General features: G+C 42.1%; 1 protein-coding gene across 1 annotated transcript; it reads left to right on the top strand.

The window, feature by feature from the left end:
- Nucleotides 1–52,751: 52,751 nt before the first annotated feature.
- LOC147436378 (uncharacterized) lies at nucleotides 52,752–73,459 on the top strand. The gene is made up of 6 exons (XM_086489293.1): nucleotides 52,752–53,341; nucleotides 71,782–71,834; nucleotides 71,944–71,981; nucleotides 72,064–72,355; nucleotides 72,731–73,170; nucleotides 73,273–73,459. Exons 1-6 carry the CDS (start codon nucleotides 52,849–52,851, stop codon nucleotides 73,442–73,444), a joined length of 1,488 nt encoding a protein of 495 aa, XP_086345419.1. The 5' UTR covers nucleotides 52,752–52,848; the 3' UTR covers nucleotides 73,445–73,459.
- The last annotated feature ends 70,720 nt before the right edge of the window (nucleotides 73,460–144,179 follow it).

The following is a 144,179-nucleotide window of genomic DNA, read 5'->3' as shown; positions in this document are numbered from 1 at the left end:
CTCCTTATGCGGGGCATAGAGGGATTCAGTCTACCTTAAAAGGGAAAGAAACATATTTCTATTGGCCTGCCATGACAGTAAACATACAAAAGTATGTTTCTAAATGTGTGGTATGCCAAAAGACGAAGTTTGATAGAGGGAAGCAACCTGGATTGCTTCAACCTTTGCCAATCCCTAATTCACCATGGGAAAGCATATCCAAGGACTTTATCTTTGTATTGCCTAAGTCTATCCATGGGAATACGGGAATATGGACGATAGTAGACAGGTTCAACAAACAAGCTCATTTTATACCTGTCAAAAAGACTATTCATGCCCATCAAATGGCAACCCTCTTCATATCACAATTCTTCAAGTACCATGGCTTGCCAATGTCCATAGTGTTGGATACAGATCCTAGAATGACGAGTAATTTCTAGAAGGGTCTCTTTGAGAATTTAGGGACAAGGCTAAACTTCTCTTTTGCCTATCACCCTCAAACGGATGGCCAAAGTAAAATAGCTAACCTAACAATTCTTGATCTACTAAAAGCCTACGTAGTGGAAGTAGATCAAAGGTCCTAATGGGAGAAGTACTTACCCTTAGTGGAGTATGCCTACAATAATATTGTGCAAACCTCCACGGGAAAAGCACCTTTCAAGGTAATTGAGAGAAGGTCTAAAAGTCCCCTACTACTTAAGGTACACGGGAAGATCTTCGCTGCAGATGAGTATAGTCGAGACCTACAAGAATCTTTCCAAAAGATTAAGGATGATATCTCTATCTCACAGCAAAGGCAAAAGGTTACTACTGATAAGTACAGAAGAGCCCAAGCCTTTAAATAAAATGATTGGGTCTTGCTTGAATTTCCCAAGGCTCGATTAAAGCATACCGCGAGCAAGAATCCTACAGGACACCAAAAGTACTATGCTAAGTTAGCAAAAAGGTACTATGGTCCCTTCCAGATTCTTAGACCAATCAATGAGATGGCCTATCAACTCAAGTTGCCCAGTCATTGGCTCATACACAATGCTTTCCAATTGAGCCTACTAAAGCCTTACAAAGGAGAGCCACCTCAAGAACCAACTATTGAAGACCCACCGGAGATCAAGGACCAAGAAGAGGTGTTGCAGCCCGAGTCCATTCTCCGACATAAAGACAAGGTATTGAGAGGCGGTAAGATTATCCGACAGTATATTATTAAGTTTAAGAACTATCCTTTTGAAGATGCTAGATGGATCCAATGCATACAACTAAAGGATAACCTAAACCTTATCAATGCTTACAATGCTTCCCTCCCAGCTTCCCTAGAGTAAGAAAATGTAAAAATGTTTAAAATGAACAAAGTTTTTGTCTTATAAGACTCTCTTTTTCTTTATTGTGCACAAATGCTAAAAAGTATGCATGCTTAGGATCGTGTTTGCAAAGACGACGTCTCCCGAACACCAAGTAGATCTTGTCACTCTACTATGGAAGATTGATAGAACTAATGCGCAGACATGCTTGCGTCAGCTTAGGCTCTCAAGCGCCAAATGGATTAGTCATCCATTCTCGAACGATGTCGTAGGGTAAGATAGGGATCCTCTACCCGCTACAGAAAGGACTAATGAATAGGCTTTATCTTCTCTACCTCATAGTCGAGGATGACTATGATGTCAAAAAAGAGGTAATGTCATACTAACTAATGTTTAATTCTCCTAAATTATTTTCTCATGTTAAACTGATCATTTAATATGGGGAAGTACCAGGGGACAAAAAGCTAGAATATTGGTTAGGCTAGCAGACCGGTCACAGTAGGGATCCAAAGGAGGGAAAATAGGGATCCAAAGAGGGGGCCATCTTCAAAAGAGCAATGTGCCTCAGTGGGCTTCAAAGACCCTAAGGTTCAGCCCATTAAGACTTCCAAATGCTAAGGTTCCAAAATTCAAAGGTAATGTCCAATGGTCAAAAATTACGGAACATTGGATGCTTGTGGGAAGACTCAAAAGTCTTCCATTAAGACTTCCAAATGCTAAGGTTCCAAAATTCAAAGGTAATGTCCAATGGTAAAAAATTAGGGAATATTGGACGCTTGTGGGAAGACTCAAAAGTCTTTCCACGTTCCTATCCTTGAGGGGGCAAGCCCTTTTCGTAGGGATGAGAAAGAAACACACACTCTCTTGCAAGCTCCCTTTACACAAAGGGCATAGTGGACACATGTCAGCTCCCTAGCCCAGTTGCCCCCAAGGTGCATTCAAATCCTATTGGATGGCCATAGAGGTGGACCAATGAGAATTAGGCTAGAATAAATCTAGTTTAATTCATTTAAAAACACTTTATAAAAGAACCAATAGAAATTAAGCTCTCTAGAAGACTATTGGATAGTCTCCCAAGGGGTCCAATGAGCACAGCAACCCAATGGCTTGCCTGATTCCTATTGGCCAGAAGACTAAGGGGTTCAATGAGAGTTTAATTGCATTATTCAAATACCTAAAGCTCTCACAAATGGGAAAGGGGACACATGTCACAAGGCTATCACTTATGCTTTTTAATTGTCATTGGCTAAGCTTTGCAAGGGCCAATAGGATGCCAGCATGAGCAAATAGCAAGAGGGGTCGACCAAGAGAGAGAGGGAGCTGATTTTTGCAAGGCATTATCACACACACACAATCTCGTGTGTGAAGTAAAGAAGACTCTCTCTTTCTCAAGATTTAATAAAAAGCTCATCATCTACTCCAAGCTTGTGACAAGGGAGGCTTGCACGAACAACTCTTGGCTTTGTGATGCAAACCAACCAAGAGCCAAGCTCCAATGCATGCTCATCTCCTCTACCATGCTAATGACTAAGCTATGCTAAGCTATTATGAGTGATTATGTGAGGAGATATACTTCTTTCTCGTAAGAATACTCCTTCTTCCTCTCGATCTACTGTCATACCCCGCTAGCTCTCACCATCTTCGAAGGTAGTTCTGAGGATGTAGGCAATGGTGATGATATTGCACGTTTTGGTGCAGGATTGCTGATGCTAGAGTTGTTTTGCCTATAGTTGAGCAAGCTCATTGGGATGTAAAAGATGCACAGGCTCATGCATTGATTGCGTTGTCTGTGAAGAGCACCATTACTCCTCACATTCATTCAACAAAATTTGCAAAGCAAGCTTGGCATCGTCTGGTTGGTCTTTATGCAAGTCATAATAATGAGGCAAAAATTACATTGCTGCGTAAAGAGTTGGAGTCAAAGATTATGCATGAGGAGAATGATATGGACACATTCCTTGTTGGTGTCAAGGATATCAATGAGCAATTTATTTATGCAGGTGAAGTCATTTTTGACAATTTCCTTGTGCAGACTGTTCTTGATGCTTTGCCAGATTCTTATCAAACTAGTACTTAGAGACTTATGACCCAAGGAGATCCAAAAGTTGTTAATTTTGATGCATTATGCACATTGCTGTTGTAACAGTCACTTTCCAAAAAAACCAGGACTAGACAATGTACAGTTGGACATGCCTTTATTGCTACTCAAAGAAAAGGTGGTAACAATAATGTACACATTGTTGTGTAAGAGTCACTTTCCAAAAAAACCAAGACTAGACAATGTGCACTTGGACATGCCTTTATTGCTACTCAAAGAAAAGGTGGTAACAATAATGTAACCACTTCTCATGGTTCTTCTATGAGTGGTAAATCACATGTTTCTAATGCTTCTGCTGGTAGCAATTCATTTAGGAATTTTAGTGAAAAGGAAAAAAAAAAGATGCATTGCCATTATTATAAAGCTAATGATCACTTGATCAAGCAGTGTCCTAAGTTGAAGGCCAAAGAGGCTTAGAAGAAAGAGGCTAGTTCCACTACAAATGCAGCTATTGTTGAGTCTTCTCTCAAAGAAGACTATGAGGGTGAGTTGATGCAGAATGAGCTTTTAGTGCAGAGTGCACTTATTACCCTTATGATCATGATGCGTGCATGTCAGTTGCTACAGATTCACATGTGTGGTATTTTGACAGTGTCGCTACAATTCACATTACCTCACATCATGATTTGTTTAGCTCTCTTGAGTTTGTCCCTCATGGGAATTCAGTCACTTGTGCCAACAATGCCTCTTATCCGGTTCAGGGAGTTGGAAAGATTGTGCTTACTATTGCAAATGGCAATTTTTTCACACTTGTTGATGCATTGTATGGACCTGAGATCTAAAAGAATCTTTTGTTTGTATTTGCACTTGTTAGACTTGGACTTGTAGTCAAATTTGTGGATGACAAATGTACAGTACATGATCTCAGTTTTGGTGATGAAATTGTTGTATCTGGAATTTTATGTCATGGGTTGTATAAGCTCACTTTGTCTAACAAGTGTGGGCAGAATTTTGCAAATGCTATTGTGGATTCTAAGGCTATTTTAGATGCAAAACTTTAACATGAACATTTTGGGCATCTGAATTTTGCCAGTTTGCTGCATTTGCAAAAATTTACTACGTGACTTTCATTGATGATTACTCCAGGCATGTATGGGTGTATCCGCTTAAAGCTAAGTTTGAAGTGTTTATGTGCTCCAAGAAATATTTGGCTATGGCTGAAAATGTTTCTAAATGTACTATGGGCACCCTCCATTCAAATCAAGGGGGGGAGTATATATCTCATGAGTTTAATGCATTTCTGGCTAGTGGTGGGATAAAAGACCAATGTACAATGCCATATACACCTCATCAAAATGATGTTGCTGAAAGAAAAAACAAGTCTCTTACAGAGATGGCACGATGTATGGTCAAGAGTCAAGCTTTGCCACATTTGTTTTGGCTTGAGGCCGTCATGTGTGCTACTTATGTACTTAACAGGTGTCCTACAAAAGCTTTGCAGTCTATGACTTCTTATGAAGCATGGCATGATATAAAGCCATCTATTGACCACATGCGCATTTTGGGTTGATTGGCTCATGCTTTGGTGCCACAAACACAGCACAAAAAATTGATATTAAGGTTGTTATATGCTTTTTTTTTTGTTACAATACTGAAAGCAAAAGCAAAGACTACAGGTTATACCATATGCAAATGAAGCGTATCTTGGTTCACATGATATTGTATTTGTGAAAGATTTTGTTCAGCCTTTGGTTGTCATGTACTAGAGACAGTAATGTAAGCTCACATGACATTTATGACAGTTTTTTGCCTCTTTTTGGTGGTGGACACTTGAATGTAAATTCAATCGAGGAAAATCTACAACCTATGGGGGTTTCTGAAATGTTACAGACTAGCCTATTTCTGATGAAGATGTGCATGATGTACTTGATGTGGAAAGGACTGAGAATGAGCAAGCTAGAGGTATGCCAAAATGACTAGTGCATACTTTGTGCTACAGTAAATTGGATGCACCTTTGTCTACTCGTACTTGTTCAAGTTCTTGCCATGTATCTTATGCATCAACTTGATGTGATGTAGAGGAGCACCTCAGCATTGGGAAATTTACAAATGTTAATCTTGTGCTAAAGGATATGCTGAGTAGCTTTGTGATTAATCCCCTTTCTGGATTGATCATGCACTTAGGGCATGTCACTTCCCTATACATTATGTGCCAGCTCTTGTTCACCGTATCACTCCCAACGGGGATTTGTTACCATAGACATGTGGTAGTGATGTATGTGAACACTGAGGACCATTGGGACTCATTAGGAGGTTTTCTTCCCATCAATGTAGGGCCAACTTATCTTTCACTGTGCACTAAGAAATACATACTCTTTGTTGTGTGCCTTCAGCTTCTTCGTCTTCTCCAAGCTGTGTGTGTTTCCTTGCAACCCCATATCCAAGATTGCCATTCTTTTCAACCCAATCACTCAATTTATCTCCATCATGCACCCAAACAATTTTTCCATGAGAGACACAATCATTATAGTCCGATAGTTATACACATTCTTTACATCCCCTCCTTTATTAGGCTTCATCCAATTAGTGATCCACCATCTTGAAGTGCATTGTTAAACATGTCACACATCCAATCATGTGTAAAATCTCTTGTTCATTTAATCATTTCTGGCTTGATACCTTGAAGATCTCCCGCTCCACCTTTTCGAGCCTTCCACACACATCCTCAATAGTAAAAAAAAGAGGGCATACATGGAAGTGAAAAATAAAATGGCATCTTTCTAGCATTTGGTTTCTCATGTAGTTGCCTATAATGTGTCTAAGTATCCATAAGACTAAAGTTACTAAAACTCTCAACCCACTTTCTCCAAAATCTTCCACATAAGTGTGCCTTTTCTTGGACTTGAAAAATATAATGCTTGACTTTCCATGTTCTTCTCTTTTTTTGAATCAATGATTTGTATGTATGCAAATAATTTATATAGTTTTCTTTGTCCATAGTTGCATATAGCTTTATCAAAGACTTTTGATCATCTTGACATTCTTTTCAAACCACCTTTTGAGTGATTTACCTTTGTTGATACCATGGACATGCTTTATGGCAAGGCATTCTTTGGCACAAGAAAAATTAACTTTCTTGAAATCTTTTCATTTAGCTACCAATGGTACATAATATTGAAGCTTTTTCATCTGTTACTTTTGCTCAACCATTTCAATATACATTCGTGCCCATTTAAAATCCATACAAAGAGAAAACTATTCTTTCCTTTGGCTAAGATTTTCATGCTTACTTGTTCTCCACATGTAAGGTCAATACATAAGGTCCAATGGTCTGATTTTGGGATCCAATGACCATGCATAAAACTCTTTATGCGATATGTGATGGCTTGAGAGAGTAGCATATAGTCAATCAACTATCCTCATTGTTTCTTTGACATGTAAATTCATTGGTTCCACTCCTCTATAAAGATACACCATTGGCAATGAGCATACACATGTTATTGCACATGTGTAAAAGACACTCTCCATAGTGATCAGGCTCTTTCTCATTCCATTGAAGTATGATCATAAGAGTTAACTTCCTCCAAATCCCTTGAAATGTATGGTATATCAAATTGTTGACTATCATGTTGCAATGTTTTTGTGTTGGCATTCATATCCCCAAAGACAATAAAATCACCTTTGCCTTTAAAATAAGAAATGTTATCCTCTAAATTAGCAAATGATTGATCTCTATCCATGTGAGCATAAAAAGGGGAATAATGATGAGAAATGTTAAGTGGCTACAAAAATAGGTTCTCTTTTTGGTGACATAATTTTCAGCCATACATAACGTTTGTGCTTGTCATCTTTCACAACTGCTTCAAAATCTTCCATCCCTTTCTTCATCATACATGCTACCCCTCCTTTCCCTCTTTGTTTCTTGAAATTCTTTGATCACATCAATGAATGTACGTTGTAATCCTCCAACCCGTTAATCCTTTATGTATCCTACCCTTAAGTTTCAAGAAGAAGTACAACATCGGCTTTGCTTGTTAGTTCTTTTATGCCAACCCTTGCATTCCATGGGTATCCATTGCACTTCCAAAATCATACTTTCAATTCAAAATTAGCCTCATAGGTCGTGCATTCCTAGTTGCTCGAGGGACTTTCCTCCTCCTTGGGCATGTTTTCTTCATGAAAGATTTCCATGTTTTTCCTATTCCTTTCCTCATATTCCATGTGATGCACATTTTTTTTCTTTATAGTGCAATCTTCGCTTACAAAATATTTTGTATCCCTCAAATAAATCAAACTATTATCGAGGATAATCTTTCAATGCTCCATAAACCATAACTTCTAACATGCCAAAGTGGATTTATTCCAAGAGAAGGAAGTGTCTCTAACATCTTGTAGCGAATTGCAAGAAGAACAATATTCTTCGGTCCCATTTCTTCAACTCCTCTACATTCACATTCTCAACATTCTTTGTTTGGGTCATAGCTTGCATGAGAGAGGAATTAGTAATCACACAAATACAATATACATCAACCCAAGACTGTGCATACATTTTTCATTTTTGTGCTCATGGTGTCAAATTTCTCCTCTTTCAATACGAGGTCTTTGCTCATTGCTCCTTCATGGCATTCTTTGACTTCCTCTTCAAGTTGCATCAAACATGTTGTTTTCATCTCAAGTGTCCTCTTGAGATTCTCACTTTCAAAAACAAGAATGAGCATCTCAATTGTCCTCTTCAGATGCTCATTCTCAACAATAAGAATTTTTATCGTACCATTCTCCATTGCAAGTGCACATAAGTCTTCACCTTGCTTGCTTACAGTCTCTTGTAATGATACCAAGTATACCATAATTATGGTTTTCAATGGCACCTTAGAAGATTTTGGATCATTGTTTACAATGGTTGTGGACTTGCTCAAGAAAAAGGACCCTTGTGAGAGAGGGAGAGGAAGAGTGATATGGAGAGAGAGAGTTCATCACTCTCTTGAGGGAAGACCTAAAAGTCCCTTGCTACTCAAAGTACATGGGAAGATCTTCGCCGCCGATCAGTATAGCCGTGACCTACAATAATCTTTTCAAAAGATAAGGAGGCTATATCCATCTCTCAACAAAGGCAAAAACCTACTGCTGACAAGCACAGAAGGGCCTTAATGTTCAAAACAAACTATATGTCTTACTTAAGTTTCCTACGGCTCGATTAAGGCAAACGATGGGCAAAAATCCTACGGGCCATCAAAAGTATTATGCTAAGTTAGCAAAAAGATACTATGGTCCTTTCCAAATTTTGAAGCCTATCAATGAGACGGCCTACCAACTCATATTGCCCAACCATTGGCTCATACACAATGCTTTTCATGTGAACCTACTCAAGCCCTACAAAGGAGAGCCACCAAGTGAACCAATTATTGAAGACCCACCCGAAGTGGAAGACCAAGAAGAGGTGCTACAACCCGAAGCTATCCTTCGGCATGAAGACAAGGTACTACGACATGGTAAGATTATTCGACTGTATCTTATTAAATTCAAAAATTATCCTTTTGAAGATGCTAGATGGATGCAAGGAATACATCTTAAGGATAGTATGAACCTTGTTAATGCTTACAATGCTACATTCGAGTAAGAAAATGTACAAATTTCTTTTAAATGACCCATGCTTTTGTCTTATAAGAGTAGTTCTCTTTTTAATTGTGCACAAACTTAAATAGTATGCATGCTTAGAATCATGTTTGTGATAACCACGTCTCTCAAACACCTAGTAGAATTTGTCACTCTACTTTGGGAGAATGAAATGGACTAAAGAGCAGACATGCTTGCAGTAGTTATGTCTCCCAAGCACCAAATGGATTAGTCATCCATCTTGGAAAGATGTCGTAGGGTAAAAAGGGATCCTCTACCCACTAAGTAAGATTGACTAATGATTAAGGCTTTATCTCTTCTACCTCATAGTCGAGGACAACTATGATTTCAAGAGAGAGGTAATGTCATAAAATCTAATATCTAACCAACCCAAATGATTTTCTCATATTAAATTGATCACTTAATGTGGAAAAATAAACAGGAATAAGGGTTAAGATATAGATATGTTCTTATAGATCTATTTCAACACGGGGCCAATGGTAAAGGGGCCCAAATGAGAAACGGTCTATCAAAGAGCAAGGCTAACCAATGGAGAATAATACCTTACGGTTAGCTTGATTAAAGACCTCAAATCATGTGTATAGAAGTCCTTTGACCTTAGGTAAGCTAGGGCTGAGCTTGAGGTGGGAATTCGACCTAGCTCGAGGTGCTTGTCCTACTTGAGGTGCTTGTCATGCTTGACGTACTTCTCGTGCTTCATTAAGGTGCTTGAGGTGCTTGTCATGCTGGATTATTAAGGTGCTTGAGGTGCTTGTCGTGATGGATGACTAAGGTGCTTGAGGTGCTTTGTTATGCTTGCTTGAGAAGCTTGTAGGAACACCCCCAAGCTAGAAGTGCTTTGTCATGCTCGATGAGTAAGGTGCTTGAGCACCTAAAGTCAAAAGGAGCCCTACATAAGAGGGGGCGAGCCCATATTGTTGGGGCTAGTGAAAGAACACACACACACTCACTCAAGGTAACCCCAAGCCTTAAGAGGTAGCAAGGACACATGTCCAACTCCTACCCATGCTACCTTCGTGAGGTGCTTGAATCCTATTGGCCAGGCTTAAAAGGGGTCCAATGATAAATTACTTGAATTATCTAATTGTTTTTTCATTTATCAAGTCCTTTCTCTCAATGGGGAAAGGGGGACACTTGTCCCAAGGCTACCCTTGTTGCTTGTTATGCCTCTTACTTGTGATTGGCTAGGCCTGGAGGGGTCCAATGAGCTTTAAGCATGACCCAAGAAAGCTAGGCGGTTGCTATTACTTTCTTGTTCTTCTTCATTACTATGCTATTATGTATGCTAGCAACAAGAGGGTTATGATGATAAGTGAGGGGTTAATTCGTTCTCCTATGAAATGTTTCTCCTTCTTCTTCCCTACCCTCATTCCATGCTAGCTCTCTCCACCTTCGAAGGTGTTTGAGGTCTTGGGACTGAGGCTTGGGGTAATTAAAGCTTTCTTCAAAGTTTATGTTATGCTTGTTATGAGTGAAGCTTTTCATCTTCATCGTATCACCTAGGTCATAAGGAACACAAAGATTGTATTGTAACAAGTCTCTCTTAATGGGAGAAATCAAAACACAAATGCCTATTGGAGGGGGGACCGGATCCACATAAATCCGGTCCTCATGTGTTGTCATGTTCTCTAAATTCTCTCTCTTGCAAAAGTATTGTTCATACCAAGTTAACTAATTGCTATGCCTATGTTGTTATCTTTGATTATGTTCACCCGCTATGCTCACAAATTAATTTCTCAAAATTGGTCTCATTAATTTCCGCTACTCTCAAGTTAATAGGCCAATTCCATTACATTGGTATCATAGCATTTGGTTTCTCTTTTCTTGCTTAAGAAGAGAGGTCCTTAAGTAGCCTATAAATGGTTGATGTTGTTAATTATATTAGGGTAAGTGGAACTGGTATCTATTATTGGTTTTGTTGAGCCCACTATGTGGAATATGGTGCACACCTCGGGAGCTTTGGACTTAATAATGGATTCTTGTTAGACTTGCCTATGGATTTACCATTATTGAGCCATAAGAAGTCCAAAGGGAGCTAGCCCTCTGAAACTCTGCTATGTTAGACCTACTCCACTACACTCTATAATTAACCACTTCGAGCCATGGGTGTAGATACTTAAGAGCTGATTTTCAAGGGCTAAGAGGAGTGGCAACTAAGGTTTTGAATTGCCAAAGCATACACTAAGTACATACATAAATTTTGTTAACATGGCTGACAATAATCAAGAGAGTAGAATTAACATTGATAGCTTTAATTTTGCGCATGAAGGTGCTAATGATGATGCCCCCATTTTGTGAATTATCTCGTCACTAGGTTGCAACAAGCTATGGGCAACCCTGCTTTGCAAGCCGAAGTTACTCAACAACTTTGTGCTTATGGGATTTCCCTTCCACTCCAAGAGGAGAGAGAGCTTAGGAGGCCTCTTGAAGAGACCCCCAAAATAAGACTCTCTCCCATACGAGAGGAGGAATCCAAAGATCAAGAAAGCAATGAAAGTTTAAGTTCCTCTGTAGATGTGGCTCCACGAAGACGGTAGTCTAGACAATCGCCCACTCCTCCCAAATGGAAAAGGTCAACATACAGTCCCTCTCCTCATCATTCCAAAAGAGAAGAAAGGAACAAAGAAAGAAAAGGGCTAGGAAGAGGTCACCCTCTTCTCCTTCTTCTTCACCTTCCTCCTCTTCCGATAAAAGCTATGGCTATTCTCCTAGAAACTAACAAGAGGGGAGGACATCGCAAATCATACCCTGCATGGGGAAGGTCACAAAAGCTAAAGAAGTTCAAGGAGGGAGGAAAGAGTATCTCTTTTCTCACCTATGATGGCACCTTTGGTGCTACCGACAAAGTATTGGCCTTCATCCATCAATTTGATACGTTCTTTGGAGACGAGGGCTTCACGGATACCTCCAAGCTACACCATGTAGCTATGCACTTCCAAAAATCAGCTCGTCAATGTGGGCTAGCCTTCATGGCAACGGCAAAGCCCCAAAGACATGGAAAACTCTACGAGTTTCCATTATGAAGCAATTCCTTGCAAGCGATGCAAAGGACAAAGTGCTTATCGAATGGTGCAACTTGAAGCTTCTCTCTCATGAGTCTATCCACAAGTATGTAGACAAGTTTTGGGATTTACATCTCAAGGCCACTATCTTTCAAAAGATAGACTTTGCCGAGCAAAGGCAACAATTCTGTGCGGGATTACCTGAAGAGATGGCCGAATACATCAACTCTTAATGGCCTAGTACTATTAGCAAAGTAATCCATCACACCATGGTTGCTTCACATCAATTTCCATCAAGGGGCTAGACGTAATGTCAAGCCCATGGAAAACAAAGACAAAAGTGATGCAAAGGGGAAAACCAATGTTCAAAATTCTTCCCAAGAAGGCACTTCCAACAGCAACAATAACAATCGGTCCAAGGAGAAGGGAGTTTACAAAGGCAAAAACAAACTCTCTTTTGAAGAGCTTGAAGCTTTTTTCAAGGACCATAAGTGCTTCAAGTGTGGGGAGCAAGGAAATGGCTATTGTTCTTGCCCCAAAAAGAATGCTCGCAATGAGACTCCCAGGGCTTCCACCATCGAAGCTCCAAAAGAGGATGCTCATTGCAAAGGATTATCACTTTCCTATGCTTGGGGAAAGGTAATAGAGCATGATTTCTTCATCTTGTTTGACCCTGGCTCTACTCACAACTTTATATCAATGGAGTTCACCTACAGAGGAAAGAACATGTATATAGATGCTAGTGAGCCTGGTTGCACTATTCCACTTGTAAATCCTCCTGATTTTGATAAGTCAATGCAGAGCCCAGTTTCTGCGTAAATGATTTTTGTCAATGTAAATGGTAGGAATCAAGAAGAGTTAGACTTGTCTAATTTTCTAAGATGATTCCAAGATGTGTTCATCGATGATATCCCTATGGAAAACAAGGGGATGATGACCATCCTATTGAGCTCCTTCCAGGAAGCTCACCGCCTAACAAGCCTCCTTATCGAGTCTCTCAAGCTAAAGAAGAGGAGATCATGAGGCAAGTACATGAATTGGTAGACAAAGGGATGGTGAGGTCTAGTTCCTCTCCCTTTTGTTCTCCAGTCCTTTCAATGCTAAAGAAATATGGTACATATCGTATGTGTGTGGACTATCGAGCACTAAACCATATCACTATCAAAAACAGATTTCCCGTGCCTTGAGTAGAAGATCTGTTTGATAAGCTACAAGGCTCTGCCTACTTCAGTAGGACTGACCTTAAAAGTGGCTATCATCAAATAAGGATAGTGGATGAAGATATCCTAAAGATCGCGTTTTGCACGACGTTTGGTCTTTATGAATATCTAGTCATGCCTTTTGGCTTGACTAATGCACCAACTACGTTCAATCGTCTAATGGACAAAATTTTTAGACCTTGTCTTAAATTCACTGGAGTGTTCTCTAATGATATCATCATCTACTCCAAGTCTTTGGAGGAACATAAGCAACATCTCCAAGTGATTTTTCAAGCATTGAGGGAGAACAAGCTTTTTCTCAATTAAAAGAAAAGCGAAATTTTCCTTCAAGAGATTCAATACTTAGGTCATATTATCTCTCAAGATGGTATCTGTATGGATCCATCAAATTTAGAGGTAATAAAAGCATGGCCTAGCCCAAGGAATCTACATGAGCTAAGAGGCTTTATTGGTATGTGTGCATACTATAGATGCTTCATAGCAAAATTCTCTCAAGTAGCAGGGCCACTACACAACTTAACTAAGAAGAACATTAAGTATGTATGGACTGCTAAGGAGCAAAATGCTTTTGATAAGCTCAAAGAGAATCTTACCTCCCAACCAGTCCTCATGCTGCCGGATCTCTCGAAACCATTTGAGGTCCAATGTGATGCTTGTGGTGATTGCCTTGGAGCAGTTTTGCTTCAAGAAGAGCATGCCATAGCATATGAGAGCCGAAGGCTCAATACGAATGAACGAGTCTTGGGCATTTATAAGGAAGAGCTTTTACTTGTTCTACACGCCCTAAACACATGGAATCACTACCTATTGGGGACTCCATTTATCCTACGAACCGACCACCAAAGTCTCAAGTATTTCATGATGCAAACCAAGCTTTCCGACAAACAAATGAGGTGGGCAGATTTTCTTTCGCAATTTAATTTCCATATTGCTCACATTGCTGGTAAGCACAATCAAGTAGCCGATGCACTTTCACGACGACCAAAAGTTAATGCGGTGCATATCGCTACTCACAATGATCTATCTTCTATGACATATGAGTATACTACTGACCCTAACTTTAGAGACATAATGTCAGCCCTTGCTTTGGGGAAGAAAGAGAAACCATTCACCTTGTAGGATGGTTATCTTCTCTATAAGACCTAGGGAATTGAGACATAGGATCCTCCTCCCTACCGCCCTTTATATAGGCCTAGCTCCTAGCTCTTGCCCTAAGCGGATCCCCAGTCCACACTGGTCCAGCCCACGCCCTTGGCCTAGGTCCCTGACCCCCTAGGTTGGGCCTTGCCCCGTAGGACCCTTGTCCTGACATTAATCCCCCCTTAAGGAGAGTTTTCGTCCTCGAAAACAAAAGTGGGAAGGTTCTTCTTAAGAACACTAATGTTTTCTCAAGTGGCATCCTTCATGGATCCAGCTGTTTGGTTGACCGAAACACGGTTCTGCAGGAGGTTCAATGAAACCAAGAGTAACATCTCAGTTTTCCACGTCCATGTGCAACCATCTAGTGTGTAGACTCCATTTAGAACGCACATGAGCATGGTAAACGAGTTATCACGACAAACATATACCGGAAAGAGTACCGGTTTTCACTTTCTGTGAAAGTAACTTGCTAACCTAAATCATCAGTCAAGTGTAAGTCCTTGACTTGTTCTCAAATTTCATCGATAAACAACCCCACCCTAACGAGTGTCAAGGTTGAGAACCTGACTTGTACATGAAGAGACTACCGAGTCGCAACATGCATTAATTGATAGTAAGTAAACTCCAAGAAGAGCAATAAATGCTTACTAATTGGATCTGTGGTGCTAACGTATGCACTTGCATATCCTTTAGCACAAGATTACACTTTGTAATCTGCATATCCCCTTGGATAAGTGACAGTACTAAGGTGTGTTTCCCCCACGGTTTACAGCCAGACTTTCCAGATGGCTGGTAAACGGGATAACAATATCATACCACATTGCTGAAGAATCAACATTGGAATGAATAACCCTCGTGGTTTACTTGAAAAATCTACAAGCATCCAAACCGAGCCATGACCTCTATTGGTGATTGGTAGACCTAAAAAGTAATCTTATAGAGATATTGCACTTAGAGTGCAAAATGCTTCGTAAGCAACAACTTGAGGAATATGCATGCCGTTCCAAATCAGCCTTTGCTAAACACTAGGGCCCATAACACCTAGTGTGCATGCATTTAGCAAAAACAGATTCGCACCTGTATATTCCTGATTATCCTTGCCAATACTTATGGCAAATGTGATGTGCGTAGCACACAGTAAAGAGAAGGTGAAACAATGATCACTTCTAGGTACAAACAATGAAACTTTTTCATTAAAAACTTAGAGCCTTGCTATATGTATAAACAACCATCTGTAATGTTGTTTAGCAATACTTGTAGTTAAACAAGTCATTCTAAGTATCCGACAATTTCTGGCCACTGAAATTGCTCCTGATACGTCGTGCTAAAAATGGTCTAGAATACAGATTTGACCAGCACATAGGGACTTTGTCGTGACACATATTGGAAATAGTGGCGCCAGTGTCAGTCCAGAGACTCATATTCTCCACATGTGGAATATGTCTCATGTGAGGATGTGTAAAAAAGAACATCCGTCAAGTACAAGATGTACTTGTGTGTGGAGATAACTCTAAACACTCTGCGACAAGAGTGAGAGGACCCTCAATCATTGCTCCACACTGGCTAAACCGAATTCCTTGAGTCCCTAGACCATGTTGTATCCCATGTGACAACATGTGCCAAAGTGAATCCTACAAGTGGATTCGTAACAATATAATGTACTTTGGATACTACGACCCAAAATACTTGTTTTGACCTGCCCTTGGCATGGCCCTGAAATATTCAAGCATATTTAAACGACTTGAAAAAACCAAGCAATGCATACTAAAAACTGGAATAACACCAAATCAATAGATGCGTACCTGGAGATTGAACTGAATGTTCACTTACCCGTAGTCAAATACAGAGGAACACGGCGTCCACATGTGAAAAACCAAGCAATATTGCACTAGAAACCATGGGTGTTGCCTTCGCAATCCAAACCCGTTGGGTAGAAGCTACGTAGTCAAACGCCTTGGTAAAACCCTTTGTCGAACGCATGGTAGATTGCGGAGTTCTTTCCTTGAAAGTATAGAAGATCAAATTGTGATCCTCAATGCGTATGGGGTGATTTAGTAAGCACCTACTGGGTCATACCCCAAAACTGTGATGCCATAGACACTCGTAGTGCTATAGAGAGAGCAAGAAATCCTCCGAAATGACAAGACTCTTTCTCCTCCATTAACGTCAAGATGTTCGATGTGTACTCCACTGGGCAAATATGTTTGATCCTAAGAACAATAACCCAAGGAATGGCAATAGTTGGATCTTACCCAAGATCTGCCACTGGCTCTTAGCCAGCCTGTGTGTGGCTCCTAGCTCTTATGATAGTTAGTGTTTAATCGATAAACCGATAAAAACTAATGTGAATGGCATCTTGGCCTATTTCTAGTCTGCCTGTATACCACTCTCATCGAGAGAGGGAACATAAAAATAAGCCACAGCTTGACCCTCTTACCATGTATGGGGTCGTGACTTTAGAAAAATGACTTAAACTGGCACTTTGCATGTGAAATATGTCGTAGATGTAGGTTCCATTTAGTGGTAGGGTGCATTGATAGCAACCATAAATTTAAACTATCCAGAACGTAGTATGTCTGTGATGACAGAGTGCTTGGTGTGATAGTGGAAGTGTAATCTTTGAAGTGGTGGAATTATGCCACCTAGTTAGCATGCCGTGCATACAGATTGTGAAGCCCTTGGCGAGAGTGATGGCCTCAAACGTGAGAGCCAAAACCATTAGTGCCTTGCACAGTTTAAACTGGTAGGGATTTTGTGAGGTGGTATTCCCTATTTTGCCAGTTTGTCAATCTTGTGTGCCACTGCTAAAAATAAACAATATTGAACATGGTCTAACCTGGTCATCCTGCTATAACCAGTTGTCTTGAGATGTGGGAAGAAAAACTTGCTCAAATGTAGATCTTCATCTCCGTTCCGTGAGAGAAAGTTGGCCTGAAATATCCTGCAGGCATATGGAGAAATTCCCCAAAAGCGTGTGCTCATAGCATACCCCAAACGGGAAAAATCTCAATTTAAGAGTCGTAGATTGAAGCCTTTCTTCACATAAATATCTTTGTGCTGAAACCAGTGCTGTATAAGCATCCTCCGTCACCAGCGTGTAAAAACTGTGACAAAGAGTAGGCCATGCCAAGGAACTTGCTTCCTTTTTCAAGTCCAGTAAGAGGCCATGCATGTCTCCTTTGATGCATGTTAGATATATGCAATAGAGATGATGCATGTTCCATCTAGGTCAAATGCTTCATAAGCAATTGACAGCCCTGCTGTTGTTACATCAATTCGTGGTCGATGATGAAAAGATGTATGGTAAGTGCATGACGCCATTCACATATATTACCTTACGTAGAGATACGACCAGAATGCTGTAACCCGTTATGTAGATGACAATAAACCCAAAATCAACTGCGTACTTTATTAAGCACTCTTGCCGACCAATCTTGTCTACCCAAAAATTGAACATGTTACCGAGGGGAAACTGCAAATAGTAAGAAAGCAGTAACCCAACATTGGACTACACCGGCCATGCTCATGAGTACCCTTGCACAGAGTCTTGCTAATGGCAATAGCAGTCATAGGCTTATTGACCAACTGCTAGGCAACGTTGCCGCCCTGCATAAATCATGAGGGTAATCAACTTGATTAAAACAAAATTGAAAGAGGTTACCTTGTTTCTGTTATTGTATTCAAAGCCGTGTGTCGCAATCATGTGATGATGTTGGCCTACTTTGGCCAGTCGTAATTCATACCAAGGTCCCACGTTGTCATACGTGAGACAGGTAAAGGAAAAGTAATCGTGAGTTGCACCCTGCGCTTGGCATGCAGTCATTGCCAATTACTTTAGAAAACGCGTTGGATCACATTCACAGGCCTTGCCTGTACCAACAATTGAACCTTAGGATCTAACATTGCCGGCGGAACCATGTCCGAGAAAAATTTCCTCTTCGAGCGGTGGAACCATGTTGTCGAATTCTGGATGGCCGTGTTAGCAACATCTGATGCGCTGCATGATTATGTTGCATGATTATTGTTGTCCTTGACCGCTTAGGTTTGTTGTGAGAAAGTCAAACACGATCAAACTTTCCTAGGAACCATGTCCCTACCCAAAAATTCAAATCGAAAAGGCAAAATAATCGGCATCGCAATCTGTAACCAGTGGTCGGCCATGCCGAGCATCTGTATACTCTTGTTCAAAATGAACAATAGGCCTTGGCGAAGTATCTAAGATCATCCTCAAGGGTATCTATTTCCTGCAAGAGAAAAGCACGCATATAGCTTTAAAAAACGCATAAAAAGACATGGATCTCAAACCTTAAGATCATGTGTTGTCAATGCGTCCTGCTTGATGTCAAGTATGATAAAAGCCGTGATTCTGGTGCATAACCTGTGGCTCTATCACCATATTGGCTTATAGCCTTGCCAAACACTAAGGTGATGGCAATGTCAATCTTCTGTGGAAGCTTTGAAAAATTCCCCTTCAGAGGACCGTGTCCTCATCAAGACTGTTGTGAAGCAATCATTGAAATGGCCCTTGCCATTTTTGTGAGATTATATCCTGGGACTACTCCCCTTTGGGTCTCTTCAACAAGGTGGCCTGAGCTTCCTTGCCAAAGTTGTGTTGCATACGGTGCCTTTCGTGCCTGCGGACCTTGCTGCCTTGCTTTGCAAACATCTCTGATGTCCTCATATTGAAACTAGGCCGGAGTTGACAACCCTTACGGAATCTGGCGACTCAAGCTGTGCATGCCACCGATGATATTGCAAATTCCCAAAGTTGTAGATGCAAAACCTGCCAACCATGCAGAGCCTGGTCATGGGGCACATCCCTTGGGTGGGGAGGGTGCCCAAGTGAGGGCGCCCACTGTTGGGATTAAAGCCCAAGTGGCCTCTTATGCGGATATGGCCGGCCGCCCGCCTAACTCACTTACCTCTAACTCTTTGTATATACTAACATATTCTTTGTGAATACTAAGGATTTGGGTGATAACCCTTCTAACAGATCTCTGCGTACTGTGTACTGTGTAAGCTCACTGTGTGTGTGTGAGAGAGAGAGTCGACCCACGCTCCGCTCCGCGACTTCAATTGGTATCAGAGCCTTGGTTCAGTGCGGATTTGCGCAATCGCGCGCGCGCGCACTTTTTCGGCAGATTCTGGATCCGGAGTTCGAAAATTCACACTCGGCGTTCCGGGAGCGTTTCCAGCAGGCGACCTGGGGTTTTACCCCCCTTTCGAAGCCGTTTATGCCCTCAGAATTTCGTTCTGAGCACTACAGCAGAAGATAGATTTCAGCCGCAAAGAAATCCGTCTTGTGTAGATTGGCAAGCAGGAGGTGGTCGACATCAATATCGACATCGACATACATCACTTATTCGTCTTCAGAGCATCATCTATAGACCAGGTACACATATATATCATCAGATATATATATTGCAGTCTGCATTGCTACTTCTTGTGCTTGCCAGGTTCCAGGGGAGGTGTGGCCATACGACGGCTTGACACCACTGGCATGTATTGCAGATTGATGTACTGTGATTGTGGGTCTGCTAGTTGTGAGTCACGCTAGCAGACAGACCGCCGCAGCGGTCATAGGACAGTGATTGGTTTATTATAGGATGTATGCTAGTTCTGGGCAGTTTGCTGAGCCATCTGAGAGGGTCGTGTGTGAGGTTTTTTGAAGCCAAGCACTGGGGGCTGGGTTACCCAGTGTGAGGTGGATTAGGTTGCTGGAGTTCCCCTCTACACGCATCTTCTTCGGCGACTTTTATCCCTTAGGATGTATGACTTTGTGTAGACACTGGATTGCATCTTATGCGTCAGGCCGTTGAGGCATTGTTCAGGGTTCAGTCTTGAGACAGATACAGGTTCTGTCATCGCCCAGAGAGGAGACAGTGTATGCTTACAGGATTTGTCACTGGTCAGCTATTTATGATTGTTTTTTGAGCTATCTTTTGGTTCCCAGAGCTCAGTTTACAGGGGAGACTCTGTCAAAAATTTTCAAAATACTGACAGTTCCTGAGGAGAGGTGTTCAGCTTGTTGATTACAGCTTGTTTACTGTGTACAGAGGCCAGTTTACAGGGGAAACTCTGTCGGATTTTTCTCAGGAGTAAACAGTTTGGCAGATATGACATCTTCTCACAGTGAGACTCTTTACAACATAAAGAAGCTGGATGGCACAAACTTTCCATTCTGGAAGAAGCAGATTTGGCAGGTTTTGGTGCAGAAAAAACAAGTGAAGCCACTGAAGCTCAAAGGGGAGAGACCAGAATTTATGGCTCAAGATGAGTGGGAAGAGCTTGACGAGTTAGCTTGTTCCACAATCATGCTGACACTGGCAGAAAATGTTTACTTCAACGTAGCAGAAGAGACTACAGCGTATGGCGTATGGCAAAAGCTATGTGATATGTACGAGAAACAAAGTGCTGCTTCTCAGATTTACTGGCTCAAGAAATTGGTGGATTTGAAGATGAAGGAAGGGACAGCCATGTCAAATCATCTGAATGAATTTCACTCAATTTTCAGCCAGTTAACAGCACAAGAGATAGTCTTTCCAGATTCAGTGAAGGCTATGTTTCTCTTAATCACTTTGCCAAACAGTTGGGATACTTTTCGTACAGCGTTAAGTAATTCTGTCGCGCCAGAAGGTCTTACAAGTGCCAATGTAGAAGGCAGCTTGCTCACAGAGGAAGTGAACAGGAAGAACATTGACAAAGGCAAAGGCAATAGTGCTTTGGTCGTTCGAGGGAGACAACAGTTTAAAGAGAAGAAGGGTAAGAAGGCACAAAACCGAAGTAAGTCTCGTGATTCGAAGTCAAAGGATGACATAGAATGCTACCATTGTGGCAAGAAGGGTCACATGAAGCGAGACTGTACGAAGTGGAAACAAGAAAAAGGCAAAACAAAGAGTTTTGAGCAAGATGAAAAGAAGAGTTCAGTGAAGATTGAAGAGGTGAATGTCACAGGATCTGGTTCAGACAGTGATTCTGGTATAGCAGCTGGTGACATCTTCCTTACAAGTAATCTTGATTCTGTTTTCTTGACTGCAGAGGATGGACATGCTATGAGTGATTGGATTATCGACTCAGGGGCATCTTTACATGTTTCTCCGCACAAAGAGTGGTTTACATCATATGTGGCTACTAAAGATTATGTCAGACTTGGCAATGAGCAGGTTTGTGACATACTTGGAGTGGGAGATGTGCAGTTGAAGTTTCAGAATGGCTCTTCTTTATGGCTCAAGAATGTCAGACATGTTCCAGCAATCCGAAAGAGCTTGATTAGTACAGGGAAGTTGGATGATGCGGGTTATGTGACAGTTTTTGGGAACAGCGCTTGGAAGATCTCCAAAGGTTCGATGACTGTAGCACATGGCAGCAAGTCAGGAACTCTGTACACTTTACATGTTTCAGAGGTTAAAAACCATGTAATTAATGTGATTGAGCAGCCAAGTGTGTCACTGTGGCATCGTAGGTTGGGACATATGTCAAAAAGAGGAATGGAAATACTTTCTCATTATGGTTATTTGCCTGGATTTTCATTTCAAGATTTCGAGTTTTGTGAGCATTGTGTTTATGGTAAGCAAACACAGGAACCGCACAGATCAAAGAGGAATCGTAGGGACGAACGGTTAGCTCTTGTACACAGTGACCTATGCGGACCAATGCCTAGTTTGTCACTAGGGGGAGCAGCGTACTTTTGTACATTCATAGATGACTATTCTCGCAAAGTATGGGTTTACTTCTTGAAGCACAAGGATGAGGTGCTCAAGGTCTTTAAGACATTCTTGCAGCTGGTGGAGAATCAGAGTGGTCAGAAGCTCAAGTGCTTGAGAACTGACAATGGTGGAGAGTACGTTTCCAAAGCTTTTCAAGACTTTTGTGAAGCAAAAGGGATTAAGCGGGAGCTTACTGCACCATATAATCCTTCACAGAATGGGGTTGCAGAACGTATGAATAGGACCATACAAGAGAAGGTCAGAAGCATGTTGTCAAATGCTGAGTTGCCTAATGGATTTTGGGCGGAAGCAGTGGCTACAGCAGTCCATTTGATCAACAGGTCTCCTAGTAGGGTTCTGGATAAGAGTGCAGTGGCCGAGATGCTATGGACAGGCAAGGCACCTTCGTATAAGCATCTCAGAGTCTTTGGTTGTGAAGCTTATAGCCATATTCCTAAGGAGTTCAGAAATAAGTTAGAACCAAAGAGCAAGAAGTGTATATTTCTTGGCTACGGAGAATCGGGCGAGATGGGTTACCGGCTTTGGGATCCTGAGTCCAGAAAGCTTATTCGTAGCAATGATGTGCATTTCAATGAAGCCAAGTTTCACACTAAGCCAGAGAAGACAGAGGAGATCAGAAGAGTTGTCTTCAGGGAAGATGGACCTAGTGCTAGCACATCAAGACAGCATGGTCAGGCTCAGGAACAGCCTATAGTGGCTAGAGAGGCAGAATCAGTTGTGGTGAGACGTTCTGAGCGTGTCTCCAAACCACCTGATCGTTATGTGCCATCTCTAAATTATGTCATGCTCACAGATTGCGGAGAACCATCTTGTTACAAGGAAGCATTACAAGTGGTTGACTCGAAAAAATGGCAGTTGGCCATGCAGTCAGAGATGACAGCTCTGCATAAAAACCAGACATGGAAGTTGGTTAAATTACCACAGGGCAAAAAGGCTCTACCTTGTAAATGGGTTTACAGGTATAAGATCACCGCTCATGATAGTCAGCCAAAGTACAAAGCAAGGCTTGTTGCCAAGGGCTTTAAGCAAGAACAAGGCATTGACTTTGATGAAGTCTTCTCTCCAGTGGTCAAGATGACTACATTGAGATGCTTTCTTGCATTGGTTGCTATATTGGATTTGGTGTTGCACCAAATGGATGTCAAGACAGCGTTCTTGCATGGTGATTTAGATGTGGAAATTTACATGCAGCAGCCAGAAGGGTTTGTTGAGAAATGCATGGAACATTTGGTATGCCAGTTGTTAAAGAGTCTTTATGGCTTAAAACAATCACCGAGGGCATGGTACCATAAGTTCCACCAGTTTATGCTTTCTCAAGGCTACAAACGTAGTGAGTTCGATCATTGTCTATATACAAAGAAGGCTAAGGATGGCAATTGGCTGATCCTTATTTTGTATGTGGATGACATGTTGATTGTTGGCAAACACTTGGAAGAAATTTCAGCTTTGAAGTCAAAGATGGCAAAATCGTTTGACATGAAAGACATGGGTGAGGCAAGTCATATACTTGGTATGCGCATTGAGAGAGACAGATCAAAGAAGTTGATTTGGTTATCTCAAACAGAGTATATTGACAAGGTTTTGCAACGTTTCAATATGGAGAAGGGAAAGGCATTGAGTGTTCCATTGCCACCATATGTGAAACTTAGCAAACAAGATTGTCCTGTGTCTGAGGAAGAAAAGGCTGAAATGGATAAGATTCCATATGCGTCTGCAGTGGGTAGTTTGATGTATGCAATGATTGCTACACGTCCGGATATTGCATTTGCAGTGGGAGTGGTTAGCAGATATATGTCAAATCCCGGCAAGAAACATTGGGAGGCAGTGAAAGGTATCATGAGATACTTAAAACATACAAAGAGTATGCGCATATGCTATGGTAGTCAGGATTTGAGTGTCAGAGGATACACTGACTCAGATTATGCAGGAGACTTGGATAAAAGGAGATCTACATCAGGCTATGTCTTTACATTGGCTGGAGGTGCCATATCATGGCGATCTCGATTACAAGATTGTGTTACGCAGTCTACTACAGAAGCTGAGTATGTTGCAGCAAATGAGGCATGCAAAGAAGCTATTTGGCTTGGTAGATTGGTTGCAGACTTGGGAATCAATGCAGATATGCCAGAGTTATATTGTGATAGTCAAAGTGCTATACAATTGGCAAAGAATCCAGTGTTCCATTCGAAGACTAAGCATATTGATGTGAAGTATCACTTCATTAGGGAAGTACTTGAAGACAAGCAGATACAACTGCTGAAGATCCACACCAAGGACAATCCTGCTGATCTACTCACAAAGGGACTTCCAGGAGAGGGCTTTGTGCATTGTCGTGAGTTATTGGGCATTGGATAGATGGCAGCCATGTAAATCTTTGTATATTTATGTTCATAGATTTACAGTTACTTAAAGTGCCACATTGGACTTTAAGTGGGAGGTTGTTGGGATTAAAGCCCAAGTGGCCTCTTATGCGGATATGGCCGGCCGCCCGCCTAACTCACTTACCTCTAACTCTTTGTATATACTAACATATTCTTTGTGAATACTAAGGATTTGGGTGATAACCCTTCTAACAGATCTCTGCGTACTGTGTACTGTGTAAGCTCACTGTGTGTGTGTGAGAGAGAGAGTCGACCCACGCTCCGCTCCGCGACTTCACCCACGGCTGGAAAATTGAAAAAAAACCAGATTTTATCAAGCACCAGCGATGGCGGCTGCAGTCTGCGCGAGGAGAGAAGGTGAGCATGCTGAGGTTCTCCTACAAACCAGGACTCGGCCCTGTGTCAAAAAGTCACCAGCGCTGCCTCGCGACCCTAACAAGCCCATCCACATGCAATTTCTCTCCAGTCGACCTCCTCCTCGCTCCTCGCATAAGGGTGGCTGCACACAGGCAGGTTCATCATCCCTTGCCTATGCACCTACACATGGTGTCCTGCACACGGTTCTTCTTACCTTCTTGATATTCACCTCCCTGCCTCTCAAGAGGTCTTCACCTCTCTGCCTGTCAAGTGGTCTTGCCCATGGCCATGCCTTGCATGACGGCTTTCCCACGTAGAGAGAGAGAGAGAGAGAGAGAGAGAGAGAGAGAGAGAGAGAGAATGCAGCTTCATGCAATAGACATGCAAAGCTTCCCCCTCCTCCATAGCTCCTCCCTCCCCTGAGCTCTGATACCAATATAAGACCTAGGGAACTGAGACATAGGATCCTCCTCCCTGCCGCCCTTTATATAGGGCTAGCTCCTAGCTCTTGCCCTAAGCGGATCCCCAGTCCACACTGGTCTAGTCCAGGCCCTTGGCCTAGGTCCCTGACCCCCTAGGTTGGGCCTTGCCCCATAGGACCCTTGTCCTGACATTCTCCTTGGCAATAGGCTATGTGTTACACATTCCCTTCATGAGAAAGTTATGTATGAACCCCGTGCTCCTTTCTATGCGGGGCATAGAGGTATTCAACCTACTCTTCGAGGAGTAGAGACATATTTCTATTGGCCTACCATGAAAGTGGACGTACAAGAGTATGTTTCAAAATGCGTAGTATGCCAGAAGATCGAATATGATAGAGGGAAGCAACCTGGATTAGTCCAGCCATTACCTATCCCAAATTCACCATGGGAGAGTATATCCATGGATTTCATCTTTGGATTACCCAAGTCTATCCATGGGAATACAGAAATATGGACAATAGTTGACAGGTTTAGCAAGCAAGCACATTTTATTCCTCTCAAAAAGACTATTAAGGCACATCAAATGGCAACTCTGTTCATATCACACATTTCCAAACACCATGGATTACCCACATCCATTGTGTCAGATAGAGATCCTAGAATGACCAGTAATTTTTGGAAAGGTCTCTTTGAAAATCAAGACGCAAGATTGAATTTCTCTTCGGCCTATCACCCACAAACGGATGGCCAAAGTGAGATAGCCAATCTTACGATACTGATCTACTAAAGACTTATGTTACAGAAGTAGATCAACGCTCACAATGGGAAAAGTACTTACCACTTGTAGAGTATGCTTACAATAATACTGTATATACTTCTACGGGAAAGGCACCTTTTGAGATCATTGAGGGAAGACCTAAAAGTCCCTTGCTACTCAAAGTACATGGGAAGATCTTCACCGCCGATGAGTATAGCCGTGACCTACAAGAATATTTTCAAAAGATTAAGGAGGCTATATCCATCTCTCAACAAAGGAAAAAAGCTGTTGCTGCTGAAAATCACAGAAGGGCCTTAACGTTCAAAGAAAATGATATGTCTTACTTAATTTTCCTAAGGCTCGATTAAGGCAAACGATGGGCAAAAATCCTACGTGCTGAGGCGGTCCGGGGCGGGCAACAAGAGAGGCGACCTCTAAACACCCCTCAAGGCTCCCGTGCTGCTCAATTGGGGCTGGGGCAACCACAAGCACAACACAACAACAAACCCACAGCCAAACCAAAACAAGATAGGGGCACCACCTAGTTATGGTATGCGAACTAGGACGCAAGAGAGATTTTGGTACAACCAAGAAGATGCACCACACAACACACACAAACAACCTCACACCAAGACACACATGAAATGGACCAGAGAGAGCTAGAGCAAAGGGAAGAGAGAGAGGGAAGGATCTTGCGTAATACCTTATTTGTGACTTGCAAATGGAGATGGTTCGTTATGATGCTATCGTAGAACTTGTACAAAACTCACTCAATGCTTAGTGATTGCTAATCATTGCCAAAACACACACACACTGTCTTAGGGTGTGGGATACCTCTCACCACAATACCCTCTTACAATGGACACAAAACTGGCAATGGAAAACACACTAAAACACTTTCTAAAATCAAGATCAACCGATAAAACTCAAAATACACAAGTCACCTTGAATTTACCAAACCGTATTGCACAAATGGAAGGACGAAGATTTAAACGTCGAATCACGCCTTTGATGCACCAAACCTCAATTTATTGATGATGAAGGAGCATGTAAAATAGTGGTTTTGAGATTTGTGGAACTCACGCTCTCTCACTTGCAATGTGTAGCTTGAAGGCTTCTCTCACACCAAGAGTGAAGCTCACAAGTGGTTGCTACACCTAAGTCTCTCCTCACGCATAGAGTGTTGGGGTGCTATGTGAGATGTTGGAGGTTGTTTTACAAGAAGGAGAGGGGCCTATTTATAGGTTGGAGACCCCTCATTAGGATTATTGGAAATCCTAATTTACAAGCTAACAAATCAGGATTATGATTTTTTTGAATATCAAAACATTGTGGGCCTTCTTTGTCTGCTTGAGTCATGGGTGTGGGCTCAAAAGAGAGCATTATTGATGGTAGATAAGGTGAAAGTAAGTAAGGAGAGAGAGAGAGAGAGAGAGAGAGAGAGAGAGAGAGAGAGAGTTACTATACACATGTCTTGAGGTGAGGTGTCTTTTATGGTTAGGTCAATGGCTATTTTGTGTTAGTATGTTAGTGGTTAGTGTTAGTAATCACTAGAAAGTTAATGATATATTTACAATGGGTAGAATGGGTGGGATGGTTGGAGTAAGATGGTTGAATGAAGTGAGCAAATCCTTGTGATGGTGAAGCTTGAAGAAGTTTTGGACTTACTTGTGTAGGTTCTCAAAATGACCATCGATCTTCTTCTTCGTCTTCTCTTCTTTACGCCACTGCTGCCAAGGTTGATCATCGTGATGAAAATGGTAATTCCGTTGATGAGATCTTTTGATTTGCAGAGGTTAAGCATGGTACACATGCTGAATTTATGTATATATATAAGGAGTAAGATGGAATTGTACTTTGGAGATAATAGAGAGAGGCATAGAGATGGTGTATGTACATGGAGAGCTCATATGAGAGCTATGGGAGTAAGTGGGGAGGTTAATGGTGAAGAAGGTGAGAGAAACCATTGAAGGTGCAGGTTTGAGTGAGGGATTGAGAGAAATGTGTGTGTGTGTGTGTGTAGAAGTGTGGAAAGAGGTGAGAGAAGACTATGGGCTACTTGTGAAAAAAGTGGGCAGGCTGGGGTCCACTCAAAAAATCATAGCTCACCGCTGGTAGCTCCAAAAATCATGAAAAAATTTGAGGTGATTATTCAGAGCGTGGGCTACATTTTCTCTTTTGACCACTGCTCCAAATTCGGAGTGGAGATAGGTGCCAAAATTCTCACCAAAAAGCCTGTTTTTATGCTTGCAAAAGTCTTTTAGTGGACCCCTCCTTTGTTGAATTTGTACAATGCATCCAAGAGTGAGCCCCTCCTTTGTCATATCATAATACAAAGCATCCAAGTTGCCCTTGACACATGCATGGAGGAGGATTATTGGTGAATAAAGAAATATATACATGGTGGGACTAGTGTATGGACTATTCATGGACTTTAGCTCAATGAGCACATGGTGTTAGAATAATGAGTAAAAATAATAATAAAAATATGGTGGAGTTATGGATATGGAAAGATTTGGAATCATATGATATGGTCCCTCCTTGAATTATTTTGGGTGAAAGAGGAAAAGGTATGCAAGTAAATAATATAATAAAAGTAACCAATGAGTAGAAATCAATTTTTTATTTTCACGAGGGTGAAAATGTGGGAGTGATTTGTATAAAGGAAAAATATGAGGTTAGAGTATGTACATATTGGCAAAAAAATAAAATTATGGTGTAAGAGGATGAAAGAAGGTGTACATAGGTTTAATAAAACACACACCTAAGTAGAAATATTTAAATAAAATACCAAAATAATTATAAAAAATCCCTATATTTAAGCCATATATACAATGAAATATTTACACACAAAGAGGCCATAATATACTTTTATTTTTTTATTTTTTTATTTTTTTGGCTCACCTAGCCCAGTGACTAGCTAGCTGAGGGTTTTTAAGAAGATATGGGAAAAGTCCCCTAACTCACACAGGCCTATTTACAGTGAAATGGTAGGGATAGCCATAGTGTTTGGGTGATTTTGGTAGGGTGAGGTAGCTTACTATGGCAATTATGGAGAGCCGAAAAACGGCTATCATTAGCCCCCCCCTTAGATAATGGTACATTCATGTACCATTTATCTGATCATACAACATGTATATTATGTAACGTCTGTCTTTGTCTGCTCTTATCTTTGAAGAACCTTTGTTGTATGATTAAAAAACCTTGTGTGATATGGAAGGTTCTCCGAGCCAATAGCAAGATGAAATGAAGTGACGGAGTAAACCTCCTCCATTGAGAAAGTTTCCATAAGCACCCCCCAGGATCAAAGATCTTGAAATATCTTTCCCAAAGCGAGATGTATGGTATGGAATCACTTACTGATTTCGGTTGAAAAAACTTGTAGATTTTACTGTTGTCCATCATTGCATCTATCACTATGAATGTGATATAAAAGATTGGTTGCTCTTCCTCCTGTGTAAAGTTGATGTATCTGCTACGATCTTCAAGAGCTTGTATGAGCGAATTCCTGAACTGTAGCTCATAAAATTCATTCAACCTGGGTAGGCTCACCAAGTCAAAAATTATATGGCCTTCATGATTTAGGAAAGCTCGATCCATGCTTCCAGCTGCTATTGGAAGGTATTGCAAATAGTTTACCACATAAGTAGATAATAGACGAAGGTTTCTATTGCTTCCAACACATTGGAAGAGAATAGATTTTGGTACTGATTGATGAGATATCCACATGTAGCAATCAACAAGTTTTTCATCTATGATGAAGACCAGAAGCATCACAATGTGCGACCTCCATACACCAAAGAACCAAATGAAGAAGGTTTGGAAACCTCCGTTCATGACCAAGTATTCATGTCCTCCTCCATTTAAGAAGGTATGGTGCCCTCGATGAAAGGTATATGTGAAGAGAGGAGAAGTTGACTTTGAAGAGGTGAAACCCAATATGAAGATGATTGGGGCTTCAAAAGCTTGGATTTTCTTGCTAAGAGATTGTCCCATGAATGAAGAGCCACCCACTAAAACACCATCGGAGAGAATGATACCCTTCTGATAGTTTCCTTTTATGATTTTATTTTTTACTACTCTCCCATGTTCTTCATCCCCTTCTAAGCCCCCCCTTTGGCAAGGTTGTAACTCCTCACATTGTACCACCTCAAAGGTTGATGGAATACTGTTTGATTTTGTGAAACATTTGGCTTCTTGCATGATAGGTTCCTCTATGCTTAACATACATGGGTCATACCAATGCTTTTCAACATCCTCAAACACTTCTTCAAGATTATCCTCACCTGGATTCAACTCACACTCTTCTACTTTGTTTTGGAGTTGGCATTCCATGTACACAATCATCTTTTTATGATCAATGTGGTCTATGATCTCTCCACCTATGATTTCATCTTCTTCTTCACTCTCTTCTTTTAGACAAGATACACTCTCAGAACATTCCATAAGATCAAGGTTACCTTCAAGTTCTTCATTCTCCATAGATTCATGTTGCACAAAAGCTTCGTCTGCTCGGACTAGAGATTGATCCTCCGCCAAAAGGTTGGATGTATCCATTATTGAATCATCAATGCCATTTGAGATATCTTGTGTCGATTTTTGCATGCTTGTGATAAAGGTAGAAGAAAGAGATTCCACATTTGAATCTTGGCCACACACTTTAGCACTTGAATAATCAGTTGGCATGTAAGTAACTTCTTCAACATTTGTCGAAGTAGAAGGAGACAAGTATGGCAAAGGAGATGACTCCTTGATAGAAACACTTTCATGATGGTTGGATCTTCCATCATGATGGAAACCATTTTTGATGTAGAAGTACTTGTGAAACTTCCTTCGGGCAATAGTGACCGCTTCTTCAAAGGTAGAGGGTCCACTACAAGTAACCTTAGTCTTTAGGAAAGGAGACAAACCCGAAATAAATTGCTCCATTTTTACATAATCTGGAAATGTAGAACTAAATCCACATCCTCCCCATTGATGAGAAAAAAAATCCTCATAAGCATAGTAGTCTTCACCATGTTGCTGAAGTCTCTGTAGTGAAGCCCATGCTTTCTTCGTTGTTGGAACTTTAGAGAATCTGGCCTTCAAAGCTTTGGAAATTTGGGTATACCCATCTTCAATCTGAGAAGACATACTCCAAAACCATTGCTCAGCATTGCCTCTAAGGCATAGCAATAGAAAATCCCCTTTTTCAATGTCATCCCTTTTACCAAGGATACGACAAACCATTCTAAAATCAACAAGAAAATCATCAACATCTTCTTCTAGATTCCCGAAGAAGATTGGGATATCCTCAAAGGTATAGCGTGTCATAGTCTCTCAATGCTAGAACCACACAAAGATTAGTTCCAAACAATCATTTTCTCTCATGACATCAACTAACTACACAAAGTTTTGAAAGGTCTTTCATCATGAATTTTAGATTCTTATGTGAAAATGTTTTTTTCCTTTCTTATGTTATGCTAATCCAAACCATATTCTAGATCATTTTTTGTTGCCTTGAAATTAAACTCGATCATACGAGTTTTCATGATTCATATATTCTACTTGATTATGCTAAAATTCAAGCATTCATGCAATACAACAACAATAAGCACAAAGTCAGTCCTCCGTGGGGGCACCAAAATTGAGGCGGTCCGGGGCGGGCAACAAGAGAGGCGACCTCTAAACACCCCTCAAGGCTCCCGTGCTGCTCAATTGGGGCTGGGGCAACCACAAGCACAACACAACAACAAACCCACAGCCAAACCAAAACAAGATAGGGGCACCACCTAGTTATGGTATGCGAACTAGGACGCAAGAGAGATTTTGGTACAACCAAGAAGATGCACCACACAACACACACAAACAACCTCACACCAAGACACACATGAAATGGACCAGAGAGAGCTAGAGCAAAGGGAAGAGAGAGAGGGAAGGATCTTGCGTAATACCTTATTTGTGACTTGCAAATGGAGATGGTTCGTTATGATGCTATCGTAGAACTTGTACAAAACTCACTAAATGCTTAGTGATTGCTAATCATTGCCAAAACACACACACACTGTCTTAGGGTGTGGGATACCTCTCACCACAATACCCTCTTACAATGGACACAAAACTGGCAATGGAAAACACACTAAAACACTTTCTAAAATCAAGATCAACCGATAAAACTCAAAATACACAAGTCACCTTGAATTTACCAAACCGTATTGCACAAATGGAAGGACGAAGATTTAAACGTCGAATCACGCCTTTGATGCACCAAACCTCAATTTATTGATGATGAAGGAGCATGTAAAATAGTGGTTTTGAGATTTGTGGAACTCACGCTCTCTCACTTGCAATGTGTAGCTTGAAGGCTTCTCTCACACCAAGAGTGAAGCTCACAAGTGGTTGCTACACCTAAGTCTCTCCTCACGCATAGAGTGTTGGGGTGCTATGTGAGATGTTGGAGGTTGTTTTACAAGAAGGAGAGGGGCCTATTTATAGGTTGGAGACCCCTCATTAGGATTATTGGAAATCCTAATTTACAAGCTAACAAATCAGGATTATGATTTTTTTGAATATCAAAACATTGTGGGCCTTCTTTGTCTGCTTGAGTCATGGGTGTGGGCTCAAAAGAGAGCATTATTGATGGTAGATAAGGTGAAAGTAAGTAAGGAGAGAGAGAGAGAGAGAGAGAGAGAGAGAGAGAGAGAGAGAGAGAGTTACTATACACATGTCTTGAGGTGAGGTGTCTTTTATGGTTAGGTCAATGGCTATTTTGTGTTAGTATGTTAGTGGTTAGTGTTAGTAATCACTAGAAAGTTAATGATATATTTACAATGGGTAGAATGGGTGGGATGGTTGGAGTAAGATGGTTGAATGAAGTGAGCAAATCCTTGTGATGGTGAAGCTTGAAGAAGTTTTGGACTTACTTGTGTAGGTTCTCAAAATGACCATCGATCTTCTTCTTCGTCTTCTCTTCTTTACGCCACTGCTGCCAAGGTTGATCATCGTGATGAAAATGGTAATTCCGTTGATGAGATCTTTTGATTTGCAGAGGTTAAGCATGGTACACATGCTGAATTTATGTATATATATAAGGAGTAAGATGGAATTGTACTTTGGAGATAATAGAGAGAGGCATAGAGATGGTGTATGTACATGGAGAGCTCATATGAGAGCTATGGGAGTAAGTGGGGAGGTTAATGGTGAAGAAGGTGAGAGAAACCATTGAAGGTGCAGGTTTGAGTGAGGGATTGAGAGAAATGTGTGTGTGTGTGTGTGTAGAAGTGTGGAAAGAGGTGAGAGAAGACTATGGGCTACTTGTGAAAAAAGTGGGCAGGCTGGGGTCCACTCAAAAAATCATAGCTCACCGCTGGTAGCTCCAAAAATCATGAAAAAATTTGAGGTGATTATTCAGAGCGTGGGCTACATTTTCTCTTTTGACCACTGCTCCAAATTCGGAGTGGAGATAGGTGCCAAAATTCTCACCAAAAAGCCTGTTTTTATGCTTGCAAAAGTCTTTTAGTGGACCCCTCCTTTGTTGAATTTGTACAATGCATCCAAGAGTGAGCCCCTCCTTTGTCATATCATAATACAAAGCATCCAAGTTGCCCTTGACACATGCATGGAGGAGGATTATTGGTGAATAAAGAAATATATACATGGTGGGACTAGTGTATGGACTATTCATGGACTTTAGCTCAATGAGCACATGGTGTTAGAATAATGAGTAAAAATAATAATAAAAATATGGTGGAGTTATGGATATGGAAAGATTTGGAATCATATGATATGGTCCCTCCTTGAATTATTTTGGGTGAAAGAGGAAAAGGTATGCAAGTAAATAATATAATAAAAGTAACCAATGAGTAGAAATCAATTTTTTATTTTCACGAGGGTGAAAATGTGGGAGTGATTTGTATAAAGGAAAAATATGAGGTTAGAGTATGTACATATTGGCAAAAAAATAAAATTATGGTGTAAGAGGATGAAAGAAGGTGTACATAGGTTTAATAAAACACACACCTAAGTAGAAATATTTAAATAAAATACCAAAATAATTATAAAAAATCCCTATATTTAAGCCATATATACAATGAAATATTTACACACAAAGAGGCCATAATATACTTTTATTTTTTTATTTTTTTTATTTTTTTGGCTCACCTAGCCCAGTGACTAGCTAGCTGAGGGTTTTTAAGAAGATATGGGAAAAGTCCCCTAACTCACACAGGCCTATTTACAGTGAAATGGTAGGGATAGCCATAGTGTTTGGGTGATTTTGGTAGGGTGAGGTAGCTTACTATGGCAATTATGGAGAGCCGAAAAACGGCTATCATTGCCATCAAAAGTATTATGCTAAGTTAGCAAAGAGATACTATGGCCCTTTCCAAATTTTGAAGCCTATCAATGAGACGGCCTACCAACTCAAATTGCCCAACCATTGGCTCATACACAATGATTTTCATGTGAACCTACTCAAGCCTTACAAAGGAGAGCCACCAAGTGAACCAATTATTGAAGACCCACCCGAAGTTGAAGACCAAGAAGAGGTGCTACAACCCAAAGCTATCCTTCGGCATGAAGACAAGGTACTACGACATGGTAAGATTATCCGATGGTATCTTATTAAATTCAAAAATTATCTTTTTGAAGATGCTCGATGGATGCAAGGAATACAGCTTAAGGATAGTATGAACCTTGTCAATGCTTAGAATGGTACATCAGAGTAAGAAAATGTAAAAATTTCTTTTAAATGACCCATGATTTTGTCTTATAAGAGTAGTTCTCTTTTTAATTGTGTACAAATTTAAATAGTATGCATGCTTAGAATCATCTTTGTGATGATGACGTCTCTCAAACACCAAGTAGAATCTGTTACTCTACTTTGGGAGAATGAAATGGACTATAGAGCAGACATGCTTGCAGCAGCTATGTCTCCCAAGCACCAAATGGATTAGTCATCCATCTTGGAAAGATGTCGTAGGGTAAAAAGGGATCCTCTACCCGCTAAGTAAATTTGACTAATGACTAAGGCTTTATCTCTTCTACCTCATAGTCGAGGACAACTATGATTTCAAGAGAGAGGTAATGTCATAAAATCTAATATTTAACCAACCCAAATGATTTTCTCATATTAAACTGATCACTTAATATGGGAGAATAAACGGGAACAAGGGTTAAGATATAGATATGTGCTTATAGATCTATTTCAACACGGGGCCAATGGTAAAGGGGCCCAAATGAGAAATGGTCTATCAAAGAGCAAGGCTAACCAATGGAGCATAAGACCTTAGGGCTAGCTTCATTAAAGACCTCCAATAATGTGTGTAAAAGTCTTTTGACCTTAGGTGGGAACCCACCCAGCTCGAGGTGCTTGTCCTGCTTGAGGTACTTGTCGTGCTTGAGTTGCTTGTCATGCTGGATGATTAAGGTGCTTGGGGTGCTTATCGTGCTGGATGACTAAGGTGCTTGAGGTTCTTTGTTATGCTTACTTGAGAAGCTTGTGGGAACACCCCCAAAGCTAGAAGTGCTTTGTCATGCTTGATGAGTAAGGTGCTTGAGCACCTAAAGTCAAAAGGAGCCCTACATAAGAGGGGGACGAGCCCATATTGTAGGGGCTAGTGAGAGGACACACACACACACTCACTCACTCAAGGTAACCCCAAGCCTTAAGAGGTAGCAAGGACACATGTCAAGCTCCTACCCATGCTATCTTCATGAGGTGCTTGAATACTATTGGTCAGGCTTAAAAGGGGTCCAATGATAAATTACTTGAATTATCTAATTGTTTTTGCATTTATCAAGTCCTCTCTCTCAAAGGGGAAAGGGGGACACTTGTCCCAAGGCTACCCTTGTTGCTTGTTATGCCTCCTGCTTGTGATTGGCTAGGCCTGGAGGGGTCCAATGAGCTTCAAGCATGACCCAAGAAAGCTAGGTGGTTGCTTAGGGGGTATACTCACCCCATACACGCACTCTCATTGTGTACTATGCAAAGTGCAAGAGCTCCCTCTCTTTCTCCAAGGAAGTAGAGGTTGAGAACCTACACCAACACTCTTGGCTATGGAGTGCAAATCCAAGCAAGAGCCATGCTTCAATGCTTAAGCTTGCCATCTCCTTCTTCTTCATTACTATGCTATTATGTATGCTAGCAAGAAGAGTTATGATGATAAGTGAGGAGTTAATTGTTTCTCCTATGAAATGTTTCTTCTTCCTCTTCCCTACCCTCATTCCATGCTAGCTCTCTCCACCTTCGAAGGTGTTTGAGGTCTTGGGACTGAGGCTTGGGATAGTTAAAGCTTTCTTCAAAGTTTATGTTATGCTTGTGATGCATGAAGCTTTCCATCTTCATTGTATCACCTAGGTCATAAGGAACACAAAGATTGTATTGTCACAAGTCTCTGTTAATGGGACAAATCATAATACAAATGCCTATTGAAAGGGGGGACCGGCTCCACATAAATCCGGTCCTCAACTGTTGTCATGTTCTCTAAATTCTCTCTCTTGCAAAAGTATTGTTCATGACAAGTTAACTAATTGCTATGCCTATGTAATTTCTCAAAAGTACTCTCATTAATTATCGCTACTCTCACGTTAATAGGCCAATTCCATTACATTGGTATCATAGCATTTGGTTCCTCTTTTCTTGCTTAAGAAGAGAGGTCCTTAAGTAGCCTATAAATGGGTGGTGTTGTTAATTATATGTTAAGTATGGAGCCCGATTTACCCTTGTAATTTTCTGTGGTAAAAACGCACATTTGTAAGGCCCCCATTATGAGGAGAAGCTAACGTGCGTGAAGGAAAATCACTCGCCGGAAACCAAAATTTTCACGGCCAAAACTCAAGGGCAACTTTTTTTTTCCTTGCCGGAATATTCCTTTTCACCGGAATATTATGGCCGCGGAAAGTGGTCGGAAAATAACCGTCGGTTGGCCGGTGGCCGGTAGTCAATGGCCGGTGGCCGAATTCAAAAGCGGACTTGTCTTCTCAAGGGCGGCCACACATGGGCGGATTGAAGGGTCCGATTTGGACTTATCTACACAAGGGCGGCTACACATGGCTGCCTCTCATGAGAGAGGGCAACCCTTTTGGCCTATAAAAGGAGGCCATTTCTACACACATTTCATAGTGTGAAGTTGATGCAACAAGGTGAGTGTGAGGTGGTGAGAGTGAAGCAAGGCGGGAGCTCCATTAAGGATATAATCCCTTTGTAAACTACTTCTTGTTTTGAAGTACTAAAGCCATTGAGTGGCTACTTTCCCGTGGACGTAGCCCACATTGGGTGAACCACATATATCGTGTGTACTCTCTCTCTCTCTCTCTGTCTCTACTCTATAATCTCATGTATGTAAATCTGTCTCTCTCCATTAAGTAATCTACTCAATTATCTATTTAGCTACGTCTTATTTCCTAACATTATATTAGGGTAAGTGGAACTTGGATCTCTTATTGGTTTTGTTGAGCGCACTATGTGGGATATGGTGCACACCTCCGGAGCTTTGGACTTAATAAGGGATTCTTTTTAGACTTGCCTACGGCTTTACCATTATTGAGCCATAAGAAGTCCGAAAGGAGCTAGCCCTCGGCAACTCTGCTATGTTAGACCTACTCCACTACTCTCTATAATTAACCACTAAAGCCGTGGGTGTAGATACTTAAGAGCTGATTTTCAAGGGCTAAGAGGAGTGGCAACTAAGGTTTTGAATTGCCAAAGCATACACTAAGTACATACATAAATTTTGTTAACATGGCTAACAATTTTGTTAACGTGGTCAAGTGTGGTAGATTGGTTATGCCATTTCCCTCTTAAATAGCAAGTCTTGATTTCAACTCTCTTTGTCGGCTAGATCTTTAAGGTCTCTTGGGATACTTTCCTACAACGTTAAAACTCTCTTCTTCTGTCATAAAATCTAAATTCTAACCAACCCAAATGATTTTCTCATATTAAACTGATCACTTAATGTGGGAGAATAAACGGGAACAAGCGTTAAGATATAAATATGTGCTCATAGATCTATTTCAACACAGGGCCAATGGTAAAGGGGCCCAAATGAGAAATGGTCTATCAAAGAGCAAGGCTAACCAATGGAGCATAAGACCTTAGGGTTAAATTCATTAAAGACCTCCAATAATGTGTGTAAAAGTCCCTTGACCTTAGGTAAGCTAGGACTGAGCTTGAGGTGGGAACCCGACCCAGCTCGAGGTGATTGTCCTGCTTGAGGTTCTTGTCATGCTTGATTAAGGTGCTTAAGGTGCTTGTCCTGCTGAATGATTAAGGTGCTTGAGGTGCTTGTCATGCTGGATGACTAAGGTGCTTGAGGTGCTTTGTTATGCTTGCTTGAGAAGCTTGTGGGAACACCCCCAAGCTAGAAGTGCTTTGTCATGCTTGATGAGTAAGGTGCTTGAGCACCTAAAGTGAAAAGGAGCCCTACATAAGAGGGGACGAGCCCATATTGTAGGGGCTAGTGAGAGAACACACACACACACACACACACACATTCAAGGTAACCCCAAGCCTTAAGAGGCAGCAAGGACACATGTCAAGCTCCTACCTGTAACATTTAATGGCCTAAAATCTTATGTGTAGCGGAAATTAGCATGAACATAGTGAGCATTTCATTAGAGTTGATTCCTAATGAGAATTACAAGAGTGCTTGGGTGGAGAGAGCAACAAAAATCATAACACCTAGTTAGATAGCACCGACAATACTTTCAAAAGAGAGAGCAATTAAGCTATTGACAACAGTTGAGGACCGGATTTGCATGGAGCCGGTCCCCCCTCCAAAAGGCTTTGTATTATGGTTTCTCCCATCAAGAGAGACATTGTACAATACAATTCTTTGTGTTCCTTCAATACTAGCTAGTGCAATGAAGATGGAAGCTTCATACACCAAGCAAAACACTTAATCAAACACAACTTGAATTATCCCCGTTCTCAGACCCAAGACCTCACACACCTTCGAAGATGGTGAGAGCTAGCAGGGTATGAGAGTAGATTGAGAGGAAAAAGAAGTAACTTACGAGAAAGAAGTACATCTCCTCACATAATCACTCATATTAGCATAGCTTAGCTTAGTAATTAGCTTGGTAGAGAAGATGAGCATGCATTGAAGCTTGGCTCTTGGTTGGATTTGCATCCACATGCCAAGAGAGTGTTGATGTAGGCTTCTATCTCACAAGCTTGGAGTAGGTGATGAGCTCTCCATTAAAGCTTGGGAGGAGATAGAGTATTTTCCCTTCACACATGGTCAAGTGTGAGAGTGTGTGTGTCAATGCCAAGCAAAACTCAGCCCCCCCTCTCTCTTGGGCGAGCCCTAGCTGCTAAATAAGTCTGGCCTTTGCCTCATTGGACCTCCCCAGGTCAAGCCAATAGGAATTAAGCAGCATAAGTGATAGCCTTTAGACATGTGTCCCCCTTTCCCCTTTTGTGAGAGCTTTAGGTAATTAAATAATTAAACTAAACTCTCATTGGACCCCTTTGCCTCCTGGCCAATAGGAATCAGGCAAGCCATGGGGCTCCTGAATGCTCATTGGACCCCTTGGGAGACTGCCCAATAGTCTTCTAGGAGACTTAATTCTCATTGGTTTCTTTTATTAAATGTTTTTAAATTAATTAAACTAGATTTACTCTAGCTTAATTCTCATTGGTCCACTTCAAGGGTCTTCCAATAGGAATTGGGCACACCTTGTGGGCATCTGGCTTAGGGAGCTGACATGTGTCCCTCATTCCCTTTGTGTAAAGGGAGCCTGTGTGTGTGTGTGTGTGTGTGGCTTTCTCTCTCATCCCCTAGCTTTGGGGCTCGCCCCCTCCCATGTAGGGATGTAGAAAGACTTTTAGGGCACACACAAAGCATCCAATTTTCCCTAGGGTTGACCTTTGGACACAACCTTTGAATTTTGGAACCTTAGCATTTTGGAAGTCTTAATGGGCTGAACCTTAGGGTCTTTTTGGCCCATTGTTTCACATGGCTCTTTTGCAGATGGCCCCCCCTTTGGATCCCTACTGTGGCTGGTCTGCTAACTTAACCAATATTCTAGCTTTTTCTCCCTTGGCACTTCCCCACATTAAATGATCAGTTTAATATGAGAAAATCATTTAGGAGAATTAGATATTGATTATTATGACATTACCTCTCTCTTGAAATCATAGTCGTCCTCGACTATGGTGTAGAGAAGATAAAGCATATGCATGAGTCCTTTTCTTAGCGGGTAGAGGATCCCTATGTTACCCTACGATATCATTCCATAATGGATGACTAGTCCATTTGGCGCTTGAGAGCTTGAGGCTGCCGCAAGCATGTCTGCACATTAGTCCTATCAGTCTTCCATAGTAGAGTGACAAGTTCTACTTTGGTGTTTGGGAGACGTCGTCCCCACAAACTTGATCTAAGCATGCATACTACTTCATTTTTGTGCACAAATAAAGAAAAAGAGAGTCTTATAAGACAAAAATTTTTGTTCATTTTTATCATTTTGTACATTTGCTTACTCTTGGGAAACATTGTAAGCATTGACAAGGTTTAGGTTATCCTTTAATTGTATGCCTTGCATCCATCTAGCATCTTCAAAAGGATAATTCTTAAACTTAATAAGATATCGTCTGATAGTCTTACCGCCTCTTAATACCTTGTCTTCATGTCGGAGAATGGACTCGGGCTGCAGCACCTCCTCGTGGTCCTCGATCTCCGGTGGGTCTTCAATAGTTGGTTCTTGAGGTGGCTCTCCTTTATAAGGCTTTAAGAGGCTCACGTGAAAAGCATTGTGTATGAGCCAATGATTGGGCAACTTAAGTTGATAGGCCATCTCATTGATTGGCCTAAGAATCTGGAAGGGACCATAGTACCTTTTTGCTAGTTTAGCATAGTATTTTTGGTGGCCCATAGGATTCTTTCCCGTCGTGTGCCTTAATCGAGCCTTGGGAAACTTTAACAAGACCTAATCGTTTTCTTTAAAGGCTTGGGCTCTTCTGTGCTTGTCAGCAGCAGCCTTTTGCCTTTGCTGTGAGATAGAGATAGCATCCTTAATCTTTTGGAAAGATTCTTGTAGGTCTCGGCTATACTCATCTGCAGCGAAGATCTTCCCATGTACCTTAAGTAGCAAGGGACTTTTTGATCTTCCCTCAATTACCTCGAAAGGTGCTTTTCCTGTAGAAGTATGTACAGTGTTATTGTAAGCATACTCTACTAAGGGTAAGTACTTCTCCCATTGGGATCTTTGATCTACTTCCGTTACATAGGCTTTTAGTAGATCGAGAATAGTTAGGTTAGCTATTTCACTTTGGCCATCAGTTTGTGGATGATAGGCCGAAGAGAAGTTTAGCCTTGTTCCTAAATTCTCAAAGAGACCCTTCCAGAAATTACTGGTCATTCTAGGATCTCTATCCGACACTATGGACATTGGCAAGCCATGGTACTTGAAAATTTGTGAAATGAAGAGGGTTGCCATTTGATGGGCTTTGATAGTCTTTTTGACAGGTATAAAATGAGCTTGTTTACTGAACCTGTCTACTATTGTCCATATTCCCGTATTCCCATGGATAGACTTAGGCAATCCAAAGATAAAATCCATGGATATGCTCTCCCACGGTGAATTAGGGATTGGCAAGGGTTGAAGCAATCCAAGTTGCTTCCCTCTATCAAATTTTGTCTTTTGACATACCACACATTTGGAAACATACTCATGTATGTTCACTTTCATGGTAGGCCAATAGAAATATGTTTCAATTCCCTTTAGGGTAGACTGAATCCCTCTATGCCCCGCATATGGGGGAGCATGAGATTCATGCATTACTTTCTCACGTAGTGAGTTAGTAACGCATAGTCTATTGCCATAGAGAAGATAACCATCTTGTAAAGTAAATGGTTCTTCTTTCTTCCCTAATGCAAGGGCTGAAATCACATCTCTAAAATCGGGATCAATAGCATACTCATCTATCATTAAAGATAGATCATTGTGAGTTGCTATGGAAACCGCATTCACTCTCGGTCGTCTTGAGAGTGCATCGGCTACTTGATTATGCTTGCCAGCAATGTGAGCAATATGAAAATGAAATTGCGAAAGGAAATTTGCCCACCTCATTTGTTTGTCGGAGAGCTTGGTCTGCGTCATGAAGTACTTAAGACTTTGGTGATCCGTTCGCAGAATGAAAGGAGTCCCCAATAAATAGTGCTTCCATGAGTCTAAGGCATGTAGAACTGCAAGGAGTTCTTTTTCGTATATGCCTAGAGCTTGCTCAACAGGTTCGAGCCTTCGACTCTCATAGCCTATGGCATGCCCTTCTTGGAGCAGAACAGCCCCAAGGCAATCACCACAAGCATCACATTGGACCTCAAATGGTTTTGAGAGATCCGGTAGTGTAAGCACAGGTTGAGAGATAAGCTTTTCTTTAAGCTTTTCGAAAGCATTGTTCTCCTTAGCAGACCACGTATACCTAACATTTTTCTTTGTTAGGTCATGTAATGGTCCCGCAATTTGTGAGAACTTTTCTATGAAGCGTCTATAGTATGCACACATACCTATAAAGCTTCTTAGTTCATGAAGATTCCTTGGTTTAGGCCATCCTTTTATTACCTCTAACTTGGATGGATCCATTTGGATTCCATCTCGAGAGATAATGTGACCTAAATATTGAATCTCTTGCAAGAAAAATTCACTTTTCTTTCGATTAACATAAAGTTTATTCTCTCTTAAAACTTGAAATATTACCTGGAGGTGTTGCTTGTGTTCCTCCAATGAATTAGAGTAGATGATAATATCATCAAAGAACACTCCAGTGAAGGTTCGATGAGGCCTGAACAGCTTCTCCATCAAGCGGTTGAATGTGGCTGGTGCATTAGTCAAGCCAAAAGGCATGACAATGTATTCGTAAAGACCAAATGTAGTACGAAATGCGGTCTTTACAATGTCTTGATCAACTATCCTTATTTGATGGTAGCCACCTTTTTAGGTCAATCCTACTGAAGTAGGTCGATCCTTGTAGCTTATCAAATAGGTCTTCTACCCGTGGAACGGGAAACCTATTCTTGATAGTGATCCTATTTAGTGCTCTATAGTCGACACACATACGATATGTGCCGTCTTTCTTTTGCACTAATAGCACAGGTGAGCAAAATGGAGATGAGCTAGGCCTAACCATGCCCTTCTCAACTAAGTCATGCACTTGCCGCATAATCTCCTCTTGTTGAGCTTGAGAAACTCTATAAGGAGGTTTGTTAGGCGGTGAACTTCCTGGAAGAAGTTCAATTGCATGGTCGTCATTACCTCGTTTAGGAGGTAGCTCACAAGGGATGTCGTCAATAAAAACATCTTGAAACCCCTTGAGAAAATTGGATAACTCTAATTCCTTTTGGTTGCTTTTATTTTCTTTTGTTAAAGCATTAGGTTCATTTTGAGAATCTTTAACAAAAATCATGTACACGGAAATAGAGCTCTTTATTGACTTGTTGAAAGCTGGTGTATGTACAATGGGGATGGTGTTACCCATCTCCCTAGCATCTATATACATGTCCTTTTCCCTGAACTTAAAGGAGATTCTCCTTTCAGGAAATTTAACATGGGCAGCCAGGCGGTCAAACCATGGTGCCCCTAGGATTACATCCTCATGCTTGAGAGGAGAGATAAAGAAGTCCTCTTTGTCCACATAGCCTTGGACATGAAGCCTCAATTTCCCGATTAAGGGAGTGACTGAAGCTTCTTGCCCCTTGAAGGCACTGTCTGCGGGTAGGATATCTCCCATCTCGTAGGATTGTATGCCTAGCTTGGTGGCTAACTCCATAGATATAAAATTGTGAGTAGAACCAGGGTCAAAGAGAATAAAAGCATCATGTTCTCTTACCTTTCCCCAAGCATGGCATAGAGGAGATCCTTTGTGGTGAGTTTGGTGAATCTCCTCCTCTTGGATTTCAACCAAAGAAGCTCTAGGAGGATCTTGGCGGTTATTCTTTTGGGGACAAGCGCGGTACGCATGCCCTTGTTCGCCGCACTTGAAACACCGGTTATCTTTACGATAACGCTCAAGCTCTTCAGGAGAGAGTTTATTCTTTCCTTTGTAAACTCCCTTCTCTTTAGCTTTGTTGGAATTGCCCTTAGGAGACTTTTGGACATTGTCCTTCCCCTTAGGCTCATTGGAACCCTTGTTTTCCGGGGGCTTATTATTTCTTTTACCCCCCGTTTGGAAATTGATTCGCGAGGCCACCATAGTATGGTGTATTACCGCCGATATGGTACGTGGCCTTTGGGAGTTGACATACTCCGCCATTTCTTCGGTTAAGCCCGCACAAAATTGTTGCTTTTGCTCTCCAAAATCCAACTTTTTGAAGACAGTGGCTTTGAGTTATAGGTCCCAAAACTTGTCTACATATTTGTGGATGGATTCATTGGGAGAGAGCTTTAAGCTTCGCCATTCGGTGAGTACTTTGTCTTTGGCATCGGTGGCCAAAAATTGCTTCATAATGGAAGCTCTTAAAGCCTTCCATGTTCGTGGAGCTTCACCATTGGCTCGTAGGCTAGACCACCATTGTCTGGCGGACTTTTGAAAGTGCATAGCTACATGGCGTAGCTTAGAGGACTCCGTGAAGCCCTCATCTCCAAACGCCGCATCGAATTGCTGGATAAAGGCCAAAACTTTGTCTGTAGCACCGAAGGTGCCATCATAGGTAAGGAAAGAGATGCTCTTCCCTCCCTCTTTGAATTTCTTCAGCTTGGACGACCTCTTCCATGCGGCATAGGATTTCCTATGGCCTCTTCTTTTTGATGGTTCAAAAGTTGCACCATCACTTTCTTCAGAAGATGAAGAATTTGAAGAAGGTGGAGAAGAGGGTGACCTCTTTCTCGCCTTTTTCTTGTCTTGATCTTTGTCGTCTTCACCATAGCTTTCATAAGAGGAAGAGGATGAAGAAGATGGAGAAGAGGGTGTCCTCTTTCTCACCTTTTTCTTCTCTTGCTTTTTATCATCCCTCTTTGAATTATGGCGTGGAGAAGAGTGTGATGGTCTTCTCCGCTTTGGTGGTGATGGAGAGCGTTTAGCCCGCCGTCTTCGTGGAGCCATCTCCGCCGAGGTGGCGGGAGACTCGCTTCTTTCTCGTTCCTTCGGTGGAGGCTCTTGAGTTCTCCTTTGGGAAGGAGAGGCATCATCAAGAAGTAAGTTCTTGAGCCCTTCATATGGATTCTCTTCTTCTTCCCGAATCGGAGAGAGACCTCTTTTGGTAGTCTCACAAGGAGGCTTCCTAGGTGTTCTCTCGTCATGGTGATGAGCTTGGAGAATCCCGTGAGCACGGAGCTGCCGTTGCACTTCACTTTGGAGAGATGGATTGCCCATGGCTTGTTGAAGCCTAGAAACAAGATAATTAACAAGCATTGAAGCATCATTAGTAGCTTGCTCATGAGCAAAATCAAAGTTATCAACATTAATTTCACTCTCTTTAATATTGTCAGCCATTCTAACAACTTTTAGGTGTAAACTTTTTAGGTGTACTTTGGCACTTCAAGCCCTAGTTGCTACTCCTCTTTACCCCTTTAGAAAAAGCACTCAAGCTACTGTACCCGCGGCTCGAATACCATTAATTGCAAGGAATAGAAGAGAGGGTCTTTCGACACCAAAACAGCACCGGCTCCTGTCAAGCTTCTAATAGCTCAATAGTGGTTAAGCCGTAGGCAAGCCCCGTAGGACTCCACTATTAAGACCATAGCTCTCGACGGTGATGCCCCGTTAACTGCACAAAGGCAGGCGCACTGCAAGGCTGAAAAATCCCTATTCTACTTATTCACAGGCAATTAATAATACCAACCATTTGTAGCTAGCTTGAGGACCTCCCTTCTTGAGCAAGAAAAGAGAAACCTTGAGCTCTGATACCAATGTAACATTTAATGGCCTAAAATCTTATGTGTAGCGGAAATTAGCATGAACATAGTGAGCATTTCATTAGAGTTGATTCCTAATGAGAATTACAAGAGTGCTTGGGTGGAGAGAGCAACAAAAAGCATAACACCTAGTTAGATAGCATCGACAATACTTTCAAAAGAGAGAGCAATTAAGCTATTGACAACAGTTGAGGACCGGATTTGCATGGAGCCGGTCCCCCCTCCAAAAGGCTTTGTATTATGGTTTCTCCCATCAAGAGAGACATTGTACAATACAATTCTTTGTGTTCCTTCAATACTAGCTAGTGCAATGAAGATGGAAGCTTCATACACCAAGAAAAACACTTAATCAAACACAACTTGAATTATCCCCGTTCTCAGACCCAAGACCTCACACACCTTCGAAGATGGTGAGAGCTAGCAGGGTATGAGAGTAGATTGAGAGGAAAAAGAAGTAACTTACGAGAAAGAAGTACATCTCCTCACATAATCACTCATATTAGCATAGCTTAGCTTAGTAATTAGCTTGGTAGAGAAGATGAGCATGCATTGAAGCTTGGCTCTTGGTTGGATTTGCATCCACATGCCAAGAGAGTGTTGATGTAGGCTTCTATCTCACAAGCTTGGAGTAGGTGATGAGCTCTCCATTAAAGCTTGGGAGGAGATAGAGTATTTTCCCTTCACACATGGTCAAGTGTGAGAGTGTGTGTGTCAATGCCAAGCAAAAATCAGCCCCCCCTCTCTCTTGGGCGAGCCCTAGCTGCTAAATAAGTTTGGCCTTTGCCTCATTGGACCTCCCCAGGTCAAGCCAATAGGAATTAAGCAGCATAAGTGATAGCCTTTAGACATGTGTCCCCCTTTCCCCTTTTGTGAGAGCTTTAGGTAATTAAATAATTAAACTAAACTCTCATTGGACCCCTTTGCCTCCTGGCCAATAGGAATCAGGCAAGCCATGGGGCTCCTGAATGCTCATTGGACCCCTTGGGAGACTGCCCAATAGTCTTCTAGGAGACTTAATTCTCATTGGTTTCTTTTATTAAATGTTTTTAAATTAATTAAACTAGATTTACTCTAGCTTAATTCTCATTGGTCCACTTCAAGGGTCTTCCAATAGGAATTGGGCACACCTTGTGGGCATCTGGCTTAGGGAGATGACATGTGTCCCTCATTCCCTTTGTGTAAAGGGAGCCTGTGTGTGTGTGTGTGTGTGTGGCTTTCTCTCTCATCCCCTAGCTTTGGGGCTCGCCCCCTCCCATGTAGGGATGTAGAAAGACTTTTAGGGCACACACAAAGCATCCAATTTTCCCTAGGGTTGACCTTTGGACACAACCTTTGAATTTTGGAACCTTAGCATTTTGGAAGTCTTAATGGGCTGAACCTTAGGGTCTTTTTGGCCCATTGTTTCACATGGCTCTTTTGCAGATGGCCCCCCCTTTGGATCCCTACTGTGGCTGGTCTGCTAACTTAACCAATATTCTAGCTTTTTCTCCCTTGGCACTTCCCCACATTAAATGATCAGTTTAATATGAGAAAATCATTTAGGAGAATTAGATATTGATTATTATGACACCTACCTATGCTACCTTCATGAGGTGCTTGAATCCTATTGGCCAGGCTTAAAAGGGGTCCAATGATAAATTATCTAATTTTTTGTGTATTTATCAAGTCCTCTCTCTCAAAGGGGAAAGGGGGACACTTGTCCCAAGGCTACCCTTGTTGCTTGTAATGCCTCCTGCTTGTGATTGGCTATGCCTGGAGGGGTCCAATGAGCTTCAAGCATGAGCTACAAGGGGGGGGGGGGGGGGGGGGGGGGGGGGGGGGGTCGACCCAAGCAATCTAGGGGGTATACTCACCCACACACACTCTCATTGTGTATTATGCGAAGTGCAAGAGCTCCCTCTCCTTCTCCAAGCAAGTAGAGGTTGAGAGCCTACACCAACACTCTTGGCTATGGAGTGCAATTCCAACCAAGAGCCATGCTTCAATGCTTAAGCTTGCCATCTCCTTCTTCTTCATTACTATATTATTATGTATGCTAGCAAGAAGAGTTATGATAAGTGAGGAGTTAATTCTTTCTCCTATGACATGTTTCTTCTTCCTCTTCCCTACCCTCATTCCATTCTAGCTCTCTCCACCTTCGAAGGTGTTTGAGGTCTTGGAATGAGGCTTGGGATAGTTAAAGCTTTCTTCAGTGTTTATGTTAAGCTTGTGATGTATGAAGCTTTCCATCTTCATCGCATCACCTAGGTCATAAGGAACACAAAGATTGTATTGTAACAAGTCTCTGTTAATGAAAGAAATCATAATACAAATGCCTATTGGAGGGGTATCTGGCTCCACATAAATCCGGTCCTCAAATGTTGTCATGTTCTCTAAATTCTCTCTCTTGCAAAAGTATTGTTCATGCCAAGTTAACTAATTGCTATGCCTATGTTGTTATCTTCGATTATGTTCCCCCGCTTTGCTCACAAAGTAATTTCTCAAAAGTAATCTCATTAATTTTTGCTACTCTCAAGTTAATATAGGCCAATTTCATTACATCCTCTCTCTCTCTCTCTCTCTCTCTCTCTCTCTCTCTCTATTTCCTCCTCTCCCTATTTCTTTCTAACCATCTCCCACTCTTTGTGAAAGATATCCACTCGTTATTCCATTGCATTAGCTATATGACATATGCCCTGTAATTTATCTATAAATACACCACCATATGTGACAAATTTTTACTAATACACCTTCTTGGAGATGTGTCTTCATAATCATCCTGCAAAGATAGTTTGTTTTTCAATACTATGTTTGTCAAGCCAATTCTTTTTGATTGCCCGATAAAATTTGCAATGGTCAACCCTGTAGATTTTGGGGGATGTAGCAATACTATAATGTTGGCAATCTTGTCCACCCTTGAGGGAGACATTCATACACAAGTGAAAGATGGTGTGCCATTTGGGATCAATTACAATTCTTATTGGACCCATTCCTATGTAGGAGATTTATCTAGCAGCATGGGGAATTCAGGTACCACTAATCCAAACATTGAATTGATAGAGCTTTCAACATCTAAAGGAAAAGAGCCTCATGCTAGCCATCATTCCCTCAAAACCAAAACAAATGCAAGATATCGTTCTTCTAATAGAGAAGTATCAGTAGAAGGAGTTTGGATCAAACAAAATAACATGGACCATCACATTCCAATGAGTTCACAAGAGAGCCGTCTAACACAGAGTAGTCTAGAGCACATAGTACTCAATAGCCACCCATACCCCAAGTTAAGCGATACGATTTCAAACTGCAAAATTGGGAAACAAGTTAATGAAGTTCCACAAGAATAAAATGATAATTGCATGCACGAGCTATCATCTATTCTAAATGGTGGTCATTGCCGAGTGAAACCTGTACAAACAAGGATAAAGTACTCATCTATCAGTAGGCATAGTAAATATGGTAGACACTATATTAACAACAACAATACATGTCACATTAGAGAAATAAATGAGAAACAAAATGAAAAATCATGGATGGGAAAGTTGATGACGGCAATTGCTTATCTAGACACGTACTTTAAAATGCTTTCACTATGGTGAAATTTCAATTTTGCTTTAAAAGTATCCTAGCACTATTTATTATCTACTTGCCGATAATGAATAGACCCGCTTACCCATCCACCTAGAAACTCACAATCATCTAGATGCCAAGGGTGTATTGAGATCTATGATCTAGCGAACAAAAGGGCTTGTTTTGTAAGTGATCTTCAAAGTTCCTACATTTGGCCCTAAACAATTGCAAATGAACCTTGCAAAAATAAATGGTAATGAGAGCAGTTGTATGTGAAAATCGTGAACAACTAAATAGCAATGAATTTATGTCAATCCTTGAAGAGATGAGACCATTGGTTCATATGCAAGGTAATTTTCAATTACTATTAAGAATGATCAATGTGCATATAGTATAATGGTAACATCTCAATCGCATTTTCAGATTTAAGGAAATGATGAAAGAGGCTAGTGCTATGAGAATTGGAGTTGGGAGAGAGTCCAACTGCTTAAGTTGAAAAACACATGCAGCTACATGTTTTTCCATGGCATGCTCTTTCTAGGTCAATGCATGGATCCAAACAAAAGATGTCACGTGCTCAAAATGTCAACTAGTGGGCCTAGATCAGGTGTTGAGCTAGTTAATAGAATGTGACAAGATGGGAATGGAGATTTGCAAAGGATGTCGGTTTGCATTGATCATTTCCTTAGGGTTGTGGGCTCCACAGAATGGCAACACATGTATGCGATCCTTTGTAAGTGTTTTCTACTCATGAATTAAATCATTTTGACATTAGTCAACCATTGGCAAACCCTAAACCTATGAAATATAAGATTCAAGAAATGCAAACCATAGCTATATATATGAGATGAAAGAAGAAGATATGCAAGCGTAGATCATGTTTTGGAAAACAATGATGTTGTGATATTAAAGAATGGGCATCTTATATGATTTTTTGAGGATTCATGGTAGATGAGGCTTGAGAAAATTTGGGAGCAATCTGCACAATATCTAACAATGGACTGAAAAGATCATTGAGGGTAGAGAGCAGTCTTGTTTATTTCATTATTGGGAGTAAAGCTTACAGATTTATTAGTCAATATGTGCATAAATTTTTTAAGATTAACACCAATGTCTATGTGAATTATTGCATTGTTCTTAAAGCGAGGATGAAGCTACAACCCTGTATAGAAATATACAATCTTGGTCATCCTCGAGGAAGGTAGCGGACTCAAATTTGTCACAAATGGATTGTTGATTGCATGTACGAAATTTTCATTGGAGGAAACACTTTGTAGGGAGAAGTATAAAAATCTTGCATTTTGAATTCAATCTAAAAGTGTTATCTGCAAATGTCAGGATGTGAAGTTTGTTGTAAGAGGCAAAGGATTTATCATGTATTCCCACAAAAACTTGGCGGAGACAAAGCATGCTAGCTGGTTGGCAAGGGAAGGCAATAAAGAGATGTTAAGCTTATATGATGCATGCATGTCCAATCCGATTTGTTACTTCAAAGCATGAAGATGCTTGCTTTTGTGGAGGGCAGATATCATGGGTCTCATCTACAGCTAGTCACACTAAGCAAGGATGAGCTCCCACACCAACAACAATTGTAAAAGAGGTTGAGCAATACATTAGGGGGTCACCTCTCTATCAGTGAGCAGTAGTTGAAGGAGACAATTTTATAGTATCTAAAGTTTAAAAACAAAGGGGTCATGTCAATCGATAGGAAGAAAATGCATAGCACGAGCGTGAGTACGTGACACAAAATGTTCCTAGGAATCACACAGGTACATGTAGCAACAAGTGTATTAAAGGCAATGAATATGATGAGGGACTAGTGGTAGAGGAGACTGAAACACATAAGACAATGTGAGCAATTTGTCGCATCATCCCAAAGGGTAGTAGAGTACAATGCTAAGGATAGTTGGTACACTATCCAGAAAGTGCAATTTTTTTTTCAAGAACATTGGTATAGGGAAAACTGCATCGTCATTTTGGGGGATTAGGACTTGGGATAGTGGAACGAATAAATGCACATGGGAGAGGCTGAAAGGCTCAAATCATGTGGTTTTGCAATGACAATGTGGATCACATGTGGCATATTTGTAACACCATCACACAATGTCCAACGAGAGTAACAACTTTAGACGATGTAGGATGCACAATCAAGAAGAGTGCAATTAAAGAACCAAATAGAGTGCATTATGGACTAGGCATCTCAATTGTAGCCTCAAAGCGAATAGACACAGCAATTTCAATGGAGGCTCTAATTGTGGGGCACACTATTGTTAAGGTTAATATGCATGAAAAAGTTATGGTTGGTACATCTAATTCCCAGGTGCGAGGCAAGGTGTATGAAGTTCACATTGCAAATAATCCAATGTGTACATGTGGGGACTTTACAAATTGCAAGAGATAGAGAGAAAGAGATCGAGAGAGAGAGAGGGGGGGGGGGGGGGGGGAGACCTAGCTGAAGCAATCTATTGGAGCGGACCATTTTTTTTGGTTCTTGGTATAAGTTTTCTGGGACATTGTCTATCCTCTCTCTCTCCACTCTCCCTCTCTCCTTTTTCTTCTCTCTCTCTCTCTCTCTCACACACACACACGCACACGCACACCCCTTCCCTCTCTCTCTCCTTCTCTCTCAATCCCTTTTTGTCTCCTTCTCTCTCTATGTGTGTGTGTGTGTGTGTATGTGTGGAGATGGGTGCCACTCGTCCAGCTCCAGGCAGGAGAGAGAGAGAGAGAGAGAGAGAGAGAGAGAGAGAGAGAGAGAGAGAGAGAGATGAAATGAAATGATATATTAACGTCTTCGAAAGGCCAAAGTGACCTATGAGACGAGAGAGAGAGAGAGAGAGAGAGAGAGAGAGAGAGAGAGAGAGAGAGATGGAAAAAAAGAACAAAAAAATTCACTCCAAAAGTTCTTGGAGTGAGCTTTTTTTGTTAAACAAGAATTTTAAGGAAAAAGAGAAAAAAGGATCGTTCGAAAAGCTTGAAAAAAAAAACTCATTACAAAAGCTCTTGGAACGAGTTTTTTTTGTCAAATAACATTTTTAAAGAGAAAACAAAAAAGAATCTCGCTCCAAGAACTTTTGGAGCGATCTTTTTTTAGTTAAATAATCAAAAAAAGAAAAAGAAAAAAAGCTCACTCCAAAACTCTCTCTCTCTCTCTCTCTCTCTCTCGATCTTCTTCTTCTTCTCTTCTCTCTCTCTCTCTTCTTCTCGGGGGTGTGTGTGTGCGCGCGCTGATAAAAAGAGGAAAATGACATAACCTTTCTATCACCCAAGTGTGGTAAATTGGTTGTGCCATTTCCCTCTTGAATAGCAGGTCTTGAGTTCAACTCCTCGTCGGCTAGATCTGTAAGGTCTCTTGGGATAGTTTCCTACGAATTAAAACTCTCTTCTTCTTCTTCTCTCTCTCTCTCAAAAGTGTGCGCTCACTCTTATCTGTTAGAATCCATTTTTCACGCTGCAGTAGAATGATGCCAGTTCTTTTACTCCTTTGAGCTCTTCTGGCGATGACGGTATTGAATTTGCGATGGAGGTGGCTGCAACAAGCCTTGACGTTCAGTACTTCTCGCCCGGAAACACGCCGTGCTCCGTAGCTGCTCCACTCAAGAGAACGCTTGCAAAGCTCCAGGTTAGCGAGAGGGCCGCCCGCGCGAGCAGGCTTGTGCTTTGCCTTTCTTCTGCAGTATTTCGGCTACAGGAGTCCCTTGATCCTGCGTGCAGGTCTTTCCTGCGGGCTCACGTTGATAATGATGACGATGATGCTACTGAGGAAAGACACAACAATGGCAGCATCAATGAAGATCATGAAATGCATAAAAATGGCAGCAACTTTGGTGATCGAGAAAGAAGTAGCAATGGAGCCATACTCCAGTGTGGTAGTCCTAACGGTGCCCTTTCTTTTGACCCTGACTCAGCAGCCTCTTCAGAGGTAGATGAACGGGAGAGGCTTCGTCGCGAGAGAATTGGTCTAGCCAACAAGGGGAGAACCCCTTGGAATAAGGGCAAACCCCACTCGCCAGGTACTGTTAACTGTTGGTTTCTTTTGGTAGTACAGACATACAGACATGCTCAGAGAACTTTACATTTTCCATGTGTTACATTGCAATGAGGTCGTATATCAAGAAAGAGGAAGACATCAAGAAAATGATTATTTGTTGCATTGCTGGATTTTTAAATTATAAAACAAGTATTATTTTGTATGTCTTAGACTGCTAAGGATGTTCTGTGATCCACATAACATGTACATCTAATCACATGATAGATCTGCTCGCCTACGATATGATGTATACGTTGTAGTACTGTCTTTGTAGGCCATGAAAGAAGTGATAATTTATTAGTACAGCAGCCAAAGATTATGATTGTCTGACTCGTTGATGGAGTGAAATTTGTTGCTCTGTCATCTGGACAATGGAGGCTGGCTGGCTTTTTGTGCCCCGTGGACATGCTAAACCTATTTTTAGAGCCAAAAGTCAGTCTTGTTAGCTGTAGAGATAGATATTGGTCAACTCTTCTGGAAAGAGGGCCTTGTGTGGATCCATTGCTCCCTTCTGAAGATGCCTCCTCTCGGTACCTATGGGTATGGGAGCCACGACACTAAGTGACACAGGATGGGACGTGGAGGCAGTGTGACATAAAAACGCGTTTCATGCAGATGAAACCCCGAAACCCCGAAACCTATGAAACGTTTTGTCGAAACGCATGAAACGGACATGCATTTTTTATGAAACATTTAAAATTGGGGCTTTTTTTCCATTTTTTTGAGGTCTAGCTCCAGTTAACAGATGATTATGGTCCCTAAAACTTATGGTTTGTGACATTGAATTAAGTTTGAACTTTGTTCAATAGAAGTACTTTGCTAAATGAATCAATGATGCATCAGTTATGATTCATGAAACTAGTGGCTGTGTTTTAACTTTCATCAATACTGAACATCTCTTTGATCGTGCTCGCTTGAAGTCGCTTCTAAGCAGTGAGCACGTCCCTCTCTCTCTCTCTCTCTCTCTTGTGGACATTAAAGTCTAGAGTCATGTGTGCTACATTGTATACATATTTATCATATTTTATTAATATATAATTTAATGTCATTTATGAAACCTGTTTCATGTTTTTGACGCTATGAAACGAAACATTTCAAAACCTCGAAACCCCGAAACGATCGAAACCACGAAACGTTTCATGTCACACTGCGTGGGGGCGGGTAAAGGGATCGACGGTGAAGGACGATGGCGGGGATCTCGAGGCGGGCAAGTCCACCCAAAAAATGGCGGCGCCGTTGGGGGGCGGAGGTTTGAACCTAGGACGTCGCCCCTCAACACTTTTTGAAGCATGGGCTAACCACTACGCCCGCCCGCGCACATTTGAAACCAAAGCCGTTTTACACAATGATATAAACGATAAACCTGGACGGCCTAGAAGTAAACCCGGACGGGGCCCTTGGCCGCGTTTAGTTCTTGGCCGGGTTTAGTTTTAATAAGCCATCTACGGCCTAGTACACCTCGACGGTCGCGCGGGGAGTTCCCGTCCATTGATCCCCTCACCCCCCCCTCTTAAATGATCTTTGTCACTTAGTCCTGAGGACCGACCGTTGCCATGATTGGCTTGGGATCTTGGTGAGTGGTTGTGGCCAAGGCTTCTCTCTCATTTTTTTAGTATTTGTCACGTGCACATGGCTCTATGTGCCATGTGGACAAGCTTCATCGACTCCTAGAGCCAATTTTCCAATTTTGGAACCCTCTTGCATAAATGGATTGTACAAGCATTTTGATAGATGTTGCTACACTACGATGGGCATCTCGCACGACGGGCATATAGTTTTAGGTTAGAGGAATCCAACGAACCATTCCTTGTGTCAATCAGATTGTCGGGTGGGTAGATGTGCGACATAGGTTTTTCCCTACCTAGCTAGGCCTTAGTTGATTTATAAGCCCTCAAACTTGCCTATAAAGGGAGTGATTGGCCGAAGTTGTAGATAGCATGTCATGTGACACATCCAACCCTATGTGCCCGTGGACAAGCTACACCACGACAAGGGTTCAGTCAGTCCAATCAGTTCAGATTAGCAGTGATGTGGTACTTTTGTGAGTCTATTCGTAGACCGTGCATGCCAAGTCACTTGGTGTAGATGCATATTCTCTGGTTGCACACAGCATGATCTTCGGTATTCCCATCAGAATCCATCAGATTCCATCAGGGGAAATTTCCAGTGCATTTAGCCTATTTTCTCTATTTTTGGCAATTTTCACTTATTATTTTTAAGTGACTTTCCAACAAAAGTAGGTAGGGCAATTTTGCTAAGAAAATATATAAGCAAACCAAAGTTAGCACTAAGTGGCAGAAGAGGCAACAGGAGCCAAGCTCAGCAGGCAACTTCTCAGCAAAACCTTGGCGGTTTCCCCCTCCAAGCAAGATCCCAAGCCTTTTCGTTTTCCCCAAGCACCAGCCCTAGCGTTTTCTGACACCAGCAAGGCCTAGCGTTTCTTGATCCAGTATCATCGCCAAGAAACCTCCTAGCGTTTTTGCTTCACTATCCATCGCCAACAGAAACCAGCTTTGCCAGCGTTTTTGACTTCAGCTACACTAGCGTTTTTGGATTTCAGCACATGCAGAGCATCAGCGTTTTTCAGCCATGAAACAGTAGCAGATTCAAGCCATGGAGAAGTAGCAGGTTCAGCCGAGAAAGACCTCAGTTTTCAGCCTAAAGAAACCTCAGTTTTCAGCCCTAAACCTGCAGATTTTCAGCGTCAAAGACCCATAGAAAAGAGTGCCCGAATCAGCGTTTTTGACTCTATCGCAGATTTCAGCCCATAGCGTTTTTGGACAGCAGATAAAGATTGCAGATTTCAGCCCTTAGGTCGTTGTCGTCATCACGTCGTCATCGTCGACATAGCATAGACTTGCACCAGTCTCATGCATACCATTTGTACCAGATTGTGCAATCATAAGTAGACCACTCTCGCCGACGAGAGTGGGGCCTTCGGAGGAGGGTTTTACGTATCTGGTGTCGTATCTCTCTTCTCTCTCTATCTCTCAGTCTCATACACTTGCACGCACAGTGTCCATTCACTTTGTTTGTGATCATAGCATTCTCTCATTAAGAACGAAAGGCTCTCCCTTTTGTAAGAACAAAAGGAACCTTGAGCACAGTTCGGAGCACTCATCTTGAGCAAAGCGCAAACATTCATTCCGCTGCACCTAACATTGGTATCAGAGCTTTGGCAGTGTTCTGTATCACTCAAAGAAAGAACCACAAGAATCACAAGAATTTTTTTGCTTGTTGCGGTCGCACGAACCCAAGTTCGCTTAGGCGTGTCGATTCCTAATCTTGTTTTTGAAGAGTGACAGGAATCCCAAGAAAGAAGGGCTTGTCCAGCCTCCCCTTGTGTCTCTTTTCACTCATTGAGAGCGGACCGTGCACTTAGGTGCCGGCCAATCGACGTGAGGTGGGAAAAAGCAACCTTGGTGTGAGCGTAAGGTCGCCAAGGGGTGCGTCCGCGAAAAGAGCAGAACTCGGGTGAATAGAAGATCCTTCTCAAACACGGTTTGCAAGCGAAAGAAAACCTCATGAACCTCAAGACCCGCAAGAACCTCAAGAACTCAAGAATCCCAAGAACCAAGACCCTCAAGAACCCAAGTTCCTCGTGAACTTAAGAACCCAAGACCACAAGAACCCACGACTTCAGAACGGTCATCACTCGAAGCGGCATGGATGCTTCGCTTGGAGGTGATGAGCATGAGAGAGGCGAAGAAGAATTTTCCCCACCAGGAGGTTTTTCTGACCCTACCCCTTCCCCATCTACGCCAAGGATTGCACCAGATCCTATGGAAGCTTGGTGCAAGACAATGATGGATATGATGGTACGACAAGGTAGACAACGAGAAGTGTGGCACGAAGAAAGAATGGCAGCCATAGAGCGTGAGTGCGAGTAAGCATGCTTGGCGGCCACAGAAAGAAACGCAGAATTGGATCGCGAGTCCACAGAAAGACTAGCCGAATTGGCTCGCGAGCGCCAAGAAAGACGGTTAGAGCGTGAAGCGCAGATAGATCAATGCATGCAAGAGTTTGTCCTACTATTCTCTAATGTGCAGGCGCCGATTGAAGAGAATCAAGAGAAGGAGACTCTTTCAGTCTCTTCTTCTCCAAAGCATGACACACAAGATTTGCATGATTATGAGAAGCATGATGAATTGAATGATAATGATTTGCATGATGATTTGAATGACAATGATTTGGATGCCAATGATTTGCATAATGATTTGGATGACAATGACAAGCATGATGATTTGCATGATCAAGATGTGATTTCTCACGAGCATGATGCTTTGCATGATCAAGATGTGATTTCTCACAAGCATGATGAGTTGCATGAAGAAGATGTGATTGTTCACAAGGATGATGTGTTAGTTGATGCTTTTTCTAGCGAAGCTAACCTCGTTGCAGATTCGATCAATCACGAAGGATCGATCTTGGCTCTCGAGCCTAGGTCCAAAGAACCCTCACAGGAAGTATTATGTGTTCGCATGATTGATATGCACGCATTGTTCGAGTGTTTCATTCGTGATCGTTTCCTTTATTTTAGTCAGCATCTTTATGTGATCCCTTTTCCTAGGCATGACATATTGTACGTTGAGCATGTTTCACTCATGAATGAGCATGGATGTATACGGATTGTTCATGAAAACTTGAAAAGTATGCATTCACGGAAGTCACATTCCATATCTCTTCCTTGGCATGACACGTTCGTAGAACGAGCACATGAAAGTATGAGCACCAAGCATGGGCATTTCCGTTGTGAATTGCCACAATTGATTGCTTTAGATCAGAAGAGAAAGATTCGATCTCATTGTTTGCGTGTGTGTGGTGAACGGTTGGGCATTCCGTCTATTGGTTCATCTACATTGCATGCAGAGTCTTTTCGGAAGATGAGATTTTTTCCACTCACTTTACATGGAATAGGTATGTTCATGGTTTTGTGTTGGAAATGGTTTCAGGAATTTTCAGCCATGGCGATTCTTGAAGACGAAAGAAGCATGACTCTAGACGAAGTTGAAGCATCGAAAGAGCCACAAAAGACTTTGTGTTGCTTTCGGCGCGGCCCAAAGAAGCAAGCATTGCAGACCTTTATGAAGTTCAAGTACCGCACGACCCACACATCAGGGTGGGCCACGAAGAGTCCCTTATAGGATTGTAGATGCTATTGGCGATCTCCCTCGACGCCATACAGTTCGGTACCAGTACCTCACTTTGAAAAGCAGCGAATGTCACGTGACACATCCAACCCTATGTGTCCGTGGAGAAGCTACAGCACGACAAGGGTTTAGTCAGTCCAGTCAGTCTAGATCAGAAGTGATCTGGCACTTTTGTGAGTCTATTCGTAGACCGTGCATGCCCAGTCACTTAGTGTAGATGCATATCCTCTGGTTGCGCACAACATGATTGTCAGCATTCCCATAAGAATCCATCAGATTCCATCAGGGGAATTTTCCAGTGCATTTAGCCTATTTTCCCTATTTTTGATAATTTTCACTTATTATTTTTAAGTGACTTTCCAACAAAAGTAGGTAGGGCAATTTTGCTAAGAAAATATATAAGCAAACCAAAGTTAGCACTAAATGGCAGAAGAGGCAATAGGAGCCAAGCTCAGCAGGTAACTTCTCAGCAGAACCTTGGCGGTTTCCCCCTCCAAGCAAGATCCCAAGCCTTGGCGTTTTCCCCAAGCACCAGCCCTAGCGTTTTTTGACATCAGCAAGGCCTAGCGTTTCTTGATCGAGTATCATCGCCAAGAAACCTCTCAGCCTAGCGTTTTTGCTTCACTATCCTTCACTATCCAAGAACCAGCTTTGCTAGCGTTTTTGACTTCAGCTACACTAGTGTTTTTGGATTTCAGCACATGCAGAGCATCAGCGTTTTTCAGCCATGAAACAGTAGCAGATTCAAGCCATGGAGAAGTAGCAGGTTCAGCCCAGAAAGACCTCAGTTTTCAGCCCTAAACCTGCAGATTTTCAGCTTCAAAGACCCACAGAAAAGAGCCCCCGAATCAGCGTTTTTTGACTCTATCGTAGATTTCAGCCCATAGCGTTTTTGGACAGCAGATAAAGATTGCAGATTTCATCCCGTAGGTCGTCGTCGTCATCACTGTCGTCATCGTCGACATAGCCTAGACTTGTACCAGTCTCATGCATACCATTTGTACCAGATTGTGCAATCATAAGTAGACCACTCTCGCCGACGAGAGTGGGGCCTTCGGAGGAGGGTTTTACAACGTCTTTGGTGTCATATCTCTCTTCTCTCTCTATCTCTCAGTCTCATACACTTGCACACACAGTGTCCATTCACTTTGTTTGTGATCATAGCATTCTCTCATTAAGAACGGAAGGCTCTCCCTTTTGTAAGAACAAAAGGAACCTTGAGCACAGTTCGGAGCACTCATCTTGAGCAAAGCGCAAACATTCATTCCGTTGCACCTAACATAGCACCACTTGCAGATCCCAACGTTTTGCAAAGTCCAACGTTTTTGTAGATTTCAGCGAGCACTAGCATTTTGCAGATTTGCGGAATTGAAATGGTGAAGATCTAGGTTTTACACTTCCACAAAATCCTTTTCTTTCTTTCCTTGTGTTAGTGATTCCTTTAAGCTTGAATGATGGTTCCTTTTACTTTTCCCTAAAGAGAGGGAATGAGAAGAGTGCGGTAGAGATGTAATGTGCAGCGGAAGTGAATGATGGTGTATGGCTCAGGATGAGTGATCAGCGGGTGCTCAAGGTTCCTTTTTACTGATAGGAAGGGAGAGCCTTCCTTGACTTAAAGAGAGTGAATGTGCAATGACCAAACACGAGAATGGAATGCAAATTGTGTGTGTGTGAGAGAGAGAGAGAGAGAGAGAGAGAGAGAGAGAGAGAGAGAGAGAGAGAGAGAGAGAGACGACACCAAATGGGGTCCCAAACCCCCCTCCAAGGCCCCCCCCCCCCTCTAGTGCTAGAGGAGTATTTGCTTTAGATTGCACAAAGGTATGGTACATTGCTTCTGGATGCTATGATGCTGATTAGGCTATGTCGACGACAACGGACGACACGGTGCTAAGTCTGAAATCTGAAAATGCTATGGATCTGCAAGTGACGTACCGCCGCGGGGCTGATCTGCAACCTTGGAGACGAGCCGAGTGAATGTAGAACATTGGCTGATCGGTGATGGAACTGCAAAACGCTAGGCTGTTTTATTCAAGAGTGTTCCACAACTAGAAAACCTAATCTAATGGACTCGTCCGGGCATGCAGGTCTTGGGAATGACTCGACTTCAAGTAGACTCACAAAATTGTTGGTACTAACCCTTTTAGGATTCTAGACAATCCTATCTAGGAAGAAGGGGAAAATTGGTTCTGGAAGTGGATGAAGCATGTCCACGTGGCGCATGGCTCTATGTGCCACATGAACATGCTTCATCAACTTCTAGAGCCAATTTTCTAGTTTTGAAACCTTTTGCATACATGGATTGTACAAGCATTTTGAGAGATGTTATTACACTACGGTGGGCATCTGGCATGATGTGCATGTAGTTTTTAGGTTAGAGGAATTCAACGAGCCATTCCCCACGTCGATCAGATTCCCGAATTGGCCGATGTGCGACAGTTTCACCGGGAAACTAACCCCCTGGTCAAACTTATTAATAAATCATTTTTATGATTTATTTGTGGGAATTTGAGAGAGGTTTTACTTGTTAGAGTTTTGGCATCTTAAGTGAACCGCCAAAAGTGATCCCATTATTTGTTTTTGGCTTTTAGGTATTTATTTTACTTATTTGTCAAAGTGGTTAGGGCAATTAACTCAGGTGGGTATATATGTGATTCCTTGCCCCCATTGTACATTACATCAATTATTTATTACCAAGGTTGATTCGTTCAGGAGACTCTCTCTCTCTCTCTCTCTCTCTCTCTCTCTCTCTCTCCTCTCTCTTGCTTTCTCCCTTCATCTCTACTCTTCCGCATCGTCGACTTGTTAGATTTACACCTTTGTTGCTTCACACAGGTCTAGGGCACTTCCTTGTATGGCTAGTGTTTTCGAGCTGGCCACCCATAGTCTAGGTTGTACCTTGTCCGGCCGCCCGAGTGTGAGGCCGGCCGCCCACTTGAGCTGGGCGCCCACCTTGGGCCCTCCTATATATGGGCCAGGGGGGTACCCATTTCATATAGACTAACATTGTACAGACAGGGTCTTCTGTTCTGGTAGTTAGTGGGGGACTGATCGCCCCCTCTTCCCTACACCAACGTTTTCTCTCTCTCTCTCTCTCTCTCTCTCTCTCTCTCTCTCTCTCTCACGCTTCCCCACACGCGTGCACACATGGTATCAGCAGCGAGTTTTCCATGGTCTTGAGACTCGGCGCATCATCATCAGCATGAGGTTCTTCCCCCAAGAGGACAGTCAGCCAGCGATCTTTGCAAGAGGGGGTGACACCATCACTTGGACAGTGTTTCTCGTGTTGGAATGCTCTGCCACCTGCGTTTTTGCAAGCACCTATCAGATCTGCTTTTTTCTCCACTAGCGCTAGGGTTTGGGACCCTTTTCCTCACCGGAAAACCCCCTCTTCCATTTGCGTTTTCTGCTGCCCCTACCGTTTTTGGGGAGCTGCGTTTTTTGGACAGCAGGCAGCGTTTTCTCAGCTTGGGGAGCAGCGTTAGCCTTGGCCCATCTTGGATCTTGCCTTTCTACCTGACTTGGCATCCGGTGCCTTGCCGGCCCTAATCCTCTTCATTTTCATCAGATTACAACAATTATACCCTGCTGTTTTTCTCTGCTTTCAGCCCACGTGGGGTTGTCACGTTGATTCCCCACCCTCCCAGACCCTCTGCATTGCTCCGAACCATGCCGGGAGCGTACGAGCACGCTGAAAATCGCTGGACAGCAGCGTTTTCATCACCTCACAGTTGCGTTTTTGGGTGGACAGCAGCCTCTTGGCTTGTGTTTTTTACAGAGGATGAAGTTACCTCCTGCGAGGACACCATCCGATGGTGGTCCGTATGGTCTCTCAGTGACTGTTGTAGTATACGGTAGCTTCGACATCAATTTGATCATCTACGGGCGTACGATCCTTGGGAGATCCATTCATTCCAACCATCATTCGGCGGTTGCGAACTCGAGAGGGGGTGGTGACTTGTGGTTTGCTATGGACACACCTATGCACTCATCAGAGGAGTTCACACGAGATATGGCCATGCACATGGCATATGGGATTCCGACATTCCCAGACCATCTTGGGTGGACAGACACTTACCACTTGACCTCGACACGTCAGATCACTTGCTTACACAAGAGCATTGTCACGTGACACATCCAGCCCTATGTGTCCGTGGACAAGCTACAGCATGATCAGGGTTCAATCAGTCCAGTCAGTCTAGATTAGAAGTGATCTGGCACTTTTGTGAGTCTATTCGTAGACCGTGCATGGCCAGTCACTTAGCATAGATGCATATCCTCTGGTTGCACACAGCATGATCATCAGTATTCCCATCAGAATCCATCAGATTCCATCAAGGGAATTTTCCAGTGCATTTAGCCTGTTTTCCCTATTTTTGACATTTTTCACTTATTAATTTAAGTGACTTTCCAACAAAAGTAGGTAGGGCAATTTTGCTAAGAAAATATATAAGCAAACCAAAGCTAGCATTCTTGGACAGATGAGCAAGGAGCACAACAGGCCCCCGGGCAACAGGTACTCCCCTCTCTCAGCAAGAACCCCGCAGCACCCTCAACCTTGGCATTTCCCATCCCCTAAGCCTAGCGTTTTTGGTCATTGCCCACACCACCCCCAAGCTGGCGTTTTCAGCCTTGCAACCATCGCCAACAGTCCCAGATGCCTAGCGTTTTGACTAACGCTACCAAGATCTGTCAACGTTTTCATTTTCAGCCTTCGGTGAAGCCATTGTACCAGCGTTTTCAGCATTCATGAACAGCAGCAAATTCAGCCCTAGACATTGCAGAAGATCGTCATTTTTCAGCCTCTCAAAACGCAGCCAAAACCAGCGTTTTCAGCAGTCCCAAACAGTCCCAGATTTTCAGCCATAGAGTTTTTATGGACAGCAGTTAGAAGATCACAGATTTCAGCCCTTAAGTCGACATCATCGTCCCCGTCGTCGTCACCGACCTAGTCACAAGTTGCATCAGTTCCATGCATCATCATTGTACCACTTTGTGCAATCAATAGTAGACCACTCTCGCCGACGAGAGTGGGGTCTTCGGAGGAGGGTTTTACAACGTCTCTGGTGTCGTATCTCTCTTCTCTCTATCTCTCAGTCTCATACACTTGCACGCACAGTGTTCTGCTCTTTTCCGCGGGCGTACCCCTTGGCCGCCTTGCGCTCACACCAAGGTTGCTTTTTTCCACCTCACGTCGATTGGCCGGCCGCTAAGTGCACGGTTCGCTCTCAATGAGTGAAAAAAGGCACAAGGGGAGGTTGGACAAGCCCTTCTTTCTTGGGTTTCGTGTCACTCTTCAAAAACACGATCAGGAATCGACACGCCCAAGTGGACTTGGGTTATGTGCGACCGCAAAAAGCAAAAAAAAATATTTATGTGGTTCTTGTGGTTCTTTCCTCGAGTGATACAGAACACTGCCAAAGCTCTGATACCATTGTAAGGTGCAGAGGAATGAATGTTGAACTTTGCTCAAGACGAGTGCTCCGAACTGTGCTCAAGGTTCCTTTTTACTTAGGGAAAGGAGAGCCTTCCGTTCTTTAATGAGAGAGTGCAAGTAATCACAAACAAGTGGATGAACACTGTGAATGAAGGTGCTGAGACTGAGAGATAGAGAGAGAAGAGCCGACACCGGAAAGTTGTAAAACCCTCCTCCAAGGGCCCTCTCTCGATGGCGAGAGGTCTACGCTATTGATTGCACAAATCTGGTACAAGTGTAGATGCGAAGCTAAGTGATGCTATTGCGGGAAATTGAATGCTTCGAAGACGATGGTGACGATAATGACGATCTCTATCTGCTGCTGTGGCCTTGAAGGCTGCAAACGCTCGACTCCTTGCTATTTCCAAAAACGCTAATTGGCTGTTGACAGGAAACGCTGATTGGCTGATTGTAATTGCTTGGGAAAAACGCTGATCGTGCTGTCGTTTTGTTCGCTGAATTACTGCTGAAAACGCTGGTCTGGTGGTGCTGAAGCACTGCTGCAAAAACGCTGCTAATGGGGCTGAAATCGCTGGGACAGCAGCCTGAAAACCGTTGGCTATGTTGCTGGGAAACGCCAGGTGGATGGGGTTGGTTCTTGCTTGAGAGGGGGAGAGAGTAGCCTGCTGCAAGTGAATTGCCTATTGCCCTTTCTCCTCTTCTGCCAGATAAGCCTAGCGCTAGGTTTGCTTATATATTACTTTAGCAAAATTGCCCTACCCAGTTCTCAACAAAAGTCACTTCAAATAATAAGTGAAAAATGTCAAAAATAGGGAAAATAGGTTCTGTGTGCTAGAAAATTCCCCCGATGGATTTTGATGGTAATGCCGATGATCATGCTGTGTGCAACCAGAGGATATGCATCTACTCTAAGTGTCTAGGCATGCACGGTCTGCGAACAGACTCACAAAAGTGCCAGAACACTTCCTATTCTAGACTGATTTGACTGAACTGAACCGAACCCTGGTCATGTTGTAGCTTGTCCACGGACACATAGGGTTGGATATGTCACGTGACACGCATGACTCATCAACTCTTGAATGGAAGTTGACTTTTGTTCTAAGCAGTGATCTCGTATCTCTGTAGGAAGACCCAAGGTAAACCGCTCAATCTGTTCCTTGAACGAGATCTTCTTAAATGAAGAGGCGGGTAGAAAAGAGCTCCAGAATCTCTCGCAATAAGCGTCCACTGTATCCTTCTTGGTCATCCGAAGATGGTTCCAAGCAGTTTGTATGTCGCGTTCATACTCTCGAGTCAGCCAAGAAGAAATAAAAAGCCTTTTGAATTTCAGCCATTTAACTGGCGCTGTCTTGTTTAATAGAAGCGTGGACCACCAAGTTCGAGCATTCCCCTTGAAGTAAGAGGCAGCTCTCCGAATCTTGGAGTGCTCTGAGTAAGGCCCTCCAGAGAAAGCTATGTCAAACTGCTGTATAAAAGACAAAGCCTTCGAAGCATCTCTATAACCAGAAAACGTGTCAAATTTTATTGACTGTCCACCTTCCTTAAACTCTCGGAGTTTCTTGCTTTTATCTTCCAGGAAGTCATACTGGTTGGCTTTATAAAAATTCTTCTTTTTTGCACAAAAGCTGCTGTGTCAGAGTCCCTATCTGAAGACGAGTCCTCTGTAGAACTGTCAACCACGGGGCGAGATTTAGGCTTCTTTGCCTTTTTCTTGCCCTTTCCGAAGCTTTGCTTTTTGCTTCGCTTTTTGCCTTTTTTGTCTTCTTCGCTCGAGTCAGAGGAGCTAGAAGAACTCTCAGAAGAAGAAGAAGAAGAACTGGGTACTCCTTCAAATCGAACACACTTCTTTTACTTTCTTGTCGATTCAAAAGTAGACTGATGACCCAAATAACCCAGGAAGTCAGCGCCTTTCTTCTGCTTTTTGTCGTGCTTTTTAGCTTTGTTCTGCGCGTCAAAAAGCTGAGCAATTCGTGCATCAACCACCTCTTCTAATTCTTGCTCTGTGTACATCCTGGGAGTAGGAGGTTTCTTGAGAGCCGGTTTGAGGGGTGGTTCTGTGTTCTGCTGCCACTGTGAGTGCACCTCATCGAAAGAGGTATGGCTCATATATTTTGCAAATTTTGGGTCTTTCGCAAAATTAAGCATCATCTTTGTTGCATTGCCGATCAATCGTCGACGCTCCATCTCTTCGAGCTCCGCCTGAGTAGGCCGTACTCCTTGCATGAATCCAAGGGCTCCTCGTGTGAATCTAAGGGATGCTAAAAGCAGAGCCCCAAAAGCTGGTAAAAAGCTTTTAAAAATAAAGCAAAAGAGCTCTCTCTCTCTCTCTCTCTCTCCCCCCCCCCCCCCCCCCCCCCCCCCCCCCCCCCCCAATTGCGTAGCTTGCTAAAAGTAAAAGCCCACGCAAAATCTGCCCTGCTTTTTGCTGCCGTAAATCTCGCCGCAAATTCTAGGATCCACGTCAGCAGTCCGTATGGCAGTGCCACGTCAGCATCAACGGAAAATCCTGCAAGAGTGTGTGTGCGTGTGCGTGTGCTGGGCAGCCAACAATCACCAACTGGGCAGCCACGTCACCAGTTTGTGACATCCTATATAAGCAACTCCTTGCCTCCATTGTATACACATTTAGTTATTCATTGCCAAGGTTGATTGGTTCCGGAGACTCTCTCTCTCTCTCTCTCTCTCTCTCTCTCTCTCTCTCTCTCTCTCTCTCTCTCTCTCTCTCTCCCCCCCCCCCCTTGGTCTCTACGCTTTCGCATCGTCGACTTTGACAGACTCAACATGAAAGAAAAGAATATAGGGCGTCGGACAATGCAATGGGCGGTTGGACAATGCAGTCATACTAGCCGTATATGTATGCCCTAGACTTGAGTGAAGCAGTAGAGTGGTGAAAATGTAACAATCCCTCTCAGCACCTGATGCTGAACAAAACGTATGAAGCCGAAGATATGAGGCAAAAAATGAAGATGTCTGCTGCAATGTCCACTAAAGGATACTCCATGAGTGTAGCAGCAGTTTGGGGTGTTTCAACCTCTGAGAGATCTCCATGGTGAAATGCCGAGCAGTGTAGCAAGCTGTTGTTCTCCGTCGATATAGGGTGAAGATACTGCGTGAAGGTCTCGAACTGAGTGTGAAAACCAACTCCTTGTCGTGAAAGAAGTGCCAATAGACCTGCATGTGTCCTGCCTAATAGGATCTGTGGTGTCTGTAGTCAAACCGCGTGGAGAAAATGGGGAAACCAGGAACCGTCATGAGAATGCCAGAAGCCTGTCAATGCATGAACCTGCAACCAAGTGTGGCCAGGTGGCTAAGCTGTGTAAAACTCCAGGAAGGCCAGATGTAGCAATCTGCGCCGTAAACGTCCTCCAAAACAAGGAAAGCCAGACTAAATAGTCTTCACTGTAGAAGCTACCGTAAGCTGTAACAGTCACCGACTAACCTCACGGACCACCACCGGATGGTATCCTGTCAGTAGGTAGGGTAATCCAAGATGAGGGGAAAGCCAAAATTGACAGTCTGCGCTGTGAAGGGCCTCTGAGAAGAGGTTTGGTTAGACCAAGCTGTCTGCACCGTAATCATCCTGTAGAGACGCCAGACTGAGCAGTCTGCGTTGTGAATAATCTCTGAGAAGAGGAAAGGCCAGACCAATCTGTTTGCGCTGTATTGCCTGTATCTCTTGCCCCCAATCCTCTGGTGTCAACCAAAACAGAATCCGTGCTAACAATGCCACCAAACCGCATGTCGGTGTGGCTCTCAATGTGAATGAGCTGGGAGTGGCCTACTGCCCAGGTCGGGGGATAAGTCTGCTGTAGTCACGGAGGGTGAGTGTAAGCAACTCTGAAGGTAGCAATCCAAATGATCAGGAGTGTAGAAGAGCAACCGGAGTACCATCCAAGCCTAGCTCCGGTCGACTCCGGGTGTAGTCGCGTAATAATGCCTGATCTCCCGCATCTTGCGGGTAAACTCTCCAAGAGAGTCGAAAGCAGTGAAGTCCCACTCCAGTCTGTAGATCCAAGCAATGAACATGTTCAAGAAGAGATCCAACATCCTCTCCCTAAGTCCATGTAGATGCTCCTGTGTAATCAAGTGATCTGACCGTGTCGAGGGCAAGTGGTAAGTGTCCGTCCACCTAATATGGTGGTATCCTCTCTGGGAATGTCGGAATCCCATATGCCACGAGCATGGCCATATGTCGTGTGAACTCCTCTGATGAGTGCATAGGCGTGTCCATAGCAAACCACGAGTCACCACCCCCTCTGGAGTGCGCAACCGCCGAATGATGGCTGGAATGAATGGATCTCCCAAGGATCGTACGCCTGTGTATGATCAAGCCAATGTAAAAGGTACCGTATGCTGAAGCAGTTACCAAGAGACCGCACGGCCTGCCACTAGGGGGTGTCCTGTCAGGAGGTAGCCTCATCCTTTGTGAAAAACACAAGCCAAGAGGCTGCTGTCCACCCAAAAACGCAATTGCGAGGTGATGAAAACGCTGCTGTCCAGCTGAATTTTCAGCGTGCTCGTACGCTCCTAGCATGATTCGGAGCGGTGCAAAGGGTCTAGAGAGGGTGGAGAATCTAAGTCACAACCCCTAGTGGGCTGGAAACAGAGAAAACAGCATTGGGGAATGGCTATATTCTGATGGAAATGAAGAGGATTTGTAGCCGGCAAGGCACCGGATGCCAAGCTGGGTAGGAAGGCAAGGTCCATGGTGGGCCAAAGGTAGCGCTGTCCCCCTCTTCCAAAAACGTTTCTGTATCTGCCCAAAAAACGCATGTGGAGGCAGAAAACGCAGGTGGTAGAGAGGGTTTTCCGGCGACAAAAATGCCTGAAAAGGCTGGCGCTGGCTGCCATATTTGATGATCGCCATGGGAAAGCAAAAACGCAGGTTGAGAAGGAAATCTCCGCGACGAAAACACAGCATGTCCCGTCGCTTGCCTGATTGATGCAAAACGCTGGCTGATCTTCTTCTTGGGAGGGAGAACCTGTGCGGGTTAAGCACCCAGACCATGGAAAACCTGAGCTCTGATACCATGCGAGAGTGCACGTGTGCAGAAGAGAGAGAGAGAGAGAGAGAGAGAGAGAGAGAGAGAGAGAGAGAGAGAGAGAGAGAGAGAGAGAGAGAGAGAGAGAGAGTAGACAACATAAAACGCTAGGTGTGGAAGAGGGGGCAATCAACCCCCCATGACTATCAAAACAAGAAGACCTGTACAATGATCAGATGTGTGCAACTGTGGGTACCCCTTGGCCCCATATATAGGTGCCCAAGGGGAGGTAGGGCAATGCAGAGAAAATCCGCACGACCCAGCATGAAAAAAAAGAATATAGGGCGCCCATACAAGGTGGGCGGCCGGACAATGCACTGGGTGGCCAGCCCGGAGACATACTAGCCATACATGTATGCCCTAGACCTGAGTGAAGCAGCAGAGTGGTGTAAATCTAACACTGTCCCACTTTTATTGGGCTGAAAATGACCTACTCTAGCCCAATTTCGGCAGCATAATTGCAGTAGGAGGTTTCATAGACAAAATCCCCATGACATAGGTGACTTTCCTGGCGCATTGGAGCACTTTCCTAAACCTGGCGAGAAATTACAGCACGCCGAATTCTCTGTTTTCAGCCTCGAAAATGGACCAGAACACCTATATGGAGATCCCCTGGGGCTATTAGGGATCAAAAAGGGTCAAGACCCTAAACTTGCAAAGAATACACAGCAGACTACAATTTCCTGTTTCGGGCTCTGGTTTGGCAGACTGTGATTTCCTGTTTCTGGCTTTGTTTCGCGTGCCGGTCGCATCCGTAGCAAGCCATCGAGCTTCTGCACTTGTAGGGCTACTTGCCCTTTGATTTGGATGAGATTTCTCGCGTGAAATCTCTCCAAATCAACCTATACCTGCGGGGGATTAGCAATTAGCTAATTCAATACCCGGACAAGAGGCTCTTGCCTCGGCAATGGTGCGTGAACCCACACATTTGTACATACAAATGAGTAGCCCTAGAGTTGGGGATCACGTTTCTATATTCAAAAGGAGAGAGGTGTGCACGAGAGGGGAATCATGGTGTTACATAAGACAAGGGAGAAGGCAAGCTTTCTATTAAAGCTGTGAAACCTGCACCCACTCTCTCATATGCACACTGTAGGCACTTAATGAGCAAGAAGGCAGCCCTCAGCAGCCCCAAAACGTATTGGGCACCCCCTCTCATAGATGTGTCTGGCAGATTTGATGTGGAGCTGCCAAGTGTCCCATTTGCTCTTTTCAGCTAATTTCTTAGTACCCACCACTTATAAAGTGTCCCGTGGGGCTTAAATGACTTTGAACCGAGCATAGCCAACCTTTTACTCCTCAGATTTTAGTTCCGATTAGCCCCAGACCAACTCGTGGCGACCTGTCCTTCACTGCTGCGGGTGAAACTCTCCGCCGTTTCACACTGGCCATTTGTGATTTCAAAAGAGGGTTCCAAAAATAAAGGGAAAGAAACCAACAACTAAGGTTAGTGGTTGTCACAGCCTCGTGATAGAAACTGCTAAGAGTAGGGAAACTGATGGCTTTGGCGATGATGATGGCAAAAACGCTAAGGATGCTGATGGTACTGGTGGGAAAAACGCCAAGGAGTAAAATCGCGAAGGAATGCTTGTGCTGTGGGTACTTGTACTGTAGGTACTTGGAATATGAGTGGAGAGGTGACCCCCAGGGTCAACTATGTAAGGAATTTAAGCTGGGTCCAGCATTCTGATTTGGCATCCCACGATTTCTATAATGCCGGCTAAATGTCGCTTATTAATAAGTTGAGGAACTCTTAATAAGAGGTGCTTTGTATGCGGTAACTACCTAGGCTGGATACTAATAATACTGTATGGGAACTCCTTAGTGTCTACACCTAGCAGACACTGGCTGTGCTCATGTGCAATCAGAGGTTATGCAACTACTCTAAAGTGCCTGGTCATGCACATCCTATGTACAGGCTCACAAGGGTGCTAGAACACTTCCTAGGCTGTCCTAAACCCTAGAAGTAGGGCCCACAAATTCCACCACAATTCCCACCATAAAACCTGCCACAATTTGCCGGTGCCTGCTCACAGATTCTGGTCCAGCTTTACTCGGGCGCTTACAAGCTAACTCATGTAGTAGTGATCACTTCACACTGTACATCAGAGCTGAGGAGGCATGTATGAGTGTAGATGACTTTGCAAGTTTCATGCTGGGAGCTTTTTGGAGCGAGTTACTTAAAGTGTTGACTTTTGGGGCTTTTGAGGAGCCAGTTTTAAAAGCAGTGAGCTTTTGGGGCGCTAGGAAAACTAATGAGGCCAAGGGCCTATAAATATGTAGCCAGAGGGAGCATTGTGGAGTGGGCTCTCTCCTGTAGTTGTATACAGAGAACTCAGAAGCAGTGCATCAGAGTGGGGAATTTCAACGGTTTCTCGTCTCAATGCTCAGCTATCTCTTTCAGTTTGATTTGACTTCAAGTATTGCTGTTTTCAGTCTGTTTGTGCTGCTGTTGCTCTGTTTTAATGCATTGTTAGGTGACTTGCTGGGTACACTTTGCAAAGTGGCATTTGCTGGGAGTATCAGCATTTTGCAGCCCAGTCAAGGGAAGACAACCCCCCCCCCCCCGGGCGCAAAAAAAGAGAAAAAGGAAAAAAAAGAATGTAAATGCTAATCTTTTATAATAAACTTGACATATAACTAGAGGGGGCCTTCACATCAGGGCAATCAACTTGATGTATGCATTGACATGCGCTAAAGCTTTTACAAAGCCTCTTGCACAGGAAGTTTTGCAAAGTTTCAAACTTCTTTACGAACCTGCTTAGACAATAACAGGTTTTTGGTGTTTGATATCCAGAAACAATTGCAATAATGAAAGAGCGTAATAAGATTATAATGCAAGATCCGAAGGTAATGAGAAGCTTCTATTTTCAACGTGTCTTTTCTTTTATTTACTCAATTTAGAGTGTAGCCAGCTTCACATTTTTTTAAAAGTAAAGAGTTTCACACATGCTTACAGATACGGGAGAAACTCCGGCAATATTCTCGCCCTCAGAGGTAAGAATTACATTTTTTGTGTGCAAAAATCTATTTAAGAGTGTTGCTTAATGCCTCATGATCTGCTATGTACATTATGCAGTCAGGAGACCAGAGAGAAAATTCGGATATTTATGAAATCTAGAATGGAGTTTGAACGAAGACAGTTGACTATTGTTCAAGAATGGAAAGACTCTGTAGCAAGCATGGCAAGGAGAGGAATTACAGGAGATGATGAGCTCGAGTGGGATAGTTATCAGGTTTTGAAAAAGGAACTCCAGAGAGAATATCATGCAGCCAAGAAGGAAAAAGGGAAAACGCATGGCACTAAATCTCTAGAATTGGAGCATAGACTGAGAATATCGGAATCTGTTAGAGCTAAATGGGCTGATCCTGTAAGACTGCTATTTTTTGTTTATTTTTAGTTGTGCAATCTAGATCATTTAACATTTTACAATTCGTTACCTTATACGAGAGACTATTTCATCAAAGCTCACGTTTGATTTAGGTACAAAGCTGTTTTGGCATTTGTGAAACTGGAAAGTTGAATCCTTTGTTGATATAATGCCAAAATGATTTCCCTGCAGGCTAACAATGTGAATTGTGCTACTAGTGTGTAACATAATGAATACATATTTTAGCATTTCCTGTTTACTATTACTGTCATTGAGTCCTGTCAGATATTGTTTTTGACAGTATGTATAGGACATATTTGGTTCCATTTATCTGGTGAAGGGCTCTTATTTTGGCAAGTTGTTTTTGGTTGGCAGGAATATCGCAATCGAGTGGTTCAAAGAATTCAGATGACAAGGAAGAAGGGATCAAGGATATTCAAGGGCAAGATTATGGATAAAGAGTTTGACGTCATTTTGAATTCTGTCACTGGTCCTTTAGCTGGTTCTCCAAAAAGTTTGGCATCTCTGGACCCCAAAGTTGGAACTTACAATGATCCTCTGTCTGAAGAGAAGTTGAAAAAAATTAGAAGGCTTCGTGAGCGCAATACTACAAGGAAAGAATCGGAGCTGGAGACGGAACTGATTGGTTTTCACTCTGCAGACTTTAAGGTCACTTCCTCTGAGGAGAAGAAAGAAAAGACGATGGATGTGAAGGCTCGAAAGCCTCAATTTGATGGCCCTATGCTAGGCTCCCCTCAAGTAGAGGACATGGCTGCATTACAGCAAGCTCAACGTGAGGCAGCAGAGAGAGCTAGGTATGCATACCACTTATGAAGGATATGCTGGTAAAGCTTTATCTTGTGCGTTTGTGGTTTCCTCAGTGCAATGCCTAATGTAAGAATTGTTCTACCTTGCAGGATCCTGCTGGCTGAAGCAGAGCGGGCAGCCGTTCTTGCGGTGCAGGCCCTAGACGCTGCAGGAGGCCATGATGAGTGTCTGAGTGATTCCCTCTTGGAGGCATGGACTCTGTTGGATGAAGCAAACAAGTCCATCTCAAACACAAAAGTCGACAAATTGTCGACAAATTGATGTAGAGTGGGCGCATTCCTAGAAACGTATTGACTGCTCGGCAAGGTCCTTCATGTGGCTAGTTATATCTAGTTTTTCCAGTTTTCCGTTTGATGCCTTCAGGCCTGCTATGTAAGCAGTGATGTACTTGCCCTCAGAATAGGCACCATTTGGGCGTTACAAGTAATAGAATCAGCCTCTTTTTCTTGGGGGGGAAAAAGGTCCTTCCTGTGGCGTTAAGGCAGGTCTTTGATGCACCGAAGCTCTTCTCCGGCATAAATTATGTTGGGTGTGGAAGACTTGATGAAGGAAGAAGATTGTAATATAAATCCAGTCTCAAGGAAGTGGCACAACTGGCAACACATGTGGGGGTGCTCTCTTGTTGTTTAGGCTGGAGCGAAACTCACTTCGTCTATGCTGGAGCTGCATACGTTGTAAGGGCCTCAGCTAGATTCATGCCATCATCATGTACACCAATCATGTCCTGAAGGGTTGTAGCCTGTTAACTATGTGATCATAACTCTTGAACATTATTCCACGAGGTGCTGTATCATTCAGATGAACATCCCCTCAAAAGTTGAATTGATTCCTTTAGTTTCTAGTTGCACCTTTGCTCGCTTGCGCTGTGGATGCATGCGCATGCAAATCATTGTGATTTTAGGTTTATGATTGCTTTGACACAAAGAAACTACATCCAACGGAAGTCGGTTGGGTGTTATTTCTAAATAATTACTGCCCAGCTATTGGATTATCATTTACGGTCCCGTCATGGATTCTATCTACTGAAATCCTCTCTGATATGTTTTGGGCAAAATTTTGAACTAAGTCAGCGCTATCTTGTTTTGCAGCCTGCTATTGAGCAGACAAGGTTCTTCTTCCCCTTTGGAACGTGATGCAACAATAACCTTGTGTGTGGTCGAACTCGGCTTCAGAGGCTATGGCTATTGGTCTCTTGCACACCCGTACACCTTTCTCCCTTCATTACTGTAAATCCAAAACCCTCAACCTCTCACACTCACCCTGCTCACCGAGTCTATGTGCTTTGCTTGCAATATCAAGGGATTGTATTATACTCAGGATGGTACATGTAGTTGTCTTCCATGATCACTTCTGCTGGTTTCCTTTTGCGCCTACCAGTTTTCTAATCCCATAACCATGAAGCAGGTTCCCTCTAGCAGAGAGTTCCATTGTTGGCTTCGTTCAATATTCTTGTGAGTCATGTACTTTAGAGGATGATGCAGTGTAGCTCATTGTGTGACCTAGCATGTTTTGTTTCCAATGGAAAAGGCATATCATTCTCTCTCCATTAGAAAATTATCCTTTTCAACCGTTGTATATATGGCTCATTGTGCTCATGCCTTGTCGGTCTTGAAGCCAAAAAAACATGCCCTCATAACCTTGTCTAGGAGTTCCTACATGGTGCACAACACTGGTTGCATAGGTTGGACATATAAAACAATTTGGATAGGCTTCACCTTGGATCGCGTGCATGACATACCATCGTGACCTAGTCTGCTACACGTATAGTATGATCAAATTGCACCTGAGTGCCATAGGCCACCCCAACCTTTTCTCCTCATGTAGATCAACATTCAAGACAACTTCTGTTGTAGACGTCTTAAACACAAAACCTTCCTTCATATTTGTCCTTGGCTTGGAAATCTATTGTCGTGAAAGAATATGTCTAATATCTATTTGAAATGTGTGTTTCATAGGACAGTTGTGCAAGGCATAAACCAAACTCAAAAACCGAAAAATATTGCACAAATAATCATTTCCAGCCTGATGGTCGAATAAAAAGAGTCAAATATTAGAGAATACGTTTTGCTCTTATGTAAACAAGAAACAATCTATCTAAAGGATTATCTATCACATTTGGAGTTTCTTACCATAGCTCCAAACATTCATATATAAGCTTCACACCATTCATATTGATGAGTGATTTTGAGCTTAGATCTCTTATGGCCAGAGGGCGGGAGGAGGAGAATATCCAATCTGCCAAAGACTTTTTTTGAAGGCATAGATGAAGTGTTGAAGGTAGCAAGAGATAGAATCCATAGTGTACAAGATCATGCCCATATGTATACTAATAAAGAATGTAGACCTGTCACCTATGCAGAAGGGGAGTTTGTCTTCTTGAAGGTTCTTGCGCCATTAAAGATTGTGGCCATAGCTAACAAACTTGAGTTTCGAGAGAGCTATCAACAAGCGTATCCAATGTTTCATGCTAGCAGGTTGAAGGAGTCTCTTCACCCACATGAAAATGTAATTTCTAAAAATGGTATTTGTGGTATAACAATTCCTAAATCCAAGAATCTATTCACATTCATGTAAAACTACGGGTGACTCTACAAGAATCTATTCACATTCATGTAAAACTACCCGTAGATTCTTGTAGAGTCACCCGTAGTTTTACATGAATGTGAATAGTCTCTTCACCCACATGAAAATGTAATTTTTAAAAATGGTTGGTATTTGTGGTATAACAATTCCTAAATCCAAGAATTGTTATACCACAAATACCATTTTTACTTGGTGAGCCTCGGGTCCTTTTCTCAAATAGGGCCATCGTATTGAGCCACTTGGTTTAATCCTGAGCATTGACTCCGGATCAGTGGACCTCGACCTCGTTCGAAGACCAAAAAAAGTGTTGCGATCTCGCGTTGCGACTCGCTCAGAAAAGCATAACCAAAAGAAAAGAAAAGAAAAAAGAAAAGAGAAGAGCGCTGGCAGGTTTTCGCCAAGGCAGTAGGTAGATAAGAAGGCGATGATGTTGGCTTTGGGCAGGAAAAAGCACTGACGAACTGGGGTACTGGCTGAAATCGGGGGCTCTGTCTGAGGTGGAAAGACGGAGGATGAGAAAAATTGACGGGGGAGAAGCCTACAAGCGGTGTGGATAGAGGAGTTGATCAGAGAAGATAAGAAAAAGTGCTGAATAGGCCTATAAGCGGGTGGGGACTTGTAAGTTGACGGCGTGATTTGGGAGCCTGGTGGTGCAAGGTTATAAAGCAACATAAAAAAGAGACGACAAGGAAATGAACTGGGGTTTCACCGAGGGTGCACAAGGAGGTGATTGGATCTGCAAATAGAAGCCTAAGACAATTTTCCTAAAGCAAGCCAGCGAGTTGAGCCACTTGGCAACATTGAGGCTGTTCCCTTTCACTTGAATCCGACGGCAAGCAGCAAACCAAAAGCAGCAGAGCGCACATCAAACAATAAACATTAAAAAAATAGAGCTGGGTGCAACAACAAAAGCGCCGTGCAACAAAGTCACCGAGCAGAGTTCTAGCAAATCTGGCAATAACAAACCATCAACTTTTTAGAGGACGACAGAGATAAAGTCCGAGAAGAGACGAGTTGCAGAAAGCAAGGAGCTATAGAACAAAGACAAGAGGGTGCTGGCGATTTTGACTGAACAATGGGAGGCTGGAGGAAGCACACTGGATGCAAAGGAAAGGATTCTCTCAAAATGTACTACGGCCTTGCACAAGGCATTGACATGGGTAAGAGAATTCATAGTGAGATTGCTAGCCGGCTTGTTGGAGATAGATGTCATGCTTGGTGGTGCTTTGGTCATTAGTCACAAGTGACGCGTCTCGAGGAGTGGGACGGGGGACGGGGCTCAAATGGATTTTTTTAGTGTAAAAAAGAGGGTGTGTATTTATCTCTTAATGCGTGTTTTGGGTCTAGCAGGGAGGATATATATTCACAACACTGGATATTTCAATTGCACAAGCGCGACTCCATCTCGACAACACCACAAGGTCCGTTATCTGCATCTAGCACCCCATGACTATGTGTTTTCTTGGCGCAACACATAAACGCTACGGGGCAGGGCACGGCTTCCGTTTCTTATAATTTTTGGAGAGACCACAGTGCCAACTCTCCACCATACTTTTGTATGGCACCTCTGCATGACGTGCACTATATACTCTGCGGTTTCAGTTTGTGACGTTTCATTGCAAGAGGATATGTTTAACTATTCACATTGCTTTTTTGTAGCTTGAATCAAACATTGTCCTCTGGCTTTGCACAATTGGATGGCATTCGTACAAGATTATCAGATCGGTTGTATAGTTCGAATTTTATGCTCTATATATGGTTTTTGTATTTTTTTAGTTTGTCAAAGCTTCAGTTTAGCCATATGTTTTCCTCACGAATGCATGCTCAATTTCGTTCATCGTATGTATATATCAAATAGACATACATTTCTTTTTGCACAGTTTAAAAATTCAACCTATATATTGAAAATAAAGGAAATTGACTACAGTTGATTGAGATAAGATGGGTGTCTCAACGATCGTTCCACAGTTTAGAGACTAAATGGTCGATATTACTAGATTGAATGGTACCATCTGCAAACAACTACCAAACTAGGTTAACTTGCAACCCTTTTATTACCCTCTTTAGTAGCTCAATTTCCTATATGGAGCACTATGGGACATGACAACTTACTTCTTTCCAATGCTCATCAAGTCCCAAGATGAGCTATTATTGGAGCCTGTCAATTGGTTCTACTCATTTTCTCGAGTCACCACAACAAAACCCAATGCGGCAACAATCACAACTAGCTAACCAACTAACCAGCTGCACTCCAAAATCTATCAGATTATGAGCGGCAAAGGCCCACCAAGCAAGACTAGTTAAATAGGTTCTAGTAAAGTGAAAGGAAAGAGATGAGGATACATCCCTTGGGAACGCCGTAGTCCAATTATCAAGAGATTTCTCCAATTTGTTTTCCAAGATTAAAACTCCTCTTAAGGATGGCGTTATGGTACTTAGTCAATTGTCCTTGATCATCAAGCCTACCTGCCGGAGTGCGATGCTATGCATGCCCGAGGTTCAAGGGTGAGAGTGTGCGATTGATTGCATGAGGAGACCAGACTAGTGTAGGCAAGTAGGCTACTACATATAGCTGATGATTAGAAGTATTCTCATCATTCCTCTATGGTGAGTGGAGAGAACCCCCCCCCCCCCCCCCCCCAAAACAACCAAACACAACCACACACACTCACTTATCTAGAAGACAATGTCTTGGCTAACCTTTAGCCAACTCCTTCCCTCTCGGGTAATCTCGCTCTCTCTATCTCTCTATTATTCTCTACATTGTGAGCCAATCGACAACAATGGCTATGCTTCTTAGACACACTCTCTTTCTCTAACTGTTTGATGGTCACCAATAGGTTCCTTCCCCCTTTCCTTCTCCTTATCTCTTTATTTCCCACACCATTTTATCTGGCCGCCTCCAGGTATACACTATCTATATACCTTCATTAAAGTCTTTAAAGAAGGTGAGCTACTCTCACTAACACACACTTTTTGAAAAAATTCCGATGTTAGAACACTGTAATTTTTTATATATTGCTTCAGGTCTAGATTGCTAATTCACGCCCTGGTTTCCTAACTCCTTGCCCTGCTGTTCCCTAAAACTTTGGCTTGTAGCACAATACGATCAAAAAACACACACACACACACACACACACACACACACACACACACACACACACACACACACACACACACACACACACACAGACACACACACACACACACACACACAACTGATTGATTAGTGCAAGCCATTTTTAGCATAAAGATAGTGGGTAGGAGTTGTTGGGGTATAAAGCCCAATGTGGTCGCCCAGGTAAGTGGGCGGGCTGCCAGGTATGTACACATATTCTTTTGTAAAAACCTAATAAGAACTCACTATGCTCTACACATTACAGTAGAGCGAGTTCACCATATCGTCGTGCTCTTCTTCTCGCACTCTCTCTCGCGTCGCACTTCCGCTCGTACTCCTTCAACTGGTATCAAAGCTCAGATCGAGGCTCGGGGCAGCACTGCAGGAGGCTAGAGTCACCAGCTCAGATTGGAGTGAAATTTGACAAGCAAAGACACGGCCCCAAATCTCGTGGGTGAGTCCGAAGGGCTCGGTGTTGTCAGAATTTCATTCTGAGGTCATCTCGGCCACCGTTCGGCTTCGACAAAGGTCTGTGCAGGCCATTTTCGAATACGTGATCTCAGCGGGTGCAGATCCGACTCTGCAAATTTGGGTTTTCGGCCTACGACTGCAGGTGCTGAGGATATCGACACTCCCAGAGTGTTGATTTGTGGCTGTCTACACATCGAAGGACGGCTCACAGTTCTTGGAGGCGTGTCACATACGACACGAGCGCATCTACACACAGATTATAGGCGACATCCACTAGTTCATCAGGTAGCTTGTGTTTGCTGCTTGATATTCCAGATTTCATCCTGACATTGCAGGTATTTCCACATGGGATGTATTGTCAGAGATGATGTATGTCTGTTGAGGGTTTGCTGGCTGTGAGTCACGCAGCAAACAACCGCCGCAGCGGTTGCAGCATACAGTGGGAAATTTGTGGATGTATGACTTTGTGGGAAGTCTATGTACTGTCAGATTTACTGCAGCCTTTGTTGAGGGTCGAGTGAGGTTTTATTGAGCTGGGGGATTCTCGAATGTTGAGATCCTTTCGGTGATACAGGTCTTGGAGCGATCCCTCGAGCACCCTTAGATAGGCAACTAGGATGTATTGACTGTGAGTTAGACAGTTGGGATTGCATCTTTGCTTTAGTGCCATTGAGGCATTGTCGCAGTCTATGCTTACAGGACAGTGACAGAACAGTCAGAGACAGTACAGGTGCAGGACAGGTTTACCCACAGCTTACAGTGTTAGAGAGATAGTGTTTTTTGAGCTGTTTTTTGGTCTGTTTTTAGTACACCAGAGCCATTTTACAAAGGAGACTCTGCCGAAATTTCTGCAGAATCTGAAGCTTTCTTGGTTCATTTGACAGGTTGATATTGATTCAGAGGTCAGTTTACAGGGGAAACTCTGCCGAATTTCTCCCAGAAAAGTAAACTACTGTGAAGCGTAGCTATGGCTGGATCACAGGACACTGCTCTTTACAATATCAAGAAGCTGGATGGAACCAATTTCCCATTGTGGAAGAAGCAGATTTGGCACGTGTTGGTACAAAAGAAGCAGATAAAACCTATAAAGCTCAAGGGGATAAAACTAGAAGATATGGACGAAGATGAATGGAGCGAAATGGATGAATTGGCACTTTCTACCATTATGCTGACTTTGGCAGAAAGCGTTTACTTCAATGTAGCAGACGAGATGTTGGCTTATCAAGCATGGTTAAAGCTGAGTGATCTTTATGAGAAGCAGAGTGCATCTTCACAGGTATACTGGCTTAAGAAGCTTGTTGACTTGAAGATGAAAGAAGGGACACCTATGTCCAATCATCTGAATGAATTCAACACAATCTATAGTCAGTTGTCAGCTCAAGGTGTCAAGTTTGATGAGCCTGTTAGAGCTATATTCCTGTTGATCACATTGCCGGAAAATTGGGACACTTTTCGCACAGCTTTGAGTAATTCTGCACCTCCAGATGGTTTGAACATAGCAGGTGTAGAAGGAAGTCTGCTTACTGAAGAAACCAATAGAAAGACAATGGACAAAGGCAAAGGAACAGCCTTAGTTGTCAGGGGAAGGACCAAAGAAAAGTACAAAGGTGGAAAGAGGAATTAGTCTCGTAGCAAGTCCCGCAGTGCTAAAGGCAAGAGTGACATAGAATGCTACCATTGTGGCAAGAAGGGTCACATGAAAAGAGACTGCAGAGAATGGAAAGCAGAAAAAGGCAAAGAGAAAGCTGAAGACCATGGTGAGAAGAACAAGTCCTTAGTGAAGATTCAAGAAATAAATGTGACAAACACTGTTGCAGAAGATGACAGTCTAGTGTCAGGAGACATCTACTTCTTGAAGAATACAATGGACTCAGCTCTTCTTACAGCATCTGATGGAAATGCAATGAGTGGCTGGATTATAGACTCAGGGGCATCACTTCATGTGTCTCCAAACAAGGAGTGGTTTACCTCTTATGTGACCACTAAAGATCACGTTCGGCTAGGCAATGGGCAGACATGTGAGATCTTAGGTGTTGGAGATGTTCAATTGAAGTTTCAGAATGGCTCTTCTTTCACGCTGAAGAATGTGAGACATGTTCGCGCAATTACAAAGAGCTTGATCGGCACAGGTTTACTTGATGATGCTGGCTACGTCACCACTTTTGGACAGAACATGTGGAAGATATCCAAGGGTTCTATGACAGTAGCACATGGAGTAAAGTCTGGAGGACTTTACATGATTTATGTATCAAATGTCTCTAAAAATGTAATCAATGTAACCGAGCAGCCGAACGTTTCTTTGTGGCATAGCCGGTTAGGACATATGTCCAAGAAGGGAATGAAAATCTTGTCTCATTCTGGTTATTTGCCTGGCTTTTCATTTAATGATTTTGAATTCTGTGAACATTGTCTGTATGGTAAGCAAACACAACAGCCACATAAGCATAGAAGCAGTAGAAGAGATACACAGTTGGCACTTGTTCATAGTGATTTGTGTGGACCTATGCCTAACCTATCTCTAGGGGGAGCTTCTTACTTTATGACATTTATAGATGATTACTCGAGGAAAGTATGGGTTTACTTTCTCAAGCACAAGGATGATGCGTTTAGTGTTTTCAAAACGTTTGTGACACTTGTGGAGAATCAGAGTGGCAAGAAGCTTAAATGCTTACGCACTGACAATGGTGGAGAGTATGTTTCAAAGGCCTTTCAAGACTTTTGTGAGTCAAAAGGTATAAAACGTGAACTTACTGCTCCTTAAAATCCTCCTCAAAATGGTGTTGCTGAGAGGATGAATAGGACCATACAAGAGAAGGTTAGAAGTATGTTGTCTAATGCACAGCTGCCAAATGGGTTTTGGGCTGAAGCTGTATCAACAGTTATTCATCTTGTAAATAGATCTCCTAGCAAGGTTTTGCAGAAGGATTCAGTGCCAGAGATGGTATGGTCAGGCAAAATGCCCTCATACAAGCATCTCAGAGTCTTTGGCTGTGAGGCATATACTCATGTTCCAAAGGAATTTAGGAACAAACTTGAGCCAAAGAGTAGAAAGTGCATCTTTCTAGGCTATGGTAATTCTGGTGAGATGGGGTACAGACTTTGGGATCCCAAATCCAGAAAGGTTGTCCGCAGCAATGATGTTCACTTTAATGAATCCAAATATCATTCTAAACCAGAGAGGGTTGAGGAGATTAGAAGAGTTGTCTTCCAAGAAGATGGACCTGCACGTGCAAGACAAAATGTCAGGGCTCAAGAGGAGCAAGGACAGGATAGAGTCGAACCACAGGTTGTGGCTGAGCCTGAGCCACCTATTGTGCGTAGATCTGGACGTGTCACGCGACCTCCTGAAAGTTTTGTTCCATCTATGAACTATGTCATGTTGATTGATTGCAATGAGCCTTCATGTTACAAGGAAGCAGTGCAAATGAAGGACTCCGGGAATTGGCAATTGGCCATGCAGTCAGAGATGACAGCTCTGCATAAAAACAAGACATGGAAGCTAGTTAAATTACCACAGGGAAAAAAGGCTCTACCTTGTAAATGGGTTTACAGGTATAAGATCACCGCTCATGATAGTCAGCCAAAGTACAAAGCAAGGCTTGTTTCCAAGGGCTTTAATCAAGAACAAGGCATTGACTTTGATGAAGTCTTCTCTCCGGTGGTCAAGATGACTACATTGAGATGCTTTCTTGCATTGGTTGCCATATTAGATTTGGTGTTGCACCAAATGGATGTCAAGACAACGTTCTTGCATGGTGATTTAGATGTGGAAATTTACATGCAGCAGCCAGAAGGGTTTGTTGAGAAAGGCAAGGAAGATTGGGTATGCCGGTTGTTAAAGAGTCTTTATGTCTTAAAACAATCACCGAGGGCATGGTACCATAAATTCCACAAGTTTATGCTTTCTCAAGGCTACAAACGTAGTGAGTTCGATCACTGTCTATATACAAAGAAGGCTAAGGATGGCAGTTGGCTGATCCTTATTTTGTATGTGGATGACATGTTGATTGCTGGCAAGCACTTGGAAGAAATTTCAGCTTTGATGTCAAAGATGGCAAAATCGTTTGACATGAAAGACATGGGTGAGGCAAGTCATATACTTGGTATGCGCATTGAGAGAGACAGATCAAATAAGTTGATTTGGTTATCTCAAACAGAGTATATTGACAAGGTTTTGCAACGTTTCAATATGGAGAAGGGAAAGGCATTGAGTGTTCCATTGCCACCATATGTGAAACTTAGCAAACAAGATTGTCCTGTGTCTGAGGAAGAACAGGCTGAAATGGATAAGATTCCATATGCGTCTGCAGTGGGTAGTTTGATGTATGCAATGATTGCTACTCGCCCAAACATTGCATTTGCAGTGGGAGTAGTAAGTCGATACATGTCAAACCCAGGCAAGAAACATTGGGAGGCAGTGAAAGGAATATTGAGATACCTGAAAGCTACAAAGAGTATGCGTATATGCTATGGGAGTCAGGAGCTAAGTGGAAAGGGTTTTACAGACTCAGATTATGCAGGTGACTTAGACAACCGAAGGTCTACATCAGGATATGTCTTTACATTGGCTGGTGGAGCAGTATCATGGCGTTCTAGATTACAAGATTGTGTTACTCAGTCTACTACAGAGGCTGAATATGTTGCAGCATCAGAGGCATGCAAAGAATCAATTTGGCTTAATCGACTAGTAACAGATTTGGGAATCAAAGAAGAGATGCCTGTGTTATATTGTGATAGTCAAAGTGCTATACAATTGGCTCGCAATCTAGTTTATCACTCAAAGACAAAGCATGTGGATGTGAAGTATCATTTCATCAGGGAAATGCTCGAGGATAAGCAACTTCAGCTTGTCAAAGTTCACACCATAGAAAATCCTGCTGATCTACTTACAAAAGGACTTCCCTCAGAGAGCTTTGCGCATTTTTGCAAGCAGTTAGGTGTAGGGTAGTACATCACTTCTCTACATCTCTTGTATATTAGCTTGTATAGTAGCTTCTCTCACACTTAAAGTACCACATTGGACTTTAAGTGGGAGGTTGTTGGGGTATAAAGCCCAATGTGGTCGCCCAGGTAAGTGGGCGGGCCGCCAGGTATGTACACATATTCTTTTGTAAAAACCTAATAAGAACTCACTATGCTCTACACATTACAGTAGAGCGAGTTCACCATATCGTCGTGCTCTTCTTCTCGCACTCTCTCTCGCGTCGCACTTCCGCTCGTACTCCTTCAGGAGTACACCTAAAATTAGCTCAATCTAAACGGTGGTTGAATGAACGTTTATCTCCTACGCTCGATTTCATAAGACTCAATCTAAATGGTGGTTGAATGAACGTTTATCTCCTACACTGGATTTCCAGTCTTATGAACGATATGTGAGCTCGGCGTTCTCAACATGGGCGCTCCCTCAGGAAAGTGTCTCCACTTAGTATTACCCACTCAACGGGGGTTTTTGTGTTCTCTCTATCTTTGTTTTTAGCATAAAGCAGTCCCTCACGAACACTCCTTACTCTCATGCCAAGATGTTAGCAGTGGCTAACACAGGCTACACCAAATATGCATCAAGCGGGAGATATGCTATGGATGTGCATAATGTTTCCTACTCACTTTGTATAAGTCTTGGGCTCATTTGGAGTTCCAAAGTTGTATATGCTAGCTAGAGGACTCAAACTTAAACCCATAGTAGAAGGGATTGTGGTGAAAGCCTTTAAAAGGAAGCCTTTATGCAAGGAGGCTTCATTCTTGAGTATCCACTCTTGAGGGTCCACTTTTGAGAGCTCTCTCTCGCTTGAGTGTTCACTCTATGGATGGCCTAGCCTTGAGCTTAACGCCCATGCTTAAGAGGCTACTGCTAATCCATGGTAATTAGAGAAGCTATTTTTAATCTAATCTCTACTTTCTCATTAGGCTGGTAGATCATTGTCTACCCCTTTTGGTGGTTCTCCTGAAATAATCCTTGATAAATCGATCGCTATGCCATTTTTTGACACTTTATATCCAAGATATTTTCCTTGTCTACCCATAAATGTGCACTTTTCAAGATTTAAGAAAATCCTATAAAGTCTACATTTTTTGAAGACCTTTTTGAGATGTTCAAAATGATCAGCCCGGATCGATCAATGTATACATAAATGATCCATATATACTTCCAAGAAATTCCTAAGATATTCTTTGAAAGCATGGCTCATCAATCTTTGAAAGGTGGCAGTAGAATTAGTTAGCCCAAAAGGCATAACCCTATAGGCAAAAATACCCCATTCAGCTGCAAAGGAAGTTTTATGTTGATCTTTGGATCAACCAAAAGTTGATTGTACCCCAAAAAACCGTCTAAAAAGCTGTAAGCTTCTTTTCCTGCTACTCGTATCAAAACATGCTCGGTGATTGGAAAATTATCTCTAATGGTGGCTGCATTCAATTTTTTGAGATTGACACATACTCTTAGTTTTTCATTTTTCTTGGGTACCACCACAATCGGAGACACCCAATCTGTGTGTTCAATTTCATAAATGAATTCGGCTTCCTCGAGCTTCTCTATCTCTTCTTTATTCTTTTTGGCAAATGTTTCATTATAAGTATATGGACGTTGTCTACTTGGTTTTGCATCATCTCTTATAGGTATGGTATACTGACAAATTTCTGGATCAACACCCTTGAGATCTTTATAAGACCAAGGAAAGATATCTCGGTATTCTTTCAGTAAGCTTAGAAAAATCTCTTCTTCTTCTTCAATAAAGTCGTTCACAATGTAGGCAGGTATGCACTATTCTCCTGGTTCGGCTAAATCTATTTTCTATGCATTTTCAGGTCCTTCATATGACTCACCCTACTTTCTTAGTTCCCTTACAGGTTGTTCCACTATGATCTTTCGGTCTTGGAGAGTATATTTTCTTGTAATGGGATAGAACACTCATTACATCTTTATTCTCTTCCTTTGTTGTTTCCATTTTAGTGGTATACACCTCCTTTAGAGTTTTCTTCAACTCTTGATATTTTTTCTTTCGTTCAACCCATGTCATGAGTGATTCGTCATCCTGGTGCTTAGGTTTTGATTGAGTTTCCTTTTTCATTTTCCTTGGTGTTTTTATGTTCCTTTCTTGCTGTTTGAGGGATATCTATCCGTGATTCGTTTTTGACACAATCATGTGCATCTATCTACATCAGAAATTGTGTTCTGCTAGAAACTAATGGCATAGATCTAGACTTTGAGTTTTTTGTTTATCTTTTCCTTCTATACCATTTTTTTTTTCTTGATTTTTGGTTTGGAAAGTCAAAAAACTTTTCATCTCCTCCTTTTAGGAGTACTTGGGCTCTCACATGTTCTTTTTCTAATCCAGAATCATCGGATGTAGTTGAATGTTCTTCAAACTCATCAGTAGTATCATAATAGAGATATGAAAAGACTTATTGAACTTTCAGTAAGTCCTTGGGTTCTTGAACTTCATCTTCAATTTGAATGGTTCAGATCATTTGTATGGGAATTATATCATAACCATCCTCATTGCAAAATTGAGTAGGCATAAACGTATTCACACACACATCCATTGTTGCAAAAATTTGAGTCCATTCAAGTGGCTCAAACAAATGCTTCAAAAAGGGCGCAGGTATATATGCTTCATCTGTGCAATCTCTTTCTAAGATACATTCTTCTCATTTTAAACTCCCATTTTTTGAGGCTCCACACATCCAAATAGGTGTGTCTTTGTTTAACCAAGATGAAAGCTGTGATTCAACTGAAGAGACTGAGTCAAATTCTTGAATGGGTGTTTTCATTACATCTCTTGAAGTGTGATCTTTCAAATTAATCCTTGTGATTGATCCCACTTGCTTCAAGTATAGGTAATTGTTTCCCCAATCTTGAATGAGCTGTACTTGCCACATGAATGGCCTTCCCAAGATGATTTCATAATTAAGTTTCTTTTCCAAGTCCACTACCGCAAAACTATGTTGTTAATCAATTCCACAGGAACTAACTATCACTTTTTCAAATAGTCCTAGGGGTTTTTCTATGTGTCCATCTGCCAATTGTAATTTCATTTGAGTTTGTTTAATGACTGGTTTTTCCCATGATTCCCATACTACTTTTATGGCTATGGCTATGGCTATGTCTGTCCCACTATCTAGTATTATCATGGTTTCTACATCATTATATCTCACCGGAAGGGTTGTTTCTCCTTCTTCCCCCTCGTAGTATTCTCCGACTTTGTTAATAGGGACGGATCTAATCTCCTTGTTATCCAATTCATGTTTCAATTCACCCAAATTTTTTGCGATTATCCCTGCTATTCCTACCTTCTCTAGAGTTTTTTGTAAATCGTTTCATAGATATGGTCTGATTTTTAACAATTCTCCCAAGGTAAGAGTACATTGAATGGGTGTTGACATGATTGAATGGATGTTCTCTACCTCTAGGGTCTGTTCCGCTCTTTTTACATGAGTGTTTTTGCACACTATGGACTCATCTTTGTTGTCTCCTAAGTAAGAGGGTAGTGTTTTTAGAGTCAATGGCGTAGACATTCCTTATGCTTCAGAGCCGCAATCCCCATACAAGGATTGTATTTCCATGTCCATATCAGGGGGTAAATTTTCTAACTAGACTTCCTCTATAGGAGCTGATTTCAAAGTTATGCTCCCATCATTAATCTCTCTCACTTTTTCCCATAAATCTCCTGGCCAGTCTTCCTCCACAAACGGAATTCCATCTAAAGCATCTTCATTGTCAGGCACTAGGAGTTTTGGCTCTTTAGTTTCAAGGTGGGGTTCTACCACTCTAAATAATGAGGATGCAAGAGAGCTACACAAGACAAGCACAAAGCACACAGAGATGGAAAGCTTCTTCTTCTTCTCACAGAAAAGAGAGTACAAAATGACTAAGTGCTAAAATTGAAAAGTAGCACATATGTACATGCGGTCACTAAGTGTGAACTCTCTAGAAGCGTACTAGGCTGGTACTATAAGTGTAGTCCAGCTGTAGAATCACTGGCACAGATCCTCCGTGTCGGTCACCTAACGCGCCAGTGAGTAAATGTCGTAAGCGGCCAAGACCCGTAGTGGATGCCAGATCATGATGTAGAGCTCGACATCTCAACACTCCCCCTCGAGCTCTGCATGTTGCAGAGTCCAAGCATAGTCCGGAAACGTCGAAGCTTCTCAGCTCCGAGGGCCTTTGTAAAGATATCCGCTATCTGCTCCTCTGTGCTGACGTAGACCAAGTCGATGTCGCCCGCCAACACTCGCTCTCGAATGTAGTGGTAATGGACCTCTATGTGTTTGTTCCTGGCATGGAACACTGGGTTCCTAGCCAACTGCATGCTGCTGAGGTTGTCACAATGGATGACAATCTGTTGGTCCACCTGCACTCCCAAGTCCTCAAGTAATGTGCGTAGCCAAGCTACCTCGCACGCCGCAACTGCTGCACCTCTGTACTCGGACTCTGTGCTCGATAAAGCAACCGTAGGCTGCTTTTTGCTGCTCCAAGTAATAGCAGCACTCCCAAAAGAGAACATGAAGCCACTCGTAGATCTCCTATCAACAATGCTACCTGCCCAATCTGCATCTGTATACCCATACAATGCTAATGGCGCATTTGCTGCGTAGAACAATGCGTAGTCAAGAGTCCCTTGCACATACCGAAGTGTGCGTCGTACTCCATCCAAATGTGTCTTCCTCGGAAGCTGCATGAACTGACTCTCCAAGCCTACTGTGTAGCTCAAGTCTGGCCTCGTGATAGTCAAGTAGATTAGACTACCCACAATCTTCCTTTACATCTTGACATCCTCAACAACATCACCCTTCTCTGCACTCAGCTTTGCATTCACATCCAAGGGAATAGAAATTGGCTTACAATCAGCCATACCATACTTTGACAACATGTCCAAAGCATACTGTCTCTGTGATAGACATACACCCTCTGGAGTCCCGATCACCTCAATGCCAAGAAAGTAGCGCAACTCGCACAAATATTTCATTTCAAACTCCTTTTTGAGAAGACCCTTCACATGGTCAATCTCCATAGCATTGTCACCCACAATAATAAGGTCATCTACATATATGGTAATGACCACAATCCCCACATCACTCTCACGTACATAGAGTGAATGATCAGCATGAGCTCTCCTAAACCCAATACTGACAAGATACTTGGCAATCCTGTCATACCATGCTCTAGAGCCCTGCTTCAAACCATACAAAGCTTTGAGAAGCCTGCATACATAATCTGGGTAACCTGGATCGACATAACCAGGTGGCTGATCCATATACACTTCCTCTTGCAACTCACCATTTAAGAAGGAATTCTTTACATCCATTTGATGCATAATCCATCCTCTAGATGCAGCCACTGCTATGACAGCTCTCAGAGTCGTCATCTTTGCCACTGGAGCAAAGGTCTCCTCATAGTCTATGCCATACGTCTGTGCATAACCCTTTGCGACCAGCCTTGCCTTGTGACGCTCAATGTTACCATCAGCCTTATGCTTGGTTTTATACACCCATTTACAGCCAATAGCTTTCTTGCCACTTGGCAATGGCACCAACTCCCATGTGTCGTTTGCTTCCAATGCAGCCATCTCTTCATTCATTGCATCATCCCAATGCACGTTTCCAACTGCATCCTCAAAACATGTGGGCTCCACATCCTGTATCACCTTAGCCATGTAGGCTTGGTGATGCGCTAGATACCTATCATAAGTCAATTTCTGAACTGTATTTTTGACTCTGTTAGATCTGCGCGGTCCTGGGTCACTCCTTTGCCCTCTAGCATCTTCTTGTACTTTCCTTACATCAGGTGTCCTGACAGCTGGAATTCCAAATTCCTCATCAAGACTTTGTTCAGAACCATCTGAATCCATGTCTACATGTGAAAAACCTGATGATGCATCAGCCATAAAGGGAGGTTCATCAACCTTTTCCTTTCCTTTTCGTGATACATTCCCTGTACCTGCTGGTGGAGTAACCTGCGTACGTAGTCTACCATTCCATGGCTTCTCAACAGAGCCACGAGAAGAGGACTCTTGTGGTCCACTCAAAACCTGTGACTGTTGCCTCACATTTTGTACAACCACATCATCTTTTACATCAGCCCCAATAGTGCCATGTGCATTATTGTACCAGATGCTCATCTCATCAAAGACTACATCTCTGCTCACTCATAATTCTCGTGTAGTAGGATTGTAGCACCTGTACCCCTTTTGTTCAAGGGAATATCCCACAAGAATACATTTCTCTGCTTTAGGATCCAATTTTCTACGCAACTCATCTGGTACATGCACGTAAGCTATGCATCCAAACACTTTCAAGTGTGCCAAATCAGGCTTTGTACCTGTAAACTTTTCCTCAGGCGTTACATCATGCACTGCAGCTGTAGGTGTCCTGTTCATAATGTACACAGCTGTATTTACAGCTTCAGCCCAGAAATGATGAGGCATGTTCTTCTCATTCATCAATGCATGTGCAACCTCTGCAATGTGCCTGTTTTTCCTTTCTGCGACCCCATTCTGCTGTGGAGTATATCTGCATGTAAACTGCCTGCGTATACCATGCATTCATAGAAAATATGAAAAATCATTGGAGAAGTACTCTCCCCCTCCATCTGACCTCAATGTCTTGATTTGCATATCTGTCTCCTTCTCAATCATGACTTTGAAGTCCTGAAAGTGACCAAACACTTCACTTTTGTTACGCATGAAGTAGACCCATACTTTCCTTGTATGGTCATCAATGAAAGAGACATAATACCTGAAACCATGTATACTTGCAGTATCGGTTGGACCCCAAACATCTGTGTGCACCACCTCAAGTGGCTTTTTACATACATTGCGCTCATGTGGAAATGAGCCCTTTGACTGTTTTCCAAACTGGCATGTTGCACACACTTTATGCATACCATCCACCTTGAATTTGGGCAAACCTTTTACAATCTATTTTGATTGCATGCTGCGCAATCTCTGCTCATTGACATGGCCAATGCGTTTGTGCCAAATGTCAACATCAGCCACAACACCTGTGCCCTGTGCAAATAATGCAGCTTTTACCTCAGGCATGTCTACATTCAGCGTAAACATTCTGCCCACACATTTGCCCTCTGTGATCAGCTTACAGCCATTCTGGAAATCTTCTACATAACAGCCATTCGGATTGAAGCGAACCTGCAAACCCTGCTCCACCATTTGTCCAATAGAAACAAGATTCTTTGTAATGTTTGGGACATGAAGTACATCTGATAAGTACTTTGATTTCCCATTCTTGGTATTTAGAGGTATGTCCCCTACATGAGCAATGGGGTGAGCTGTGTCATCTCCTGTCTGCACATAGCCTGACACATCTGGTTTGCGCATATCTCTAAACCACTCTCCACGAGACGTCATGTGATTAGAGGCACCTGAATGCACATACCAAACATCATCTTGGGTGGAATTCTTTGCAGTCATTGTATTCATTACATGCTGCATAACAAACATGCGCTCGTTTTTGCTGTCATCTGCATCTCTGCTAGTAGATGCATAGTTGCCATGTTCTCTCTTTCCACTTGCTTTTCCCTTTGGACAGTCACGTGACATGTGACTTCTTTCACCACAAGTCCAAAATTCTCTGCTATCTGGAGTATGTTGCTGCCTGCTTGATCCTGCACCACGACCTCTTTGACTCCCCCTACCTTGAGACTGGTTTCCCCTGCCACATGTATTGTTTTGATTTGATTGAACTTCTTGAAATTGGCCCCTGCAACCTCTTGGGCCTCGACCACGACCTCTACCTCTACCTCTACCTCTGTTGGAGTTAGAATAGAAGGCGTGTTCAGAATTATTTCTGCCATGAGAAGAAGATGTGTCAAGGTTCTTCTCCTCAAGAATAAGCATAGAAATCAAATCTTGGAACATGGAGATGTTGTCTCTTGTATTCATGGAAGACCTGAAATGTACATACTCATCTCCTAGTCCATCCAAGCATGCACGGACAATGTCATCGTCTTCCACTGAGACTTTAATAGATCCAAGAGCCTCAATGATACCCTTGATCTTCAAAGCATAATCATTGATGGAGAGGTTGTTCCTCTTAACCTGATTTAGCTCCGACTTTAGTTGAAGCTTCCTGGCCTTGGTGTTCACCTCGAACACTCTGCCTAAGTTTTTCCATGCAATGGCGGGGGTTTCAACATCCTGTAGATAGCCCATCATGCCATCTGTGATGCTCATAGAAAGCCAATACATCACTTTGCTCTGGCCTTGTTGCCAGTCCCTCAAAGCTTTCCTTTGTTCTGCTATAGCATTTGCTTCGGGAATCTCTGGTTCCTTTTCATTGTCTCCTTCTACATAGTCCCAATAACCTTTTCCTTTTAGGAAATTTGTTATTCTGAACTTCCATGCAGGGTAGTTATTTTTCTCAAGCTTCTTAGTAACAATCTGACTGAAACCGTCAGACATCTTGAAGCACTAAGACAAAATAGCTGCAATCTGCAAAAACCTGCAAATCTGTTGAACCTGCTATCGTGGTACCTGTAACGCTTTCTACACTCAATGAGTGTCCAGAATCAAGCGTACATACAACCACTGTACTTGTACATTAAATCTCTGTGTACTGCACTTTGGAGACCTGTTCAGAAACTTGTACGAAAACCCCCTTAAAAAGTAGCACATATGTACATGCGGTCACTAAGTGTGAACTCTATAGAAGCGTACTAGGCTGACACTATAAGTGTAGTCCAGCTGGAGAATCACTGGAAGAGATCCTCCGTGTCGGTCACCTAATGCGCGAATGAGTAAATGTCGTAAGCGGACAAGACCCGTAGTGGATTGCAGCTCATGATGTAGAGCTCGACATCTCAACAACCACCACTTTGTGTTTGTCTATATTGGTTTCTACCACAAGCTCTTTAGGTTTTGCTATACTCTCAAGCTTGGGTTTTTGTTTTTTTAGCATTTCTTGAGTAATTCTTACCAAATTTTAAAAAGCTTCAAGCTTAGCTGCTTCCATATGTGGAGAAGGATAGTTTTTCCATTTATTTTCCATACTTTTTCCTTTTTTAATTCCCGCTTGGAAAGCTTCCAAGTCTGCATTGATTGGATCAAAAATTTATCTACCAAAATTGATCCTCTAGTTTTTATTGTGGTTTTCTTGATTTCACTCTCAATTTCTTCACGTTTTTTTGGAATAGCTTTTTGGATTTTTCCTCAATTTCTTCCTTTTGTTTCTGTTTTCTCATCTTATATCTTTGACGTCTTCTTTTCTTGGTCTTTTGCAATGAATTTTTAGTATTCTCTGATTCATCAAAGGAGTTATGTTTCTTTTTCTTATCTTGGGCTGTAGTGATCACCTTGACTGGAACAATAGGTTCACTTTCAGAAGAGCTCTAGGTATCACTTGGACTACATTCACCACTGCTTTTCCTTTGACAGATTTTTTGGATAGTCCTCAGGGAAGTGTCCTCCCTTCTTGCAACATTGTGTACAAAAAGCTTCAGCTGGCTTAATGTTCTTGTAAAGTTTTGGGCATTCATTTTTTCAATGATCATCTGCACTACAATTATGCTAGTTTCAAGTCTTTGGCTTAATCATGGGTCTTACCATTGGAGGTCTAACACCTTAATTAGCTACAAAGTACATCAATGTAGGCTCTCGTGTAGCATAAGTCACAGGCTCTTCCATTGAGGGTGGATGTGAATTATACCACTCTCCTTCTACCATTATTGTAGATGGACTAGGCTCAACATAAGGTGTAACATGCACTAGTGCTTGTTCATCTATGACTTCTTCTAAATGCATGTACTTTACAAGCACTACATCATGTCTAGAAAATGGAGGTTGTTGACCCAACACTGGTTGTGGTCTTTCCATACCCATCGCTGGTCTTTGTGCTCGAGCCATATTAGGCTGATATCTGTACATGCGTTATCCTTGTGGTCTCATGGACACATATTGAGCATTTCCATCGTACTTTGGTTGGTAATAGCACTCATTGGTCTCATGGTTTGTCCATTTACCCTCAATAACACACCATTTTTGTGGCCTAATTGGTTGTCCCTGTTAAGGTATCCCTTGTCCAAGTCCTCTCATAGGATCTTTTTGCATATTGTTCATCATTTTGTTCATCCTTTTCTATGGTTATAAGTGGTGCTGCGGCAGCTGTTCCCACTTGTGTTGGTTTTGTGGATGCCGTTTTCTCACTCTCAGTATCCTTAGGGGCATCTTCTTCATTGAAAATATCACGATTGTCTCCCAAGTCAATAGCATCTGATACACTCTCTAAGGTCGTATGCTTCTTGCTATATAGTATAGCATGAAGTTCTTTATTGAGCAATCCTTCTAGAAAAAATGACACTAATATTTCTTCTGTTGGTATTTCTAATTTTGGACATCTTGCAATGTATTGCTTCATCCTAATTGCACAATCCCTAACAGACTTGTTGGAATTAGGGTTGCAGGGAAACACACACATCTTGGAGAAGACAAAAGAAGCTCAAGGCACACAATAGAGAGTGTATTACTTAGTGTGCAATGGAAACATAGATAGCCCTAGAATGAATGGACGTATTTACAATGCACGAGGGGAAAAACCTCCTAAAGAGGAAAAAAATGCTCTGGTGGTCCTAAGTGTGTTCACACACATCACTACCACATGTATATGGTAACAAATCCCCGCTAAAGTGATGCTGTGAACGAGAGCTGACACATGAGTAAAGGGAAGTGCCATGCCCTGAGGACATGATTAGTCCACAAAGGGGAGTAAGCCTAAAGCTTTGCGGAAAGCTTCAAACTTCTCACGAGACTTTGCCTTTGTGAAAAGATTTGCAAGGTTGTCCTGTGTTGGCACATAAGCCAAGACGATCTCCCTGCTGATAGCCTCTCCCTGACATAGTGGTAATGCACCTCAATGTGCTTTGTACGAGCATGAAAAAGTGGGTTCCTCACAACTGCCAATGCGCTCTGAATGTCAGTGTAGATAGTGTTGGCAGTGTCATGACCAACACCCAAATCATCCATAAGGCATCTAAGCCATACACACTCAACCGTAGCTGTGAAGACTGCACTGTACTCAGCCTCACAACTAGAAGTGGCCACATTAGGTTTCTTCTTGCTTAACCATGATATACATAAACTGCCAAGCATGAAACAAAAACCACTTGTGGACACTCGCGTGTCAAAACAACCATCCCCATCTTAGTCCGAAAAAGCATGTAAGTGGTGTCAATGATCCCCCTTGGGATAAAACAAGCCAAGATGTAAAGTGTCACTCAAGTAGTAGAAAATCCTCTTGATAGCTTACCAATGCTTAGACCCTGGGCTATGCATAAATCTACTCACTTGTGAGACTGCAAACTGAATATCCGGCCTCATGTTGCATACATAAATGAGGCGTCCAACAACACTTTGGTAAAGAGTGACATCTGCAGGATCACCAGCATCTGAAGACTCAATTTCAAACGTGTTTTCATGGGAGTGGCAATAGGTTGCAATCCTCGAGTACAAACTTACATAGTAATGTCTCTATGTAACCTTTCTGACACAAGGCAATACCACCATCACACTACTTAAATTGTATACCCAAGTAATGATGCAACAGTCCCAAATCTTTCATCTTGAAAGTAGCATTCAAATCAGCCTTAAATTCAGCAATATGTCTCCCATTTGGTCCAATGATCAACAAATCATCTACATAAAGAGCCACAATGAGAAGTACATCACCCTCATGTTTTACATACAATGTGCTTTCTATTGGATTGTTATGGAAGCCTCTTTTGACCAAATGGGTGTCAGCCTTCTCAAACCAAGCACGAGGAGATTGCTTCAACCCATACAAAGCTTTGTTACATTTTCACACCTTATCCTCTTGTCCTTTCTTGACAAAACTGCGAGGCTGATTTTACATAAACTTCCTCAAATATGTGAAAATTTAAGAAAGCAGTAACAATGTCGGATTGATGTACATCCCAACCAGAATGAGCTGCCAATGCACATAGAAAATGCACAGTAGTCATACGACAACTGGGAGCAAAAGTCTCTTCATAATCTATGCCTTTTTGCTATGCATAACCCTTTCCAACAAGTTGAGCCTTATAGCGATCAATCTCACCATCCGGCTTGCGTTTTAACTTTTAAATCCACTTCATATACCAATGGCCTTTTTCCCAGGAGAAAAATTACATAAAATCCATGTGTCATTTTCTATAAGTGCATCATATTTTGATTGCATGGCAGTCATCCAATTTTTTTGAATTCTATGCTTCATCAAAAGACAGAGGTTCCTCAACATCATGTAAGCTAGACATAGCCAAACCATAACAATCTGATGCATAAGATGCATGGTGAGAGCTCGAACAAGTACAACTAGACAAAGGTGCATCCAATTTACTATCACGCAATGTATGCACCAACCATTTTGGCATACCTCTAGCCTACTCATTTTCAGCTCTTTCCTCATCAAGTACATCATGTACATCTACATCAGTAATAGGTTGATCTGTAACATTTTCAAAAACCCCCATAGGCTGTACATTTGACTCATTGAAATTTACATTCAAACTTCCACCACTGAAAAGAGGCAACAAAGTGTCATAAATGTCCTGTGAGTTGACATTACTGTCTCTACTACATGACAGCAAGGGTTGAACAGAATTTTCCACAAACACAACATCTCGTGAGACCAAGATACGCTTTTTTTGCAAATGATACAACCTGTAATCTTTGCTTTCAACACTATAACCAACAAAAATACATTTGACAAAGCATATGTGTTTGTGGCACCAAAGCATATGCCAAACAACCAAAAACACGCATGTGCTCAATAGAAGTCTTTCTATCATGCCATGCTGCATATGGAGTAATAGACTCCAAAGCTTTCATAGGACACCTTTTTAGTACTTAATTGGCACACATGATGGCCTCAAGTAAAAAAGAATGCGGAAAAGCTTGACTTTTGACCATATGTCGTGCCATTTCCGTAAGAGGTATGTTTTTCCTCTTAGCAACACCATTTTGATGAGGTGTATATGGCACTGTACATTGGTGTTTTATCGTATGACTAGTCAAATATGCATTAAATTCATGAGACATATACTCCCCCCTTGATCGGAACGGAGGGCGCCCATACTACATTTTGAGACATTGTAGCCATAGCCAATTTTTTTTGAAGTGCACATAAATACTTCGGACTTCGCTTTAAGCGGAAATACCCATGCATGCCTGAAGTAATCATCAATGAAAGTCACGAAGCAGAGGTAATTTCCCAAGGACGGAGTTTGCATGGGCCCACAAACATCACTATGCGCAATATGTGGCCCTAACTGAACCATCCTTTGGAAACTTAGAACACTACATCTTACCCAAAATACAACCTTCACAAACGTGTTTGACAGGTGCTTCAAGAGGCGGCAAAGAAGCAACCATATTAGATTTTTGCAAATGGAGCAAACTGGAAAAATTTTGATGACCAAAACGTGCATGCCAAAGTTTTGCATGTGAATTAGCCTTTGAATCCAAAACTGCATTTGCAAAATTCTGCCCACACTTGTCATACAAAGTGAGCTTATACAACACACCACATAAAATGCCAGATGCAACAATTTCATCACCAAAACTGAGATCATGTGAGGTACATCTGTCATCCACAAATTTGACTACAAGTCCAAGTCTAGCAAGTGCAAATACAGATAAAAGATTCTTCTTGATCCCAGGTACATAAAGTGCATCAACAAGTGTGAAATAACTGCCATTTGCAGTAGTAAGCACAATCTTTCCAACTCCTTGAACCAGATAAGAGGCATTATTGGCACAAGTTATTGAATTCCCATGAGGGACAGACTCAAGAGAGGTGAAAAAATCATGATGTGAGGTAACGTGCTTTGTAGAACCACTGTCAAAATACCACACATTTGAATCTGCAGCAACTGACATGCATGCATCATGGATAGTAGGATTATAGGTACACTCTGCAATAAAATCCCATTCTGCATCAACATCAGTATCACAGTCTCCTTCATAGAATAGCTGCATTTGTAGTTGAACCAACATTTGCAGTGGAACCACTCTCTTTCTTCTTAGCCTCTTTGGCATTCAACTTAGGAAATTGCTTGATCACGTGATCATTCGCTTTACAGTAATGGCAATGCATCTTCTTTTTGCCCTTATCACCAGAATTTCCAGATGAATTGTTGCCAACAGAAGCATTAGGAACATGAGATTTTCCACTCCTAGAAGAACCATAAGAAGTGGATGCATTGCTATTACCACCCTTTCTTTGAGCAGCAAATAAAAGCCTTTTCAACTGCATGCTGTCTACTCCTGTTTTTTTTTGGAAAGTGACTCTTGTAACAACAATGTGCACAATGCATCAAACTTGACAACTTCAGGATTTCCTTGGGACATAAGTCTCCAAGTACAGTCTGGCAAGAATCTGGAAAGGCATCAAGAACAGTCTGCACAAGGGAACTGTCTGAAATGACTTCACCTGCAGAAATAAGTTGCTCATTGATATCCTTGACACCACCAACATGCATAATCTTCAATTCCATCTCTTTACACAAAAATGCAATTTTAGCCTCATTGCGACTTGCGTAAAGACCAGCCAAAATGAGCCTGCGCATCCTTTACATCCCAACGAGCTTGTTCTGCAGTAGGCAAAACAACTCTAATAGCAACAATCCTTGCAACAAGACCTGCAACATCCTCAACTCGCCTACATCCTCAGAACCAAGACGTACATCAATGCTCTGCACAATATTCCAAAATCCCTTCGTTACAAGAACATGTTGCATCATGTAAGCCCACATAAGGTAATTATCCCCATCCAATATGTCCTCAACAACAAACATCTTGAACATATATGTGTTGTTGTTAGCCATGGAAAATGCTACACCTGATATGAAATTGCTCGAAAAGAGGAGAAATGAAGCAGGAACAACACGTGCTATATAGCACAAACCGTAGAAGATTGTAAGGGACCGATTATGCAAAAAACGACACTGACAAAAATTTTGCACAAAATGACGAAATAGCTTGTACAGTACTACTCTAGTGGAAATAGAGGTCAATTTTTTTTTGACCTTTAAACGCTCACCAAAGCGCACAGAAATCAAAGAAATTGAGTAGGTGTGTGCTAGAGCTGCTGGGGACAAGGCCTGGGAAGACGCAACTTGCTCTGATACCAATGATTGAAGTTAGGGTTGTAGAGAAAGGCACACAGCTTGGAGAAGATGAAGGAAGCTCAAGGCACACAACCGAGAGTGTATTACTTAGTGTGCAATGGAAAGATAGATAGCCCTAGAATGAATGGGCGTACATACAATGCATGGGGGGAAAAACCTCCTATAGAGGGGAAAAAATGCCCCGATGGTCCTAAGTGTGTTCACACACATCACTACCACATGTATATGGTAACAAGACTCACTTTGTTTCTATTTGAAGCTATAGATTTGAGCTACCATGTTATGTTTGATCCCAGTTTTAGATCATGCAGCTACAAATCCCTGAGTTAATGTATTTAAGTCCATGATTTCCCTTGGTGGAAAGTTTTGGAACCATGTCAAAGCTTTTCCTTCTTAAGTCATTCCAAATCCCTCAAATTGAGTGTGGAAATCAAATATGCGTTCTGCTCTTAGCACTTGCTTGAAGCTAGCTAAGTGGTCATATAGATCCCCAGATCCACTGTATTATTGATCCATATTTAGAAATCACCTGGTCTGACATGTCTGTTTGGCTTAGCTCCAAATATTTTGGCAGTTGGTCATGTCTCGAGTCCTTCAAACCAATCTATTGGAAATAATGACTCCTGTAGCCCTGCAGTGGCTCTAATGTCACTTGGTTTCTCCGTGATGAGGTAGGTTCAGGTTTTTTAACATTGCTCCCAAAAGATTTATCGCGGAGTTCCTCTCTTGGAATAGAATCAGGTCCTTGTCCCAATATCCAATCTCTTATAGAGTATCCTTGGTGTCTAGTCTGTTCTACCTCCTCACGACTCATCATAACAAAGTTATTGTTATAAAAATCCCTAAATAGGTCAGATGGTAGATCTGTTGGACCCTTGTCCTTGATCTTGACAATATAGATGATCTTCATGAGTGTTAACTACCCTGGTTTTGCATGAGAGGTCCATAAAAGATCCTTGACATTGCTATCCTCCCAACAATAGACTCCAATCCTAGGATTATCAGTGCTAAGCTGTTTCAAAGGTTTTAGATCAACTTGATTGTATCCCTCGATTTCTAAAGTCGGTGGACCTTCTTTTGCTGCCATATTTGAAATTATTGTATTCACTTCCAACCCCCATTTGTCTATCACATCAGGATTTTCAACTTTTACATAATGAGTCCCGTTGCTCTAGCAATGTACAAGCTCAAAAGTCCAAAATCTTGTCTCTGGGGCTCAAAAGTAAATAATCATATTATTTGGTTTTCTTAGTTTTCTCACTTTTTAGACTTGTTTTGCCGTATAGACACCTTGTTGTAGTCTCTGGACAAGTTTCACTCAGTTTGAAAAAGATTTGTCCAAGTTATCAATAGTTTAGTGTTCGCACACTCAGTTTTCAAGAATCTGGCTTAAGTCTCACTTTTGTGATCCAAATTCCACCAAACTTGATATGAGTAGTCTACTTGATATGCTTGACCCTGTGGTATACTCAATTCTGCAAACACTCTCAAATCTGGGGTACATGTAAATAATTGCGATTATTTACTTCTGGGACTTTTTAGCATTTTTTTTGCCAAGATGATGATACAAACAAGTAAAGCAACTCAACTTAAGCTCCCTATCAAAGTTTCACAAAGTTTGGATACTCCCTACTCAATTTGTCAGTAGTTTAGTGTCCCTAGACTATCTTTATAAAACTGGCCACCATTCTCACTTTTAAAGATCCAATTTACCAAATTTGATATGAGTGTTCAATACAACATGATAGAACCTGTGGTGTACTTGGTTGTCAGATACAATTTATCAACAAACAGTACAGACTTCAGTTTTTTCCAAGATTTTGGTCTGTTTTGTGATCCAAACTCTATGAGCCTTCACAAGAGATGTTTGTAATCATGTATAGAGTCTCTGGTGTCAACCTTGATCAATTTGAGCCAAATGTAAATAATCATGATTATTTATGTTTGGCCTAAAATGAATAATTTTTTCCATAGTCAAGATTTTTGTGACATGTTTTAAGCCTCTGAGTCGAGTCAAAACTTAATTTGGCCTAATTGTCAAGAAAATGTAAATAATCTGAGTTTTGGCCAACTCTTGAATGCATCCTTATGCTTATCCATTGGTTCTTACAACTCTTGAAAACTTAACTCAAATGCATCCTTATGCTTATCCATTGGTTCTTACAACTTTTATGAGCATAATCTCCAGCCGGTTTGAGTGCTTGACAGTCTTTTGATGTTGTTTCAAGCCATAGACGTGAAATTCTGTGTAACATTTAATGGTCTAGTAACTTGTGTGTAGCGGAAAATAGCATAGACATAGTGAGCATTTCATTAGAATAGATTTCTAATGAGCATACCGAGAGTGCTTGGATGGAGAGAGCAAAAAAAAGCATAACACCTAGCTAGATAGGCATGAAGAATAAAGAGAGAGAAATTGAGCTATTGACAACAGTTGAGGACCGGATTTACATGGAGCCGGTCCCCCCTCCAAAGGGCTTTGTATTATAGGTTTCCCCCCATCAAGGGAGACATTTTACAATACAATACTTTGTGTTCCTTCAATAACGTGCTAGTGCAATGAAGATGGAAGCTTCAAGCACCAAGCTCACACTTGTAAAACACAACATTAATTCCCTCACAGTCTTAGACCCAAAACCTCACACACCTTCGAAGATGGTGAGAGCTAGCGGGGTATGACAGTAGATCGAGAAGAATAAGAGTATTCTTATGCGAAAGAAGTATGTCTCCTCACATAATGACTCATAATAGCTTAGCATAGATTAGTAATTAGCATGGTAGAGGAGATGAGCGTGCATTGGAGCTTGGCTCTTGGTTGTATTTGCATCATCACAAAGCCAAGAGTTGTTGGTGTAGGCCTTCCTTCAAAGTGTTTGGGTGTGAGGCTTTCATGCACATAGATAGAAGCCTAAGATCAAAGCTAGATGCAAATTCCAAAAAGTGTTTCTTCATTGGCTATGGAGAAGGTGACTTTGGGTATCACCTATGGAATCCTGAAGATGGTAAAATCTTAAGGAGTAGGGATGTAATTTTTAACGAACAAAATATGTACAAAGATTACTTGGAAAGAAAACAAACAAAAGAAACAGGTGATGAGTACATGGAGCTTGAGGACGGTGAAGACTCAAGGACTGCAAACGGTGACAATGTGCAACAACGTCAAACAAATGAGGAGCCTCAACCTATTCCCCGAAGATCTACAAGACCAAGCAGACCTCCAGAAAGGTTTGTTCCTTCCTTCAACCATCTCTTGATCTCAGATTATGGAGAGCCAGAATCATACGAAGAAGCTATGCAACATGAATCCAAAGAAGAATGGATGAAGAGCATGCAAGTTGAGATGGACTCACTACATCGCAACTAAACATGGGAGTTGGTTGAGTTGGCTAAAGGTAAGCGGGCGCTTCAAGACAAATGGGTGTACAAGCTGAAGAAAGAAGAAGGTGGGAAGAAAAGGTACAAGTCTAGGCTTGTGGTAAAAGGGTTTTCTCAAAAGAAAGGTATTGACTTCAATGTAATATTTTCTCCTGTTGTAAAAATGAACTCAATTAGGCTTGTCTTAAGCCTTGTGGCTGCTCATGATCTAAATCTCGAGCAAATGGATGTAAATATGGCATTCCCTCACGGTGACTTAGAGGAGGAAATCTACATGCTTCAACCAAAGGGGTATGAAGTAAAAGGTAAGGAGAAAATGGTTTGCAGATAAAGAAGAGCTTGTATGGTTTAAAACAAGCATCAAGACAATGGTACTTGAAGTTTGATTGATGGATGTTGGATCAAGGATTCACAAGATGCAACTCGGATCACTGCGTCTACACGAAGAATTTGGGAGATGGGAAATTTATCATCCTAATGTTGTATGTTGATGACATGCTAGTTGCAAGTGCTAACATGCAGGACATCAAAGACCTAAAAGAGGAGCTGTCTAAATATTTTTCAATGAAAGATTTAGGTGCTGCAAAGAGGATACTTGGTATGAAAATATCAAGGGACAGGATGAAGAAGACAATAAAGCTATCTCAAGAGGATTACATCAAGAAGGTACTAGAAAGGTTTGCAATGCAAAATGCAAAACCAGTTTCTACACCTTTGGCTGGTCACTTTAAACTAACAAAGGATATGTGTCCAAAGACACAAGAGGAGATAGCCTATATGTCTAAAGTTCCATATGCTGCAGCGGTAGGTTCTCTAATGTATGCTATGGTTTGGACAAGGCTAGACATTGCACATGCAGTGGGAGTTGTGAGTAGGTTCATGGACAACCCAGGTAAAGAGCATTGGCAAGCTATGAAGTGGATACTTAGGTATCTAAAAAGGACAATACCAAATGATTTGTATTTTGGAGGAACTAATATTTTTCTAGAAGGTTATGCTGATGCAGATATGGCAGGTGACAAAGATACTCGAAGGAGCACTACTGGCTATGTGTTCACGATTGGAGGCACAGCAGTAAGCTGGGCTTCAAAGCTGCAGAAAGTGGTCTCACTTTCTACCAAGGAAGCAGAGTATGTAGCAATGACGGAGGCAAGCAAAGAAATTCTGTGGCTTCACAGATTTTTAGAAGAGCTTGGATTCAAACAAGACAATTGTGTCTTGTACAGCGATAGCCAAAGCGCTATCCATCTTGCGAAGAACTCAGCCTTTCATTAAAGGACAAAGCACATTGAGGTGAGATATCACTTCATACGCACTCTTTTGGAACAGGGACAACTAAATCTAGGAAAGGTGCATACAAGTGAAAATCTGGCAGACATGTTTACAAAGGTGGTCAACAAGGAGAAGTTGAGCTTTTTCTCATCTTCAATCGACATTCAAGGATAAGAAGCCAGGATGGAAAGCAGTCACAAGTTTGGTTTGGAGATCAGTCTCCAAGTGGAAGATTGTTAAGTATGGAGTCTGATTTATCCCTTGTAATTTTCTGTGGTAAAAAAACACATTTGTAAGGCCCCCATTATGAGGAGAAGCCAACATGCGTGAAGGAAAATCACTTGCCAGAAACCAAAATTTTCACAGCCAAAATTCAGGGGAAACTTTAGGGGAATATTATCGGCGGACGGCGGCCGGAAAGTGGTCGGAACACAACCGGTCGGTTGACCGGTGGCCGGTAGGCAATGGCCGGTGGCCGGTGGTCAGAAGTCAATGGCTGGTGGTGGCCGAATTTAATGGCCGGTGGCCAAATTCAAAAGCTGATTTGTCTACACAAGGGTGGCCACACATGGGCGGATTGGAGGGTCTGATTTGGACTTATTCGCACAAGGGCGGCTACACATGGCTGCCTCTCATAAGAGAGGGCAACACTTTTGGCCTATAAAAGGAGACCATTTCTACACACATTTCATAGTGTGAAGTTGATGCAACAAGGTGGGTGTGAGGTGGTGAGAGTCAAGCAAGGCGGGAGCTCTATTAAGGGTATATCCCTTTGTAAATTACTTCTTGTTTTGAAGTACTAAAGCCATTGAGTGGCTGCTTTCCCGTGGACGTAGCCCACATTGGGTGAACCACGTATATCGTGTGTACTCTCTCTCTCTCTCTCTACTCTATAATCTCGTGTATGTAAACCTGTCTCTGTCCATTAAGTAATCTACTCAATTATCTATTTAGCTACGTCTTATTTCCTAACAATGATGAGCTTTCTATTAAAGCTTGAGAAGGCGATAGTCTTCTTTACTCCACACATGAGATTGTGTGTGTGTGTGTGTGTGTGTGATAAGGCCGTGATTGCTCAAGGCGGAGCAAGTCACGCACAAAGTCAGTTCTTGAATGTTGGAACTGCGGCAAGAAGGGCCACGTCAAGAAGGATTGCTGGTCCAAGAAGAAGAAGGAGACAGAGTCTCAAGACAACAAGCCAACATCGGAGGCCAATGTGGCAGGTAAAGTAGATCAAGATTCTCTAATTCTCTCATTAGACAATGTGTCTAATTTCTGGATAGTAGATTCCGGGGCTTCATTCCATGCGACACCACACAAGCAACATTTCCAAGACTACACCAAAGGTAATTTTGGGTATGTATACTTGGGAGATGATGAAGCTTGTGAGATTGTCGGAAAAGGTACAGTTTCTGTCAAAACTACTAACGGAAATGAATGGAAGCTTAAAGATGTTAGGCATGATCCTTCTCTTCGCAAAAATTTGATCTCTACAGGACAATTGGACAATGAAGGTCAGAACATTGCATTCGAAAACAAACGGTGGAAGATCTCACAGGGATCTTTGGTGGTTGCCAAGGGAGAAAAAGTCGGTACACTTTACTTGTGTACTGTTAGCACGCAACCTTCAGCTTGTGCAGCAACTACAGAAGTTGACAATGCGGTGTGGCACTACCGACTTGGGCATATGAGTGCCAAAGGAATGCAAATCCTTCAAACAAAGAAGCTTCTACCAGGTTTGAAAGAAGTGGACTTAGAGTTCTGTGAAGATTGTGTTTATGGTAAACAAAAGAGGGTAAAATTTCAAAAATCAGGAAATGAAAGAAAAAATAAAAAACTTGAGTTGGTTCATTCTGATGTTTGGGGTCCTGCAAGTACACCATCACTTGGTGGCTCATTGTACTATGTAACATTCATAGATGATGTGACTAGAAAAACATGGGTTTATGTCATGAAGAATAAATCCGATGTATTTTCCATATTTCAAAGGTGGAAAGCCTTTGTGGAGAATGAAATAGGTACCAAGGTTAAATGCCTCAGATCCGACAATGGAGGCGAATATTGCAGCCAAGCTTTTGAAAGCTTTTGTGCTAGAAATGGCATTCGGAGGCAAAGGACAACCCCAATGACACCTCAACAAAATGGGATTTCGGAAAGGATGACCAGGACAATCATGGAGCGAGCACGAAGCATGCGGCTACATGCAGGCCTACCGCTTGAGCTTTGGGCGGAAGTTGTAAGCACGTCTGTGTACTTAATCAATCGATCACCCTCAACGGCATTGGATGGGGGAGTTCCAGAAGAGGCATGGACAAGTAAGCTGGTGAATTATGCATTTCTCAAAGTGTTTGGGTGTGAGGCTTTCATGCACATAGATAGAAGCCTAAGATCAAAGCTAGATGCAAAGTCCAAAAAGTGTTTCTTCATTGGCTATGGAGAAGGTGACTTTGGGTATCGCCTATGGAATCCTAAAGATGGTAAAATCTTAAGGAGTAGGGATGTAATTTTTAACGAACAAAATATGTACAAAGATTACTTGGAAAGAAAACAAACAAAAGAAACAGGTGATGAGTACATGGAGCTTGAGGACGGTGAAGACTCAAGGACTGCAAACGGTGACAATGTGCAACAACGTCAACAAAATGAAGAGCCTCAACCTATTCCTCGAAGATCTACAAGAGCAAGTAGATCTCCAGAAAGGTTTGTTCCTTCCTTCAACCATCTCTTGATCTCAGATTCTGGAGAGCCAGAATCATACGAAGAAGCTATGCAACATGAATCCAAAGAAGAATGGATGAAGAGCATGCAAGTGGAGATGGACTCACTACATCGCAACTAAACATGGGAGTTGGTTCAGTTGCCTAAAGGTAAGCGGGCGCTTCAAAACAAATGGGTGTACAAGCTGAAGGAAGAAGAAGGTGGGAAGAAAAGGTACAAGTCTAGGCTTGTGGTAAAAGGGTTTTCTCAAAAGAAAGGCATTGACTTCAATGAAATATTTTCTCCTGTTGTAAAAATGAACTCAATTAGGCTTGTCTTAAGCCTTGTGGCTGCTCATGATCTAAATCTCGAGCAAATGGACATAAATATGGCATTCCCTCACGGTGACTTAGAGGAGGAAATCTACATGCTTCAACCAAAGGGGTATGAAGTAAAAGGTAAGGAGAAAATGGTTTGCAGATAAAGAAGAGCTTGTATGGTTTAAAACAAGCATCAAGACAATGGTACTTGAAGTTTGATCGATGGATGTTGGATCAAGGATTCACAAGATGCAACTCGGATCACTGCGTCTACACGAAGAATTTGGGAGATGGGAAATTTATCATCCTAATGTTGTATGTTGATGACATGCTGATTGCAAGTGCTAACATGCAGGACATCAAAGACCTAAAAGAGGAGCTGTCTAAGTATTTTTCAATGAAAGATTTAGGTGCTGCAAAGAGGAGACTTGGTATGAAAATATCAAGGGACAGGATGAAGAAGACAATAAAGCTATCTCAAGAGGATTACATCAAGAAGGTACTAGAAAGGTTTGCAATGCAAAATGCAAAACCAGTTTCTACACCTTTGGCTGGTCACTTTAAACTAACGAAGGATATGTGTCCAAAGACACAAGAGGGGATAGCCTATATGTCTAAAGTTCCATATTCTGCAGCGGTAGGTTCTCTAATGTATGCTATGGTCTGGACAAGGCCAGACATTGCACATGCAGTGGGAGTTGTGAGTAGGTTCATGGACAACCCAGGTAAAGAGCATTGGCAAGCTGTGAAGTGGATACTTAGGTATCTAAAAGGGACAACAACAAATGCTTTGTATTTTGGAGGAACTGATATTTTTCTAGAAGGGTATGCTGATGCAGATATGGCAAGTGACAAAGATACTCGAAGGAGCACTACTGGCTATGTGTTCACGATTGGAGGCACAACAGTAAGCTGGGCTTCAAAGCTGCAGAAAGTGGTGTCACTTTCTACCACGGAAGCAGAGTATGTAGCAATGACGGAGGCAAGCAAAGAAATTCTGTGGCTTCACAGATTCTTAGAAGAGCTTGGATTCAAACAAGACAATTGTGTCTTGTACAACGATAGCCAAAGCGCTATCCATCTTGCGAAGAACTTAGCCTTTCATTCAAGGAAAAAGCACATTGAGGTGAGATATCACTTCATACGCACTCTTTTGGAAGAGGGATAACTAAATCTAGGAAAGGTGCATACAAGTGAAAATCTGGTAGACATGTTTATAAAGGTGGTCAACAAAGAGAAGTTGAGCTTTTGCTCATCTTCAATCGGCATTCAAGGATTAGAAGCCAGGATGGAATGCAGTCACAGGTTTGGTTTGGAGATCAGTCTCCAAGTTGGAGATTGTTAAGTATGGAGTCTGATTTACCCCTTGTATTTTTCTGTGGTAAAAACGCACATTTGTAAGGCCCCCATTATGAGGAGAAGCCAACGTGCGTGAAGGAAAATCAGTTGCCAGAAACCAAAATTTTCACAGCCAAAATTCAGGGGAAACTTTAGGGGCCTCGGGGGCGGAAGCCCCTGAGACTTTTTTTTTCCCCTCGCTGGAATATTATGGGCGGATGGCGGCTGGAAAGTGGTCGGAACACAACCGGTCGGTTGACCGGTGGCCGGTAGGCAATGGCCGGTGGCCGGTGGTCAGAAGTCAATGACCGGTGGTGGCCGAATTTAATGGCCGGTGGCCAAATTCAAAAGCGGATTTGTCTACACAAGGGCGGCCACACATGGGCGGATTGGAGGGTCTGATTTGGACTTATTCGCACAAGGGCGGCTACACATGGCTGCCTCTCATAAGAGAGGGCAACCCTTTTGGCCTATAAAAGGAGACCATTTCTACACACATTTCTTAGTGTGAAGTTGATGCAACAAGGTGGGTGTGAGGTGGTGAGAGTCAAGCAAGGCGGGAGCTCTATTAAGGGTATATCCCTTTGTAAATTACTTCTTGTTTTGAAGTACTAAAGCCATTGAGTGGCTGCTTTCCCGTGGACGTAGTCCACATTGGGTGAACCACGTATATCGTGTGTACTCTCTCTCTCTCTCTCTCTCTACTCTATAATCTCGTGTATGTAAACCTGTCTCTGTCCATTAAGTAATCTACTCAATTATCTATTTAGCTACGTCTTATTTCCTAACAATGATGAGCTTTCTATTAAAGCTTGAGAAGGAGATAGTCTTCTTTACTCCACACATGAGATTGTGTGTGTGTGTGTGTGCGCGCGTGTGTGATAATGCCTTGCCAAAATCAGCCCCCTCTCTCTCTTGGTCGACCCCTCTTGCTTTTTACTCATTCTGGCATCCTATTGGACCCTCCAAAGCTTAGCCAATTATAATTAAGAAGCTTCAGTGATAGCCTTGTGACATGTGTCCTCCTTTCCCCTTTTGTGAGAGCTTTAGGTATTTAATTAATGCAATTAAACTCTCATTGGACCCCTTAGTCTTCTTGCCAATAGGAATCAAGCAAGCCATTGGGCTACTGAATGCTCATTGGACCCCTTGGGAGACTGTCCAATAGTCTTCTAGAGAGCTTAATTTCTATTGGTTTTTTTATCAAGTGTTTTTAAATGAATTAAACTAAATGTACTGTAGCCTAATTCTCATTGGTCCACCTCTATGGCCATCCAATAGGATTTGAATGCACCTTGGAGGCAACTGGGCTAAGGAGCTGACATGTGTTCCCTATTCCCTTTGTGTAAAGGGGGCTTGCTAGAGTGTGTGTGTGTTTCTCTCTCATCCCCTACTAAAAAGGGCTTGCGCCCTCCAAGATAGGGATGTGTGAAGACTTTTATGTCTTCCCACAAGCATCCAATTTACCTAAAGTTTGACCATTGAACATAACCTTTGAATTTTGGAACCTTAGCATTTTGGAAGTCTTAATGGGCTGAACCTTAAGGTCTTTGAAGCCCTTTTGTGCACATTGCTCTTTTGCAGATGGCCCCCCCTTCGGATCGCTATTGTGACCGGTCTGCTAGCTTAACCAGTATTCTAGCTTTTTCTCCCCTGGTACTTCCCCATATTAAATGATCATTTTAGCATGAGAAAATGATTTAGGAGGATTAGATATTAGTTATTATGGCATTAACTCTCTCTTGAAATCATAGTTGTCCTTGACTATGGGGTAGAGAAGATAAAGCCTATTCATTAGTCCTTTTTCTAGCGGGTAGAGGATCCCTATCTTACCCTACGACATCGTTCCAGAATGGATGACTAATCCATTTGGCGCTTGAGAGGCTGAGCTATCGCAAGCATGTCTGCACATTAGTCCTATCAATCTCCATAGTAGAGTGACAAGCTCTACTTGGTGTTTGGAAGACGTCGTCTCGGCAAACTTTATCTTAAGCATGCATACTTCTTAACATATGTGCACAATAAAGAAAAAGAGAGTCTTCTAAGACAAAAACTTTGTTCATTTTAAACATTTTTACATTTGCTTACTCTAGGGAAGCATTGTTAGCATTGACAAGGTTTAGGTTATCCTTTAACTGTAAGCATTGACAAGGTTTAGGTTATCCTTTGCTTAATCTAGGGAAGCATTGTAAGCAGTGACAAGGTTTAGGTTATCCTTTAACTGTATGCCTTGCATCCATCTAGCATCTTCAAAAGAGTAGTTCTAAAACTTAATAAGATACCGTCAGATAATCTTACCGCCTCTCAGTACCTTGTCTTTCATTCAGAGAATGGACTCGGGTGCAGTACCTCTTCTTGGTCCTTGATCTTTGGTGGGTCTTCAGTAGTTGGTTCTTGAGGTGGCTCTCCTTTGTAAGGCTTTAGTAGGCTCACATGAAAATCATTGTGTATGAGCCAATGATTGGGCAACTTGACTTGATAGGCCATCTCATTGATTGGTCTAAGAATTTGGAAGCGACCATAGTACCTTTTTGCTAACTTAGCATAGTACTTTTGGTGCTCCATAGGATTCTTGCCTGTCGTGTGCCTTAATCGAGCCTTGGGAAATTTAAGCAAGACCCAATCATTTTCTTAAAAGGCTCGGGCTCCTTTGTGCTTATCAGCAGTAGCCTTTTGCCTTTGCTGTGAGATAGAGATAGCATCCTTAATCTTTTGGAAAGATTTTTGTAGGTCTCAGCTATACTCATCTACATCAAAGATCTTCCTATGTACCTTAAGTACTAGGGGACTTTTGGATCTTCTCTCAATTACCTCAAAAGGTGCTTTTCTCGTGGAGGTATGTACAGTATTATTGTAGGCATACTCCACTAAGGGTAAGCACTTCTCCCATTGGGACCTTTGATCTACTTCCATTACGTAGGCTTTTAGTAGATCAAGAATTGTTAGGTTAGCTATTTCACTTTGGCCATCCGTTTGCGGGTGATAGGCCAAAGAGAAGTTTAGCCTTGTCCCTAAATTCTCAAAGAGACCCTTCCAAAAATTACTGGTCATTCTAGGATCTCTATCTGACACTATGGACATCGGCAAGCCATGGTACTTGAAGATTTGTGATATGAAGAGGGTTGCCATTTGATGGGCTTTGATAGTCTTTTTGACAGGTATAAAATGAGCTTGTTTACTGAACGTGTCTACTATCGTCCATATTCCCATATTCCCATGGATAGACTTGGGCAATCCAAAGATAAAATCCATGGATATGCTCTCCCATGGTGAATTAGGGATTGGCAAAGGTTGAAGAAATCCAGGTTGCTTCCCTCTATCAAAGTTCATCTTTTGGCATACCACACATTTAGAAACATACTCTTGTATGTTTGCTTTCATGGCAGGCCAATAGAAATATGTTTGTTTCCCTTTTAAGGTAGACTGAATCCCTCTATGCCCTGCATAAGGAGGAGCATGAGATTCATACATTAATTTCTCACGTAGCGAGTTAGTAACACATAATCTATTGCCATAGAGAAGATAACCATCTTGTAAGGTAAATGGTTCCTCTTTCTTCCCTAGTGCAAGGGCTGAAATCACATCTCTAAAATCAGGATCAATAGCGTACTCATCTATCGTAGAAGATAGATCATTGTGAGTTGCTATGGAAACCGCATTCACTCTCAGCCATCTTGAGAGTGCATCGGCTACTTGATTATTCTTGCCAGCAATGTGAGCAATATGAAAATGAAATTGCAAAAGGAAAGTGCCCACCTCATTTGTTTGTCGAAGAGCTTGGCCTGCATCATGAAGTACTTAAGGCTTTGGCGATCCGTGCGTAGAATGAAAGGAGTCCCCAATAAATAGTGCTTCCACGAGTCTAAGGCATCTATAACTGCGAGGAGTTCCTTTTCATATATGCCTAGAGCATGCTCAACAGGGTCGAGCCTTCAATTTTTATAGGCTATGGTGTGCCCTTCTTGGAGCAAAACAACTTCAAGGCAATCACCACAAGCATTGCATTGGACCTTTAATGGTTTTGAAAGATCCGACAGTGTAAGCACAGGTTGAGAGATAAGCTTTTCAAAAGCATTGTTCTCCTTGGCAGACCATGTATACCTAACGTTTTTCTTTGTTAGGTCATGTAATGGTCCCGCGATTTGTGAGAAATTTTGTATGACGCGTCTATAATATGCACACATACCTATAAAGCTTCTTAGTTCATGTAGATTCCTTGGATTAGGCCATCCCTTTATTACCTCTAGAGTTGATGGATCCATTTAGATGCCATCTTGAGAGATAATGTGACCTAAATACTGAATCTCTTGTAACAAAAATTCACTTTTCTTTCGATTAATAAAGAGTTTATTCTCTCGTAAGACTTGAAATATTACCTTGAGATATTGCTTGTGTTCGTCTAATGAATTGAGTAGATGATGATATCATCAAAGAAAACTCCAGTCAAGGTTCGGTGAGGCCTAAATAGCTTCTCCATCAAGCGGTTAAATGTGGCTGGTGCATTGGTCAAGCGAAAAGGCATGACAATGTATTTGTAAAGACCAAACGTAGTGTGAAATGCGGTCTTTACAATGTCTTGATCAGCTTATTTGATGGTAGCCATTTTTTAGGTCAATCCTAATGAAGTAGGTTGACCCTTGCAACTTATAGGTCTTCTACCCATGGAACGGGAAACCTCTTGATAGTGATCCTATTTAGTGCTCTATAGTTGACACACATACGATATGTGCCGTCTTTCTTTTGCACTAATAACACGGGTGAACAAAATGGAGATGAGCTAGGCCTAACCATGCCCTTCTCAACTAACTCATGCACTTGCCGCATAATCTCCTCTTGCTGAGCTTGAGAAACTCTATAAGGAGGTTTATTAGGTGGTGAACTTCTTGGAAGAAGTTCAATTGCATGGTCATCATTGCCTCGTATATGAGGTAATTCACAAAGGATTTCGTAAATAAAAACATCTTGAAATCCCTTGAGAAAATTGGATAACTCTAATTCCTTGTGATTGTTTATATTTTCTTTTGCTAAAGCATTAGGTTCAGTTTGAGAATCTTTAACAAAAATCATGTACACAGAAATAGAGCTCTTTATTGACTTATTGAAAGCTTGCATATGTACAATGGGTATGGTGTTACCCAAATCCTTAGCACTATGTACATATCTTTTACCTTGAACCTAAAGTAGATTTGCCTTTCAGGGAATTTAACATTGGCAGCCATGCGATCAAACCATGGTGCCCCTAGGATTACATCCTCATGCTTGAGAGGAGAGATAAAGAAGCCCTCTTTGTCGACATAGATTTGGACATGGAGCCTCAATTTCCCAATTAAGGTATTGACTAAAGCTTCTTGCCCCTTGAAAGCACCATTGGCGTGTAGGACATCTCCCATCTCATAGCCTTAGATTCATAGCTTGGTGGTCAACTCTGTGGATATGAAATTGTGAGTAGAACTAGGGTGAAAGAGAATAAAAACATCATGTTCTCTTACCTTTTCCCAAGCATGGCATAGAGGAGATCCTTTGTGGAGAGCATCCTCTTCTTGGATTTCGACCAAGGTAGCTCTAGGAGGCTCATTTCATGTATTCTTGTGGGGGCAAGCATGATAGGCATGCCCTTGCTCCCCATGCACTTGAAACATCGGTTATCTTTATGATAACGCTCAAGATCTTTAGGAGAGAGTTTATTTTTGCCTTTATAAACTCCCTTCTCCTTAGCTTTGTTGTTGTTGGTGTTGCCTTTAGGAGACTTTTGGACTCCTTCCCCTTAGGCTCATTATTACGGTCCTTGTTCTCCGTGGGCTTAAGATTTCACTCAGCCCCTTGTTGGAAATTGATTTTTGAAGCCACCATGGTATGGTGTATGACCGCAAATATGGTGTGTGGCCTTTGGGAGCTAACATACTCCACCACATCTTCAGTTAGACCCGCACAAAATTGTTGTTTTTGCTCTCCAAAATCCATCTTTTTGAAGACCATGGCTTTGAGATGTAAGTCCCAAAACTTGTCTACATATTTGTGAATAGATTCGTAGGGAGAGAGCTTCAAGCTTCGCCATTCAGTGAGTACTTTGTATTTGGCATCGGTAGCCAAAAACTGCTTCATGATGGAAGCTCTTAAAGCTTTCCATGTTTGTGGAGCTTCACCATTTTCCCGTAGGCTAGACCACCATTGCCTGGCGGACTTTTGAAAATGCATAGCTACATGGCGCTTAGAGGACTCCGTGAAGCCCTCATCTCCAAACGCCGCATCGAATTGTTGAATGAAGGCCAAGACTTTGTCCGTAGCACCAAAGGTGCCATCGTAGGTAAGGAAAGAGATGTTATTTCTTCCCTCTTTGAACTTTTTGAGCTTGGATGACCTCTTCCATGCGGCATAGGATTTCCTATGGCCTCTTCTTTTTGGTGGTTCAAAAGTTGCACCATCACTTTCTTCAGAGGAGGAAGAATTTGAGGAGGATGGAGAAGAGGGTGACCTCTTTCTTGCCTTTATCTTCCCTTGTTCCTCCTTGTCTGCACCATCACTTAATTCATAAGAGGAATAGGATGAAGAAGATGGAGAAGAGGGTGACCTCTTTCTCGTCTTTTTCTTCTCTTGTTTTCTCTCATCCCTCTTCGAATTATGGTGTGGAGAAGTGTGCGATGGTCTTCTCCGTTTAAGGGGTGATGAAGAGCGTTTTGCTCGCCGTCTTTGTGGAGACATCTCCACCGAGGTGGTAGGAGACTCACTTCTTTCTTGTTATTTTGATGGGGGCTCTACCATTGAAACTTGATTTCTCCTTTGGGAAGGAGATGCATCGTCAAGTAGTAGATTTTTGAGCCCTACATACCAATCCTCTTCTTCTTCCCTTATCGGAGAGAGGCCTCTTTTGGAAGTCTCACAAGGAGGCTTCCTAGGTACTCTCTTTTTTTGGTGGGGAGTTTGGAGAATCCCATGAGCACATTACCGTTGCACTTCACTTTGGAGGGATGGATTGCCCATGGCTTGTTGAAGCCTAGAAACAAAGTAGTTAACAAGCATAGGGGGCATCATTAGTAGCCTGCTTATTAGCAAAATCAAAGCTATCAACATTAACTTCACTCTCTTTACTATTGTTAGCCGTTCTAACAAATTTTAGGTGTACTTTGGCACTTCAAGCCCTAGTTGCTACTCCTCTTAACCCCTTTAGAAAAGCGCTTAAGCTCCTGTACCCATGGCTCGAATATCATTAATTGCAAGGAATAGAAGAGAGGGTTTTTCAACACCAAAACAATACCAGATCTTGTCAAGCTTCTAATATCTCAATAGTGGTTAAGCCCCGTAGGACTCCACTATTAAGACCATAGCTCTCGATGGTGATGCCTCGTTATCTACACAAAGCAGGCGCACTGCAAGGCTAAAAAATCCATGCATTGGAGCTTGGCTCTTGGTTGGATTTGCATGACAAAGCCAAGAGTTGTTGGTGTAGGCCTTCCTTCTCACAAGCTTGGAGTAGATGACAAGATTTCCATTAAATCTTGAGAAGGAGATAGTCTTGTTTACTCCACACATGAGATTGTGTGTGTGTGTGTGTGTGTGTGTGTGTGTGTGTGTGTGTGTGTGTGTGTGTGTGTGTGTGTGATAATGCCTTGCCAAAATCATCCCCCCCTCTCTCTTGGTCGACCCCTCTTGCTTTTTACTCATGCTGGCATCCTATTGGACCCTGCAAAGCTTAGCCAATGATAATTAAGAAGCATAAGTGATAGCCTTGTGACATGTGTCCCCCTTTCCCCATTTGTGAGAGCTTTAGGTATTCAATTAATGCAATTAAACTCTCATTGGACCCCTTAGTCTTCTTGCCAATAGGAATTAGGCAAGCCATTGGGCTGTTGAATGCTCATTGGACCCCTTGGGAGACTGTCCAATAGTCTTCTAGAGAGCTCAATTTCTGTTGATTTTTTTATCAAGTGTTTTTAAATGAATTAAACTAAATGCACTCTAGCCTAATTCTCATTGGTCCACCTCTATGGCCATCCAATAGGATTTGAATGCACCTTGGGGGCAACTGGGCTAGGGAGATGACATGTGTCCCCTATTCCCTTTGTGTAAAGGGAGCCTGCTAGTGTGTGTGTGTGTTTCTCTTTCATCCCCTACTAAAAGGGCTCGCCCCCTCCAAGATAGGGATGTGGGAAGACTTTTAAGTCTTCCCACAAGCATCCAATTTACCTAGAGTTTGACCATTGAACATAACCTTTGAATTTTGGAACCTTAGCATTTTGGAAGTCTTAATGGGCTGAACCTTATGGTCTTTGAAGCCCATTGTTGCACATTGCTCTTTTGCAAATGACGCCCCCTTTGGATCCCTACTGTGACCAGTCTGCCAGCTTAACCAATATTCTAGCTTTTTCTCCCCTGGTACTTCCCCATATTAAATAATCTGTTTGACATGAGAAAATCATTTAGGAGGATTATATATTAGTTATTATGACATTCTATAACTTCACATAAACAACTCATAGATGATTCTTTTGGAGTGAGAAATGATTTGAGATCCCACCTTGGATTCTACTTACCCTACTCCTAGGTTCGGCTGCAATTAGGTTGTGGAAGGTGTCCATAAATGTTTTTCTTGTTTTTATGGTTTCTTGAGTATTGATCTTAAGAATTGTCTTGTCCATCAATCACTCTCAAAATACCAATCTAGTCCTACAATCCTACAAGGTACTTAGCAAGTACAATTTACTTCCAAGCTACCTCTACACAGCAAAAGAAAACACTCTTAAGCTATGCAATTTTAAAGAGAAAGTTTAACTCTAGGTGAACCTAGAGGAATTTAAATGACAACTACACTAAAATCTCTTGTTTCTATTAGTTTAGGTATACTTGTCCCCGAAAACGATGCCAAATGTGGATGGGTTTCCTAACCTCACTCTTATCTTATTGCAAACATAGTGAGAACCACACACACAAGTGTTAATCCATGGGACGAAGCTGACTCGACTAGTGGATGGAGGCTACAAGAGAGTGTCAATCTCTTAAAAAACAACATGCAACTCGCATCTAACTCAAGCTACACTCAAATGACCTACGTCATCAAAAGCTAGTTGTCGCTAACTAGCAAGCAAACCATGATCGTTACAGCATCAAATGACATCCGAATGCTATGAAACTTCTAGGAAAAGTATAAACATGCTTATGGTCTCAAATCTCACTTTCAATGAGTGGTAAAAAATACGACTATTAAGAGTAGTGTGATTTTGACCTAGTCGTTTTTGACCCTGAATGCATCTAAATGCTTAGCAATGATGCCCCAATATCCCGCCTATATTTTGTAATTTTCTAGCTTAAATTCCTACTTATGATGAAATTAGGCCACGGATCGGTGACGTCAAATTCTATGATTTATCATGATATGTTTACGTCAATGCGTAGAGCTCTTACCTGTGGTTGCAATGCAGCATACGGCACTGCAATGTGACAACCGACAAAGGAGATAGAAGCAGGAGAAGGAGAGAAGAGAGCGTTGTCAGCTTACGCTGTGTATTTCTTATCCAAAAACTTGATAATAACTTCACAAAGTTGGCTTTTATACCTTAGCCAAGGTTTCTTAGGTAAAAAACTAATCATCTAGGAGCTCTAACCAAGGATTAACGTCTTGAGCATCGATTTCTTTTTAGAAAACTTAATTGTAGACCACAGTACGTCCAAGAATCCCCATTCATGAATTGTGAACACATCACGTCCGAAATACTTTCCAACAATGAACTTGAAACACATCCTATCCATAATCTGACCAACAAAAATGGATTGGTGCACTCATTCATAGTGTTTTACATACATCTGATTGGTTCCCTGCTAGATGCATGTGCCTTGAACTCCAACATACAGGTTCAAACATAGATAACCTTAACTCCAACACAAGGGTCCAAATTAATTATACAGAGCATTGTTTGCCCCCCTTTGCCACTCACAAGCCTCTCTCTAGTTGAAGCGAGAGGCGGCAGCTACCCTTTGAACAGAAATTTGGTGTTGTCGCCACTATCGTCACCACCATGTGTGCCATGCCGATCTTTGTTGTCAAATCTTTATTAACGTAATCTTTGTCTAGCTTGCCTTTGTCTATGTCTTGCTGTGAGTTCCTGCTTTTGCCTTTTGCTTCAAACTCCCAAGCCAAACAAATCCACGAGTCACATCCATAACAATTGTGGCTGTACCTCGCGGGTACTGAGGCAGCTAACTGAGTACTGATATTGTCATCCTTGTCAAGCTGACCTTTGCATTTTTCCTGTAGCAAACTCGGGCATTTTCTTCTGGCTTCACAATCTCAAACCAAACAATTTGTCGATTTTCTTGCAAAATGTGTCAATGCACATGTTGCTGATTGGATGGTTGATCTGCTATCCATATCCATTTGTTGGTGTTGGTCTATGTCACGGGTGCTCGAGCAAGGGGAGGCCATTTTCAAGTTGCAAGATCTCAAAAATGTATTTCCTTCTTGCACCCCAAGAGGTTGGCCACAACAATTCCCAAACCGTTTCTCCCTTAGCCAATCCTCTTTCACACCTTCCAAAGGGTGGCTGCTCAATTCCCAAACAATTTACCTAAAAACTTCATCGCCATTCCAAAACTTCTTTTTGAATCCCTCCTTCCAAACCGCATATCCAAGGGGGAAATTTTTCTCGTCTTCTCTAACCACCCTCCTCGTCCACTGCTATGACATTTTAAAATGGTTTCCTTGGGTGGTAAGGGGGGGTGTCATTACTGTAGAGAATATGTAGAGGGATGTCGCCTTCCAAGGGCTTGACGGCCTTTGGTATACGCTCTTATTGGAGTTGAGCATTTGGACTTGAAGTACTTGTCATGCAAGGTGAGTGCTTGGGAGAAACCTCCGATTTTGTTTCGAGTTCTTCTTTGCCATCTTCTATGAAAGATGGCAAAGTCTTTAGAGAGCATGGTTTATTCTCTTTAGATGTGACAGCCGCATCCCCATATAAAGATCATATATCCCCTGGGAAAAATTCATGATCCATGTTTATCTCAGGGATATCCATTGACTGTAAAGTAGCACTACCATCTTTTTGGTTTCTGATCGATTCCCATAAGGATTGTGGCCATGGTTCTTCTACCTCCGGAATAGGCATCATTGCTTATGAACCCACCCATCTGTGGTATTCGCTACTTCCCTTGTATCTAAAGGTGCCTCATCTCCTGGATCTTCCTCTTTGTTTACTATACCATGACTTTCCAATTGTTGGACTTTTTCATGAATTAGCATCTCCGTTTTTGGAGCATCTGGAACATGTGGTTCTGTAAGAGCTTGGGCCTTTTGGATGAGCTCCTTGCACAATTGCAACCTCTCTTTTTCATACCCTGGATGAGGATATGTTACCCATCTATCCTCCTGGGTTTGGTTGGTCTTTAACCTAGCATCATAAGCTTTCAAGATCGCATCCAAAGGTTCAAAGACTTTGTTGACCAAGATTGAACCTCCCAAGTTAGTCTTTGACTCTTTAGGTCCCTTTGCGTTTTTTTTGCTTTGTTGCTCTCGTCTAAGTTGTTCTTTTGTTTGATTTAGTGCAGATTCCAGTGCAGATTTCTCCTGCAGCCTCTTTGTTTTCATTTTTTGTCTCGTTTGGCTTTCCATGATTTTCTTCTTGTTTCACCGCCGATAAGTTTTAGATTTCTGTTTGAACAGGCAATGTGGCTTCCTCCTCAATGATTGCATTTTTAGTAGCTTCTTGAGATTGAGCTCGAGTCATCATGTGTAAAGGAATGGCGGGTTCTACCTCGAATCCGCTTGAAGAAGGCATTATGCCTACAACGTTCGTTGTTGCTTTCCCTTTGTAGTCTGGATTCTTAGCATAGTGTTGGTGTAGATGCTCTATCCCACACCATTCACAAAATACAAATAATTTGATTTGTGGAACCTTGTTTGGACAGCTTCGTGCCCAATGATCACCTCCACACTCATAGCATGGACCTTCTTGTTTCACAGTTGGTGATCCAACTAATGGTTGTTCGTGTCTGGTAAGAATGTTCTTAGAATCATATTCTTGATTGGCTATGAATCTGAGCGTATTCGCATCCATGGAGTATTGGTTTTTCATGGGTTGTGGCACATATGTTGGCTGAGTGTAGTTGACTATTTCTTTACCATCATTCAGAAGTGGTTGCAGTTTTGGTTGAGTGATATACCATGGAGTGGGATGATCCCCTCCACAAGTATTACATCTCCTCAATTGAGGCTGTCATACATTCAGGTTCTGTTTGTAGCCTTTTTTTATTCTTCTAATTACCCCCTCGACCACTTGATCAATGATTGGTTCCCAAGGAGTTTGAACATATCTCTTTGTTGTTGATTCACTCTTCGCAGATAAAGCACTACTAGTCGTGTTGTCTGTATCTTCAGTCACCTCTCCGTAGGTTTTACAATTGTAAACTAAATAAAGAGCTTCTCTAGTGACTTGCTCACACGTCGTGCATCCTTTTAGATGTAGGTTCTTTTTGAGAGTTTCATTCCTCAAGCCCTCTATGAAGAGAACTGATAATCTTTCATCTTGCGGTAACTCTCTCACAGGACATCTATCTATGTACTGTTTGAAGCAAAGCAGAGCTTCCTTCACTTCTTTGTTCTTTTTTTGTTTGAAAGAGTAGATCTGGGACACTGTGTTATGTTTGATTCCCCTTTTCAAGAACTCCTCTACAAATTCTTGTAAGAGTTGTTCTATGTTGGGAAAATCATCTCTATTTAGTGGTTGGAACCAAGCCAAGGCTGTTCCTTCCAATGTCAACCCAAATCCCTCATACTGAGTATGGAAATCTGCAATTTGTTTAACTCTCAAAACTTGTTTGAAGAGTGAGACATGTGTATATGGATCCCCTGACCCACTGTACTTTGTCTTGACACATTGAGCCACTTGATATGGTCTTAATCGTTGTGGTTCAATCACTAACCAATTTCTGTGTCTCTTGCAAAGGCGTCTCTAGCTCTCACCTCTTGTCTAGGAGAAAATCTCGGTGGAATCCTCTTTGATGTGTACTCTGGCATCTTTTTTGGCTAAAAGTAAGTAGGAATTGGAGTACCCTTGTATGTGTATCATTCTAGGTCAATGGGATCGGCAAGTTTGTCCTATCTTCCATACTTATCTACCATCAAAACTTGCCCTGCGTTAGCATCTGTATACGTGAACTCATAAAGACTCTTATGGGTGGTCAACTCTCTAGCATTGGGTTCTACACACCTGTAGAAGATGTACGGCTCCCCGTTTCTGAATATGTATAAGCCATCATGAGCATAATCCGTTAGAACTTGCATGGCTTCATTGGTTCTAATGAATCTCACGTTTGGTTTGTTGATTAGAGGATGCTTCTCTTCTAGGTATTCTCCCAATCCCACTGTGGTCGGCATTGCAGTGTTTCTTGAATTTTTCATGTCTCTGAGCGAAGTAGAAAACCCTGGTGGTGGATGATTTGTCATGGTCAAGGCTCACTCAAATCTCTCAAGGTAGTACTTGAAAAGCCCAACTTGGCTTAGTGAAACTTATCCCTTGCTGCCCCTGATCAGGTCTCTCAAAAGTCAGGAATTTGTGACTTTTTGGTCTCTGGAAATTGATCTGAGGGTACCCTAAAAGTTTGGACTTAGGAAACCTGGAAAAATTCAGCTCTAAAACCAAAACTGCAAGCTATCTTCCTAGCTATACCTAACTCAATTTGAAGTTGTCTATCAAAAGTTAGAGCAATTTTAGTAAACTGCACTTGAAACAACACTCAAAACAGTCTCAGGACCAGTGCACAGGAACTTTGGCTAGTATCTTGGCCTCCCGAAGGTAACTTTAGCTCAATTTTGAGATTGGAATGTTCTCAAGTATGTCTACAAGATCATGAGTTAGATACCCCCACTATGCGGATCGCGATGCATGTTCCTGTCAAAAAAAAAAACTCCAAAATTTCCCAAACTTTTTCTATGTGTAGACAAGGTCATATGCAAGCTATATACCAATTTCATCAATTTTTGAGGTTGAGGTACATGGATCGCGATCCTTGTTCAACCACATCTGGACTTGATCTCTTAGAAGCTTGTGGCACTCTATGTCCACAAGCTAAATCTTAAATCTTTTTGGATTTGGCCTTGTTTTGACAAAATTTCTTTGGGGACTTTTGTTAACAATGGTCTTTGCTATAGGCTAGAAAAGTTTTTGTCCAAAAATTTCTCAGAGGTACATGGATCGCGATCCATGTTCCACCACTTTTGTACTTGATCTTTGGTGTGTTGATAGCTTATGATGTTTGTAGCTTGCTCCACAAATCTTTTTGAATTTGGATCAGTTTTGCCCTATCAAAACTGACTTCTACAATCTGTTGAGACAGTTTAGATAATGTTCTGTTTTTGTCTCTTTTGACCACTTTTTACAACTTTTTTGCATATGGTTCTTTTGAAAAAGTTGGTCCAAGTGGTACCAACTAGCTATTGCTCAAATCTCAGCAAAAAAAAATCAAAATTTTTTCATAAGGTACATGGATCGCGATCCATGTTTGGAAGCCAAATTGACTTTTCTTGGTACCATTAGAATCAACATGTTTACTAGATGCTATGGTATCAAAAGTTTTGGATTTGGACCAATTTTTGTCATTCAAAAGAAAGTTTTTATGTTAGTTCTGCGGTTTTTGACTAGTTTCTGTATTTGGCTATTTTGACCAACTTTTTTTAATTTTTGACATGCTCACTTTTAGCAAAGTTGTTCCACTAGTTATCAAGAATATACTTGTCAAATATTAGCCCCAAATGTCAAAAAGGTACATGGATTGCGATCCATGTTTGACAGCATATTTTCATGAATTTTGTTCTGTTGGTTCTTTATGCCCCGTAGAAGCCAAATCTCACCTCTTTTTAAATTTGGATCCCAAAATCTCAAGGTTTGCCCAATTTTGTGTCTGAATCCCTGTTTTTGTCTTTTTTGTTTCCTAACAACCAATTCTGAAGTGATTTTTGAGTTTTTCTTTCAAGAAAACTTAATCAGAGCAGTTTCCCAATGATGTACACTGTAACTGGTCACTTTTCACCAAAAATGGTCTTTGAGGTACATGGATCGGGATCCATGTTCCTTTACAGATTCTGGCCAGACTTTTCAAAGAGTATGTTGATGCCTTTGATCCACAAATTTTTGAATTTGGATTACTTTTGAGGTCTCTACCGTTGAATTTTCACAATTTCAGAGTTATGGTCATTTCAGCCAAAATATGGTTTTCACCCTTTTTTCCCTCAATCTTTTAGCCCAAATTTGATGGTGGTAGTTTCTACTTACCCTAATCCTAAGTACTGAAATGAAACATGAGACAAAAACAAACAAAATGATACAAAATAAAGTCAAAATGAAAAACGATACAGCACTCTGAAAGCATAGAGAAAATTGAAGAATGAAATGCTTTTGGCTATCTCACTCACAACCCTCTTTACCCCTCAAGAATAGATTTAGCAAGTCCTCGACTTCTAGACTCTATCACTTGTACTAAACCCTGTGTCTAGCTGCTTCACTACTAAGGTGTAAATGGAATGGAGAGACAAATCTTTAAAAAAGAACGCTCTAAATACGCACTAGGTCACTCACCATCTAAGGATCATGTCCTCGACAACAGCGCCAATGTTAGCGGGTTGCCGCAACAAACGTCTGTAGCATAGCTTTCTGGCACTAACATAATGTCAATACTCAGAGAAAGTGACTCGGATGGGGCACGGAGACTCTATGAGATCTTCAATCTCACAAAGTGAACCTTAACAAGCAAACACACTATCTCAACAAGCAAACCAATACTCAATGATCAGGGAAATTGCCTATGTCCTTTCTCACAACTCTAGGTCATCATGCCATTTTGGCACTCGAACGAACTTGAAATGCAACAAAACATTAGAAGGAGGTCTAGGACACATAGGGTTACTATCCTACCAAGTCTGGTCGCAATCGGACAAGGTACCAAAATCACGATCCATCATGAAAAAGGTCCTGAGAAGTGCAACAGAACTATACAAAAGGACCCTATGGTCAAAATGACTATAAACAGTGATTTAAGCACTCAAATCTGCAAACGAGGCTCACAGACGCGTAGTCACGAACCACAACTGACAATGCTTACACTTGAAAGAAAGAGCAAAGAGAGAGAAACACAACGCAAGTTTCAAAACCGAAAATGGATTACCAAATCATGCGATGATTACAAGTTTGGAGCAGCTCATAGCTTGAGAATACGTTTTGAGAGCTCCTTCTTCTTCTAAAGATAAGCCTCCCATTCACATTAAGGTTATTGACTTTTATACCTAGGGTATTCTAAATGGCCAGTGGCCGGCTCACACGGACCTTTACAGTTATCATGACATCATTACAAATCAGGGGATTGATCCACTACTCTGTAATCAGGATTTACACAGAGTATTACTACACTAGCTCGAAAAACTAATAGAGTACAAATGTGGTGTCTGGCTACGTGTCCGACCAGTTGGGTGCCCGTTTGATCTGTCCTCAAACACCATGGTGACTGACGGAGGCCGAGAACCATGGTGGGAGCGCATTAATTCAGGAATGGTCACTATAGGGCCGTTCCCGGCTGTCAATGGTCGTGGGGAGTGGGGCCTGACTGCTCAGGATCAATTGCACAGAAGATTCCTCATGCTAAGCTGGTGTTCCATCATTGCACGCAGAAATATGCATTCTACATGCTGACGTGTTGCATGATTGATGAATCCAAGCTGATCCAAGCAGCTTGGATTCTGACTGCTGAGGTGGCGTGCATAGAAGCAGTGGCCAGTTGAATCCACTGCAGAAGGGTGCAGTGGATGCACGGCTAAGATTGCCAACCAAACGATCCACGACCTTGACGATGATGGCATTTCAAAACGCTGCCAAACGCAAGAATTTGATGTTTACTAGCAGTCGTTTGTTAAGCATTGCAGGAAGTATTGCATAATTTCATCACGATCAACGGGGGAATTAAGTGTCCACTTGGTAGTCACAAGAGCTTGTGAGATTGCGTTTCAAGACACTGCTGGTGGGTACACGAGGTTCAAGTTTGCTTTCAATAGCATTTTAGAACGCTCATCCATAGAGCCAATCCACTTTGGACACATGAAAATGCCTGCGTTTTTGAAACGCTTCTTGCCGAAGGCTCTGAGTGCTACCGGCACTGCCAATCCTCTTCTCAATGAAGCACCTTGCTCAACCAAGGCTTTGATACCATATGAAAGTCAATGATGTGGAAGCGTAGAGACCAAGGGCAGAAAGCATGAGAGAGAGAGAGAGAGAGAGAGAGAGAGAGGGAGATGTTGGGGTATAAAGCCCAATGTGGTCGCCCAGGTAAGTGGGCGGGCCGCCAGGTATGTACACATATTCTTTTGTAAAAACCTAATAAGAACTCACTATGCTCTACACATTACAGTAGATCGAGTTCACCATATCGTCGTGCTCTTCTTCTCGCACTCTCTCTCGCGTCGCACTTCCGCTCGTACTCCTTCAACTGGTATCAGAGCTCAGATCGAGGCTCGGGGCAGCACTGCTGGAGGCTAGAGTCACTAGCTCAGATTGGAGTGAAATTCGACAGGCAAAGACACGGCCCCAAATCTTGTGGGAGCGCCCGATGGGCTTGGTGTGCTCAGAATTTCATTCTGAGGTCATCTCGGTTACCGTTCGGCTTCGACAAAGTTCTGCGCAGGCCATTTTCGACTACGTGGTCTCGACGGGTGCAGATCCGACTCTGCAAATTTGGGGTTTTGGCCTACGACTGCAGGTGCTGAGGATATCGACACTCCCAGAGTGTTGATTTGTGGCTGTCTACACATCGAAGGACAGCTCACAGTTCTTGAAGGCGTGTCACATCCGACACGGACGCATCTACACACAGGCTGTAGGCGACATCCACTAGTTCATCAGGTAGCTTATGTTTGTTGCTTGATATTCCAGATTTCATCCTGACATTGCAGGTACTTCCACATGGGATGTATTGTCAGAGATGATGTATGTCTGTTGAGGGTTTGCTGGCTGTGAGTCACGCAGCAAACAACCGCCGCAGCGGTTACAACATACATTGGGAAATTTTTGGATGTATGACTTTGTGGGAAGTCTATGTACTGTCAGAATTACTGCAGCCTTTGTTGAGGGTCGAGTGAGGTTTTATTGAGCTGGGGGATTCTCGAATGTTGAGATCCTTTCGGTGATATAGGTCTTGGAGCGATCCCTCGAGCACCCTTAGATAGGCAGCTTGGATGTATTGACTGTGAGTTAGACAGTTGGGATTGCATCTTTGCTTTACTGCCGTTGAGGCATTGTCACAGTCTATGCTTACAGGACAGTGACAGGACAGTACAGGTGCAGGACAGGTTTACCCGCAGCTTACAGCGTCAGAGAGACAGTGTTTTTTGAGCTGTTTTTTGGTCTGTTTTTTAGTACACCATAGCCATTTTACAAAGGAGACTCTGCCGAAATTTATGTAGAATCTGAAGCTTTCTTGGTTCATTTGACAGGTTGATATTGGTTCAGAGGTCAGTTTACAGGGGAAACTCTGCCGAATTTTTCCCAGGAAAGTAAACCACTGTGAAGCATAGCTATGGCTAGATCACAGGACACTGCTCTTTACAATATCAAGAAGCTGGATGGAACCAATTTCCCATTGTGGAAGAAGCAGATTTGGCACGTGTTGGTACAAAATAAGCAGATAAAACCTATAAAGCTCAAGGGGATAAAACCAGAAGATATGGACGAAGATGAATGGAACGAAATGGATGAATTGGCACTTTCTACCATTATGCTGACTTTGGCAGAAAGTGTTTACTTCAATGTAGCAGACGAGATGTCGGCTTATCAAGCATGGTTAAAGCTGAGTGATCTTTATGAGAAGCAGAGTGTAGCTTCACAGGTATACTGGCTTAAGAAGCTTGTTGACTTGAAGATGAAAGAAGGGACACCTATGTCCAATCATCTGAATGAATTCAACACAATCTATAGTCAGTTGTCAGCTCAAGGTGTCAAGTTTGATAAACCTGTTAGAGCTATGTTCCTATTGATCACATTGCCGGAAAGCTGGGACACTTTTCGCACAGCTTTGAGTAATTCTGCACCTCTAGATGGTTTGAACATAGCAGGTGTAGAAGGAAGTCTGCTTACTGAAGAAACCAATAGAAAGACAACGGACAAAGGCAAAGGAACAGCCTTAGTTGTCAGGGGAAGGACCAAAGAAAAGTACAAAGGTGGAAAGAGGAATCAGTCTCGTAGCAAGTCCCGTAGTGCTAAAGGCAAGAGTGACATAGAATGCTACCATTGTGGCAAGAAGGGTCACATGAAAAGAGACTGCAGAGAATGGAAAGCAGAAAAAGGCAAAGAGAACACTGAAGACCATGGTGAGAAGAACAAGTCCTCAGTGAAGATCCAAGAAATAAATGTGACAAACACTGTTGCAGAGGATGATAGTCTAGTGTCAGGAGACATCTACTTCTTGAAGAATACAATGGACTCAACTCTTCTTACAGCATCTGATGGAAATGCACTGAGTGACTGGATTATAGACTCAGGGGCATCACTTCATGTGTCTCCAAACAAGGAGTGGTTTACCTCTTATGTGACCACTAAAGATCATGTTCGGCTAGGCAATGGGCAGACATGTGAGATCTTAGGTGTTGGAGATGTTCAATTGAAGTTTCAGAATGGCTCTTCTTTCATGCTGAAGAATGTGAGACATGTTCCCGCAATTACAAAGAGCTTGATCAGCACAGGTTTACTTGATGATGCTGGCTACGTCACCACTTTTGGACAAAACATGTGGAAGATATCCAAGAGTTCTATGACAGTAGCACATGGAGTAAAGTCTGGAGGACTTTACATGATTTATGTATCAAATGTCTATAAAAACGTAATCAATGTAGCCGAGCAGCCAAACGTTTCTTTGTGGCATAGCCGGTTAGGACATATGTCCAAGAAGGGAATGGAAATCTTGTCTCATTCTGGTTATTTGCCTGGCTTTTCATTTAATGATTTTGAATTCTGTGAACATTGTCTGTATGGTAAGCAAACACAGCAGCCACATAAGCATAGAAGCAGTAGAAGAGATACACAGTTGGCACTTGTTCATAGTGATTTGTGTGCACCTATGCCTAACCTATCTCTAGGGGGAGCTTCTTACTTTATGACATTTATAGATGATTACTCCAGGAAAGTATGGGTTTACTTTCTCAAGCACAAGGATGATGCGTTTAGTGTTTTCAAAACGTTTGTGACACTTGTGGAGAATCAGAGTGGCAAGAAGCTTAAATTCTTACGCACTGACAATGGTGGAGAGTATGTTTCAAAGGCCTTTCAAGACTTTTGTGAGTCAAAAGGTATAAAACGTGAACTTACTGCTCCTTACAATCCTCCTCAAAATGGTGTTGCTGAGAGGATGAATAGGACCATACAAGAGAAGGTCAGAAGTATGTTGTCTAATGCACAACTGCCAAATGGGTTTTGGGCTGAAGCTGTATCAACAGCTGTTCATCTTGTAAATAGATCTCCTAGCAAGGTTTTGCAGAAGGATTCAGTGCCAGAGATGGTATGGTCAGGAAAAATGCCCTCATACAAGCATCTCAGAGTCTTTGGCTGTGAGGCATATACTCACGTTCCAAAGGAATTTAGGAACAAAATTGAGCCAAAGAGTAGAAAGTGCATCTTTCTAGGCTACGGTAATTCTGGTGAGATGGGGTACAGACTTTGGGATCCCGAATCCAAAAAGGTTGTCCGCAGCAATGATGTTCACTTTAATGAATCCAAATATCATTCTAAACCAGAGAGGGTTGAGGAAATTAGAAGAGTTGTCTTCCAAGAAGATGGACCTGCACGTGCAAGACATAATGTCGGGGCTCAAGAGGAGCAAGGACAGGATAGAGTGGAACCACAGGTTGTGGCTGAGCCTGAGCCACCTATTGTGCGTAGATCTGGACGTGTCACGCGACCTCTTGATAGGTTTGTTCCATCTATGAACTATGTCATGTTGGCTGATTGCAATGAGCCTTCATGTTACAAGGAAGCAGGGCAAATGAAGGACTCCAGGAATTGGCAATTGGCCATGCAGTCAGAGATGACAGCTCTGCATAAAAACAAGACATGGAAGCTAGTTAAATTACCACGGGGCAAAAAGGCTCTATCTTGTAAATGGGTTTACAGGTATAAGATCACCGCTCATGATAATCAGCCAAAGTACAAAGCAAGGCTTGTTGCCAAGGGCTTTCAGCAAGAACAAGGCATTGACTTTGATGAAGTCTTCTCTCTGGTGGTCAAGATGACTACATTGAGATGCTTTCTTGCATTGGTTGCCATATTAGATTTGGTGTTGCACCAAATGGATGTCAAGACAACGTTCTTGCATGGTGATTTAGATGTGGAAATTTACATGCAGCAACCAGAAGGGTTTGTTGAGAAAGGCAAGCAAGATTGGGTATGCCAGTTGTTAAAGAGTCTTTATGGCTTAAAACAATCACCGAGGGCATGGTACCATAAATTCCACAAGTTTATGCTTTCTCAAGGCTACAAACGTAGTGAGTTCGATCACTGTCTATATACAAAGAAGGCTAAGGATGGTAGTTGGCTGATACTTATTTTGTATGTGGATGACATGTTGATTGCTGGCAAGCACTTGGAAGAAATTTAAGCTTTGAAGTCAAAGATGGCAAAATCGTTTGACATGAAAGACATGGGTGAGGCAAGTCATATACTTGGTATGCGCATTGAGAGAGATAGATCAAAGAAGTTGATTTGGTTATCTCAAACAGAGTATATTGACAAGGTCTTGCAACGTTTCAATATGGAGAAGGGAAAGGCACTGAGTGTTCCATTGCCACCATATGTGAAACTTAGCAAACAAGATTGTCCTGTGTCTGAGGAAGAACAGGCTGAAATGGATAAGATTCCATATGCGTCTGCAGTGGGTAGTTTGATGTATGCAATGATTGCTACTCGCCCAAACATTGCATTTGCAGTGGGAGTAGTAAGTCGATACATGTCAAACCCAGGCAAGAAACATTGGGAGGCAGTGAAAGGAATATTGAGATACCTGAAAGCTACAAAGAGTATGCGTATATGCTATGGGAGTCAGGAGCTAAGTGTAAAGGGTTTTACAGACTCAGATTATGCAGGTGACTTAGACAACCGAAGGTCTACATCAGGGTATGTCTTTACATTGGCTGGTGGAGTAGTATCATGGCGTTCTAGATTACAAGATTGTGTTACTCAGTCTACTATAGAGGCTGAATATGTTGCAGCATCAGAGGCATGCAAAGAATCAATTTGGCTTAATCGACTAGTAACAGATTTGGGAATCAAAGAAGAGATGCCCGTGTTATATTGTGATAGTCAAAGTGCTATACAATTAGCTCGCAATCCAGTTTATCACTCAAAGACAAAGCATGTGGATGTGAAGTATCATTTCATCAGGGAAATGCTCGAGGATAAGCAACTTCAGCTTGTCAAAGTTCACACCACAGAAAATCCTGCTGATCTACTTACAAAAGGACTTCCCTCAGAGAGCTTTGCGCATTTTCGCAAGCAGTTAGGTGTAGGGTAGTACATCACTTCTCTACATCTCTTGTATATTAGCTTGTATAGTAGCTTCTCTCACATTTAAAGTACCACATTGGACTTTAAGTGGGAGGTTGTTGGGGTATAAAGCCCAATGTGGTCGCCCAGGTAAGTGGGCGGGCCGCCAGGTATGTACACATATTCTTTTGTAAAAACCTAATAAGAACTCACTATGCTCTACACATTACAGTAGAGCGAGTGTTGACCGCTGGGTTAACAACACAACATAACTCAAGTTTCGTATCAAAGTCTTATCTTTTGCGAGTTATGAAATGCTGCGGATTATGGATATAAACGTCATTTGTAATGAGTAGTTATTCTAGTTTCAGAAGCTAGGGTGCAATGGCACTTCCAGATTGTAAATACAATGCCATTTTACCCTTTCAACCCCATTTTTGGTTAAACCTAAGGTAGCCTTAGTATATAAGGTACCTAGGTCATTTTGTAAAGAAGACTTTTTATCATAATCAAACTTAGCGTTGCCGTCTACTGTGTGTGAGAGAGAAAGAGAGTGAGTGTGAGCTTCATCCTCCCGCTACGCCCGGCTCGCTCAACACATTGGAGATCTGACTGCACCATTGCGGTAGGCTCGAGGAGAGCTACGCGACAACGCCAAGCATTCCACGCGAGACGAAGCGCACACGTCGACACATCTACGAGCTATTTGTGGCCGTAAGTGTATCAAACGATGTCTGTTTTCTGCGTGCTAGTAGTCTATAGAATCGTGGCGACATAAGCTACGCATAGGTACTCGTAAATTTCAGTTTCAGGCACTTTCGAAATTCAGCTCTGTTATCCTACCCGTTTTCCGCAGACGGGTTTAGAGTGAGGGTTTTGAGTGTAGAAGCTTAGGGACAGGTGTATCCTAGTGAGGGGATGGTGTTCCTTAAGTTTCGTATGAATCTGGCATGATTAGGTGAGTCACCTTTTGTATGTGTGTATGTGGCTAGGTGGTGTAGTTGAGAGCAGTGAGGTTCTTGATTGTGGTTTAGTTGGCCGTCCTGAGTGTTGTATGTGTAGGATGGTCTCAGCTTGACAAGCTTAAGAGATTTCCTCCGTGTGCCTATCGTGTCATCTGCGTCCTCGATTGACATTATGGTAATCTAGGTAGTGTTTGCATGCACTTCATGGGTGTGTGAGTCTCTCCCGTCCAACATTGGCGCCGCTGCCGGGGACACAAGGACCTAAGTAGGTTTTCTACTAACACTCGTGTGATGGTTGCTTGATTTAGTTTGGGCTAAAAAAAGCATTTTTCTTAAGTGGATCCGGAAGATGATATTTCGTGATCAAGTGGATAGCCAGGAAGCGTGTGTCTTGCCGAGGGTCTGCGACTAGATAGGTTTAGTTAGGGTCTGTGGATTAGAGTAGTTGTTGGTGGTCGAGTAATTTTTGAGGCGACAGTGAAGCGTTTTTCTACTCATAGATGAAAAACCCCATATGATTTGTAGGAGTAGCTTTAGGTAAGTGATCCGATTCTGATCTAGGGCTATTCAGCACTGAATTATTTGCTAAAGTGCTTGATTGCATTTGAAATCATGGAAAAGTGTGCTTTTGAGGGTAAAAATGCAATAAACAAGCTTTTGTGGACATTTTTGTATGGCTAACTGATGCTGTGTATATAAAACAACATTTGCAAGGGTTCTGTGAAGAAAACCTGCAATTCTGTAAACATAGACATCCTACGCGTAGGATGTCTCAAGGGGGTTCTGGAGACCAAATTTGAAAATTTTGAGTGCACCAGTGGGTTCAGAGGGTAGGTTTTACCCTAGTAACATATTGACTTGGGTGTTTTTCCCTATTTTTGTTGACCAAAAGCCAAAAGGCGGAGTCAGAAAACGTAAAATTTCAGAAAAGGCTTAAATTAAGTGTTTTTTGCATGTTTTTGCAATTGTGAAGCATACTTGCACTTGCTCTCTCATACGTGAAATCCATATGCAAAGAAGATCTCATCTTTTAGTGCAAAGGAGTTCTCGAGCAATCCAAGTATTTGAGTAAGGAACAAGGCAGTCCATGCACAAAATGTCAATGAGCCACCATAATTAATTTGCATACAATGGATGTAATCAAGAAGAACTTATCTTTTAGTGCAATGATAATTCCAATCAAACAAAGCACTAAGGAATGCTTAAACCAAAAAAATTTGTCCAATGAAGCTCATTTATCCGTAGCATATACTTGATGCCCACCTCCTTTGTTTTCATTTGGCATACATGTTAAAAGAAAGAGAGAGATTCATGAAGTGCAATCGACTCTGACCAATGCTAGCCGTGATGATGGTGGACTTTGCACAACTCAACATTATGAATGATCATGGTTTAGACACTAAAAATTTGACTTTGCAATCATCGCTTCAAAATAGCTCACCTTTTAGTGCCAAAATATACCCAAAACAATCAACACTATGTGGCTCAAAATATAACTTCTAGTTATCCCAAACGTACACAAATCCAATGAATCAATTTTTAACCATACACAATACCAATAAAAAAAATTGTTTCGTTTTGTTTTTTTTTTATTGCTTCTTGATCGACCATTTTTATTTGACTCAAGGTTCCATTGAGATACACACTGACTCACTTTGGATGTTTTTGGATAAGGCTCGATCAATTGAAGTGAGAATATGTCCAAGGGGAGGTATTTTGTTCCAAGAAAACTTGTTTTCAATCTCGGTGATGTGGGAATCACTTCCTGTCAAGAGGAGTCAATCTTTTTGATACAAAATTTCCCTTTTTATTTTTTTTGTTTTCCTCTTCTCAAGTGGTGACGACCCGAATGTAGCAATCAAAGAAAGAGAGGGTTGAGAGAAGGCGGTCAATGGCCAGAGGCCCTGAAACGCGCGTGAGTAAGTGGCGCTTCTAGAGTTCCACTGCCACGGTAGCTACTACTCAAGACAAGAGCTCGGTGCTCTCAATTCTCCTCAAATGACTTTGGCAAGTGGCTCGGACAGTGTCAATTTCAAGTATGCAAGCATTTCTTTTAACAGAGGTGACGGTGATTGACACAGGCTACAATCAGGTAGCAGTGGGGCCAACGCTCTACAGCCAGGAGCCATTGGGGTTGTATGGAATATCAATAGTGTTGTTCCCTAACGGACATTTTTGGTTTACCACCAAGCGGGGCACCAACGCCGACGCCAATGATGTCCCCAACGTCGATGCCGATGATGTCCTCGGTCCCTATGCCAGCACCATCATCATCACCCACCCCAGCTAGCTTGGCACTTGGGCCTATTGCCTCATCGCCACATGCACCACCCCCACCCACGATGATAGGACCGACGGCGGGCAAGAACGGGGTGCATGGATCCGTGCTGGTAGTACCGGTAAGGGTGCTTGCCACAATTTTGTTGTTGTCTGGGGCCTGCCAATCTAGAAATGTGTGTGAGTGTGTGTGTTGTTTGAGGCACGTGTCAGGAACGGTATGGGTGTGTGTATGGGGCTCATAAAGCATGGGATGAGTGGGCCCAGTCAAGCAATTCAGGAGCCTTGTCAAAGCGGGCAAGTGAGCGTCCACAGTCACTGATTTTCAGCGTCGTTTCACACGAGACATGAGGAGTAAGTTCTAAACTCATCAAAAAACATTTTTATGCAGTCTGGTAGTAGGTATAGGTCCCAGGAAAAACCCTAGAATCCCAGCTGTGTGCAAACTCCTAGGACACAAAAACGCCCATAGCAGCCTGTCAGCTCAACCGAATTGGATAATATTTGAATTGTAGCATGCCCCTAGATAGTAGAACACTTCCATATCATTAGATGACCATTTGGCAGGGGTCAAGGGGGTCCCCAAGTAAATAATCTAGGTTGTTTCCACATACCAGAATTGAATTCTGACTCCACGCGCAGCATATAGACAAGGTCTATAAACAATGTCCTAGATGGTTTCAAGAAAACAGTCAAGGAAATCCGTCTAGAAGCAGGAAACAACTCGTAGACTACAAAGTGTCAATTTTGACATATGGAGTCAAACTGACTCTGAATGAGCCCAAATTGGATGAGTAGCATCAAGACTATGTAACGGAAAAGTCCATGGCTTCACTAAACATCTCTACACACCTAGTGGTAACAAAAAACTGTGATTTCAGAGTCGACAAGAGCACAAAGTGATGCCAACATGACCAACTCTTGCCAAACTCATTTTAGGACTTGTTTTAGATGTAATAAGGTCATAAAATTGTCATTTTAAGCATAAAATTTAAATACTGTAAATAATCGCGATTATTTACTTTTTTTGAAAAATTGACTTGAAAATCATCATCATGCTTCATCTATCACTAGTACACATCTACCTCATGTCGCATTTCAAATATGAGCCCAAAAAGTCCAGTAATTCTTAGATTTGGTCAAAAAATGCACTAAAAGCTCTTCAATCCAAATTTTGAGTTATTTGTCACAATAATTTTTTATCCAAAATCTCCCATATCTCACACAGAGGGTCTATAGTATGTCTACAATCCATTTGAAAGAAAAATTGTTAAAATGGATAAAAACGTAATAATCGTGATTAGTTACATTTTTACCCAAATGAGCCCAAATCTCATCTTTAACCTCATGGGACCAAAGTAGATGATGTAACAAGCCCACCAATCAAGTTTGATCACATTTGGATCTCAAAAACCCAAAATCCCTTTATATCTACTGTTTCACAGTCTGAAGACTAAATATGGCACCATTTCCACCATGTACACTCAAATGAGCTCACACCTCACTCAGAGTATCTAAATCACATGTTCTTCAAACTTATGAAGTCAAAAGGGCAAAAATATGGAAAAAGCCCCTATTGTAAATAATCATGATTATTTACTTTTCTTGCAATTTTTTACCTGCAGTGAATAATTTTGACCTATACATGTTTTATGCATCTATGCATGCTCCAAAATTGGTTTGAAGCAAAACGGACATCATTTGCCCCAGCAATTCAGACAAAGAGCATGTCAGAGCGGAATTTGTGAAATTTCTAAACTTTGAAACGGTATTTTTCCTCATAGACGCACTGCAAGCTGCTGAGAAAGCAAAGAGGAGAAAGACACAAAAAGAAAATCTATAAGAGCTGTCATCATATCAATTGGAGCCCAGTTCTATGAAAACAGCCAAAGTAACCTACCTATCAAAAGAACAACTTGAGGAGCACAACACCACACTCTTCACTGGAAAATTCCAAAGTGAATATGGAAGTCAGGTGGAGTTGAAAATGCTACCGAAGGAAGTCTATCATGTAGCAGTTAAGACAGTTATGAAAGAAGCCAACAGGAGGTTGGTACTTTGAGCATTTTATGATCAAGAACCATGTGGAGTAGATTTCCAAAGGGCTTCTGAACTGCTGTCGACGATTAAAGAGGATGGTTCTACCCAAATCATGGATCAACAAGGACATAAAGTCGAGGTAGTCATCAACAAAGATATACTGGCTGAAGCACTAAAGCTGCCAACAGAAGGTATGGCAATGAGAGCCAGAGATAGGAAAACAACTGGAACATTCACAAAGAGTATAACTGCCGCCACCTTCTCCAATCTTATGCTGAAGCAAGTAGAGAATCCCACCTGCCTATACCACCAACACTTCCACTTCCTTGCCAAGAAACCACCAAGGTACACTACCCCAAATCATATTGTTGCAGCCACCTTCATGCAAGTATTGAAGTCATCAAGTAGACAATCAATAGATCATGCTCAGTATGTGCTTACAACACTCAAGAGCACAAAGAAGGAAGAAAAAGTCACATACTTAGGATCTCCAGAGTCTTAATCCAAATTGCATACCATGCGATTGGGATGGCCGAACAAAGAATGGACCTCACCCTAATGCGCATGCAAAGGGAAGAGCAATTGCCTAAAGATATAGAAGAATTGAAAAAAGCCAATCAAGTGCTAAGAGAAGGGAATGTGGAAACTCAAGAGAAGGCAGGTACATATGAACAACCAACTCTAGAGATACCATCAATCTCCTTTGTAGACATAGAAACACAATCAACTAAAGGACATACATAAAGATTTCAATTCCATGTACCAATCACAGATGAGGAACAAGTGCCAATGGTCTAGCTCTCTAAAGCTGAAAAAAATGCACTTAAAAAGCAGATTGTTCAAGAAGTGGATGTTGAATGGAATGCGGCTATGGATTGGGAGTTGAGGGTCCTTCACTCTGTCAATGTAACTCAACTCACTCCCAATCAAATCAATTCTCAGTGGCATCAACAGTCGCTACCATATCCTTTGATAAAGGTGGAGTTGTTTACAAGTAAAATAAAGACTCTACAAGGGTATACAAGAACAGGGGTCAGATACTCTCCACCCCACATGGAGGAAAAATAGGCTCAACAAAAACTCAAGGTATCTCTTATTGTTTACAAGGGAACCGATATCCATTCAAAAGGATCCAGCATTGTTCTCGTACCAAGGGTAAGGACATGTTTGTTTCGATCGAGGGGGGGAGTATATGTCTCATGAATTTAATGCATTTTTGGCTAGTCGTGGGATAAAACACCAATGTACAGTGCCTTATACACCTCAATAAAATGGTGTTGCTGATGAGAGGAAAAATAGGTCACTTATGGAAATGGCACGATGTATGGTCAAAAGTCAAGCTTTGCCGCATTCTTTTTGGCTTGAGGCCATGATGTGTGCCACTTATGTACTAAACAGGTGTCCTACAAAAGCTTTGCAGTCTATTACTCCATATGAAGCATGGCATGATAGAAAGCCTTCTATTGAGCACATGCGTGTTTTTGGCTGTTCGGCATATGCTTTGGTGCCACAAACACAACGCAAAAAATTGGATGATAAGGTTGTCATAAGTAATTTTATTGGTTAATAGTGCTGAAAGCAAAGGTTATAGGTTGTATCATCCACAAACAAAGCGTATTCTGGTTTCACGGGATATTGTGTTTTTGGAAGATTCCGTTCAGCCCTTACGGTCATGTACTAGAGACAGTAATGTAAACTTATAGGACATTTATGACACTTTGTTGCCTTCTTTCAATGGTGGAAGTACGAATGTTAATTCCAATGAGGCAAATGTACAACCTATGGGGGTTTTTGAAAATGTGACAGATCAACCAATTACTAATGCAAATGTACATGATGTACTCAAGGAGGAAAGGGCTAAAAATGAGCAGGCTAGAGGTATGCCAAAATGGCTAGTGCATACTTTGCGTGATAGTAAATTGGATGCACCTTTGTCTAGTGGTACTCGTTTAGGTTCTCGCCATGCATCTTATGCATCAGATTGTTATGCTTTGGCTATGTCTAGCCTACATGATGTTGAGGAACCTCTGTCTTTTGATGAAACATAGAATTCAAAAAATCGGATGACTGCCATGCAATCAAAATATGATGCACTTATAGAAAATGACACATGGAATTATGTGATTTTCCTCCTGGAAAAAAGTCCATTGGTACAAAGTGGGTTTACAAGTTGAAACACAAGCCAAATGATGAGGTTGATCGCCATAAGGCTCAACTTGTTACAAATTTCGATGCGCAAAAAAAAGGCATAGATTATGAAGAAACTTTTGCTCCCACTTGTCATATGACTACTGTTTGTTTTCTATGTGCATTGGTATCTCATTTTAGTTGGGATGTACATCAGTCAGACATTGTTATTGCTTTCTTGAATGGTGACATATTTGAGGAAGTTTATGTAATGCAGCCTCACGGTTTTGTTAAGAAAGGACAAGAGGACAAAGTGTGTAGATGTAAGAAGGCTTTGTATGGGTTGAAGCAATTTCCTTGTGCTTGGTATGAGAAAACACACATTTGGTCAAACGAGGGCATTCATAACAGTCCAACAGAAAGCACATTGTAAGTCAAGCGTGAGGGCGATGTACTTCTCATTGTTGTCCTTTATGTGGATGCCATTTGCTGATCATTGTTCCCAATGAGGCACATATTGCTGAATTTAAGGCTGATTTGAATGCTACTTTCAAGATGAAAGATTTGGGGCTGTTGCATCATTACTTGGGCATACAGTTTAAGCAGTGTGATGGTGGTATTTCCTTGTGTCAAAAATGTTACATAGAGATATTGCTATGTAAGTTTGGACTTGAGGATTGCAAACCATTGCCACTCCCATGGAAACAGGTTTGGTTTGAAGTTGAGTCTACATGATGGTGGTAATCCTGCTGATGTCACTCTTTATCAAACTTCTATTGGCTGCCTCATTTATGTATGCAACACAAGGCTAGATATTCAGTTTGCAGTCTCACAGGTGAGCAGATTTATGTAAAGCCCATGGTATAAGCATTGGCAGGATGTGAAAAGGATTTTCTACTACTTGAGTGGCACTTTACATCTTGGCTTGTTTAATACCAAGGGGGGATCATTGCTGCCAGACTTACATGCTTTTTCCGACTCAGATTGGGATGGTTGTTTTGACATGCGAGTGTCCACATGTGGTTTTTGTTTCATGCTTGGCAGTTTATGTATATCATGGTTGAGCAAGAAGAAACGTACTGTGGCACTTCTAGTTGTGAGGATGAGTACAAGGCTATCTTCACAACTACGGTTGAATGTGTATGGCTCAGACGCCTTATGGCTGATTCTGGTGTTGGACATGACAATGCCAACACTGTCTACACTGACAGTCAGAGCACATTGGAAGTTGCGAGGAACCCAATTTTTCATGCTCGCACAAAGAACATTGAGGTGCATTACCACTATGTCAGGGAGAGGCTCTCAACAGAAGAGATCAGCTTGGCTTATCTGCCAACATAGGACAACCTTATAGATCTTTCACAAAGGCATTGTCTCCTGAGAAGTTTGATGCTTTTCGTAAAGCTTTGGGCTTACTCCCCTTTGTGGATTGATCATGTCCTTAGGGCATGGCACTTCCCTTTACTCATGTGCCAGCTCTCGTTCACCGCATCACTCCAAGGGAGATTTGTTAGTATATACATGTGGTAGTCATGTGTGTGAACACACTAGGACCGTTGGGGCATTTTTTCCCACTTTACAAGGTTTTTCCCCCGTGCATTGTATATATGCCCATCACTCTAGGGCTATCTATCTTTCCATTGCACACTAAGTAAGACACTCTCTGTTGTGTGCCTTGAATCTTCCTTTGTCTTCTCCAAGCTGTGTGTGTTTTCCTGCAAACCGAATTCCAACATGGCTTGGACCCCTCTCTAGAGCCATGAGCTATCAAGCTCTATGTCAACCCCACATCATGGAACTTGGGTATTGTTGATAGGTATGGTGAGTTGTTTGAAAAGTTTGAGCACTTGTTTCTCGCAGATGATCTTCCCCCTACACTTCCTCCCAAGAAACCTGAGGATCATATCATCGACCTAGTGGATGGAGCATGACTTGTAAGTTTCCATATCGTATGGACAAGGCTAATGAAGAGGAGCTAGAGCACCAACTAGGTGAGTTGTTGGATAGGGTTTTATATGTCCCAGTGTAAGTCATTTTACTGCTCCAATTTCTTTTTTTCGTAAGAAAGATGGCTCATCACAATTATGTGTGGATTATAGGGCCCTCAACAAGATGTCAATCAAGAACAAGTTTCCTATGCCTCACATTGAGTACATTTTGGAGGGTCTCAATAGGGCAATAGTGTTTTCAAAAGTCAATTTGAAGAGTGGCTACCACCAGCAGGTAAGAATCGGAGAGTGAGACCATCTACAAGACCACCTTTATGACCGAACAAAGACATTATGAGTTTATTGTTATGGAATTTGGTATAACGGGTGCATCGATTACGTTTAATCATATGATGATGTGTATCTTCATTGACTTGGTCGGTAAGTGCATTTATATTTTTTCTGGATGACATTCTCCTCATCTTGGGAGCAACATGCTATCTATGTGAAGAAATTTTGGCCCAATTGGATGCTAACCGTTGTCAGGAGTTTTTTGGAGCAAGGGATTGCGCATATGTACATACACATGCATGATGCATAAAATAAAGGATTGCCCATTTTCCAGAGCTAGGTGGTTACGTGGGGCCCACGTGTGTACAGGTAGGACAGGGTGTACATAGTGCATTGATTTTCACTATCACCAGTACCAGTGTGTTTTTTCTATAATATTGAGGAGTTCGTAGCGCGTAAAAATTCTCGAGGAAGCTATCTGCAGGCCGACGACATGAGGTAAGAGGTGTGTCAGATGGCATCTAGTGGCGTCAGGAGGTCGAATGGGGTCAATACTTGCACGTGGATAATTACGGACACAACGTGGGTGTTTTCTTGTGATAATTATGCAGAGAGGTCATCATGAGGACCATCTTTTAGGGCCACTTCACATGGTGGCGGGATGCATTATTGGAAAAAGACGAGTGCCAGGTGTGCGGATGATGTAAAAGGGTAAAAACTATGCACTACGAGGTCATTTTTTGGCCTGTTCGGGTTCTGTTTGAGGTCAACTAAAAGGCCAAGGGTGCCCAAGTAATAAAGCTAAGTGTGGGAACTGAAAAAATAGAGAGAAGACCAGAAAAAACACGGAGAGAAGAGGAGGAACAACCGAAACTGTGTTTTTGCTGTTTTTGGAGCCTGTTTTGACCGTAAACTGCTCAATTTGAGCACTTTGACATTGTAGACTAGGATTTTGGGCCATTTCGGACGCGATGGCGCTGTCCATTTTTCCAAATTTCTTGGTTTTTTGTTGTTTTGGCTATGTAAGTTTCTCCTATGAGAGAAGCTTCTACTCCAATTTGTGATTGTATCTGGCATACTTTACCCATATTGTGTGAGCTATTTGCCCCATTGGTGTTGGCCCAAGCTCAATTGTATCTAAACATCAGAAATTCTCCTCTTTTTGATCTGAATTTTTTGGGTTTGTGTGTGTGTGTGTGTGTCTCTCTCTCTCTCTGTGGAGTGGGTAAATGTGTAGGCTCTCTCCTCTCCCTCCATCGGTGTGTTCCCTGTCTCGGCTAGGTAGGTTGTGTAAGCCGAGTGGTTCCCCATAGTGTGTGTGTGTGTATATCATTCCAAGAGTGTGTGTCGGGTCATTATAGAGGCGTTCTATGTGTTTCCATACCGCTCACATTCTTTTGGTGCCCCCACTAAGGATCTTCTTCGAGTACCTTCTGCTTCGAGCTTCAAGCTTTGAGATTCAGGATTACAGGCTATAGGTTACAAGTTATAGGGACAGGTACATGTACAAGTGATTTACACAGGTACAGGTAGATGGAGTAGAGTGATACACTGGCAAGTGAGAGTCACTTGCAATTGTTGTGGGTATGCATCATTTGGCGCCTGTTTGAGCACATTGTCTGCTGGATTGTACGTTACTTGTGGAAACTGCCATTGTACGCCTTTGTGGAGCCATATTGGGTTTTATTTGGTAGTCCCAACCATTTTTGAGACTTCGTCTGGAAGATAGTCATTTCTGAGACTTGACTATACGAGATTTGCATAAGCCTTCGTGTGAGGGTCGATAGCGTGAGTTTTTCTTGAGCTGGGGGATTCTCAAATGTGAAGATCCTTTCGGTGATACAGGTAGCTGGAACACCCTTTTTGTGACCTCGCCATAGGCTATGTACTAGTGATTCCTAATTGATGCTCGGGTTCTATTGTTGGCAGTTTATGCATACATATACAGTCTATATTTTGGGTTCTTACTGCTCTACTTCTGGGGAAACTCTGCCAAAATTTTTCCAAGTTATGATGGCTGGTTTTTTGGTCTTTTAAGCCAGTTATGCTATTATGCTGCTAAAATTTTGGCAAAATCAGAGGATAAGACAGGTGTGCTTTCTTGGGAGCTGCATGGTTGGCTTTAATGGATGATCAAAATGGACCTCAATTCACTCCTTTTCATTTAACTCAAAGAATCCAGATAAATGTTCATGTGTCCAGGAAGATTTTTTTCCAGCAGCGCATAGTCTTTATGTTCGGGCCAAGAAGATTAAGAGAGATACTGGAATGCCCTTTGCCTATTGTAATTCTGATGATGATCAACTATGAAAACTCATTTGATGTGCATGTGTTTGTCCTTAAATAAAGACAAGCGCCATTGAAGTTTTTGGGGATCGAGTCAGTCAAACGTTTTGGGTTCTTGTACGTGTGTTCGAAGGGGTTCTCAAAGTATTGTAGTTTGGGTAGCCATGGCTTTCTCTTATCCGGAGTTTCATGGAAGAAGTGATGAAGATGTGGAAGACTTTTTGGAAAAGATGGAGGTTGCCTGCATTAGCAACCAGATTCATGACCCTGTGCAGATGTTATGTCTTCTCCAAATCTGTTTGAAGAGTTATGCACGAGTGTGGTCCAAAGCATTTGAAGAGGAGTTGCGTGTGGCTGATCCACCTGTAAGATTGAGTTGGGACAATCTAAGGCATGGGTTGGAAGTGGAGTTTGTGAAGATAGAAGATCCTGACAAAGTGTGGCAAGAAGTACAAGGTTTGGTGCAGAAGGAAGGTGAGCCAGTAGATGCGTATATACGTAAGTTTTCATTGGAATGGGAGAGGATGTGCAAGGCCTTAGCACCACAAGTACCCCCGCCTGATATGATGAAGAAGGACAGGTTCTTGGCTGGTCTTTGGGAGAATATACGTTGGAGAGTGGAGTTAAAGAAGCCTAGGACATATGAAGATGCATTGGAGGTAGCAAGGAACAAAGAGTGGAAGCTGAGGAAAATGAGCCAGCTAGGAGTGGAGTCTTTGCCCATGAGGTCTGAATTTCAGCCTATGGACTCTTTACAAGGTCGCATGCCAGGGGTTCATCATGAACCAATGGTTGCTGTTACTCCTCAGATTATGCCAGCAGTGATCACTACAGCAGTGCAAGATGATGGACTAAGGCAAGACATGAGGCAAGTGGTAGATTTAATGAAGAATCTCAGCCTAAACATGCTAGGTCAAGTGGAAAATAATCGAGGTCGAGGGAGGTTTGCAAATTAGCCAGGAGGTGAAGAAAGGCCCAGGAATGGTGTTGGACAAAGCAACGGTAGGTTCTGGAGGCAGACACCCACATGTTATAATTGTGGAGAGTTGGGACACATCAGCCCGCAATGTGATAAGACACCATGGATGGGGAGGGACATGTATCCATTGCCAAGACAGGTGCTAACTAGGTCAAATGATTATGGCATCGAAATTAAGGGAGAAGAAGGAACCGGTGGATTAACCCAAGAGGAAAAGGGAAAGACAAAAGTGATCAGTGTAGTCACCTTGGAGAAGGCATCAAAGCTACAGGATACATTAGTGATGCCTATTGGGAAGAGGACCA

The sequence above is a fragment of the Adiantum capillus-veneris genome, chromosome 18 (genome assembly GCF_014529385.1).
Source record: "Adiantum capillus-veneris isolate H3 chromosome 18, ASM1452938v2, whole genome shotgun sequence".
Classification (NCBI taxonomy): domain Eukaryota; kingdom Viridiplantae; phylum Streptophyta; class Polypodiopsida; order Polypodiales; family Pteridaceae; genus Adiantum; species Adiantum capillus-veneris.
The sequence above is the reverse complement of the archived record's forward strand: the minus strand, read 5'-3'. Positions and strand labels throughout refer to the sequence as shown.

Bases quoted from the DNA above. Each gene is read 5' to 3' on its own strand.
- LOC147436378 (XM_086489293.1), top strand. From the start codon at position 52,849: ATGGAGGTGGCTGCAACAAGCCTTGACGTTCAGTACTTCTCGCCCGGA. The intron at 53,342-71,781 runs GTACTGTTAACT...TTTGATATCCAG, and splicing joins GGGCAAACCCCACTCGCCAG to AAACAATTGCAATAATGAAA. The intron at 71,835-71,943 runs GTAATGAGAAGC...ACATGCTTACAG, and splicing joins TTATAATGCAAGATCCGAAG to ATACGGGAGAAACTCCGGCA.